The sequence below is a fragment of the Bos indicus x Bos taurus genome, chromosome 2, assembly GCF_003369695.1.
Source record: "Bos indicus x Bos taurus breed Angus x Brahman F1 hybrid chromosome 2, Bos_hybrid_MaternalHap_v2.0, whole genome shotgun sequence".
NCBI lineage: Eukaryota > Metazoa > Chordata > Mammalia > Artiodactyla > Bovidae > Bos > Bos indicus x Bos taurus.
Window position 1 is genome coordinate 22,599,863 of NC_040077.1, and position 144,179 is coordinate 22,744,041.

At 40.3% G+C, this 144,179-nt stretch overlaps 1 protein-coding gene across 1 annotated transcript; it reads left to right on the forward strand.

Moving 5' to 3' along the window:
- The first annotated feature begins 23,108 nt into the window (after window positions 1-23,108).
- SP3 (Sp3 transcription factor) lies at window positions 23,109-81,303 on the forward strand. Its single transcript, XM_027557385.1, has 7 exons — window positions 23,109-23,702; window positions 24,336-24,478; window positions 24,975-25,103; window positions 32,660-34,019; window positions 71,571-71,763; window positions 77,004-77,200; window positions 79,555-81,303. The coding sequence occupies exons 1-7, from the start codon at window positions 23,696-23,698 to the stop codon at window positions 79,869-79,871; spliced, it is 2,346 nt and encodes a 781-aa protein (XP_027413186.1). The 5' UTR covers window positions 23,109-23,695; the 3' UTR covers window positions 79,872-81,303.
- The last annotated feature ends 62,876 nt before the right edge of the window (window positions 81,304-144,179 follow it).

Genomic DNA, 144,179 nt, shown 5'->3' on the forward strand with positions numbered 1-144,179 from the left:
TACAAGGGGGAAAGCGTTCAGTGTTTGGAGAGGTACACTAACAAGGCTTAGGCAAGGAAGCAATCTGGTACTGCTGCTAAGTCGCTTCAGTCGTGTCCGACTCTGTGCGACCCCAGAGATGGCAGCCCACCAGGCTCCCCCGTCCCTGGGATTCTCCAGGCAAAAACACTGGAGTGGGTTGCCATTTCCTTCTCCAGTGCATGAAAGTGAAAAGTGAAAAGTGAAAGTGAAGTTGCTCAGTCGTGTCTGACTCTTAGTGACCCCATGGACTGCAGCCTACCAGGCTCCTCCATCCATGGGATTTTCCAGGCAAGAGTACTGGAGTGGGGTGCCATTGCCTTCTCCAAGGAAGCAATACTTTTTGGCTAAAGAGGAGGTGGAGACATTTGAGGCAGGCTGGAAGCACAGGTGGGATTTCATGTTTTCAAGGTTTCACCAGGTCACTGATGCCTCAAGGTGAAAATAAGTCATCGCAACTGGCAACTGAAAAAACAGTATTTTTCTGGCTTTAGTCCACATCTATGATAGTGGGTTTCTAAACCTTACCCAGTCTTCTTGCCCCGATATTTTTTTTGGGCCTTGCCAGTTCTGAACTATTTGAGAATCATATCCTCTTTTCAGCATCTGAGAAAGTTATGGAACCTATTTCCAGAGAAATAAACGTATATACCCAGATAGTTGCACACAGTTTTCAAGAGTTCGGGGACCCTTGCAGCCTTCTTGGACTCCCAGGAATCCATGGTCTCCAGTTTAAGGATTCCTGATGTAGAGAGTCCCTGAAGTGTGGAAGCCATCAGAGTTCAGAGCTACAGAGCAGGGTCTGACTGTTAGCACGCTGGGAGCAGCTCTCACGTACAAAAGCCACAGTGTGTTCTCTGGAGTCCTCCAGAGAACCAATCTTGGGGGCCAATCTTGACACCAAAGCAGTGCTCCTTGCTAATGTACACCTATATGTCTACACACACATGTGTGCACACACACAATCAGAATGGGGAATGCATTTGTGCAGGGTGCACATATGTTTTTTTAACATTTCTCTGGTGACTCTGATACCCCTGATGTGTCCCTCCACACCCACTGCCTTAGGATGTTATTATGTATGAGCCTCCTGCGTCCCTGGTGCTGAGAGACTCCTGCCTGGCAAACCCATCTGACATGCCCAGACGAATCTGAGCCCTGGCTGTGAGCCCAGCTTAGGCTCGAGCTGGGACATCCCTCCACTCACCTTGCATGCTGAGTTAATATTGAAGCCAGATGGCAAAGTAAGGTCACCAACAAGGAAACTCTAGAAAGCAGGCAGTTTGCAAGTGTTAAAATAATTCTCTATCACAACTTCCTTGAGCAGGAGCTGGGCTGGAGCCTTTTAGAATCAGGGATGTGACCTAGGATGTTGAGTTGTTCTGATCTGCAGCTCTGGAATTAGACTGGGCTTCTGGGAGTCATGAGTAGGTTGGGGTGAAAACCGCCTCCCTTTTCCTATTTTGAAGGCCATTGAACGTCAGTGTGGTATCTCCCTCAGGACCAAGTGTAGATTCCGGATGTGCAGAGTAAGCATGTGTTTCTTACTCTGGGAGAAGGCGATCCCCTCTCCTAGTTGCTGTCGCTTCAGTCGTGTCCGACTCTGTGCAACCCCAGAGACGGCAGCCCACCAGGCTCCCCCGTCCCTGGAATTCTCCAGGCAAGAACATTGGAGTGGGTTGCCATTTCCTTCTCCAATGCATGAAAGTGAAAAGTGAAAGTGAAAAGTGAAAGTGAAGTTGCTCAGTCGTGTCCGACTCTTAGCGACCCCATGGACTGCAGCCTACCAGGCTCCTCTGTCCATGGGATTCTCCAGGCAAGAGTACTGGAGTGGGTTGCCATTGCCTTCTCTGCTCCCAGTTGCTACTCCCACATTAATCAAAGCTGTATGGGCTCTCACCCCATCAGATCCCCTTCTCAACTGGAAATGGCAAATCAGGGAGAACTGTGTCCTGGGGGTATAGTGGTACTCTTTTATATTCGGAAGGGCAATCTGTATTTCTGAATATAAACACCTAGTTTATATACTCCAGTGCTGCTGGTGCCAAGTTGTGTCCAACTCTTTGTGACCCCATGGACTGCAGCCCACCAGGTTCCTCAGTCCATGTGATTCTCCCAGCAAGAATACTGGAGTGGGTTGCCATTTCCTTCTCCGTCATATACTCCAGTACTTCCCAAGAATTTCTAACAGTTACTCATAAACACCCACTGTATCTGGGTATCAGGTCAGGCACTTCAGAAAGGAACCGTTTATAGTGAGTTTTTGGTAGGGAGATGTTCTGAGAAACGTGTGAGGAGGAGGCCTTGACCAGGTTCCTTGATTCACAACACAAAAGCGACAACGTCTACTGTCTGTGAACCAAGGATTCTTCTTGCCTTGTGTTTTTCTTTTCTTTAAAAAATTTATTTATTTTAATTGGAGGATAGTTACTTAACAACATTGTGATGGTTTTTGCCGTACATCAATACGAATTGGCCATAGGTATACATGTGTCCCCTCCCTCCTGTACCCCACACCCACCTTCCTCCCCTGTTATTCTTTCCTATTATTTTTTCTTAGCTTAAATTTATGTAAAATTTGCTGTGTTAAATGTTTACATTTTTCTAAAAAAGGGAGGGGGAGAAGAAGTCTTTTGAATCTTTCTGGTTCTTTCTAATAACTTTCAGTCCTGACATCTGCCTTGAAATTGTCATGACTTTGGCAAGCAGAAGGGGAAACAGGAAGAGAACTCCTGGCCTCCCTGAACCTGACTTCAGAGCCCAAGCTCTCCTCTCTCTGTAGGAGCCAGGAGCCCCAGGGAAGGGCTTGAAGGCAGGGGTGCTCACAAACAGTGGGCTGGGAAGCCCTACTCCGCACAGCACGAAAGCTACTGAAACAGATAAATTTGAGGCTTGGGAGCTGAATTGTCTTAAGAGCTAGTCTTTTTTTTTTTTTTCCTTTTTTTCTGAGAGTTATTACTATCCTTGGAATTTATTTCCTTGGAGGTTGGTGGCAGCCTGAATTTGGCAGTTTTCAGGGCAGTGTGCTTTTGAATTTGCTTCCATTTCTTTCTTTCTTTTTTCTCTCCTAAAACTTGGGGTTCTGAGGACTCAGGGCATTGCCTTATTAGGAAGGAGAACGTGTCAACCTATGCTGAAATTGCTACACGACAGGATGCCTAGACTCACCTGGGGTGCCCTGAGCAGGGACAAGCAGGATTTAGGACTGAGCTCAATATAAAAACAAACCAAAACCAAACCAACCAAAACCATCTATCAAAGGCAGACAAATGAGAACATTTCACACCTCTGAATATCAAAATTAAAAGACAAATTAAAAACGGGGAAAAGTATGTTTGAAACATATATAAGAGAAATTTAAGGTCATTTGAAAGTGCCCCTTCAGGAATTCCCTGGTGGTCCAGTGGTTAGGACTCCCTGCTTTCACTGCAAGGAGCACAGGTTCTGTTCCTGGTCAGGGAACCAAGATTCTGCAAGCTGTGCATCAAGGTGTTTCTCCCTCCTCTGAAAAATGCACTTTCAAATCAAGAAGAAAACGGTGAATATCTTGATCAAAGGTATAATAGCATAATAATGCACAGAATAAGAAATACAAATGATACTAACTATATAAAAATGCTCACCCTGCCTAGTAGTCAAAGAAATGCAACTTAAACGAAAAGGCCATATTTTTGATTATCAGATTGGCAAGGATTAAAAATAAAAACTGGGTTGGTTGAGTATGTGGATAAATGGGTACTTTTATGAGTAGCAATGGCAACCCAGTCCAGTACTCTTGCCTGGAAAATCCCATGGATGGAGGAGCCTGGTGGGCTGCAGTCCATGGGGTCGCTAAGAGTCGGACATGACTGGGCGACTTCACTTTCACTTTTCACTTTCATGCATTGGAGGAGGAAATGGCAACCCACTCCAGTGTTCTTGCCTGGAGAATCCCAGGGACGGTGGGGCCTGGTGGGCTGCTGTCTATGGGGTCGCACAGGGTCGGACACGACTGAATCGACTTAGCAGCAGCAGCAGCAGTGAGCATATAAATTGGAGGACAATGTGACAGTGTATATCAGAAAACTTAAAATTGTGTATACCCTTTAGTACAGTAGATCCACTTAAAGGCATTTAACTTTAGGGAATTCCCTGATAGTCCTGTGATTAGGATTCTGCACTTCCAAGGACGTGAATTCTATCCCAGGTCACCGAACTAAAATTCCACAGGCCACACGGTACAGCCAAAAATGAAAAAGGAATTAATCTTTAGGAAATTATCAGAGATCTGTGGAACTAGTTAGCTACAAGGATGTTAAATAATATACCCATACTATGAAATATGCATGTATTAAAAATGATGTCATAGGTATTTAATTGTATAAAAGGATATTCATAATATATCAAATTTTAAGTTAACTAAAATTAGCATATAACTGTAATCCAGTTTTACAAAAGAAAATCTGATCAATAGAAAGAAAGACTTCAGTTCAGTTCAATCACTCAGTCGTGTCTGACTCTTGTGACCCCATGAATAGCAGCACGCCAGGCCTCCCTGTCTATCACCAACTTCCGGAGTTCACCCAAACTCATGTCCATCGAGTCGGTGATGCCATCCAGCCATCTCATCCTCTGTCGTCCCCTTCTCCTCCTGCCCTCAATCTTTCCCAGCATCAGGGTCTTTTCAAATGAGTCAGCTCTTCACATCAGGTGGCCAGAGTATTGGAGTTTCAGCTTCAACATCAGTCCTTCCAATGAACATCCAGGACTGATCTCCTTTAGGATGGACTGGTTGGATCTCCTTGCAGTCCAAGGGACTCTCAAGAGTCTTCTCCAACACCACAGTTCAAAAGCATCAATTCTTCGGCACTCAGCTTTCTTCACAGACCAACTCTCACATCCATACATGACCACAGGAAAAACCGTAGCCTTGACTAGACAAACCTTTGTTGGCAAAGTAATGTCTCTGCTTTTCAATATGCTATCTAGGTTGGTCATAACTTTCCTTCCAAGGAGTAAGCGTCTTTTAATTTCATGGCTGCAGTCACCATCTGCAGTGATTTTGGAGCTCCCCAAAAATAGTCAGCCACTGTTTCTACTGTTTCCCCATCTATTTCCCATGAAGTGATGGGACCAGATGCCATGATCTTCGTTTTCTGAATGTTGAGCTTTAAGCCAACTTTTTCACTCTCCACTTTCACTTTCATCATGAGGCTCTTCAGTTCTTTTTCACTTTCTGCCATAAGGGTGGTGTCATCTGCATATCTGAGGTTATTGATGTTTCTCCCGGCAATCTTGATTCCAGCTTGTGCTTCCTCCAGCCCAGTGTTTCTCATGGTGTACTCTGCATGTAAGTTAAATAAGCAGGATGACAATATACAGCCTTGATGTACTCCTTTTCCTATTTGGAACCAGTCTGTTGTTCCATGTCCAGTTCTAACTGTTGCTTCCTGACCTGCATACAGGTTTCTCAAGAGGCAGATCAAGTGGTCTGGTAGTCCCATCTCTTTCAGAATTTTCCACCGTTTATTGTGATCCATACAGTCAAAGGCTTTGGCAGAGTCAATAAAGCAGCAATAGATGTTTTTCTGGAACTCTCTTGCTTTTTCCATGATCCAGTGGATGTTGGCAATTTGATCTCTGGTTCCTCTGCCTTTTCTAAAACCAGCTTGAACATCTGGAAATTCATGGTTCATGTATTTTTGAAGCTTGACTTGCAGAATTTTGAGCATTACTTTGCTAGCATGTGAAATGAGTGCAATTGTGCAGTAGTTTGAGCACTCTTTGGCATTGCCTTTCTTTGGGATTGGAATGAAAACTGACCTTTTCCAGTCCTGTGGCCACTGCTGAGTTTTCCAAATTTGCTGGCATATTGAGTTCAGCACTTTCACAGTATCATGTTTTAGGATTTGAAATAGCTCAACTGGAATTCTATCACCTCCACTAGCTTTGTTCGTAGTGATGCTTTCTAAGGGCCACTTGACTTCACATTCCAGGATGTCTGGCTCTAGGTCAGTGATCACACCATCATGATCATCTGGGTCGTGAAGATCTTTTTTGTACAGTTCTTCTGTGTATTCTTGCCACCTCTTCTTAATATCTTCTGCTTCTGTTAGGTCCATACCATTTCTGTCCTTTATTGAGCCCATCTTTGCATGAAATGTTCCCTTGGTATCTCTAATTTTCTTGAAGAGATCTCTAGTCTTTCCCATTCTATTGTTTTCCTCTATTTCTTTGCATTGATCGCTGAGGAAGGCTTTCTTATCTCTTCTTGCTATTCTTTGGAACTCTGCATTCACATGGGTATATCCTTCCTTTTCTCCTTTGCTTTTCACTTCTCTTCTTTTCACAGCTATTTGTAAGGCCTCCTCAGACAGCCATTTTGCTGTTTTGGATTTCTTTTTCTTGGAGATGGTCTTGATTCCTGTCTCCTGTATAATGTCATGAACCTCCATCCATAGTTCATCAGGCACTCTGTCTATCAGATCTATTCCCACTAAAAGAATATAAAAGAAGGTTAACAGTTACAGCCAGTTGTTTTTCTAAGATAGTAGAATTGTAATTAATTTTTCTTTCTTGTCATCATTTCTGTTTTACAAGTTTTCTACAGAGAATATATTTTCTTTCCACAAATAGAAAAATAAACCTTCATGGCATTATTTATTTAGTCAAATGTTGATATATTTTTACCCCCTGAGTATGGTGCCAGTGGAAGAAGTCTTATGGCTTCAAAGGTAACTTGAGCAATGAGCTCTGTCATTTTCAAATTTTAAATAAGAATTTTTTGAATTTGAAGCAATTTGATTTTTCTCTTTGTGAAATTGTAATGTGAGAACTCTCTCTAGAACTAAAACAAGTGATTTAATCCCTTTTTAAAAATTAAAATGATGTTCTGAGGAAATTAAAGTCCACAATGACTAATGCAACCATGAAAATGAGCACTGACATTTGCAGAGTTTAAAAATAAAGTAGGGCCCCAAAGCCCATTATACCAGCCTACACATGAGAGAAACATCAGACAAACCCAAATTGAGGGCAACCTTCTATGGAATACAATTACTCCTCAAGAGAGTCAAGGTTGTGAGAAGCAAGGGAAGCCTGAAAAACCATCATGGGCCAGAGGACATGAAGACAGGACAGAAACACTGTGTGGTATCTTGAGCTATATCCTGGAACAGAAGAACGTTAGTGGACATACAGGTGGAATCCAAGTAAAGTCTGGAGTTTAGTTGGAAATAACTCACCAATGTTGGTTTCCTAGTTTTGACAGATATACCATGGTCATATAAGATGTTAACATTGTAGGGTGACAAACCACCCTGGTTTGTCTTGGAGAGGGACTTTTCATATATGAGATATACACTGCTTGTCTTTTTATTATCTTGCTGTTTATGTTTTCAGAGATATTTGTTTGTAGGGTATTCTGTGTGGTTATTTATTTGGCCTTTTTGTGCATTCACTTTTAGCATGCATTAAATAAGCTTTAAAAAGTTTGTACTTCTTTCCATTTCATTGCTTTATCCCTGGATTTTACGTACTTTCAAAATATTCATTTGTAAGCCTTTGTTCACATGCTCTCATCTCCTGCTCAAAAAAAGTTTCCAAGATTGCTTAAACCCCTCTATGCATGGGTCCCTATGCTATTCTTATAGAATCTTCCACTCTCAATATTCTACTAGATTTTTTTTTTCTACTAGATTTTTTAAAGTGAAGATTCTTACTTTTTTCCCTCTCATTTAAGAATCAAGGTAGGGACTTCCCTGGTGGTTCAGTGATTAAAGACTGTGCTCCCAGTGCAGGGGCCTGGGTTCCATCCCTGGTCAGGGAATTTGGTCCTGCCCTTGGCAATGAAGATCCATGTGCCACAAGTAAGACCCAGTGCAGCAAAACACACACACACACGCACACAATCAGCTTTTATTTTTTATTTTTTTGAAGTCCATTTTTTAATATTTTTATGACAAGAAATTCCAATAATTCAGAATCAGCATTTTTTTTTTTTAATCAAAGTATAACTGGCTTGGTGGTAAAAAGAATCCACCTGCCAATGTGGGAGACCTGGGTTCAGTCTCTGAGTCAGGAAGATCCCCTGGAGAAGGAAATGGCAGCCCACTCCAGTATACTTGCCTGGAAAATTCCGTGAACTGAGAACCCTTCAAAGGCTGAAGTTCATGGGGCTGCAAAGAGTCGGACACAACTGAGTGACTGAGCGCATAGGGAGACATCCTTCTAAAGCACAAGTCTATGAATTTTTGACTACTAGATTTTTTTAAACTTGTAATCAGATATTATCTTCTTAATTCTTCACAGATGTTTGAATTCATCAATAAAGATAAAGGTGACTTGAAATACTGATAGACTATGTCTATACCAGTTATAATAAATAAAATCTTCATTAAAGTTTTGTTCATTTCTTAAATACCCCTTTTCTCTTGAGTACAAGGTTTAGAATTATTAAGTTTAAATTTCATGGAGGACAAGACATAAGTAAATTCTGTAGGAAAAATGATTGCAAGTATCAGAAAGTTATGATTTAATTAAAAAAGTCAGCATGAATTCACATCTTATCTGCCACAGTTATGTGAAATAATCTCTGGGTCTGACGACAAATATCAGCTCAGGGAAGCCATGAACCGATTATTTGGGATCGTGCAAAGAATGCTATACAAACAACTAATCTAGAAGTTAAAGTATGGTATGGGGATGAACTACTTAAGTAGATTACACATTGACTTTGATATCAAAGTGTGGAATAGTTTGGGATGGATGGATTACAAAGCTCTAGGGATCAATATTAAGACCAATTTTATTCATTTTATTTGTCAGTTACTTAGAAGGAACATGCAGTAAGCTTGTTATACAAAACCAGAGGGAGGGACAGTCCATACAAAACAGGAATGAAATGACTTGAGTAGCCTAGGAACATAAGCAGATAAGTGGCTTATTCAGTTCAGGGTGGAGGAAATATGAAGTAGAAAGATTATCTCACAGTAATATGAAATCACAATGTTCAAGTAGAGCAAAAGAGTGAAAACTCATTAGGTGAGTAAATAAACATGCTATAAATAAAGTAATTCAAATGCTATGAGTAAGAAAGGAATATTGACTATTGAATTTAAATATTAATATTTTAAGTAAAAACACTTTCTTTAGTGTAGCAGACTAAGAAAATAACTCACGGAAATAGGTATAATTAGAGGAAAAATAATGATGCTTTGGGAATTCCCTGGCAGTCCAGTGGTTAGGACTCTGAGCTCTCACTTCCAAGGGCCTGGGTTCAATCCCTGGCCCAGGAACTAAGGTGCCACAAGATGTGAGGTGGGGCCAAAAAAAAATAATAATAATGACACTTGCTGTCAAGGATGATAGATCACTTGCATTCTGGGTAGTGCATCAGTACCAGAGATATATTAAATTAGGTTGTAGAGCCACTTAATTTACTTACTATGCTTTATAACTTACATATACATTGCACACATTTTATATATATCAAGTGGTATATAATAAAAATATTTAAAGATTTCCTTACACATTTTTGGTGATTTATTCAGCTGATCAATACTAGTTTTGTGACCTCTTTACAATCAGCAGGTCATATTATTAGCAGTTCCTCCATCAAAATAAGATGTCTGAAACTTTCACCTTAACAGAATCCAAATTTGTGGTGTATTGAAATCAGTGAGCCATTCAATAGATGTTTGTTGATTGTCTTTTCTTTGCACAACAAATATAATTGTGTCTTGTACTTAAATATGTCTCTTTTGATAAAGTGTAAAAATCTAACCTTTTCTAAGAGATTGGACACATGTATATGGATGGCTGAGTCGCTCTGCTGTTCACTGAAACTATCACATTGTTAATCAGCTTACTCCGATACAAATAAAAAGTTTTTAAAAATCTAGCATGTTCTCTCTCCTTCTTTTTTGGTTACACCTTTATTTATTTGTTTGTTTTTGCCTGTGCTGGGTTTGGTTGCTGCGTGAGCTTTTCTCTAGTTGCATAACTCTCTGGTTGTGATGTGTGGACTTGTCATTGCAGTGGCCTCTCCTGCTGCAGAGCACAGTGAAGTCACTCAGTTGTGTCCGACTCTTTTGCGACCCCCATGGACCACAGCCTACCAGGCTCCTTCGTCCATGGGATTTTCCAGGCAAGAGTACTGGAGTGGGTTGCCATTCCCTTCTCCAGAGCACCTTCCGAACCCAGGGATCGAACCCATATTTCCTGCATTGCAGACAGATGCTTTACCGTCTGGGCAGGCTCTAGAGCATATTGGCTCAGGAGTTGTGGTTCCTGGGCTCTAGAGCACAGGCTCAATAGTTGTGGAGCACTGGCTTAGTTGCTCCAAGGCATGTGGAATCTTCCCCCACCAGGGATCAAACTCATCTCCTGCATTAGCAGGCAGATTCTTTACCACTGAGCCACCAGGGAAGCCCTAGCATTTTCTTTTAATATCTGAGATTCAAATAAGTTGATGTCATACCTTAAGAAAAAAAAGTTCCAGTGGGACAAATGAAGAGCTGTTTTCTTTTCAAACCATACTCCTCTCCTTCCTTGAGAATCACTGTTTACAAGTCACAGAAAAAGGGTGAGATATCATGCTTGGGCACAAAATATGTAGGATTTAAACAGTGATGACAACATGTTTGTGAATTAAGTGTAATATTAAGGGCACACAGTTAAAAGTGAGGGAATTACTAATTGCTGGAAGCAGTGGCTTTATGGAAACAAGGTTAAGGCTTGAACTGAGGCTTAAAGGCTTTTTAGAATTTTCAAGAACACAGGGCAGAGGGCACGACAAGCTTGGTGATAAAGGTTCAGGCTTCCCTGATGGCTCAGATGGTAAAGAATCTGCCTGAAACGCAGGAGACCCAGGTTTGATCCCTGCGTCAGGAAGATCCCCTGGAGAGTGGAATGGCTAACCACTCCAGTATTCTTGCCTGGAGAATTCCATGAACAGAGAAGCCTGGTGGGCTACAGTCCATGGAGTCAACAAAGAGTTGGACATAACAGCGTGACTAATATAGGAAAGGAAACAGAAGGCTGGTATTCTCCATATTCTCTCTCTTGGTCTCTTCTGTCTCAGACTTGGCTTGCAGTGCTACAATGCATGAAATATCCCATGCAAACGACTCCATACAGTATTTTTGGGCTTCCCAGGTGGTGCTAGTGGTAAAGAACCTGCCTGCCAATGCAGAAGACATACGAGATGTGGGTTCAATCCCCGCATTGGGAAGATCTCCTAGAGGAGGGCATTGCAATCACTCCAGTTTCTGGCCTGGAGAATCCCATGGACAGAGAAGCCTGGTGGGCTACAGTTCATGGGGTCACACAGAATTGGACACGACTGAGCAACTTAACACACAGCACAGAGTGATTACATATACGGCAGTGAAGGGTTTTGAGAAGACCCTTGTATATGTTAGATAATGGGAATCACTAACATTTTTGAGGCAATCAATGTAAGGTTAATTTGAGGGCGGGAGCAGGAAAGTCTGGAATACTATTTGAGCTACAGAAGTCCAGACAGGGAAAAAAAGCACGCTCTGATTTCTTTCAGAAGGAGCCAACTAACACTCAGTGATTTCTGAATTTGGAAGATACTCCCCTATCAATGCAACTTTAGACTTTGTTATTTCTCTTCTGTTTTATCTGAATGTGTGTATGTTTATCTTTCTCCTCATAAATGGATAATCTGTGGCTTGGAAGTAGGGGCTATGCACTATCTTACGGAATTTGTTGCCGTTCAGTCGCTATGTTGTATCTGACTCTTCGCAACCCCATGGACTGCAGCACGCCAGGCCTCCCTCGTCATCTCCTGGAGTTTGACCAAGTTCATGTCCATTGAATCGGTTGGATTGATGCTATCCAATCATCTCATCCTCTGCCACCCTCTTCTCCTTTTGCCTTCAATCTTTCCCAGCATCAGGGTCTTTTCCAATGAGTCAGCTCCTTGCATCAGGTAGCCAAAGTATTGGAGCTTCAGCTTCAGCATCAGTCCTTCAGTAAATAGTCAGGATTGATTTCCCATAGGATTGGTTGGTTTGATCTCCTTGCTGTCCAAGGGACTCTCAAGAGTCTTCTCCAGCACCACAGTTCGAAAGCATCAATTCTTTGGCACTCAGCCTTCTTTATGGAATAGAGCTCAATAAATTGTGTGGTTTCAGTGGGTAGCTGAAGGAGATTCTGCAAGAAAATTTGTTAGCACCTTGGAACTGGCTGCCAGTGAAAAAGAAAAGAGAGAAATGTGTCCAAGGCAATTTCATGTATGAGCATCTGAGAAAAGGATGAGGAAATTTCTGTCAGAGACAGGAACGTCACAGGGAGAAGGGATCTGGTTCTGTAGAAAGTTATGGGTTTAGCTTTGAACGTTCTGAGTTTGAGGTTAAAGGGAGACGTTCCAGAGGAAGTGACAGTGCTTGATGTAATGGAACTGGAACTCAGGGGACAGGAGACGATACAGAGCTTGGGATTGAATTTAGATATGGCTGAAGTTGCAGGAATGGTGGTGCTTCCTGGGGATGAGTTTGTAAAGAAAAGCTCAGGGAATCCAAACCCAAGTCTGGAGTAACGTTCATCCCTTAGGGGCTGGAAGGAGGAAAAGAAACCCTAACCGTACATTGACCAGTACAGTACTTAGTAGTCACATGTGGCCATCTAAACTTAAATCATGTGTGCTCCTGCTCACTTGTGTCTGACGCTTTGGAGCCTCATGGACTGCAGACCTCCAGACTCCTCTGTTCATGGAATTTTCCAGGGAAGAATACTGGAGTGGATTGCCATTTCTTACTCCAGGGGATCTTCCTAATCCAGGGATCGAACCCTCACCTCTTTTGTCTCTTGCATTGGCAGGTGGGTGCTTTACTACTAACGCCACCTGAGAAGCCCATAAATTTAAATTAATTAAAAACAATAAAAAACTCATTTCTTGGGTCACCATGGCCACATTTCAAGTGCTCGCTAGTCACGTGTGATTAGTGGTTACTGTAATGGATGGTGTCAACAAAATACTATCTTAAAGATTCCAATGACTTCCTTATTGCCAAATCCATGGATTGCCCCTACCCTGATTCTCATTCTTTTTCAGCATTTGACACTGTTAACATTTCCTCCTTAAATTTTCTCCTCCCTTGAAAAGTCACCTGCCCTTTGACTTTCTCTCAAATGAGTATTTCTCTATATCTTTGTAATGCTGTCCAATAAAATAATCTATGATGCTCAGCCCCATCCAGGAGCCCCACTCAAAGTCCACTCATTAGAACAAAAGATACTCCTATCATCCAGGAAATTCCAAGGGATTTAGGAGCTCTGTGTCAAGATACAGGGTAAAAGACCAAATATTTGAACAAAAGATGCTCCTAGTGCCTTATCACTCAGGGAATCACAAGATGTTAGGAGCGCTGTGCCAGGAAGGAGGGGTGGATGGGGGAACAGAGAGCAATATGTCTATTTTCTGTTATTTTATAGGCTCCCAACTCCTTGACCTGCATTTGCGTCTCTTTTTGGCTATGAGTTCAAGTCCGTAATAGGCTGTTGGATATCTCATGGATATCCTGCTAGCACCTCCAACTCAACACATCTAAAATCAAACTCATGATTGTTCATCCCATACTCATTCAGTTTTTCATGTTCTTTATTCCAGCTCATCTTTCCAGTAACTAAAGCTGGAAAACTTAGTCATATGTGAATCATTCTCTCCCTCCCCTCTACCCCTTCAGTCAATCAGCTGCCTGGCCATGCTGATTTACTACCTCTGCCATACACTCGTGTATTAATTTATTATTTTTTGTTTAAAATAATGATTATGAAATATTTAGGTAAACAGGATGGTAATAAATAACACTATCATAAAATAGTATACTCAGCTTAGCTTAAGTAAAACTTGCAAATGCAAACAAAGCCCTTGGCAAATCCATTCAGATCCCATCCTCCTCTCCATGCCAAGGGGGATCACTATTTAAAACTTAGTATTTATCATTCCCATGCAAGATTTATAGTTCTTCTCCACATGTATCCACATATGGCATAGATATATAAGTTGTGTTTTTAAACTTAGTTGTGGTATTCTGTTTATCCTATTATAACTTTTTTCACTTATTATTATTTTTGAGATTTATCTTTGATGAATCATCTCTTTTTATTAAATTTGTTATTTAATGAATATACCATAATTTATTGACCACTATGAATTATAATGTATATATATGCATACATATACACACACACATTTGTATATATAATAAATATGTGTGTGTGTGTGTGTGTGTGTGTGTGTGTGAATAGTTGCTTTCATTTTCTTACTTGACCTCTAGAGTTGAAATGGAGTAATGACATGGTGCAGCATTTCAGGCATTTTTGGTTAATTGGAAAAATTCTATTCCTTGTGGCAGGTATTATAAAATAAAAACTTTTCAATATTTTCTAAAATTCTATCCAACTTGCTCTCTGCCATTTCATTCTTTATTTTTTCCCCTTTCTTTTTTCTCCTCTAACTAGGCCTTAGGTATGGTTGCCTATTTTGAGAATAGTTAGTAGGTATGTCTGGTTTATAGGATTAAAGGATAGAAAAAGGGAATTCCTTGGCAGTCTAGTGGTTAGGACTCAGTGCTTTCACTGTCATGGCCCAGAAGATTCCACAAGCCATGAGGTGTGGGGGAAAAAAAAAACCCATTATAAGATAGAGATTTAATCATGAAATAAAGTATGTTACACTTCATGTTGAAAGTGACTGTTCATCATTGAGGGACAACTCACCTTAATGGCATCAGGTTTATTTAGTTTTAAGTAAGGTATTATTAATTTAAGTAAATATTTAATATTTAAGTAAAGCTAACCCATAAGTTTCCTAAGTACAACCAAGAGAATTTCTAGCATTTTATATTACTCTAAGAAAGATAACTGACAAGTACTTCCCTGTACTTTATATTCTTCTAACACAGATTATTAAAAATGTTGAAATACATAATCCATCTTTTCTTAGAAAACTGCAACAACTTAGAAATATGTCAGTGGACTAAGCTTCCTGGACTGACATGAAGACAACTTTAGAATTATTGCAAATAATTTAGAAAATTTAGAATACCCAGGGATGTCAATAGCCTGGATAAACAGAATGGGATTTCATGAATTATAAAAATATCTGTCCTTTTGCACCACACTGATATCATTGGTATGGAGCTTGAATGAAAATGAGGGTCTAACTCAGTTGGAAAATGTGATCTTGAAAGAGGTGAGCTATCATTAGGTCAAAGAAATTTTACCATATAGTATTTATTGGTTAATTGTAATTTTTTACTTCATCATTCATTTTTCCACAAGATAATAGTCTTGACAGTTTTTTGGTTTAGTATTAATTAAACATCCACAGCATGTTCAGTATTGGTTAGAGCATTAAAAATATATGACCCCTGATGGGAATACCAGACCACCTGATCTGCCTCTTGAGAAATTTGTATGCAGGTCAGGAAGCAACAGTTAGAACTGGGCATGGAACAACAGACTGGTTCCAAATAGGAAAAGGAGTTCGTCAAGGCTGTATGTATATTGTCACCCTATTTATTTAACTTATATGCAGAGTACATCAATGATGCTAAAGCTGAAACTCCAGTACTTTGGCCACCTCATGCAAAGAGTTGACTCATTGGAAAAGACTCTGATGCTGGGAGGGATTGGGGGCAGGAGGAGAAGGGGACAACAGAGGATGAGATGGCTGAATGGCATCGCTGACTCGATGGACGTGCGTCTCAGTGAACTCCGGGAGTTGGTGATGGACAGGGAGGCCTGGCGTGCTGCGATTCATGGGGTCGCAAAGAGTTGGACACGACTGAGCGACTGATCTGATCTGATCTGAGAGTACATCATGAGAAACGCTGGACTGGAAGAAACACAAGCTGGAATCAAGATTGCCGGGAGAAATATCAATAACCTCAGATATGCACATGACACCACCCTTATGGCAGAAAGTGAAGAGGAACTAAAAAGCCTCTTAATGAAAGTGAAAGTGGAGAGTGAAAAAGTTGGCTTAAAGCTCAACATTCAGAAAATGAAGATCATGGCATCCAGTCCCACCACTTCATGGGAAATAGATGGGGAAACAGTGGAAACAGTGTCAGACTTTATTTTTCTGGGCTCCAAAATCACTGCAGATGGTGACTGCAGCCATGAAATTAAAAGACGCTTACTCCTTGGAAGGAAAGTTATGACCAATCTAGATAGCATATTCAAAAGCAGAGACATTACTTTGCCAACAAAGGTCCGTCTAGTCAGGGCTATGGTTTTTCCTGTGGTCATGTATGGATGTGAGAGTTGGACTGTGAAGAAGGCTGAGCGCCGAAGAATTGATGCTTTTGAACTGTGGTATTGGAGAAGACTCTTGAGAGTCCCTTGGACTGCAAGGAGATCCAGCCAGTCCATTCTGAAGGAGATCAGCCCTGGGATTTCTTTGGAAGGAATGATGCTGAAGCTGAAACTCCAGTACTTTGGCCACCTCATGCGAAGAGTTGACTCATTGGAAAAGACTCTGATGCTGGGAGGGATTGGGGGCAGGAGGAGAAGGGGACGACAGAGGATGAGATGGCTAGATGGCATCACTGACTCGATGGACGTGAGTCTGAGTGAACTCCAGGAGTTGGTGATGGACAGGGAGGCCTGGCGCGCTTAGATTCATGGGGTCGCAAAGAGTCGGACACGACTGAGCGACTGATCTGATCTGGTCTGAACACAAGTAGTTCACATTCTAAGATTTGGTTTAAAAATGATCTCCATTATAAATATGTATTGTTTTTATCTACTTTATTGTTTTCTTTATTTTTTCTCATCTCTTTATTTTTTATATAATGGGCAAGTCTCTTAAGCTTATCATTTAAGACTTGATATGTTGATTTGTGAGACTGACACGTGGATTTAAAGCATGACTCCGCTATTTATTTAAAAATGACAGAGGCTCAAAACCTTGCTAGCCTCTGTTTCCTCATCTATAAAATGATGCCCCATGATACTTATGATACTCATGATTCTTAGGGTTGTGATGGTTAAAGATGCAAAGGAGTTGGCATATAGCAAAAGCTCAAAAGTGTTAGTTCCAAGGGATATGGCTTTTGAGGTGTATTTTTGAGAAAGCAGGGATGTGAAATATGAAAGAGGTTAAGTACACCTAGTCAACCTCAACTAGAATACTCCTGAAATATGTTAGTGATTACCTAAGGTGAACAAGTTGAAGATTCTTGAAATCCAGTGTGCACAGGTTAAAGAGATTCAGAGGTAGGTAAAAGGTGGATCACCAGTCACATCCACAGCTGGGTATTCTTTTTCCCTTCATTCTTTCTGGAGTTATTTCTCCACTGATCTCCAGTAGCAAATTGGGCATCTACTGACCTGGGGAGTTTCTCTTTCAGTATCCTATCATTTTGCCTTTTCATACTGTTCATGGGGTTCTCAAGGCAAGAATACTGAAGTGGATTGCCATTCCCTTCTCCAGTGGACCACATTCTGACTGGTGATAGAAGCAAGGTCCTTTGCTGTAAAGAGTAATATTGCATAGGAACCTGGAATGTCAGGTCCATGAATCAAGGCAAACTGGAAGTGGTCAAACGGGAGATGGCAAAAGTGAACGTCGACATTCTAGGAATCAGTGAACTGAAATGGACTGGAATGGGTGACTTTAACTCAGATTACCATTATGTCTACTACTGCGGGCAGGAATCCCTCAGAAGAAATGGAGTAGCCATCATGGTCAACAAAAGAGTCCGAAATGCAGTACTTGGATGCAATCTCAATAACGACAGAATGATCTCTGTTCGTTTCCAAGGCAAACCATTCAATATCACAGTAATCCAAGTCTATGCCCTGACCAGTAATGCTGAAGAAGCTGAAGTTGAACGGTTCTATGAAGACCTACGAGACCTTTTAGAACTAACACCCCAAAAAGATGTCCTTTTCATTATAGGGGACTGGAATGCAAAAGTAGGAAGTCAAGAAACACCTGGAGTAACAGGCAAATTTGGCCTTGGAATACAGAATGAAACAGGGCAAAGACTAGTTTTGCCAAGAAAATGCACTGGTCATAACAAACACCCTCTTCCAACAACACAAGAGAAGACTCTATACATGGACATCACCAGATGGTCAACACCGAAATCAGATTGATTATATTCTTTGCAGCCAAAGATGGAGAAGCTCTATACAGTCAGCAAAAACAAGACCAGGAGCTGACTGAGGCTCAGATCATGAACTCCTTATTGCCAAATTCAGACCTAATTGAAGAAAGTAGGGAAAACCACAGGACCATTCAGGTATGACCTAAATCAAATCCCTTATGATTATATAGTGGAAGTGAGAAATAGATTTAAGGGCCTAGATCTGATAGACAGAGTGCCTGATGAACTATGGAATGAGGTTCGTGACATTGTACAGGAGACATGAATCAAGACCATCCCCATGGAAAAGAAATGCAAAAAAGCAAAATGGCTATCTGGGAAGGCCTTACAAATAGCTGTGAAAAGAAGAGAAGTGAAAAGCAAAGGAGAAAAGGAAAGATATACCCATGTGAATGCAGAGTTCCAAAGAATAGCAAGAAGAGATAAGAAAGCCTTCTTCAGCGATCAATGAAAAGAAATAGAGGAAAACAACAGAATGGGAAAGAGTAGAGATCTCTTCAAGAAAATTAGAGATACCAAGGGAACATTTCATGCAAAGATGGGCTCGATAAAGGACAGAAATGGTATGGACCTAACAGAAGCAGAAGATATTAAGAAGAGGTGGCAAGAATACACAGAAGAACTGTACAAAAAAGATCTTCACGACCCAGATAATCACGATGGTGTGATCACTGACCTAGAGCCAGACATCCTGGAATGTGAAGTCAAGTGGGCCTTAGAAAGCATCCCTACGAACAAAGCTAGTGGAGGTGATAGAATTCCAGTTGAGCTATTCCAAATCCTGAAAGATGATGCTGTGAAAGTGCTACACTCAATATGCCAGCAAATTTGGAAAACTCAGCAGTGGCCACAGGACTGGAAAAGGTCAGTTTTCATTCCAATCCCAAAGAAGCGCAATGCCAAAGAGTGCTCAAACTACTGCACAATTGCACTCATCTCACACGCTAGTAAAGTAATGCTCAAAATTCTCCAAGCCAGGCTTCAGCAATGGAGAATGAACTTGAACTTCCTGATGTTCAAGCTGGTTTTAGAAAAGGCAGAGGAACCAGAGATCAAATTGCCAACATCTGCTGGATCATGGAAAAAGCAAGAGAGTTCCAGAAAAACATCTATTTCTGCTTTATTGACTATGCCAAAGCCTTTGACTGTGTGGATCACAATAAACGGTGGAAAATTCTGAAAGAGATGGGAATTCCAGACCACCTGATCTGCCTCTTGAGAAATTTGTATGCAGGTCAGGAAGCAACAGTTAGAACTGGACATGAAACAACAGACTTATTCCAAATAGGAAAAGGAGTTTGTCAAGGCTGTATACTGTCACCCTATTTATTTAACTTATACGCAGAGTACATCATGAGAAATGCTGGACTGGAAGAAACACAAGCCGGAATCAAGATTGCCAAGAAAAATATCAATAACCTCAGATATGCAGATGACACCACGCTTATGGCAGAAAGTGAAGAGGAACTAAAAAGCCTCTTGATGAAAGTGAAAGAGGAGAGTGAAAAAATTGACTTAAAGCTCAACATTCAGAAAACTAAGATCATGGCATCCAGTCCCATCACTTCATGGGAAATAGATGGGGAAACAGTGGAAACAGTGTCAGACTTTATTTTTCTGGGCTCCAAAATCACTGCAGATGGTGACTGCAGCCATGAAATTAAAAGATGCTTACTTCTTGGAAGGAAAGTTATGACCAACCTAGATAGCATATTGAAAAGCAGAGACATTACTTTGCCAACAAAGGTCCGTCTAGTCAAGGCTATGGTTTTTCCTGTGGTCATGTATGGATGTGAGAGTTGGACTGTGAAGAAGGCTGAGCGCCGAAGAATTGATGCTTTTGAACTGTGGTATTGGAGAAGACTCTTGAGAGTCCCTTGGACTGCAAGGAGATCCAGCCAGTCCATTCTGAAGGAGATCAGCCCTGGGATTTCTTTGGAAGGAATGATGCTGAAGCTGAAACTCCAGTACTTTGGCCACCTCATGCGAAGAGTTGACTCATTGGAAAAGACTCTGATGCTGGGAGGGATTGGGGGCAGGAGGAGAAGGGGATGACAGAGAATGAGATGGCTAGATGGCATCACTGACTCGATGGACGTAAGTCTGAGTGAACTCCGGGAGTTGGTGATGGACAGGGAGGCCTGGCATGCTGGGATTCATGGGGTCGCAGAGTCGGACACGACTGAGCGACTGAACTGAACTGAAAAGGTGGATCAGGATCATAGGAACAAAGGTTATGTTAAGTAGACATGGATTTAGGTGCAACTATACAAAATTGCTGGAGAAGGCAATGCCAACCCACTCTAGTACTCTTGCCTGGAGCATCCCATGGACGTAGGAGCCTGGTAGGCTACAGTCCATGGGGTTGCTAAGAGTTGGACATGACTGAGTGACTCCACTTTCACTTTTCACTTTCATGCATTGGAGAAGGAAATGGCAACCCACTCCAGTATCTTTGCCTGCAGAATCCCAGGGACAGAGGAGCCTGTTGGGCTGCCATCTATGGGGTCGCAGAGAGTCAGACACAACTGACATGACTTAGCAGCAGAAGCAGCAGCATACAAAACTGCCACCTTTTTAGACAACAGTGGGTGAATACTGGTAATTGCATATTGTTCACTTAATAGATGTTAAGAAGGGAAGAAAGGTAGTAGGGACTGTGAAGGAAAGGGGTGTGGTGCAGTTGACCAGGGCTGTCGCTGCTTTTAATATAGAATGGGTAGGCTCTTGCAGATGTGAATCAAGTATTATTTAGTGGCTTCTCTTTGGAAAGAAAGAGGGTACTGAAAATGGGTGAAGGGGTTCATGCCAGTGGGTCTTTGAGGCCCTCTGACATTCACCACAGTTTCCAAAAGATTTAACTTATAAAAACACATGTAAGATGAAAAAAAAATAAGTGAGGAAATTGAGAAAAAGTGACATTCAGATCTGCTGCTGTGATATAAACAGTGGCCAGCAAGGGGTTCCTCAAATCATCTTTGGAAAGAAGACAGTATAAATAATACCTAGCATAAGCAAGTGCAATTTCTGAGTTCCTATGTAATGTAACAGTGGGTGCCATTGAGAGGCTATCTTCCACAGAGAAAATACCTTTTAATTAACACAAACTGCATTTCAAGATTTGGCTACAGTACTGAAATAGCTCAGAGAACATGATCTTTTCAGAGACTACCTTTGTTTCCAGCTTTAAGATACTCCATGAGTGACTCTTTTCAGTGTCTGAGCAGGTCCTCTGAATCTGATTAAGCAGTAGTGATACTTTTGGTAGTTGTGTCTCTTAAGAGCACTGCAGTTATAAAAGTAGAATAGTTAGCTCTGGTAGGTTATTACTGTTTTTTTCAATTAGATTACATGAAGTGTTTCTGCATCTTGTCAGAATGGTCTATGGACCAAAAATGTTTGAAAATGATTTTTTTTAAATTTCCATTTGTCAATTTGTATCACTGAGGAAACAAACTGAGTTTCTGTGGCCAAGTACTTTGCTTCCTATGGGTGGCTAGACTAAGGCTTTGTGAAAGGGGCATGGAAGTCTTATGCTTAGACTCATAAACCACATCCCCATTCCTAGAAAAGCACCTGAAAATGTCTGAAATATCTCTACTAGGCAAAGAACTATTCTCTATCCAGTACATCCATGTAAGTAGAAAAAGTGACAATGCTAACTTCCCTCCCTCTCTCCCACTCCACTAGTTTTCATTTGTCCTCCCTCAAGCTTTCCATCCCTTTTTCTTTTTCAATTATCAGCTTATTCTATAACACTTTTCCTTCAGAATTTAAGTGTAAAATGGTACAGGGTTTATACAATTTGCTTTTAAAAAGTGATTCTTCTACTTATATATGAGACCCAAAATTGTGTTAGATCAACTTCATTCATGGATTCAGAACTTTTTTTGTTTTTGCCTGTTTGTGGTTTTTAAGTCATTTCCTTGGGAATTCTATCTTTTGCACAATTAAGTGCCCATTAATCATACAATGTTTCTGATTCAGTGAGCAGAAGATGGAAATAGAAGAAATGAGATGCAAACTCCATCTTTCACATAAGGATTCTTAAATTCTTGTCAGTGCACACAAAACCTTATTGAAGTCTTTGGACTTTACAACTCCAGCCCCCAGTACAACTTTATTTACTAACAATCACAATTGGAACACTAATTTTTGGAGCCAGAGTTCTAATAAAAAGTGTATTGTGGGCAGCATATCCACCTCTTTGAGTTTAACCTCTTTCTTGGCAATTAGATCCAGTGTGTAATAGGCAGACATGTCTCTTGGCAAAACATACACAGATAAAATTCAGGATTTCTCCTACCCAGGATGACATCAAGGTATCATGGATGCCAAAGAGCAAAGGTGTGTTAACCTAGCCAGTAAGTGAAATGAGATTTCAAATGAATGGTCCAAGAAAAAAAAGATACTTCATTGAGATTCACTATTTTTAAAATGTTGGCAATTATTGCTGGGCTTTTTCAGATATTTCACTTGCTACCAAGACGATTAAATAATGTTTGTGCAACAAAATGATTATGTGACTGAATTTTTTTAAGGATTCTGTCCTTTTGAATATATACACTATATGTTAAATGAAATATACTTGTCTGTTTCAGTGCCACTGGCCAGAATGAAAGCTCTCCTATCTGTGAGGTGAATTTCCAAGATTCCTGTTTAAAATGCCTGCTTCCAGGGTACGTAAAAGTGGAAGACAGTTTGGAAACCAGGGGCAAAGGGCGATGAGAACGAGGTGGCTCAGACTGAATCTAAGAGCTGAATGTGTGTGAGAGAAAATCCTCCTCCAGCCTCGGAGGGGGTGTCTCCCCCAATACCAGCTCCCTCCCCCCGGGCTTGCGGGGCGGGCCTGGTTTGCTCAGTAGCAGCAGCGGCCGCAGCAGCAGCCCGGGGGCTGAGCGGCAGCGGCCTCCAGGCAGCGAAGGGAAGCGGCGGCTCGGAGAGCCTGAGGCCCTGGGGAGATCCGGCTACTGCCAGGATGGAGAAAGCACCGAGTGGAGCCCGAGCCTTCGGGGACGGGATCTCCTCCCCAGCTCAGCTCCCCCACGGCTTGCCGGGGCGTGCTCCGAGCGCCTACAAGATGGAAGAGGCCTGCGTTTTGCCCTGGCAGCGGCAGCCGACGAACGAGGCGGGCACAGCGGGGTAACAGGCTAGCTTTGGCCGCTCTCGGGAACCTACGCCGCCACGGCCGCTCATTGTCTCTCCCCTTCCACCCGAGGGGCAAACAGGAAGCGTGCCGCCAGGCAGAGTGACGGACGGGCGTCTGGGCCAATGAGAGCTGGCGACGAAGAGCGTGATGGCAAATGAGCGCGGAGAAGAGGGGCGGAACTTCCGGGCGGGCTGTCACCCTCTTCCCCCCTTTTGGGCTGGAGGCTCCACCTTTTGTGTTTCCCGCACAGTCAATCAAAATAGGAAAAAAAAAATCCCCGGACCGCTCCGGCCGTGTCCGCCGCCGCTTCCCGCATCCTCTCCCGCCGCCGCCGCCTTCGCTCCTCACCATGTGTAAGGCGGCGGGGAGCCCCGCCTGAGGTGCCCTATAACACACTATGACCGGTACGTAAAACCGAGAGAGAGCAACCCTTGCTGCTGCCGTCGCCGCCGCTGCCGCCGACAACAGCCAGCCGCGGGCTGCCGCCGCCGGCTCCCGGCTCCCTGTGTGCGACCGAGTGTCTGTGAGAGGCAGAAAGCCGCAATCCCCTCCGCCTCCCTCCCCTCCCCGCCAGCTACCGTCCACCCTTCAAGCCCCAGCAACGCAGTGTCCCCGCCGGGCCCGGGGCGGGCGGCCCGGTCCGCCGGGAGCGCATCCCCCTGTGTGCGGGCGCGGGCGGCGGTCGGGCGGGCGTGTGAGTGACTGACGGTGCGAGAGGAGCGAGCGCGAGTGAGAGCGAGCAGCGCGAAGGGAAAGGGGAGGAGAGGAGAGGAGAGGGGGCAGGGGCAGCGCGGGGAGGAGGAGGAGGAGGGAAAGAGGAGGAGGAGGAGGGTTACAGGCAGCGGCGGGCGGGGGCAGCAGCAGGAGGGGAGGAGGGAGCCGCCGCCGCCGCCGCCGCCGCCGCCGGGGGGCGGGTGGGGGAGGGGAAGGGGACTCGGTCCGGGCTTTCGGAGTAATTTCGCCTCGGCCCGCGGGCCCCCTCCCTCTCCTCCACCCGCCTTCCTCCCCACCCCCACCCCCCCGCGCTGTGCCTGCAGCTCCCGAAAAGCCCGTGAAACAAGAGGAAATGGCTGCCTTGGACGTGGACAGCGGCGGCGGCGGCGGCGGCCACGGCGAGTATCTGCAGCAGCAGCAGCAGCACGGAAACGGCGCGGTGGCGGCGGCGGCGGCGGCGGCCCAGGTGAGGAGCGGCTTAGCCCCGGCCCGGCTCCCCCCTCGCGCCGCTTTCTCCTCCCCTCGCCTCTCCCCTCCCTCCGCGCCTCTCTCCTCCCCTCCCCCCGCCCCGGGAGCTGCCCGCCCGAGGCGCCAACGCTCCGACCCCGCCCGCGCTCCCCCGCCCGCCGCCTTTTTGTGTGAGAGAGTGAGTGTGTGTGTGTGTGTGTGTGTGCGCGCGCTTGTGAGAGAGTGTGCGCCCTCCCGGGGGTGGGTTCCGGGCGGAAGGTGGAGGCCCGGCGCGCAGTCCGCCGCCCGCCTTCCCGCGGACGGTGGGGCCGGTGTGCGTGCGAGCGGGCGGGCGCGAGCCGGAGTCGAGGAGGAGGAGGAGGAGAGCGCGGGCTGGCGCTCGCCCGGGCGCTGCCTGCGAGGCCAGAGTCGCACTTCCTGTGCGAGCGGCGGCCCGGCCCTAACCGCCACCCCCTCCCCCTGTCTCCCTCTCTGAACCCGCCCATCGGGGGTAGGACACTCAGCCGTCACCGCTCGCTCTGCTGGCCGCTACCTGCAGCAAGATAGGGCCGCCATCGCCGGGCGACGACGAGGAGGAGGCGGCCGCCGCAGCCGGGGCCCCCGCCGCCGCCGCCGCCGGAGCGGTAAGTCTCGCGCGCGCGGCCCGCCCCCGCCGAGGCCCAGCGCCCGCCATCCCGGGCCCGCGGCGGCCCGCCCGCCCTCCAGGCCTCCCCGGCGCCCGCGCCTGCCGCGAGACGGGCGGCCGCGCGGCCGGGCACCTTTCCTGCTCTTTGGCGTGCTTGGTTTGGATCAGAAGTCAGCCCAGGCTTTCTCTAAATTGTCACTGCAGCACCTCCATCCACATTCACTACAAAATGAAGTCTGAGAGGGTGGGGGTAGAGGCCTCCAAAATGGATGTTTGAGCAATTCATATCAGTGCTGAAAACTCCTTCGCCGAACGCTACAAAAATTTCAAGCACAGCCTATCGGCCATAGATAGTATCAACTGCAGAGCCAGTGTCTTTAGCTTTTAGTGTTTTTTGGACTCAGAGCTTTTTCTGCTGGGAGTTACTAGATCTTACTGACTTAAATGTTAAATTTTTTTTTATTAAAGGAATGATGGTGTACTCTTTTGTATACAGGAATGAACACCTTTTGAGTGCTTTTTAAATGGCCATTCCAAATGATCGAATTTTAGTTTTTGCAGGCTACTTAAATTTGCAGTAATTGTTCTTAAATGGAGTTTAAGTGATTGTTGGAATCGGTGAAGTTATTTAGATAATATCTTGGCTTTTTAAGTTGAATAAGAAGAAACAGAAGTACGTATAAGGAATTATATTTACATGAATGCTAATGCAACCACGCTTACAGTTGAATTTGGTTGGCAAAGCTATATTTTCATTTATTGTGGTTGCTAGTCTGATGGAATGTGGTGGGGTTCTTCTTTTTGGGTTTTTAGTTCGTCTGGGGCAGGGGGAGGAGCTGGTCAGAGTTGGAGGAGGGCTTAATACAAATTAGCTAGAAACAGTTTTTTAAGATTATTGTGAAGTTTACATTCGTTTGAATTTTTGTTGTTGCATTAGTTTAACATGTAGATGTGTTCACTTATTAAAATAATTGAAACTGCTTACATTATTGTTTGTGTGTTTTTTTTCATGTGGATTATAGGAATTGGTCTGTGTTGTAATATTTTGAATTGTCACTGTAGACGAAAAAGTTTTAGTCTGCAGGAAATTCTTAGTATTCCAAGACATTAAACGTGAAGCTGTTGTTCAGCTGAATAATTATTGTTAAATATTGTATTTGTAATTTTAGTGCTTGAAATTATACTGTAGAGGGATGTGAATAGATTTACTGACTTAAAAGTATGATTTTAGGTTTTGTTCTTTTGTAACCAGGTTGAGATGTAAAGGCATAAAATTGTGTAAATGAGATGCATTGTTACTTTTAAACAAATTTATGGAGTGGTAAACCTCTTTTATGAACTATGTCCCTTTAGGCCCACAGTGCCAAAAAAAAAAAGTTAAAAAACACTACATGAGTAAAATTGCAAGGCAGTTTGCTTCTACTTATCTTTTTAAGTATTTCAAATAGAACAAAAAACTTTTTGTAACTGCACCTTAACCAAGTTTAGGTATCAGCTCAGTGATTGGGGGAGGAGAGAAGTGAAGGAGGAAGTTAGGAGTAGAATATATGTATATATATCTGTATATGTAAGTCTAACTGGAGGAATAGGATACTGTCTCCAGCCTTAGCCTGCTGTGGCCATAGACTTGTAGGGAAGTTGTTTCCCTGCCTCTTCAGCTCCTCCTCTAACTACCAAATCTCTACTGACATCACATTTCCCGCCAGATGAACATGAACCACAATCACTCTAAGTACTTTTTCTTTGTATGTTTGGTATCTGTGCATAAAATTTTTCACTGAGTAAAAATTAGTATGACTGTCTTGAGTGTGTTTGCCTTAACAAACTGGAAAATTATTTTTCCAGTTCAAAAATGAATTTTAGATATGGACATCTCAGTAGATAAGAGAAATTTTAAGTGATTTCATGGAAGTTTTCTGCACGTTAAAAATGTGCTTGGATGTTGTGACTTCCCTCAAATTACTAGGAATTATGAGAGGTTTTATTATGAGAGAGCTTTTGTAGGTGTGCTCTCTAAAAATTTTATTTTGGGTTTATTTTGTATTTATAGAAAAGTTGCAAAGAGAACTGAAAGTTACCTTTTATCCTTCACCCAGCTTCCTCTAATAACTGATATAACTAACCATGGAGAAGGAAATGGCAACCCACTCCAGTGTTCTTGCCTGGAGAATCCCAGGGATGGGGGAGCCTGGTGGGCTGCGGTCTATGGGGTCGCACAGAGTCGGACACGACTGAAGCGACTTAGCAGCAACCATGGTTCATTTGTCAAAACTAGAAAATTAACATTGGTAGTGTTATTAATTATAGACTTTTTTCTGATATCACTCCATTTTCTGTTCTAGGATCCAATTCAGGATACCACATTGCATATAGTATTATTGTGTTTAAGGTCAAGTTGAAATACACAACTTTCTACTTAAAACTTTTAAATGCAACTTTATACTAGTTTGGTATTTTAGGATTAAAGGGGCATTGAAAAGCCAATAACTGAACTACAGACTTGCTTTACATATTTTCAGTTTAGAATTTGTTATGATTTGTGTTCATCCTGGATCCTGGCCAAGAATTTTTGGCACCCTCAGTATAGTGCTGAATAGGTCTAATCACAAAGCAGTCTCACCTGTAATGTCCCACAGCATAGACTCTCAAAATTGATTTGATGGCAGGATTTTTATGTTTTATTATTTAAAGTTGTGTAGTGAGTTTTAGTAGTTAATCAAGAAATAGAAAAGGATGAACTTTATGAGGTATTAACTCATCCAGTTTACATTTGTGTGAACCTGTGAATTACTCATTTGCACTTTAGTATTAATAAGCTGTGTAAGTAAGTGTTATGAAAGACATTGCCTAAATTTTAGTTTAACTTGTAATGTTTCATTTATTACATAAATGTTCGTGAATTACAAAGTGAATAATAACTTATATAAAAAAGGTTATTTTGACTGTTACTTCAGATAAGAGTTACACTATCATTGTAAGGAATTCACTGGGTAATCGATTTTATATTTGTAGTCTATGTTCTTTACTGTTCCCTTTGAAGATTTTAAGAAACTTCAGTACTTGCCCTGGAATGGTTCTTGTTTGTTTCCACCTCAGCTTCACACTTGTTTCCAGTTACTCTTTTCTTGCCTATTTCTGGCTTTTGTAAAGCCATTTGTGGGAACTGAGGGGTTATTAATCCTTTCCAAATGAGATGTAATAAGTTAGTATGAATTTTTTTCTTTTTCCTTTACACAGTTATTACCTGAAAAGATAAATTCTTGGATTTCCCCCTTCTCCACCGTCCCCCCATTTTATGCCTTATTGCAGTGGAGAATGCCCTTGTAATGAATTTGCTGTAGTAATGTCCCAGGGCTGCTCTTGGTTGTGGTCTTTTTTTTTTTAACCATGTGATTATGTGTTTGTATACAGAGGGAAACTTGGACTACCTTCAATTACAACGTTTTAAATAATGCCAGTGTCCATGTTAATTGGTGTTTTGTCAGTAAGAATATTAGAATTACTGAGAGAAACATGAGTTTTTTCTTAGTATGTAAGCTTAATATGGAGGGTTATCTTGACCCCAAAATTCTTGCTTGGGTTATGTGTATTTTATGTCTCTCTGTCTATACTGTTTCTAGTAGCCTAACATCAAACATTCTTACAACTTTTTTTTTTTTGGTCTCAGATGTTCTAGTTTGTTTATTTTGCTGGTATACTACTGATGAAATTTCTGTTAAAGATGAATCATCTTTGTAGGCTTTGTGGTTTTGAAACATTTGGGGCATATTCTTTGTGGAGTTGATTTAAAACTGATACAGAGTTTTTCATTGAAGACACTAATATCTCAAGATTAGTTTTATTGATCCATTTTTTCCTATCATTTTCTTTGCAATTATTTTAAAGTAAAATGTTTTTATTTACTTAAAAATTTTACTTATTGATCTTTCTGCTAGGCACAGTTGGATGTTTTTCAAATCTGTCCCGTAATCGTAAGGATACTTTAGGATTATATAGTGCTTTACAGTTTAAAGCTTAACATTGTCTTTAGGCTCTTATGACCCTGCAAGGTAGTATTTTTCCCATAAGGAAATTGAGTCCTGATCTAAATCACCTATAATTCTGAGTGATTATAGAATAGCTAGGGCTAGAACCCAGTTTTGAATTTTTTCTTTCCTAGTGCAATATACTCCTTTCCTCTAAGTATATGATGTCTTAGCTTAAATCATGAAAGTCTAGTATTTTTCTATTTCTGTGTTCATAAATATTTTTTACATATGTTTTAACCTTCAGTTCAGTCGCTTAGTCGTGTCCGACTCTTTGCCACCCCATGAATCGCAGCATGCCAGGCCTCCCTGTCCATCACCAACTCCCGGAGTTCACTCAGACTCACGTTAGATTTACTCAGAAGTTCAAATACATCATTTTAGCCTAGGTTTGGGGACTTACCTTTAATTAATGGCCTGTGTTGTTGGGAAAAGTACTGTAGTTTACTTAGCTTCTGGAGAAGGGGGTGATTGCGTAGTATGTTATCTGAATAGTTGTATTTATTTTCAAGGAATTTCTTGAACTAGAAAGCTGTTCACTGATGGTTTAATACCTGTTCTTGTAAAGATTTTGTTAAAAGAAATACTGGGATGCCATAAATTTTAAAGATGAAAAGGGACAACATGCCAGTACAGTTGTCCCTCTTATTTGTGGGTTTTGAATCCTTGGAGGTCTGCCTGTTGTATCTCACTGTATGTAAGGGAATTGAGCATGGGGGATTTTGGTATCCACAGGGTCCTGGAACCAATCCCCTGTGAATATCTAGGGTTAGCAGTATTGTAAAATTAACTTGTATGTGAGGTATCTTCTTTGATGTAAGTTGAAAAATGGTATATATAATGCAGGTCAGAAAAAATTCAAGTTCGATTCCCCAAAGAATAACCTTAAGAAAATAACAGTTGGATTTGAAACACCATACTTTAGATTTTGGTATGAATGTCTTTAGTTTAAAATGCCAAGAGACTGAAATGAAATGTAAATTGTTACTCCAATCCTGGGAAAGATGACTCAAAGCTTTTAATTTCTGTACCAGGTAAAATTTGATGAATCACACATGACTTTAATGTCCACTGCTTCTTTTTAACTATGTGACTTTAATGTCCACTGTTTGATTTCAACAATTTAAGTTTGAGAAGTTTAAATGTTTGTGTTTAAAAGATAGATAATTATTCTAGTTCAAGCCTGGACATTTGTACTTGGTCCCACAGTTTCTGTGACTTTTTTGTCTTCAGCCTTTCAGTCGCCTTCACTAGGTCTTAGTTTACCTTTATAAAACACAGATCTGATTGCACCACTCACTCTCCTCAAAACCTTTTATAGCTTTCATTCACTATCTGTAGGATAAAGTCCAAACTCCTAAGTATGAATCTATGGAGCCATTTACTACAGGACCTGATAAAAATGTCTAGTCCTGTTCCCCATTATTTTGTTCTATGAATATGAGTCTTTTCTGAATTTTCTCTTCAACTCCAAACTATACATTTTTTTTTGAAGTTTCTTTTTGTCTGTGAGTTAATTATTTCTATACCTTAATGCCTATATCTCTGCTTCCTAACTGCCTACAGTGAAATCTTAAATTTTATTCACGATAACCTAAAAAATCTCTTCTGTGAAGTCTTGTCTTTTTTCATTTTTCTGTTTCCCCAAAGTGTTTTGATCCTATGCATAGTGTACACCACTGTTCACATAGTAGTATCATGTATGTGTATGTCTGGTTGGACAGATAGTGAATCACTTGAAGATAAAGATTGTATCTCATGGGCTTACTCATGGTTATTTCATCTTGGCAGATATGCTCAAATATTTTGAATTGAGTCATTAAACTGTGGTTCCTCCATTGAAATATACATTTCAGCTGTGTGTACACATGAAAATTAGGTAGTGAGTCTCTATAAAAAATGAAAAGTTCTTCTCGTTCTATAATATTTGTATTGAATTTTTGTGGAATGGTTTATTTTGAGAGAATACTATTTGTCTTCACCTGTTTTTAATGGTCACAGACCCCCCCCCCCTCCCCCCCCCCAGCCCCTTTGAGAATATGAAGAAACTCTAGATACTCTTTCTCCACTCCCAGCCCCGGCCTTCCAATTGAACTTTCTCAAAAAGTTGATATGCTGTTTTAGAGGATTCAGAGATCCTTTGAACCCCAGGCATGGATTGTACATTGAGAATTCTGGTTTAGGTATGTTCATGTTCTCATTGTCTAGTGATGTGTGAAGTTACAGGAAATCACTTACAGATCTAGAAGGAAATGGGGTAGGGATGGCATTATTTTGATGGTGATTAATTCATATAGGTCTCATTCCCTGTGTGTTTACCTTTGGTCTTAGTGAGAGATAAGTATGGTATAGAATTTAAGGGCATGGATTCTGCAGTTAGATTGACTTAGTTTTAAATCCCGTTTTGGACATTGGATAGCTGTCTGATTTTGTCTCAATTTTGTCATCTGTGATATGGGGATAATCATACTACCTCATAGGATAGTTGTAAGCAATAGATTATATAATCTTACAAATCCCTATCATGGTACTTGGCGTATAAAAGAACAGCTCAAATGTTAGACGTTACTGTTACTATTCCCTTAAAAAATTTACCCTTTGACATTCATATGTTGGGTTTTATTGCTTTGTACTTTCCTACATTGATATTTTTCTAGTCTTGTCTAATCCACAATAGAAATGATACTTCAAATTCTAGCAGATAACAGAATTGCAGAATATAATGGCTAGTATTCTGTGGCAAACTTAAAGAGAAATAGTAGGCAAAGTATCAATCCTCCAGCTTTTAGATTCTAAAAAAACCTTTTAGATGGACTGACTTTCCAATGTGGCCACAAGGCAACGACCTTTCCTCATTAAAAATTTTTAAGGTCTCATATATTTTTTTTAGTAGTTCATGCAAAAGTAAAGAATTTGATGGCTCACTAAAGGAATCACCCACATCCTGTGTTTACTCTGGAGTACCTTACTACATGCCATGAAAGAGTAGCTTTAATTGTTTGATTTAAAGTTGATAGCAGTAATATACAAATCTTATTTCTGATTATAGATACTGATGACACTGCTCTAATAATGTTTCTTTTTTGTACACAAATATGATGCACCTGGTTTAGTGATACATTTTTAGTGGGTTTTATACTTTTTGAACTCTCTTCCATGTTTGAGGTATATTTGGTTTGAGCCGTTCATAATCTTTTCTACCTATTTCTACTTTTATTTTTAACTGTGTAGCATCAGAGAGATCATAGATGAGGGATTGGAAAATCAGTTTGTGGTCATAAAATAAAACATATTCTAATTGAACTTTTTTCCTGCTCAAATAGCCTTGGTTATCTTAGCAATAACTAGCAAAATTGAAAATGATAATTATCGTAGTTTATATAGTACTTCTGTATTTGAGCTCTGTTGTGTTACTAAGAGAACATTTCAGGTGATAAGTGTTTTTTATCAGTTTTTAAAGTTTTTTGAGAATTGGATTAAATATACCACAAATACATATCACATAACATTTTCTGTTTTCTTCATCCAGACAGGTGATTTGGCTTCTGCACAGTTAGGAGGAGCACCAAACCGATGGGAGGTTTTGTCAGCCACACCTACAACTATAAAAGATGAAGCTGGCAATCTAGTACAGATTCCAAGTGCTGCTACTTCCAGTGGGCAGTATGTCCTTCCCCTTCAGAATTTGCAGAATCAGCAAATATTTTCAGTTGCACCAGGATCAGATTCATCAAATGGTACAGTGTCCAATGTTCAATATCAAGTAATACCACAGATTCAGTCATCAGATGGTCAGCAGGTTCAGATTGGTTTCACAGGCTCTTCAGATAATGGGGGTATAAATCAAGAAAGTGGTCAAATTCAGATCATTCCTGGCTCTAATCAAACCTTGCTTGCCTCTGGAACACCTCCTGCTAATATCCAGAATCTCATACCACAGACTGGTCAAGTCCAGGTTCAGGGAGTTGCAATTGGTGGTTCATCTTTTCCTGGCCAAACCCAAGTAGTTGCTAATGTGCCTCTTGGTCTTCCAGGAAATATTACCTTTGTACCAATCAATAGTGTCGATCTAGATTCTTTGGGACTCTCGGGCAGTTCTCAGACAATGACTGCAGGCATTAATGCTGATGGACATTTGATAAACACAGGACAAGCTATGGATAGTTCAGACAATTCAGAAAGGACTGGTGAGCGGGTTTCTCCTGATATTAATGAGACTAATACTGATACAGATTTATTTGTGCCAACATCCTCTTCATCACAGTTGCCTGTTACTATAGATAGTACAGGTATATTACAACAAAATACCAATAGCTTGACTACTACTAGTGGGCAAGTCCATTCTTCAGATCTTCAGGGAAATTATATCCAGTCGCCTGTTTCTGAAGAGACACAGGCTCAGAATATTCAGGTTTCTACAGCACAGCCTGTTGTACAACATCTACAACTTCAAGAGTCTCAGCAGCCAACCAGTCAAGCCCAAATTGTGCAAGGTATTACACCACAGACAATCCATGGTGTGCAAGCCAGTGGTCAGAATATAACACAACAGGCTTTGCAAAATCTTCAGTTGCAGCTGAATCCTGGAACCTTTTTAATTCAGGCACAGACAGTGACCCCTTCTGGACAGATAACTTGGCAAACATTTCAAGTACAAGGGGTTCAGAACTTGCAGAATTTGCAAATACAGAATACTGCTGCCCAACAGATAACTTTGACGCCTGTTCAGACACTCACGCTTGGTCAAGTTGCAGCAGGTGGAGCCTTGTCTTCAACTCCAGTTAGTCTAAGCACTGGTCAGTTGCCAAATCTACAGACAGTTACAGTAAACTCTATAGATTCTACTGGTATACAGCTACACCCAGGAGAGAATGCTGACAGTCCTGCAGGTGAGTTTTCTAAGTCATGTCATGTCATAGATAAGTTCACCAATGTGTTAATATGTAGGGAAATTTTTTCCTCTAAGTGTTTATCAGAATCTGGCTATCTTTAAAGATGATGATACATTTCCCTGTGTCTGTATAAAAAATCAACATCAGAATGTGTTCTGAATTGTTCTTCATTGAACGATGATAGTTTCTGTAAGTCAAGGATTTATTTCTCTGTTATGCCAGTTACATGTGTTTCTTGTCACTCCGTTTTATGTATTTTCTTAACATCTGATTGGTACTCTCAAGCATCACAGAATTTTTATTTGGCAGGTAAGGTGTCTTGGTTGTCTTTGGTGTGATGTAAATTATATGTTTTATGCATTTTATTTGGTTGGGCAATCAGACTGGCATAGTGAAACTATGGTACTGGGAGTAGGTAGTGTTCATGCTGTCTCACTCACTAGCTAGCTGGGTGGTTGTGGCTAGGTTACTTTTGCTCGTACAAACTCAGTTTTCTCAGCATGTAAAATGTGCTTGTTGGACTATGTAACTATGTCTAGGGTACCTTGTAGACCTAAAATTCTTCGATTCTGTGATAATTTATTCTTACAGGTGTGAAGTAGTTCCTAAACGTAGGTGTGCTAGATATGTTATAATTGATAGTAGGGGTAGAAATTTCAGAAGTGTCCTCTTTGTTTTGTAAGAATGAAATAATACAGTTTGAAAAGATAGTATAATCGTTACTTTAGTAATGTTATTTACTTAGTATTTTATTGAATGTTTTGTTGTACACTAAGTTCTTACTTTCACTCTTATTTTGTTTTGAGCCTTTCAAACTCAAGCTGGGAACTTGGATTTAATTTACTGAATTAATGGTATTAACCTCTTTGTTTAGGGAAATTTGTGATATGTACACAGTAAATTGGGTTTCCCAGGTGACTCAGTGGTAAAGAATCCACCTGCCAATGCAGGAGACCTGGGTTTGATCCGTGGGTTGGGAAGATCCTCTGGAGGAGGAAATGGCACCCCACTCCAGTATTCTTGCCTGGAGAATCCCACCGACAGAGGATCCTGACAGGCATAGGGTCACAAAGAGTTGGACACAACTGAGCAACTGAGCACACACATGCACACAAAAAATTGGCCTTGTCCTGAAGTCTTGCTGTGTTCTTAGGAAGTTTTTAATTGCATTTGAGCCTTCTGAAGCTGTGGTTTAAAGCTGCATTCTCAAAGTGTGGTCTGTGGACCACTGAGGATTCCTGAGACCCTCTCAGACGTCCTTGATGTCAAACTGCTTTTCATAATAATAGTAAAATTACTTGCCTTTTTTGTTGTGTTGACATTTTCACTGATAGTTGCTAAATCTGTTGTGTCTTAGCACAAATCAAAGCTGTGATGATAAACTGTAATAGCAGTATTCTTTATGACCATCCACTTGGAGTTAATGAAAAATGCTAGTTTCACTGAACAATAACCTTGATGAACACATCAAAAGAGATATTTTCGCTAAATCTTGACCCTTGAATGCTGCATGTCCTTTTTAAAATAATAGCTTTATTGAAACATAATTCACATATTGTAAAAGTCACTGTTTAAAGTATGCAATTTAGTGGTTTCTAATATAGGGACAGACTTGCCCAACCATCACCAGTATATAATTTTAGAGCATTTTCACCACCACCCCCAAACCCCATTCCCATTAGTAGTCCCTCCGCATTCCCCCATTCCCTTCTCCCCCAGCAACCACTAATCTACTTTTCTGTCTCTTTGGATTTGCCTGTTATATCTTACCAGTCGAATCATACAATACATAGCTTTCTGTTTCTGACTTTCTGCATATTTTTAGGCTTCATCTGTGTTGTAGTCTTTACCAATACTTTGTTCCTTTTTGTGGTTGAATAATATTCCATTGTAGGGATATACCACATTTTGTTCACTTATCCATTGATTGATAGCATTTCCATATTTTAGCTATCGAGAGAATGCTGCTATGAATATTTGTGTACAGTTGTTTGATGTGGACATATGTTTGTTTCTTTTGGGTATATACTTGGGAGTGGAATTGCTAGATTGTATGTTTAACATTTTGAAGAACTGCCAAAATGCTTTTCCAAAGTGACTGTATCATTTTACATTCTCACCAACAAAAGGGTTCCAGTTTTTCTACATCCCCACCAACATATCATTGTACTCCTCTTTTATTTTAGACAATGGGTGTGAAGTGGTATCTCATTGTGTTTCTGGTTTGTAGTTCCTGCTGCATGTTTTTGTAATATTCTTTGTGATAAAATGGGAACTGTACTTTAATAAAGTGCATACCAAAATAAGATGATTATATTTTAAAAAACATATATTGTTTTTACTTGAGCAGTCATGTGAGTTGCAAGCTGAACTAGATGCTGTTTTCAGGAAACACAATACTTGAAAGACTGACAAACTGATTATTGAATGACTCATTTATTTAAGTGACAGATAGTTTCTAAAAAATAAGTGAGCCTGTCCTTCAAAGGAAAAAAAAACCTATTTGCTTCCAATGATAAAATTTGGACTTTCCAGTGAAAATAAGAATTTAGGAGAACTTGAATCTACTACTATGAACTTGATAATGTATTAATAATTGCATTCTTTTCTGATGAGATGGACAGTGTTATATTAATAAATAGGATTTTTTTGAATACTGTATTATAATGAAATATGCCAGCATTTGCAAGATCTTTATGATAGTTCAGTGAACCAGTGGTTTTCAAATGACCAACTAATGTTACAAATCGTGCATGGGTAAAAGATAGACTAACAATAAGCATATGGAAAGTTTATCAATATGTTTTCAGATTCTACACTGCAACTGATGTTTAAGGAACTATCACTAGTCAGATTTGGTATAGTATCAAAGAAGAATACGCACATTTGGCTGAAAGACTGTCAGATTACTTCTTCCTTTTCCAGCCATGTATCTTGATATTCTTCATATGCTTCAGCCCAAACCACATACTGCTGCAGACTGCAGAAGAAAATATGAAACTCCAGTTGTCTTTTAGCCTAGATATTAAGGAGATTTGCAAAAATATAAAACATGGCCTTTCATTAACTTCTATATATATTTTGAGAAAATAGTTGTTTTTCACAAAATAGTAATTTGTGTTAATACGTAATGGATTTATTGTTTTCAAATGAATTGAAACATTAAAATTTTCTCTTTTAATTTCTACTACAGTAAGTATCAAAAAATGTATCATACATGAATAAAAGGTTTTTAGGGACCTCAGTAATATTTAAGAGTTTAGAAGGAGTCCTGAGACCAAAAAGTTTGAAAATACTGGAGAATGACAAACTTCTGAAGACATAGTTTTTAAAACCAGTTTTTAAAGCTTCCACAAAGTTAAAATTATGGAGATCTGTACATATTAGAAAAACATCTCTAGAGAATTTATTTGTGATTTTTGTGAATTTATATTGGTCATGAAATTAGATTGATATAAAGCAATAAGTGCTCAGTAATTTATTTCCAAAATAGTATCAAAATAGCAACATTGTTTGAATTAAATGCAAAATTGAATTTTTAAGATGATTTAGTTTATTGAATGTTGGGCAAGGAAGAGTAAAATAAGCACTCCAGAGGGCCATTAAATTAGAATTTTCTCCCAATTTTAAAGGAATGAGAAAACAAAAGTTAAAGAGAATGATAATGAAAGTGCTGCATAGTACATTGTAGCATATTTAAAAATAAAAACCAAAAAATTGGAATTTGGGGATAATCTAGTAATAAAACTGTTCCTTGGTATACTGTCTTTTTAATTGACAAAACTTGTAAGACGTGTTTTCTTATGTGAATAATCGGTTAAAAAAAAAACTGTGTTAGAACATAGTATGGCCAGATGAACTGCTTAAATCTTTGATACCGTTGGTTTGCATTTTATTTTTGTTTAGTATGGAAACCATGAAACACATTTCCCAAATGAAGGAAACCACACAGTTTGTTTTTTTTTAAAAACCAGGGTTCTGGAATTTAATCATCATCTTTTTTTTTAAAGATCCCCTTTAACAGAAATGACCTCTATTCTGATTTGTTTTAAGATGTGAATCTGATTCAGGGCCCCTCCTCATGAGGGGTATGTTTAGTGCTCTTTACCCCTTAGAAACCAAACCCATTTTCCTTGCAACATAGAACTCACTGGGCCCCAAGCTGCAACCCCAGTCATTCCTTTATTTCTATTCCTTGCCCACTGAGAAGTGCATGATGTTTTTGAAATTTAATTTTTATTCCATATTTGCTATGTATATGAAACTGAATGAGAAGAGACTATGAATTTACTTTTGGAAATTACCTTTCCAACATCTTTTCTAGTCAGAAAATGTCTCCCAAATTAAGCCAAGGCTTAATCCAGTTTCTCAGATTTGAGTCCTGTCAGATTTTGACTTACCTTTAAGACTGAGTATTATGTACATTTTAAAATATTGTCATAACTACACTGCTTGTACAGTTTCTTTATCTTTAATTTTTGTTTTTTTTTTTTTGGTAGAGTGAACATGTCCATTAAGTATTTATGTCAGGAATTATGTCCTATTTAATTATTTTTTGTTGTTTAGTTGCTCAGTCATGTCTGACTCTTTGTGACCCCATGGACTGCAGCACACCAGACTTCCCTGTCCTTTACCATCTCCTAGAGTTTGCTCAAACTCATGTCCATTGGGTTGGTGATGCCATCCAACCATTTTGTCCTCCCTGCCCCCTTCTCTGACTCTCCATCTTTCCCAGCATCAGGGTCTTTTCTAATGAGTCGACTCTTCACGTCAGGTGGCCAAAGTATTGGTGCTTCGGCATCAGTCCGTCCGATGAATCCTCAGAGTTGATTTCCTTTAGGATTAACTGGTTTGGTCTCCTTGCTGTCCATGGAACTCTCAAGAGTCTTCTCCAGCACCACAGTTCAAAGGCATTGATTTTTGGGTGCTCAGCCTTCTTTATGGTCCACGTCTCACATCTGTACATGACTACTGAGAAAACCATGGATTGACTATCTGGACATTTTTTGGCAAAGTGGTATTTCTGCTTGCTAATATGTTGTCTAGGTTTGTCATAGCTTTTATTCCAAGGATCAAGTGTCTCTGAATTTCATGGCTGCAGTCACCATCTACAGTGATTTAGGAGCCCAAGAAAATAAAATCTGTCACTGTTTCTACTTTTTCCCCATCTGTTTGCCATTAAGTGATGGGACTGGATGCCATGATCTTAGTTTTTTGAATGTTGAGTTTCAAGCCAGTTTTTTCACTCTCCTCTTTCACCCTCATCAAGAGGCTCTTTTGTTCCTCTTCACTTTCTGCCTTTAGAGTGGTATCTGCATATCTGAAGTTGTTGGTATTTTCCCCAGCAATCTTGATTCTAGCTTTTGATTCATCCAGCTGGACTTTTCACATGATGTATTCTCCATATAAGTTAAATAAGCAGGGTGTCAGTATACAGCCTTGATGTATTCTCCATATAAGTTAAATAAGCAGGGTGTCAGTATACAGCCTTGATGTACTGCTTTGCCAATTTTGAACCAGTCCATTGTTCCATGTCTGGTTCTAACTTGCTTCTTGGCTTGCATACAGATTTCTCAGGAGACAGGTAAGGTGGTCTGGTACTCCTCTAAGAATTTTCCACAATTTGTTGTGATCCACACCATCAGAGGCTTTGGCATAGTCAGTGAAGCAGATGTAGATGTTTTTCTGGAATTCTCTTGCTTTCTCTATGGTCCAGTGAATGTTGTCAATTTGATCTCTGGTTCCTCCACCTTTTTTAAACCCACTTGTACATCTGGAAGTTTCGATTCACATACTCCTGAAGCCTAACTTGAAGGATTTTGAGCATAACCTTACTAGCATATGAAATGAATGCAATTGTGTGATAGTTTGAACATTCTTTGATGTTGACCTTCTTTGGACTTGGAATGAAAACTGACCTTTTCCAGTCCTGTGGCTGCTACTGAGTTTTCCAAATTTGCTAGCATATTGAGTGCAGCACTTTCACAGCATCATCTTTTAGGATTTGAAATAGCTCAGCTGGAATCCCATCACCTGCACCAGCTTTGTTTGTAGTGATGCTTCCTAAGGCACTTGACACTCCAGGATGTCTGACTCTAGGTGAGTGACCACACCATCGTGGTTATATGGATCATTAAGACCTTTCTTGTACAATTCTGTGTATTCTTGCCACCTCTTTTTAATCTCTTCTTTTAGGTCCTTGCCGTTTCTGTCCTTTATTGTGCCCATCCTTGTGTGAAATTTCCCCTTCATAACCCCAATTTTCTTGAGATTTCTAGTCTTTCCCATTCTATTATTTTCCTCTGTTTCTTTGCATTGATCACTGAGGAAGGCTTTCTTCTTGCTATTCTCTGGAATTCTGTATTCAATTGAGTATATCTTTCCCTTTCTCCTTTGCGTTTCACTTCTTTTCTTAACTACTTGTGAGGCCACCTCAGAAGATCATTTTGCTTTCTTTCATTTGTTTTTCTTGGGGATGGTTTTGATTACCATCTCCTGTACAGCTACCATCCTCCATCCATAGTTCTTCAGGCACTCTGTCTACCAGATCTAATTCATTGAATCTATTCATCACCTCTACTGTATAATCATAAGGGATTTGGTTTAGGTCGTACCTGAATGGCCTAGTGGTTTTCCCAACTTTCTTCAGTTTAAGCCTGAATTTTGCAATAAAGAGCTCATGATATGAACCACAGCTCTAGGTCTTGTTTTTACTGACTGTATAAAGCTTCTTCATCTTCGGCTGCAGAAAATGGAATCAGTCTGATTTCGGTATTGACCATCTGTGTCAGTGGGGTGTCCATGTGTAGAGTTGTGTCTTGTGTTGTTGCAGGAGGGATATTTGCCATGACCAGTGTGACCTCTTGACAAAACTCTGTTAGCCTTTGCCCTGCTTCATTTTGTACTCCAAGGACAGACTTGCCTGTTTTTCCAGGTATGTCTTGACTTGTACTTTTGCATTACAGTCACCTATGATGAAAAGGACATCTTTTTTTTTGGTGTTAGTTTTAGAAGGTCTTGTAGGTCATCACAGAAATGTTCAGTTTCAGCTTTCTTTGGCATTAATGGTTGGGGCATAGACTTGGATTACTGTGATGTTGACTTGGAGAGGAACTGAGGTCATTCTATTGTTTTTGAGATTGCACCCAACCATGGATTTTGGACTCTTCACTGTGAGGGCTACTTCGTTTCTTCTATGGAATTCTTGCCCGCAGTAGTTAATACAATGGTCATCTGAATTAAATTCACCTATTCCCATCCATTTCAGTTCACTGATTCCTAAAATATTGATGTTTGTTCTTGCCATCTCCTGCTTGACCATATCCAGTTTACTTTGATTCATGGATGTAATATTGCAGGTTCCTATGCAATATTGTTCTTTACAGCTTTAGACTTTACTTTCACCACTAGACACACATCCACAACTAAGTGTCATTTCCATTTTGGCCCAGCATCTTCATTCTTTCTGGAGCCATTTCTCCACTCTTGCCCAGTAGCATATTGGATACCTGCCAACCTGGGGGGCTCATCTTCTGGTGTCATATATCATTTTGCCGCCTTTTCATACTATTTAGTACAGTTAAAAAGACCCCACATGAGAAAAAGCTGAGAGTCAAATTCATTACTTAAAACCAGTGGCTGGAGTAGGCTTTTTTTTTTGTAGCGGTGAGCTAAAAACAAAGTTGCAGGCTGTTACTCTAAAAGTCAAAGCAGCTCAGTTGGGTCCGACCCTGTGGACTATAGCCTGCCAGGCTTCTCCATCCATGGGGTTTTCCAGGCAAGAATACTGGAGTTGGTTGCCATGCCCTCCTCCAGGAATCTTCCCAACTCAGGGACTGAACCTGCATTCCTCATGGCTCCTGGATTGCAGGTGGATTCTTTACCCGCTGAGCCATCAAGGAAGGTCTGTTAGTCTAAGGTTCAGCTTAAATGAGGCTGTACAAATTAGAGATGAGAAGAGCACATGAGAAATAGGAGGACCCTAGCATAGTCTTGTGATCAGTTTGTGAACCAATCTGAACCTTTCAGCTATAAACTGGGTGTCTAGGTTTATGATATCCTGTACTATCTCTGAGGCCAATAAAAGACCTAAATCTACACTAGAGCTAGAAGGACTTGATGGAGACACTTGGAAGAATGGAGTTGTAATGCATAGAGAAAAATTTTACTCAATGTAAATCTGAAACCAAAATTCCAAAATAAGTGATGAAGGCAGAATCTATGACAGCCTGTAAAATCAACAATTAAGAGATGAATTCATGTCCAACTGAAGAAAGGTAATTTAAAAATCTGTAAAGCTAAGATGTCAGTGAGAAAAAGGAAGCTGTAGCATCTTAGGAAAAAAGTTGTGAAACGGAGAAGGTAGATATGGAAAAGAAAAAGCCAGTAATCCTAGAAAGGAGAAACATTTCATTGATTCTAAGACACATGATGTGTAACATTTTAACATTTCTGAGATCTTGAGTTTATTTTGCAGACCTGACAAGTCAGTGTTTTAATTTATAGTACTTTTTATTTTTTACTGGTAGTAGAATGTGTTCTTTGTTGTTCAGTTGCTCAGTCATGTCTGACTCTGCAACCCCGTGGACTGCAGCACACTAGGCTTCCCTGTCCTTCACTATCTCCCAGAGCTTGCTCAAATTCATGTCCATTGAGTAGGTAATGCCATCCAACCATCTTGTCCTTTGTCATCCCGTTCTCCTGCCTTCAATCTTTCCCACATCAGGGTCTTTTCTAATGAATCGGCTCTTCACATTAGGTGGCCAAAGTATTGGAGCTTCAGCATCAGTCCTTCCAATGAGTATTGAGGCTTGATTTCCTTTAGGATTGACTGGTTTGATTTCCTTGCAGTCCAAGAGACTCTCAAAGAGTCTTTTCCAACACCACAGTTCAAAGCATCAATTCTTCAGCACTCACCCTTCTTTTTATGGTCCAGCTCTCACTTCCATACATGATTATTGGAAAAACGATAGCTTTGACTAGATGGACCTTTGTTTGCAAAGTAATGTCTCTGCTATTTAATATGCTGTCTAAGTTGGTCATAACTTTTCTTCAGAGGAGCAAGCGTCTTTTAATTTCATGGCTGTAGTCACCATCTGCAGTGATTTTGGAGCCCCAAAAATAAAGTCTGTCACTGTTTCCCTCATCTCTTTGCCATGAAGTGATGGGACCGCATGCCATGATCTTCGTTTTCTGAATGTTGAGTTTTAAGCCAGCTTTTTCACTCTCCTCTTTCACTTCCATCAAGAGGCTCCTTAGTTCTTCGTTTTCTGCTGTAAGGGTGGTGTTATCTGTGTATCTGAGGTTGTTGATAGTTCTCCCAGCAGTCTTGATTCCAGCTTGTTCTCCATCCAGAACAGCATTTCTCATGATGTACTCTGCACATAAGTAAAATAAGCAGGGTGATAATATACAGCCTTGATGTACTCCTTTCCCAATTTGGAACCAGTCCGTTCCATGTCCATTTCTAACTGTTGCTTCTTGGCCTACATACAGGTTTCTTAGGAGGCAGGTCAGGTGGTCTGGTATGATCATCTCTTGAATTTTCTGCAGATTGTTGTGATCCACAGTTAAGGTTTTAACATAGTCAACGCTTATTAGTGTTGTCTTAATGAAATAGAAAAATTTGGGGAGACAAACAGGAGAAACATGAGGCTGGACATAGGAAAAAATGAGTGAATAGTAGTGTACTAAGACATTTACCCAGAATATAGCTTAGAGATAATGAACAGGTAGTTAAGAGAATTGAAGGATTGAGAGTCATCAACTTAAGAATTTCAGAAAAATGGAATAAAGTGAATGACAAGAGAAGCCATATTTGATAAGACAATGAGAATCTTCTTGTGTTGGAGATAGTTTACAGATGAAAAATTTTCAAATATTAAGGAAGGTAAAAATAAGTCCACCCATGTCTTGAAATTATGGGGAGAGATAATCTTAAATTTTAACAGAAGTCAGATTGCTATCAAAGAAGTTACAGACGTACAATCTTCTCATTAGCCACACACATACCAGGAGATCGTGTAGTAATATGGTATGAGAAAAAAGAACTGGCAGCCAAGTATTCTACGTGCAGTTAAAGTCCTGCTTAAGAGTTAGAATATAATGATGTTTAAAATAATCAAGGACTGAGAGTTTATTATTCAAAGACCCTCATAAAACTAACTGTTGAAGGATTAAGTAGAAAAATGGATCCAGAGAAAATGAGGACATAATAGTGATTAAAGTGGGTAAAAAATTAATAATGACTAAAATACTAGTAACTTTAAAAGTTACAGAAAACTTCAAAGATGCATAAAAGCAGAGAAATGTATTTTGAACCTTAATGTAACTACCTCCCAGCTTCAACACTTATCAACATTCTGCCATTCTTTCCTCTGTTCCCACTATGTAAACTTTTACTCTTGCTCGAGTATTTTAAAGTAAACTCCAGTGTATAACTTCACCCAAAAGTACGAATAAAATGATTCACAATGTGTGGTCTCGGAGTCCCCACGACCCTTTCCACAGGTATCTGTGAGGTCAAAGTTATTTTATTAATAATAGCAGTATGCTGTTTGCGTATTTCACTTTCATCTCATAAGTGATATACAGTGGAGTATTTCAAAGGCTGTATGATATGTGATAACAGCAGATTCAGCACAGAAGCAGATATAAAGATCTAGCTGTTTGTTTTTCTTAATTGAAGTGTAGTTGATTTACTATATTGGTTTCAGGTGTACAGCAAAGCAATTCAGTTTCGTATATATAACAGTGCATACACACACATACTGCCCACCAGGCTCCTCTGTCCATGGGATTTTCCAGGCAAGAGTACTGGAGTGGAGTGCCATTGCGTTCTCCGACACACATGTGAATATATCTTTTTTCAGATTCTTTTCCCTTACAGGTTATTACAGGATATTAAATACAGTTTCCTGTGCTATGCTATGCAGTAGGTCCTTGTTTATTTTGTATATAGTAGTGTGTATCTATTAATCCCAAATTCCTAATTTATCCCTTCCCTCTCATTTCCCATTAAGTAGTAAGCATAAATTTGTTTTCTATGTGAGTCTATTTCTGTTTTGTAAATACATTAATTTGTATCAGTGATATATATTTGTCTTTCTGTGACTTACTATACTTAGTATTATCTAGCTATTTTCTAAAAGCCAGATATTAAAGATACTTGCAAGAAAGGCAAACTAGCCTAATTTTTAAAATTATTGGTTGATTTATTTTTGGCTGTTCTGGGTCTTCATTGCTGCCCGAGTGGTGAGCGAGGGCTACTCTTCATTGCGGTGCATGGGCTTCTCATTGCGGTGGCTTGTCTTGTGGCGAAGCATGTGCTCTAGCACTTCAGGCTAGAGTGAACCACAGGCTTCAGTGGTTGTGGCTCCCAGCCTCTACAGCAGAGGCTCAGAAGTTGTAGCACACAAATTTAGTTGCTCTGGGGCATTTAGGATCTTCCTGGACAAGGGATCGAACCTGTGTCTCTTGCATCGGCAGTCGGATTCTTTACCACTGAGCCACCAGGGAAACCCTATTCTGATTTTTTTTTTTTTAAATATATTTCCCATAAGAAGATGTTACTTACACTAACACCAATGAGTTTGTTAACTTTAAAATTAATTAATAAAAAAATAAAACTAATAAACCTTTTAAATGTTTCTAGTTCTGATTTCTAATATGGTAAATATTGATATATAAACAAAGACCCTTTGAAATCTTCAAAGTTTTAATAAATGAATCTTTCCCAATTTTATAAAGATATAATTTACATACAGTAAAATTCACTGTAAAATTTTAGTGCACAGTTACGCAGTGTCAGTAACTGTACTGCTGCTTCTGCTTCTGCTGCTGCTAAGTCACTTCAGTCGTGTCCGACTCTGTGCGACCGCATAGATGGCAGTCCACCAGGCTCCCCTGTCCCTGGGATTCTCCAGGCAAGAACACTGGAGTGGGTTGCCATTTCCTTCTCCAATGCAGGAAAGTGAAAGTGAAGTCGCTCAGTCGTGTCTGACTCTTAGCGACCCCATGGACTGCAGCCTACCAGGCTCCTCCGTCCATGGGATTTTCCAGGCAAGAGTGCTGGAGTGGGGTGCCATTGCCTTCTCTGCAGTAACTGTACACGGTTGTATAAATACCACCATAATCAAGGTATAGTATCATTTTGTCTCTCCTCCCCGTTCCAATATGCCACTTAATAGTCAGTCATTCTCTTTCACCCTCTGGTAAATAGGTGTAACTTACATAAACAAAAACTCCTTAAAGTTTTCAGTAATTTTTAAGACTTAAAGTTTGGAAACTGCTGTGCTAATGAATAAGAATTTTAAGAAACATAACCATAGTACCATTAAATACAGTACCCTAATTGATAGTAACCCTTTAAATATTTAAGTAAATAAAAAATATTTGGGCAATATCTTTGCAATGTTTAGTTTTCCCCAAATGATTAAAAATATCTTTCTAGAATTGATCAAATTAGGATTCAAATAAGGACTGTGTCTTTAATTGTTTTATGTGCCTCCCAGTCTCAGCTTTTTCTCTTTGTCATTTGGATTCATTATTTCATTAAGAGTTGCAAAACAGTGATTTTTCTAATTTTCTCAGTACATTTGTGTTAAGCTATGATTCTTTTTTCTGAACACAGTCTTCTCTTGTTAGCTGTTTGGTTACCCCCAAAGCACAGTTTGTACAAGAAAGGCAGGATAAGCTGTTAAATCCATTCCTTTTATTTGTCTGTTTTCAGAATGAGTTGGTGTCTTAGCAGCCATCAGAGGTTCTATTTTTTTTTTTTTTAGTATATCATTATGAACTCATTTTTTTAATCAGTTGTATTTTAATACATGGTATTCATTATTCTTGGTAGTTCATGCTTGTTTATATTGTTAAGAAATGGAGTGCTAATCCTAAAGCAAAATAGGGGTGTGGGACTGGTAGGGGTTGGTTCCTGGTTAAAGATTCTTGTCATTTTTAGGAGGATCATCTTTATAGAGAATAATTTTAGTCTCTTTACATCTATTATAATTTGGATATAAGTATCAAGAGAACAGAAATGCAATTACGTATATTTCTAAATTAAGACTTTGTTTTTTTAGAGTAGTTTCAGATTCATAGCAACACTGAAGAGAAGGTACAGAGACTTTCCATGTACCTTCTGTTCCTACACGTGCATAGCCTCCTCCATCACTGACATCTTTCACCGTAGCGGTACGTTCGTTAAAACTGATGATCCTACATTGATTCATCATAATCACACAAAGGTGACAGTTTACATAGTGGTTCACGCTTGTTGTTGTACAGCCTTGGAGTTTGGACAAATGTGTAATAATATCCATCATTATGGTACTGTAAGAGTATTTTCGCTGCCTTGAAAATCCTCTGTGCTCTGTTCCAAGATGCAATTTTTAACTTCTGTACTGGGGCAGGAGTGAGTAAATGATTAATCCAACAGAAAATAGAAAAGGAGAAGTGTATCAAAGACAAAGAGTAATAGCAGATACAGAAATTCAGGACAGTTCTGAAAAGAAAACAGGAAAAAAAATTAATCCTACAGCTAGTAAAGTTGGTAAATTACCTGCTAGTATTCTGCCATATAATCTTTGAATCTTTTCTCTGTGCATATTGTGTACTTTAAATGTCTTTATAAAATTGGGGTCATGTGCACAGCAACTTTTTAATTTTTTTTTTTCAAATAATACATTGTATACATGTCCCCATATCATGAGCTTTCTACATGATTAGTTGATTTCATTACTAAGTATTTTTGTGCAAATGTTTATGATTTAAGGGATCCTTTTATTAGGTGTTGAGGTTTTCATTTTTTTCCTGTTACATAGAAATAATTTGCTCACACTTCTGATTATTTCCTTATGTAGAAGTATTTAAAGCTTTTATATATACCACAGAAGTGCTTTTTCACCAGCATTGTATGCAAGTATAGGGTTTTTGTTTTTTTGTATTGGGATATCATTTTATCAAATGGCAGAGGTGGAGTTTTGAGGTGGTATAAAGAGAGTTTAATACATTCATTTATTATTGGGGAATCTGATCAGTTTTGAAAGTTTATTGGCTATTTGTGTTTGGTCAGTTCCCTTTCTTTTATTTTTTTTGCTGCTTTTTCCCCACTACTGATTTGTAAGACACTTTTAAAAAGACATCTTTATATGTTAAGGACTTTAGTCTTGTCACATACCAGAGATATTTTCTCCCATTTTTTTGCCACTGTTTGGTCAGTGGTGAGTTTTAGTACATGTAAGTTTTTCTTTTCTTTTTTTAAAAATTTACTTATCTTTTAAATGTAAGTTCTTAACTAGACTTTTTTTTTAGTAAAATAATTGAGAAACTCTGATCATAAGTTTTTAGTTTAGTTTGTATTGTTTACAAGTCATCTGATGCAATTCAACAATCTGTGCAAGAAATTGGAAATTTCAAATTATAATTCCTATGCCAAGAAAAATATCTAGACTATACTATGTGACTTTTAAAGTAAGTCATTTTAATGTAAGTTTTTGGTTACCCTTATTATTTTCTTAGTATTCTATGAAAAATTAATGTTTACAGATCCATGAGTAATCCCTTGACAGTGATACTTAAAAAAGTCTCACATCTATTTAACATTGGTAAGCATAATAGCAGTGTCATTATATGGTATATATAACAGTATTATGTATCTGTATGATATAAACCATGGCATCTTAGAGAGAGCAGCTAGTTTAACTCATTAGATGCGTCTTAACAAATGGCTGCTCATGTCTGTAAATACTTTTCTCTTTACTTTCTGAAATAGTATATTTGTTTATGATTAACCAAATTTACCACATAATATAATGATAATGTAAGTTAGAGTTCTTAATGGGCACAACAGAATGGAAATCACTAATGTATGATTTTCATTGTATAGTTTCTTTGATGCATTGTTCTGTAGTTCAGTATTATTTTTAATTAAGAGAATAACTTTATTAAAGCTTGTCTTTAAACTCCTTGGTCATTTTAGTGGTTTTGGGGGACAAATTTTATATCTAACTTTATTTTATGTGAAACTACATAATGTGTAACACTTAATAAATTCATAAATTCTCCTTTGAAGAGTAGTACCATCATCTTGCCAGCAACTTGAGAAGTCAGTACTTTGCAATAGTGTAAGAGACAAAGTCCCTACTCTCATAAATTTTGTGTTTTAGTGGGCAAAGACAAATGAGCATGCACAGTAATTTTACATAATTAGTGTTTGAAGAAAATAAAGGTAGGATTATGGAATAGTAGGGAGTATGGAAAAACCATGGAGAATGGTTGTTATTTTAGCTAGGATGATTAGGAAATATCTCCGTATGTGTAGGCAAAATAGAAGTTCAAGTTTTTTGTTTTTTTTTTTTTTTTTAAATAGAAGTTCAGGTTTGAATGTTGAAAAACCTGTCTTAATGACATCTGGAAGAAAAGCAATGAGTAAATATACTGGAGTTTAGTGAATAAGAGTCAAAAGATGAGATTGGAAGTAGGCAGGGGCAAGATAATAAAGACCCTGGTAAGGAACTTAGATTCTTTTTTAAAATATGAAAACATTGGTTGGTTTTATGTTTTAAAACGATCACTGGCAGATCCTGTGGCCAATGAGGATGGTGGTTTGAGGTTGGAATGGCTACAGTAAGGACAAGGCTGCTACTGCTGCTGCTGCTGCTAAGTCGCTTCAGTCGTGTCCGACTCTGTGCGACCCCGTAGACAGCAGCCCACCACGCTCCCCATCCCTGGGATTCTCCAAGCAAGAACACTGGAGTGGGTTGCCATTTCCTTCTCCAATGCAGGAAAGTGAAAAGAGAAAGTGAAGTCGCTCAGTCGTGTCTGACTCTTAGCGACCCCATGGACTGCAGCCTACCAGGCCCCTCCATCCATGGGATTTTCCAGGCAAGAGTACTGGAGTGGGGTGCCATTGCCTTCTCCTAAGGACAAGACTGCTGCTGCTGCTGATGTTGCTGCTGCTAAGTCGCTTCAGTCATGTCCTACTCTGTGCGACCCCATAGATGGCAGCCCACCAGGCTCTCCCGTCTCTGGGATTCTCCAGGCACAAGAACACTGGAGTGGGTTGCCATTTCCTTCTCCAGTGCATGAAAGTGAAAAGTGAAAGTGAAGTCGCTCAGTCATGTCCGACTCTTAGTGACCCCATGGACTGGAGCCTACCAGGCTCCTCTGCCCATGGGATTTTCCAGGCAAGAGTATTGGAGTGGGTTGCCATTGCCTTCTCCGAAGGACAAGGTTAGTGCAGTAATATAGGCAAAAGGAGATAATGAATTTGGCTAGGCTAGTAATAAGAAAAGTCTGGAGAAGGGTGGGGTGAAGGAAGAATGAAGAGTTCTATTGTGGCTTTGTTAAATTTGAAATACCTATTAGATTTCCAAGTGATTGGTTCAAGTAAGCAGTTGTTTATCAGAATCTGGAGCTCAGATTGGGCTGGAGATAAGTTTGGGGAGCCATTAATGCAGATAGAAGTGACTGGATGAAAAAATTTGGGTCATAGATTTTTAACATTTGGCTGCATAGTAGACTCTCACAGGGAATTAAAAATGCAGTCGACTTGTGTTCACCCTCCTCCCAATTCTTAATTTAATTACTTTGTGGTAGGGTTAGGAAAGATATATTAAGAGCCTCCAAGAGATTTTGAAGTGGGACTAGGGAAAGAATACAGGTAAAGAAGAGATTGGAAAATGGTGTCATTTTGAGCCTCAGATGATTTTCTTAACTTTTCAAATGCAGTGTCTAGCATAGAATCATAGGTAATCAGGCATGTGAGATGACATGCCATGAGTGAGAATCAGCAGAAACATCACCCAACAGAAATGAGACTTCCTGGACCTTCAGATAACAGACTAAAACAGTTGTTTTTACTGTGGTCTAGAAGGTAAATCAAAATTCCCGGGAGAAATATCAATAACCTCAGATATGCAGATGACACCACCCTTATGGCAGAAAGTGAAGAGGAACTAAAAAGCCTCTTGATGAAAGTGAAAGAGGAGAGTGAAAAAGTTGGCTTAAAGCTCAACATTCAGAAAACGAAGATCATGGCATCTGGTCCCATCACTTCATGGGAAATAGATGGGGAAACAGTGGAAACAGTGTCAGACTTTATTTTTGGGGGCTCCAAAATCACTGCAGATGGTGACTGCAGCCATGAAATTAAAAGATGCTTACTCCTTGGAAGGAAAGTTATGACCAACCTAGATAGCATATTCAAAAGCAGAGACATTAACTTTGCCAACAAAGGTCCGTCTAGTCAAGGCTATGGTTTTTCCAGTAGTCATGTATGGATGTGAGAACTGGACTGTGGAAGAAAGCTGAGTGCCAAAGAATTGATGCTTTTGAACTGTGGTATTGGAGAAGACTCTTGAGAGTCCCTTGGACTGCAAGGAGATCCAATTAGTCCATTCTAAAGGAGATCATTCCTGGGATTTCTTTGGAAGGAATGATGCTAAAGCTGAAACTCCAATACTTTGGCCACCTCATGCGAAGAGTTGACTCACTGGAAAATACTCTGAAGCTGGGAGGGATTGAGGGCAGGAGGAGAAGGGGACGACAGAAGATTAGATGGCTGGATGGCGTCACGAACTCGATGGACATGAGTTTGGGTGAACTCTGGGAGTTGGTGATGGACAGGGAGGCCTGGCGTGCTGCGATTCATGGGGTCACAAAGAGTCGGAGACGACTGAGCAACCGAACTGAACTGAACTGAGAAGGTGTAAAAGCCAAGCTTAAAAAGTTTTAGCACAGATCTGGAAATTGTAATGTAAATGACATGGCAGATTTGTAAAAGAACCAAACATAAATTTAGGAACTGAAACTTGACCAAAATTGAGGGAAGTCCTTGGCTGAATCCAAGGACATTTTCAACATGTAGAGGATTAGAAGTAGAGGAGGAACCAGTAAGGCAAACAGAAGGCAGAAGGCACTTCGAGCAGAGTGCGGTATCCTGGACGCCAAGTGAATGAACCACTTAAAGGAGCAGTTCTTAACTTTTCAGATATTGTGGAGATAAGATAAAAGAATTGGAGCCTGGTTATTGGTAGCAGGTGATTTCAGTGGAGCGTTAGGAAGAAAGGCCTAGATAGAGTGATTTAATTAAAAGAAAGTGAAGGGAAGAGGGTAATTACAAACAGTAATTACAACAAATATTTTAAAAGTTTTTTTTTTTCCTGTAAAGATAAATGTAGAAATAGGACACAATAGTTGGAGGTAGGTTTGAGGTCAGGGTGGGTTTTTTTGGTAATGTCTCAGTTAAGAGTAAGAAATTGATGACTCAGGAAGAAGGTATAATAGAGGAAAGTTATTTAAGAAGGCAAGCAAGATAAAATACAGGACACAGGTACAGAGATTGGCCATATGTAAGATTGGGAATAATCATATGGGACAGTTGTTTGGAAGATAAGATAATTCTTGTTGGATTGCTTCTAATTTCCTTTTGAAATGAGATGAGATGGATGAGGACAGGTGTTAGAAATTTAAGAAGGAGAAAGGCATGAAATGGTCATCTGCGAGAACTGGGAAGCGAGGGGTTCCTGGGTGCTCTCTTGAGTAATTAGTACCATTGTTTTCTTTCTCCTGTTAACTTTAGCTGCTTGCATGCAGGTGCAGGGTTAACTCTTTTATCTGTTTCCTGGTAGAAAGTTCCAAGTCCTTTTGGTTTTATCTCTGCCATGTTTTTGTGATTTTTTTTTTTCTTCTGTCCGTTTTCATTTTACTATCTGGCTTTTACTGTTCTCCTGGGCTGTTAAAATAGTTCATTTGTTTTTCATTCCTCTAATCTTTCCTCTCTCTAGTGCATTCAAAATTCTTTTTGGAAAATTTATTTCTTGGATAATAAATAATACCTGCACAAGACATACATTCAGAAAATATATTAAAGGGTGATTTCAAGATCTTTCCCTCCTTATCTTAACCCTCCAGTCTTCTCCCTAGAGATAGCCATTGTTACCAGGTTTGTTTGTTTGTTTAACTGTATGGAATATCTCTAGTGGAAGGATACATTTACAAACACTACCATTCCTATATATTCTCTGCCGTTCCCTAAAGTTGTACTCATATTTCTGCATTAAAAATTTTTATGTTGCCTCTCTTAATTTTACAAGAATAGAGCTATCTCATTCTTGGCAATTGCAGTAACAGTATTCTGCTGAACAGGTATCTTGTCATTTAATAATATCCTTACTGATGTGTATTCATTTTCTATCTTACTTCAAATTATACTGCAGTGATTATCCTTATACACATATTTTTCCCCATTAGGGAAAGTATGTGTATCTGCAGAATAGATACATATCTGGTGATTATATGCATTTTTAATTTTGGAAGATACTGGAAATCATTTCAGCATATCCTTTACATCAGTTATCTTCCCTAAACATGGGTCATGTTGTTGCCTTCTCTAAAATCTTTACCGACTCTTCCCTTGCCTTTGTTTATTTTTTATTTCATCTGTATTTAGGTATAATTGATATGTAAATTGTATTCCATTGCCTTTAAAATGAGGCTTATTGAGCCTGTGAGTGAGTGAAAGTTGCTCAGTTGTGTCTGACTCTGCAACACCATGAACTATATACAGTCCATGGAATTCTCCAGGCCAGAAATAACTGGAGTGGGTAGCCTTTCCCTTCTCCAGGGGTCGAACCCGGGTTGAACCCAGGTCTCTCGCATTGCAGGTGGATTCTTTACCAGCTGAGCCGCCAGGGAAGCCCACGAATACTGAATGGGTAACCTGTCCCTTCTTCAGTGGGTCTTCCTGACCCAGGAATCGACCAAGGTCCCCTGCATTGCAGGTTGATTATTTACCAGCTGAGCTGTCAGGGAAGCCCATATTGAGTCTACCACCATGTACAGACTTCCTGCTCTGTCCATTGGTGGGCATACAAGGATGAATAAGATACTTCTTACACCAGAATTGTTCACACTCTAAAGATTAGCCTGGGTATTCTCAAATCTCCACATTATTGATATTTTAGACCTAATAATTCTTTGTTGTGGGGGTTGTCCTCTCCATTGTTTGGCAGTATCTCACTGGATGCCAGTTGCACCCCTAACCCTTCATTTGTGATGATAAAAATGACTTCAGACATTGCCAAATGTCTTCCAAAGGACAAAATTCCCTCTTTTCTTTGAGAACCATTGGGTTAGGCAGTCAGGTAGAAGATTCTAATGTAATGTGGTAAATGGTATACTAATGTTGAACCACATTTAGGAACGGAATAGAGGAGTAACCTTTGAGTTGACATCTTCTGAGGCTTAGCTCCGATACTGCCTCATCCCACAGCCTTTCCTGACTCCTTTAAATTACTACTTTTTTTAATAGCCTGTATTTCTTTTGTTGTGTTTTGTAGTTAACGTTTGTCTTCTTTTGGACTTCAGCAATTATTTCTTATTCATCTTTCAATCTCTTGCTTTTTTTTGGAGAATAAATGAAATATGAGTAATAGGTACAGAATAAACATAGGTTTGTGTGGTAACATGATGTGAATTTTACCTGTTTCTGAAATAATTAACTTTGTTCAGTTGTGTCAAATATTTGGTACTTGTTTATTGTATGTTACTTCCAGGTGTGTAATTGTGTTAAATGTGTAGCTTTTTAAAGACTCATGACATTGAGAATTATGTTTCAGAAATGAATCTATAAATCTCTGGGGGAAAAAAGAAGCAAAAGGAATTTTGATTTAGTCTTGTCTGCATATGAGGAAATTTAGAAGAATTAAAGTTCAGAGGAGTCTAATATCAAAGAGGGTTTTGACAGGGAAGATTTTATGGAAAAGGGAGAACTTCAGTAGATGAATATAGATTTGTATAGGTATAAAAATGAGGGGAAGATGTGTTTTCCAGGGCAAAAAGTCATGTAAGTGAGAATAGAGGCAGCTTATCCAGAAGACAATTTAATAATCCAGCATTTTCCCCCAAAAAATGACTTGTAAAGATATTAATGGGGGCTTCCCTGGTGGCTGAATGGTAAAGAATCTGCCTGCCAATGCAGGAGATGTGGGTTCAATCCCTGGGTCAGAAAGATCCCCTGGAGAGGAAAATGGCAACCCACTCCTGTATTCTTGCCTGGAAAATCCCGCAGACAGAGTAGCCTGCCAGGGCTTCAGTCTATGGGGTCACAAAAGAGTCAGACATGAACTTAGTGACTAAACAACAAAAGATACCAAATGGGTATTATTAAATAGGTTATGAAAATTCTCATTAGCATAGTGGAAAATAAACTTGTCTAAGGAAAGGAAGCAGAGCTTCCCTGGTGGCTCAGATGGTAAAGTGTCTGCCTACTGTGCAGGAGACCTGGGTTCGATTCTTGGATCCGGAAGATCTCCTGGAGAAAGAAATGGCAATCCACTCCAGCACTCTTGCCTGGAAAATCCCATGGATGGAGGAGCCTGATAGGTTACAGTCCATGGGGTCGCAAAGAGTCAGACACAACTGAGCGACTTCACTTTCACTTTCAAGGGAAGGAAGCAGCATCCTTTTTTGATTATACATATCTGGAGTTGAGTATTTCATTGGGTGCATTGTGAGAAGCACTTTGGGAAACGCTGTGACGGTGTCGATAGAAGGCTTCAATGGTGCTGGGGACTGGAAACTGATAGGGCTCATTCGGGTAAGAGTAGAAGCTCTGAGTACTGTTGGTGAGGATTTTAATATTTTTAACTTCAGCCCTTGAAGGTTTTAAAACAAATAACATGAATAAGTGCAACCCTTGGAAAATATATTTCAGGAGTAGATTGTAATGGGAAGAAACTGGCGCTGAAGAGGATAGGAATAGTAGAAAGCTATTTCAGTTATATGAGAATAAAGTAATGAGGTAAAAAATGCTAGACATTTCAAAAGACGTATCTATAGGATCTAATGATAAGCTAGTGGGAATAAAAGCTGAGTCTTTTATTTTAAAAATATGTCATTGGCAGAGTTGGGAAGGGAAACTGATCTGGGGGAAGAAAAGGATACCAGTTTTAATAGAATTTGTGGTGCTAGGTTGAGAAGACTGTTGGTAGTAGAGAGAGAGGACTGAGCTCGGGACAGAGGATTGGAGTTCTGTAGATCAGAGGTGAAGACATGAAGTCATGAGTAGGTAAACGAAGGAGAAAGTTACAAAAGAAGATTTAGGGGAGACTTTTGGGGATGGGGACTACAAATTAATAAAGTACTCTGTTAGCATCAATAAAAAAATGCAGAAAAATGTGTATAATTTGTACCATTCTAAGATATTCTCGTAGGGTAATAGTTTTAGTGCAGAAGTAGATTTCTTTGAGTAACATGAAAACAGATATTTTTGTCTTCTGATGGCTGGCATCAGAAAGTTTAATTTGGAATCAGTGTAGTTTTGGGTTGGTTTGGTTGGTTGCGACTTGGCTTTGTCTTATTATTTTCTCTCAAAAAATCATCTACATTGATTACCAGTTTGAGATATTATCACTTATGCTTTATTTAAATGCTTATTTTCTCCTGAATCACAATAAGAACACCCAACTTCAAAGATTTTAATGGTTATATGAAACCAATCCACATACATACCAGCACACATTTATTCCCTAACCAAAATTTCCTGTTATTTACAGTAGTCCCTCCTTGTGATATTCTCTTGCTTACCATTTTTATCTCATTGGGATACCCTTTAATTCCTAAAACTTCATGTAATCCAGCCAGTACATTGGGCCCTCTGATAGGCTAAAATTCTTCTTTGGATGCTTAAGTGAAGATAAAACAGAGTGTAAGCATTTATTTTTAGAAGAAAGGGGTTTTAGCCTTAGACCTGTGAAAGTAAAGCTTTAAGCTTTGAAATAATGCCTTTGTTTTGGATGAATAAATAGGCAATTGATTGTTCTGTTATAGTGTTAAATGACAGAAGGTTAACTTCTAAAGGTGATAAGGAAGTCTTTTTGAAAAAAGTAGTAAAACTATCTTTAGTCTTGATTAATGTTATATTCCTCTCTTTTATCCACTTTAGAGGAATAAATGTGGCATTTTCTCTTCCATTTAATTTTTCTTCGGCCTTGTTTCAGTGGCAGTAGTCACTTGAAAATAATTGATAAGAGAAGTTAAAGAGGATTTGAAGTACTTTTTAACCAAAATGAAGTCAAAGAAATAGTATTTGAGCTCTAGTCATATCTTTTTGATTGCTTTAACCGAATCTCCAGAAACTCTATTGAGAAAGTTATGTTTAATGGCAAAGAAACTGCATTTGTCCTAGAGCTCTATTTTAACTAGCTAGCTAGCTAGCTAGTAGTAGTAGTTTACTACTTTATTTGCTTTTTGAAGTAGGTGTCTATTGGGAAAAAAGGAAAATTTTAAAGATATAATTCCTTGATGATATAATTTGAAAGTTTTAAATTGTGACTTAAAAATTGGATATGATAGTCATTAGAGCTGTATCTACCTGATATTTCTGGTTTTCTTTCTGGGCACAACCAAGTTGGGTGCAGCTATGTAGCTTGCTTTGGTCAATGAAATATGCCACACTGACTCTTCTCCCAGTCTTGATCCGTAAGTGAGGAAAGCATGCACTACACTCTTGGCTAAACTATGGTGGACATGAATAAAAAATAAGCCTTTGTGTTAAGCCACTGTTTCAGGGGCTGCTTGCTACTGCAGTTTTATTTTGCCCTGCATGGTCTAATATTGGTAGCCACCAGCTCCATGATACTGTTAAGCACTTGAAATGTGGCTAGACTGGTTTGAGATGTGATTAAATGTAAAAATAAAACTGGATTTTAAAGATTTGGTATGAAAAGCATGTAAAATACCTCAATAATTTCTATATTGTTTGCAGATTAAAATGTAATTATTTTGTATATATTGTGTTAAATGAAATACATAAAAATTAATTTCACTGTTTCATTTTGCCTTTTAAATGTGGCTACTGAAAACTTTAAAATTTTATATGTGACTTGAGAGCTATTTCTATTGAACAAAATTCATGTAACCTATCTTGACTTAAAAGCAGAGTTGATATAAGCAGTAGGGGGCTCTAACAAAGCCCCTCAAATGTGGCATTGGTCAAGGACCAGGGCAGCAAGGAAGCGGATACTAGAGGCTGGGAATATGCAGCGTAGGGAAGAAGCATTTGGAAAACTTGTCTGCAATAACTTGGAAGGCTAGTAAAGTATCCAATGCATTTATAGCGTTAGGAGATGAAGTTGGAAAACAAACTGTATTTTTGCTGCTGTTAGCTCCATCTGAAAAGATATAAGAAAGAAATGAGCTGCAACATACAATTAGCTACTTTGTAAGTAGGAAGGAAGAGCGGTAAAGAGACTCCAGAAATTCAGGGAATTGTAGTATTGGAAAAAGCAATTGTTTTTCACTGTCAGTAAGAGATGAAACTGAGACATCTTTTGAGCAGATAATTAAAACTTTTATGGCAATCAAGGTTATGACCATTACTTACTGTTAAAAAGTCTGAATGAATTAAGGTGTTTCAGAGTAGAGGTCTATCTGCTTAAGGGAGTGATGCCTTTCAGTTGGGCTAGGGAAAAGAGACTTTTTTTAAAAGTATGTTTTTTCCCTACTAAAGCCAAGTAGTTCCAAGGCACCCAGAATTAAATAGAAATAGACTCCACATTTGTGTCTTATGGGACACGAAAGAAAAATGTAGAATGTCTTAAAGACATGTCTAGAGAAAAAGTTGTGGTTCTAGACATCAGCACTTGAAAATGGCTAGAATCAAACTGGTAAGGAAGCCTCTAAGTTTTTTTGGAGAGTTGTACAGCCCAAGAAACAAGAGTGGAAAGTATGAAAGAAAGTGTAATTGCACAAGCTGATTGCCGTCCACTAATCTTCTGCCAGCAGACTTAGCTAAAGATGCTCACTCCCTTTGTCTGCTGCACTTGTGGAGGAGGATAGCAGGCAAGGAAAAAAATCTCCTGGAAGGTAGAGCTGAAAGCTGAGAGAACACTGGACAGAGAAGCTCCTTCCAGTGATCAGAGAATCCTCTGCGCCAGAGCAGAGGACACTTACACTACCTGTTCAGCAGGGTTTATGAATTGCTCTGAACTATTGACTATTTTATCTTCTGGACAAGAATATATATATATATATATATATATATATATATATATTTTTTTTTTTTTTTTTATGGTTATGCTTGCCTTTCTCTGTCATTGTATATTGTGTCTGTGGAAGCAGGTAGATAACTTGTTTTAGAAAATAGGTCTCTGTAAAGAAGGGCCATACTTGGACCCAGGAGCTTTGAGTTTGATACTGTTAACTACGTGGGATTTAACTAAAGGGACAAATGTATCCAAATGTGGGAGGGAAAGTAAATTGAATATTTGACCAGCATGGGGACTCGGGAGTCACGATTCTTCAGTAAATCCATCACTTCTTTCTAAGCACATGATAGGATTGCCGTTTCATGTCATTTTTAAAATCAGCATAGCCATCCGACTTAACTGTGGCCGTAAAATATGAGCGGGATGATTTACCACATTACCTTCTACCTTCTTGGCAAGACAGTCTTAGAAGCATGTGTCAAGTAGAGTCCTGAGGGACTGTGATAAGCAGATTTTTTCCCCCTGCCAGCCAGAGTTGGACATGTAAAATTAATGGGAACACACAAACTTTTGTTGTGTCAAGCCACTGAGATTTTTGGATTGTTTGTTAACTGTAGCACCATCTCACTAATTCTTATTGATGTATTATGTTATAATTTTAGTCATAGTAGGTGCTCAGTAAATGGTGAATACACTAAATTTTGAGGGCATAAGAAAATGAACCAATTTTAAAACTGCCAAGATACAGCTTTTTGGCTTGTATTTCTTATAAAGCCAAGCCCACCCATGGACTCTTTCATGTGTAACATGGCAAAGAGATTATATTGTGTATTGTAGAAGACACAGGAAAAATTAAGAGAACAGTGAAACTTGTAACATTTTAATTAGAAATAATTGTTAAAACTAGAAATAATTGTTGAACTATATATGGTTTACTGGGTCTACGGTCCCCAACCTTTTTGGCACCAGGGACCAGTTTTGTGGAAGACAATTTTTGCATGGACTTGGAATGAGGTGTTGGTTTCAAGATTATTCAAATGCATCACATTTATTGTGCACTGTATTTCTATTATTACATTGTGGTAATTTGGTAATGCCAGCAGTGGGGAGTGGCTACACATGCAAATGAGGCTTTGCTCCTGCTGTGCGGCCCGGTTGCTTGCGAGCAGGCCACAGACTAGTTGCTGGTCCGTGACCCGGTCTAAAGCACTGTTTCCTGTTTCTGGTGGCAGCAACTAAAGTTAAGATTGTTGAATCTGTAGAAAGTATAGTGAATAAACCTTAGGAAGAAAGTAATATGCATTTTAAACACAGGGTTGAGGAAATCAATTGAGGGCATCTTTTTGTTTAAAGGCAATATTTTTTTAAATGAGGTGGTAGGGAAAAAACCCCAAACAACTGTTTTTTCTAACGCTAATGTCAGTGGCAGCAACATCAGTTTTAGTTCAGTGCTAGAGTAGAACCTTTCCTCATGAAGCCTTAGGTAGAACTCCAGTGTATAAAACTGACCTTATGGGGTTGCTCTGATTTATATAAGGGCCTGAGGCTTACACATGGTCATCTTTCTGCTGACATTTATAGTATCCTTTAAGGAACTATAATTAGAAAATCCCTATTCTGGAGCATGTATCGCTGCTGTGGCCATCTTCATTTTGGGGGATTTGGGTTTCTTAGGAAAAGCCTTAAGTTTTTTCTTTAGGCATAATATATTTTATATATAGTTTTAACAATTCTGACAAATTTCCCAGTTTAAAACTGGCTTGAAAGATACACATTAGAATGGGCAATGAATGTGTGGCCTGGGACATAGAGGATTGGAAGAGTTAGGAAGAAGGCAAAAAACCAAACCAAAACAAAACCCACAAGTAGATAGAATAAATAATAATAGTAAAAACAGAATTCTGTATGTCTTTAATACAAAGTTAATACCATAAATTATTTTTAATAATGAATTTGAGTCATCAACTTCCTGCTAAAGAAAGTAGGTAAATGTATAATTAAGTCTGGAGAGATTTCCATTCAAAATACGGTGACCTGTAGTTTATCTGGTAAATTACCATCCTAAACAACTCATGCTCTGCAGATTTTGAATTTTAGAAGTTTTCTATGTGTTTTTTGTGATAAATAATTAAAACATTGAAGTAGATCACACTCTTCCAATGTTTACTTTTTTAAGGACTTTTTGATAATTAAAACTTAGGAGAGACCCCCCCCCCAGTTGTTTAAATTTAAGAAAATGAGCATATAGTAATATGCTATATGCCATTGCCTTTGTTATTTCAACAAATTATGATAAAAATATATAGTATCTATCTTGTCAGTTATTTTTTGAAAGAATATTTTAAGAGATGACTGCAAACACTTGTGTGTGTGTGTGTGTGAGGTGGCCATGTTGCATGGCTTGCAGGCTCTTAAGTTCCCTAGTCAGGGAGTGAACCCAGCCCCACTCCCGCTCCGGCAGTGAAAGGGCCAAGTCCTAACCACTGGACCACCAGGGAATTCTGAGTGCAAACCAATTTGGAAGAGAATTTACTTGCTGTGTGAAATTAGAATGGATTAGTGGTAGAATTAATGTAGTGCTATCTTTTACACCCTCGGTGAGTAACATAAAGAATATATATGTGATCATGGGAGAAGATATGTTTAATATTTACTGGAAGGATGATACGAAAACTGAAGAGTCTTAAGATTGTGAGGGGTGAGGTAACAAAAAATCATATGTAACTTACTGCTGTTTTTGTATATTTTCCTTCTTAGTCTTACTAAAGAAGACCTAAAAAAAAGACAAAAAAACCCCAGTGTATTTAGTCCTGAATTGCTTAGACTAAGAAGATGTTTTGCTTATTCCAGTGACTGTTAGGTGATTGAGAGGTAAACTACTATAGAGATCCAGTTTATATTATGATCATGGTTAGTTTTGAATGAAGAACAAAAATTACATCTTACAGTTTAGGTACTAATATTACTCATAACATGTAACTTCTGATCATCATCTTGTCTCTAAAAATTGAATCTCCTTTTAAGATGAATGTTTGGTACTATAAGGATTTGAATAGTGACAGTTGTAAGACCTCTTGTAACAGATTACTTACCGTTTTTTAGATGGCAGTCAGGGCTTTATTGGGAGCTCTCTTTTGGGTATTATTTTAACCTAGGGGAGTGGTGGAGGAAAACACCTTTTTCTTTTTTAAGAAACTTTGGAATAGCTTTAAAGTAGTCTTTTTCAATCTGAAATTAGAGAGGAAAACTAGTCTCTTCAGCTTAATGGAGGAAGGGATGAGCCTTAGCAAAGAATACTGCCTGCAGTAACATTGATGTGTGTCCTTCATAGTTAACTTGAACTTATTTGTGACATTGAAAATTTTATCTGTAAGATTCCTAAAATAGGTAATCTGTGGGACTGGGACTCAACAAGGGAAATTTCCCCAGATTTAAAAAATTGTTAGTAAAAACCACATAACATTAAATTTCTTATTTTCACTGTTTTAGGTTTACAGTTCAGTAGTGTTAACTATATTCACACTAGTGTACAGCAGTCTGTAGACCTTTCCACCTTGTGAAACTGAAGGAGTACCCATTCCCCGTCTTTCTCTCGCCTTTGCTGTTTAGTCGCCCAGTCGTATCTGACTCTTTTGCAACCACATGGACTGTAACCTGCCATGGTCTGTGATTCTAGCCTTTGGCAACCACCGTTCTGTATTCTATTTCTGAGATTTTGTATATTTCTGATACTTCATATTAGTAGACTCATACAGCATTCGATCCTTTGGTGACTAGCTTGTTTCACTTAGTATAATGTTCTCAAGATTCATCCATGTTGTAGCACATGACAAGATTTCCTTTTTTAAGGCTGCACAATATTTCTTTGTATGTATATACATTTTCTTTATCAGTAGACTTTTAAAAGTCACTAGTTTAATTTGAACAAGCTAAATTAAAACTACATATTCAAATGTAAAGAGGCTAGACTACTGTTCCTGGACATTAGCCCTGGGAGGGAACGGATTTTTAGCGATACTTGCAGTATGTTTTCCTTAAATTTATTTTTGGCCGTGCTGTATCTTCATTGCTGTGTGCAGGTTTTCTCTAGTTGAGGCGAGTGGGGTTTCCTCTAGTGGTGCACAGCCTTTTCATTGCAGTGGCTTTTCTTGTATATCACCAGCTTCAGTAGTTGTGCAAGGGTTTAGTTGCCCCTCAGTGAGTAGAATCTTCCTGGACCAGGGATCAAACTCGTGTCCCCTGCATTGGCGGGTGGATTCTTAAACACAACCACTAGGGGAGTCCCTGAGATGTGGTTTTGCATAATTCTTTGTCTTTTATCCCGGCTTCAGCTGTGTGACTTAAGGGAAACTAGTAAACTCTTTGTTTTCTCATAGATAGGAGGGAAAAAGTACAGCTAAAACCTTAGGGTAGTTGGGAGTATGAAGTAAGTTAATGTATATTAAGTATTTGTAATAGTGTTCAACAAATAGTAAACCTTACATTTTATCACTTGGTAGAGTAGAACACTGTTTCTTTAACAGTAACATATATTTAGTTCAGTTCAGTCGCTCAGTTGTGTCCGACTCTTTGCAGCCCCGTGAATCGCAGCACGCCAGGCCTCCCTGTCCATCACCAACTCCCGGAGTTCACTCAGACTCACGTCCATTGAGTCAGTGATGCCATCCAGCCATCTCATCCTCTGTCGTCCCCTTCTTCTCCTGCCCCCAATTCTCCCAGCATCAGAGTCTTTTCCAATGAGTCAACTCTTCGCATGAGGTGGCCAGAGTACTGGAGTTTCAGCTTTAGCATCATTCCTTCCAAAGAAATCCCAGGGCTTATCTCTTTCAGGATGGACTGGTTGGATAGTACTGCAGATTAAATAAATATTTCACTGTTTACAGTGTATTAATTGCAGGTCATAGGTTTTCTTCTCATGTATTTGTGGTATGTCTGTAACATGAGGTCTTCTATAAGGCATATTTGAAAATCGGTCATTTCTAGTTATGTCTATGTGTGTGTATCTTATAAAAGCTTTTGTTTAGATTTACTAAGAAGAATAATTTATTAGTGAATAATCTTTAGTTGGGTAGAAAAGCTTTGAAAATAATTTGGGAAAAGACTGTAAATAATAGAAGGTTGGATTTGAAAAAGATTAATAGAGATTAAAGATTAAATTTGAGGGGAAGGGAGCAGTCATAGAAGAGTAATTATCCAAAGCTAAGAATATAGGGTTTATGGGAAAGAGATGGTTTCATGTTAAAGCAGAGATTTCATATACATACATATATATATATATATATATATATATAGTTTATGTTTAGTAAAGAAATAAAATTTGGTTTTAAAACTTCCCACTAAAGTGTTAATTCTTTTGATCAGATTAGATCAGTTATATTTTCAGGAATCCATGTCTATAGTTTAGAACTATCCCCTTGAAAGAAAAACTAGAAAAAGACATGGTAGCCCTGAAATGTTCATAGAAATTTAAATAATTATGAATGTGAAAATCTAATTAAATAATATATGAGATCTTATAGGATTATCCTGTAATTCTGTTTAGGTGATTTTTATAGCAGGTGAAACTGATTAAAGAGAAAACATAAATAAATTTTTAGAATCAAATGAAGTAATTTCATCAGTACTTTAAAAATTGAAGGCAGAGAACATGAAAGCCTTTGATAAGAACAACAAAGTCCTAATGATAGCCTATTGATAAAGGAGAATGTCTCATTTTATCAACAGTACTGTAATTCATATTTATCTAGTGTTAGTTATTTAAATTAAATATGCATGTTTCAGACTTGATAAACCAGCAAAGAACTTACTGTAAATATTCTGTTAGCTCTATTGACAAATAATTAGCAAATAGTCTTCAGAAGAAGCATTTAGTATTTCTTCTGGTAGTATTTTTATTAGAAATCTAGACATGCCCTGAGTTATTAATACTTAACTAATATTGATTATACAGCCTGTATTTTTTCTTTATTTAAAAGTGTACTAATGACATGTTAAAATATGTCTTCCTATAATTTTGTGTTTGTCCATTGACTATACAAGAAAATTGGTCCTTTCTTTGTAACCATACTCTGTGTGTGTGTGTGTGTGTGTGTGTGTGTGTGTGTGTGTGTGTCATCATTTGATGTCCCTGTTTCTTTTTCTTTTCCTTCAGCTCTTACTGAGGAGTGCAGGAAATTGGAAAAAATATTTTTGTCAATGTTTTTTATTTCTGGCTGCAGTTGGTCTTTGTTGCTGCTCGTGGGCTTTCTCTAGTTCTGTGTAGAGTGGGGGCTACTCTGTTTGCAGTGTTGCTGTCCGCAGCAGCTCTTCTTGCGGAGCATGGGCCCTAGAGAGTGTGGGCTTCAGTAGTCGTGGCTTGTGGGCTCAGGGCGCAGGCTCAGTAGTTGGTGGCGCAAGGGGTTACTTGTCCCTTGTGTGGGATCTTCCCAAACTAGAGATCAAACCAGTGTCCTTTGCATTGCAAGATGGATTCTTAACCCCTGGACCACTGGGGACACCCTGGAAATTCTTTTTCATTTATATATTTCTTGTACAAACTTGTTTTATTTGGGTAGACTTTGAAAACAGCTGTATCTATGGGACAGAGCTATAGTTGAAACTATAAACTGACAGTAGTCTGTCATATATCAGGCCAGATGAAGAGGAAATTTAAGCATTTTGAGGTAGAAAATATTAATAGGCACAATAAAAAAACCAGTGCTGTTAAGTTTATGAAGTTCTTAAATGTATACGCAAATGTCCTTGAGAACTTATGATTATGTTGTTCTTGAAAAGATTTCTTCACATGGCTTTTGGTCATCAGTTTCCTCCTGTCTCACTGTTCTTTTTTTTTTTTTTTAATCTCCTCTGTACAATTTAGTGCCCCAGGGTTTCTTAACTGTATACACTCCATTCTAGGTGACTCTAAGTAACCAGCTATTTATGTTGATGATACCCAAATTTTTATGGACCATAGTTCTGTTTGAACTCCAGATCTGTTAGCTGCCTAATCAACATCATTTGAGTATTTCATAGGTACCTCAAAACTTTCATATCCGAAAACGGACCCCCGAGGGGCACCTCTTTGCCGTAGTTTCTCTATCTCTGCTGCTGCTGTTTAGTTGCTTCAGTCTGTCTGACTCTCTGGGGCCCTGTGGACTGTAGCCCGCCAGGCTCCTCTGTTCATGGGGATTCTTTAGACAAGAATACTGGAGTGAGTGAGTTTCCATGCCCTCCTCCAGGGGAACTTCCCAATCCAGGGGTCGAACCCACATCTTGTGCGTCTCCTGCATTGGCAGGCAGGCTCTTTACCACTGGTGCCACGTGGGAAGCCCTTTTTCTACCTCTTTTCTGTTTCAGTTAATGGCAACTCCATCTTTCTAGTTGCACAGGGCTAAAACCTTGGAGTTGTACTTAACTCCTTCTTCTCACACCTCACATAAAATTGTTACCAAATCTGTTCACAAATATCTTTGACTCTGCCTCCGAATTATTTCCTGACTCTGACCAATCCTTACTACTTCCTCGTTAACTAGTCTTAGGCCACTCTATCACCCCTCTTACTCTCAGTGGCTTTACTCACTGAATAAAATGTAAGCTTTTAGTGCCCTACAAGGTAATACACAATGTAGAACATCATATATAATGGTATCCCACACTTATCTCAGCTGTCTTATCACTTACTACTCTTCCTTCATATTCATTTCATATCTAGACACACAGGCCTCCTTGTATTTCTCTGAACACGACAAACATACATCCATCTTGCTCTTCCTTTTACCTGGAATTCTTGCCCCCACCTTCTTGCTCTTTGTCTTCCTTCAGGGTCTGGTGTTACTGTATTAGCAAAGCCTTTTCTGGCCAGTCTATTTGAAACATGTACTTCATTCCTTTGGCTTTTTGTCTGTCCCTACTCTACTTTTTTACCATAACAATTCACCACCACACAAAGCACTATGTATATTTGATCCTTGGACATGGGTTTGAACTGCTCAAGTCCATTTATACACAGTTTTTTTCAGTAGTAAATACAACAATACTACACGATCTGCATTCGTAGATTCCTCGGATGTGTGTAGCAGGACAGTGAGTTACACCCGTGCATTGTTCAGGAGTAGCCATACTAACTTGTTTATTTGTCCTGTTGTCTCCCACTAAAAAGTAAACTTGATAGAGGCATGAGCTTAACTCTTGTTAACTTTTATCCTTGAAACCTAGAACAGTGACTGGCATATTGTAATCACTCACATACTTGTAGAGTGAATAACTTTATATTCTAAACTTCAAATTAAGGACTTAATTTTTGGAGCACAGTCGTCTTAAGGTTTTTTTGTTTATAAATCCCAGTGGTAGGAGAAGGGATCATTGGTTATTTAGGAACTAGAGTTGAAACCACAACAAACATTGATTGACTGTCTTTAAGACTCCCTAAGTAATCTCCTGTAGGTTACTTTAAGTTTTTGTATTTAGAATCTTTCAAAGTATAGTATACATTCAGAAAAATGTACAAATCATATGTGTATAACTTGATGAATTTTTATAAAATGAATACATAGGAGAAATTACCACCTGGATCAAGAAATAAGATATTGCCAGCAATTCAGCAGTCTCCCAGTGCCCAGTCATTACTCGTTGTAAAGGTAGGCAGTCACAGTGCAGTAGTATTTCCTGTTGCTTTGAGCTTTGTGAGCTTTATTTAAATGGCATATCTGTCTATAGATACAGGCATTGTATGTAAGAGTGTGTGTGTTTGTCTTCTTCTATTTAAAATTACATGTTGGTGATGTTCCTGTTGCATGTAAGTTCATTTTCATTGTTTTAACATATTCACTGTATGAATGAATATATCATGATTTTTTTTTTCCCTATTCCAACACTAACATGTATGAGTTATTTCCAGTTAAGGGTGAATTTCTGTACTTTTAGTGTCATGTGTATACACATTTCTGTTGGAGTAAAATTGCACGGGTTGTAGGGTATACATAGGTTCAACTTCAAGAGATATGGTCAGAAGATTTCCAAAGTCGTCTTACGGATTTACACATCCACCTGCAGTGTGGGAGTTGCTCTTGCTGTACTACTTTGCTAACAGTTGGCCTGGTCTGTTTTAAAAAATTTTAGTCATCTTGGTGGATGTGTGTTTCACTGTGATTTAAATTTTTCTGGTGTCTAATAATGTTGAATACCTTTTCATACTTCTGTGGCCCATTTTGATGGGTATTACTTACCCTTCTCTTGAGCTTTATAAACAGTAGATTTCTAAGAGTAACTGGATACCATGTGGGGCTCTAATAACAGCATGGTAAAAAATATTTTCCTATTATCTATACTAGGATACTGAGGAAAATACAAACTTGACTGCCAAGTACTAAAGATTTAGTTTGAAGGTTTGTCTGTCTTAAATTAATAATGCAGGTTGGCAAAGGGGTTATTTAGAATTAGTTAAATTTATGATTAATATTCTAAAATATCCCAGTGTGTGTATGATCAAGTAAAATGAAAAAATTGGGTATAACACCTGTTGGGCAGTTTAACTTATTGTCTTTAGTGAGCACTAAGTGGTCCTGTCCATATGAAGTGACTTTTCTTTTTTTCACTAAGTGATGCTAGAAAATTAAGTATCCATTTGGGATAAAATGAACAATTTAAAATCTTATCTATATGTGTTATTTATTGGTAGAAGGAGCATAGTGAAGCCAAGGACAGTCTTTCCAGGTAGATTATTAGCTATATTGGAAATTCCTCCTTAAGGAAGGGTTTGTTTATTTAGTCAGATTGCATTTTCTGAGCACTTTTGAGTGAAGCATTATCTAAAGGGATGTGTGAACCAGTAAATAGAATTAATTCTAACATAAGCATGTGTAAAGGAGATGTCATTTGAACTAATCTTGAAGGATAAGTAACGGTTAGTGTTAGTTGCTCAGTCGTTTTTTTTTTATAGGTTCCATTAAGAGAATTAGCAATAGGAGTAGGAATGCCCTCTTAATATTGTTATCCTCTCAGTCGGGTTGTATTTCATTCTTGCCCTATCTCATCAGTTGCTGTATTTGTTCTGTGTATTTTCTTGAAATCTTTCTTCTGTCTCTCTAGACTCCTTTATCTATATTTAGCATTCTGTCCTCCTTTTTCCTTGCTATCTTGTTACAAATAATGTAAAATGAGTAGCTTTAAAACCATCTGAGAGAGAAAAGCAAATGCTGTATATTAACACACACATGTGAAATCTAGAAAGATGGTCCTGATGAACCTCTTTGCAGGGCGTGGAGGCACAGGCATAGAGAACAGACTTGGCGGGCACAGTGGGAGAAGGAGGGGTGGGGCGAAGTGAGAGAGCCAGCACGGAGACGCGTGCTACCCTATGGGTGCGACAGAACGTGTGTACCTTGAGCTGATTCATGTTGATGCATGGCAGAAACCCACACAATATTGTAAAGCAATTATCATCCAATGAAAAATATTAAAAATTCCTCATTTTATGGACTTAAAATTTATCCAACATAGGATACGTGCTATTTGTATGCTGAGACTTTTAATTAACTTGTAAAAAAGCTAATACTATGAAGTGTTTGTGCAAGTATTTAAATGTTTGTCATAATGGTGCAGGTGGACACCTGATTATAGAGTGATCACTACTCATTTATGTTGTGTGTTTGGATGAATTTTATACGTATCTAATTCTTTTATCTTTTCACTAGGGAAATAGAAACCAGTTTCCCCTTAACTTCCAACCATCAAATTCTCTCTGCCTCTGAGGTCTAACACAGTTCATGGCACATAGTAGCTAATTATTTATTGAATGAAAGAATGTGCTTATGTCTTTTCTTCTCTCATGTAATAGAAAAAGAGGTGGCTGTGCTCCCTCAGTTAAACCTGTAAGTGCTATGGATCATCATCCCCTTCTTATTTCTTAGAGACTTCATTTCTGTGTTTTCAGTCTCTCCCTCTGTAGTGGATCTTTCTCATAAACATTTACACATGTTCAAGTCTTTCCTGTCTTCACAAACCAAACAAAACACTTCCCTCCCCAGACTCTCTTCTCTGGTCCCTTCAGCCTATACTGTCATGTTTCTGTCTTCCTCTCAACCCAGGTGTTTTGAAAAACTTACCTATACATGTTATTAAACACTTTTTCGCTTCTTGCCCGTGTTCTTAGTTTCTGTCTTGATGTCTTGATTTTTCTACAGTATCTAATGTTGACCACTTCCTCTTTCCTTTCTTTTAATACAGCACATTTTCCTGGGCAGATTCCTCCTCTTCTGTCTGTTTAAATACCTGCATTCTTCACAGGCTAATTCTGTTCTCATTCTACTCATAGCCTTTGAATTTTCTAACCTACTTCTTTGGATGGACTCCATCTGTGCAGGTCCAACTTTTTTTTTTACTGGTTTGTCTGACAACAGTTCAGACTCCATGACCAGCAACACTGAACTCATTAACTGTCCTTCTTTACCTCCACTTGAACCTTTGCTAGTGTTTACTATTGCAGTGAACGGCACCGCCATCTACCTGGTTGCCCAGGCCAGAGTGCTCTCTCTTCCCATTTCCCTCCTTGATTTTTAGTTGTAGTTATTCTGATAAATTTAAACTATTTGAGGCATTTTTCTTGGTTGTACATTCTAGTTTTCATTAGTATAAATTGGAGATATTAGATAAAGCATATTTTATTCTTCGTGCTACTTTTGGCTCCAGTTATTAATGACTAATACAGATCTAAAATAATTTTCTATTGAGATTTTTAGTTTACATAAATCAAAATGAAAATGGGCAGAAATTTATGTTTTACCAAAGACGATTCTATTCAGTATTCTAAATCATGTATTGTTTTTTAAAAGATACTGTTTTTTTCTGAATTGAAAAAACCTCTTAGCTCACTTAGAAAATGATGTTATTTCATTATTGATATAAAGAAAGATGTTTGGCTATGCTGAGAAAATGATGTAGCCTCCTGCCATATCCACTCTTCGTCACCATTGCATGCTCATTTTGTTTCTCAGTCTGGTTTATAATAAAATTCCTTGAAAATAAAAAATCTCTCTTACATGGGTACCTCCTTCCACAGTGATACTGTGGTTGTGGCCATTGTGGATGTTTTTGCAAGCATTGACTTTAAAGGTTAGGTTTATGAGTAATAATTTCATAGTACCTACAGGTAGGCCTAATTGCATTCCCATAGTTTCTACAAATGGGTATAATTGATACAGACTGTACGAGAGAGGTTTAAGGCATTAGAATTTGTTCCAGTCTGAGTTGACCGTTAGATATATTGACTATTTGAACAGTTATAATTAAGTTTCAGATTGTTTTATGACTTAGCTTGCTCAAAAAAAAAAATTGGCTTTCTTACTGAATTTTAAAAAACAAGCTCTCATGCTCTCTTTTTGGCTTAATCTCTGATATTTAGAATAAAACAAATTGTTTTAAAAGAATAATCCACAACAAGGAGCAATGATTGTGCTCCACCAACAGATGATTTTTTTACGTATACATAGTATTTACTCATTTTATCTTAGAGAGGCTCAGATCTCTTGCTATCTTTTTGGGCCAGTGGGCTGCTTCTCATCTGTATTTGTTTTTTCTTTAGATATTAGGATCAAGGAAGAAGAACCTGATCCTGAAGAGTGGCAGCTCAGTGGTGATTCTACATTGAATACCAATGATCTAACACACTTAAGAGTACAGGTGGTAGATGAAGAAGGGGACCAACAACACCAAGAAGGAAAAAGACTTCGAAGGGTAGCTTGCACCTGTCCCAACTGTAAAGAAGGTGGTGGGAGGTATGCACACATGCAACATACTTTTTTTTTAGGCTGCTGATATCATCATCCTAATTTTTGAAATGCTGCATGCCCTGTCACCTAATTAAGGGAAATTATTCACTACATGATCATCTTGTGTGTTTGTCTGTATGAGTGTGGCAGAAAAAGTTAGTGAACAAAATATATGAAATCACATTTTTAGTTCTGAATGCCTTTTTTTAAAAAACTAAAATTAGTTTACTTTAAAAGAAGTGTAGTAAGATGGCATTTAACAGGCCCATATCAGATAATTTGCAAACCAGCAATGAGATTTGCCTAAATACTGATTAGAAAGTTGCTTCTTAACTTGAGAATAACTTATATAATATAAAAATAAGTTTAGAAATTGGTGATAAAGTGTATTTTCCGTTTTCAACAGAAATGAATAATAAGCATTAATGGTGGAATTTTTTAAAAAGTGAAACTGTAATATTTCTGTTCCGTGTTTTTAAAAATAAACATTAAGCAAAAAATGACACACTCAAAACCTATCAGTAACTGTATTAAATGTGGATGGATTAAGCTTAATAATTAAGAGATTGAGTCTCCGATTATCCTTAAAAAACAAACTCCAGCCTTACATTGATTATAAAGAACATCTTAAATTGGCACAGAAATATTGAAAATAAAGGAATGAAAGAGATTTATTAGGCAAATGTTAACAAAAAGGAAATATGCATAGCAGACATGGTATCATTTGATATCTATTTGATATTTTCACCTAATCAAATGGATAGATAGGGATATATTTCTTAATAACATGAAGTTTTCATCAAGAAGTTTACTAGCCATGGTACCTTTTCCCCACAACTTTGAAGTGTATAGAGAAAAAACTGATAGCACTCTAAAGACACACCAACCAAATCCTCCAGTCATGGTGAAATATCTTAATATACCTCTGTCAGAAATGAGCTATTTAAATAGACCAGGGGTGGGGGGATCTATTAATAGAGTTAATGAACTTGATCTAATAAAGCCTACCTGCCTTTGAAAAGTTGATCTGTACACTGGCCAGCCCATTCCCATTAATAATAATGACTAATTGTTAAAGTGAGAGCTTACTATGTTCTAGATAGTCTTATATGTGAGGCGTGGAGAGGATGAATGGTTTTTAAGAGCATGTACAACTGGGATTTGGACCCAGTTTCTTACTCTTGGACCTGTCTTAACCACTATACTGCCTCCTGAGTAAATTTGCTTCTGCATCTGATCCTTAGGCATTTGTATTTACTAATGGTAATTATTCACTTGTTTGATTTATTCTTTGAAATGTTTTGGTCAATTTAAATAAATTAGTGTGGAATTTGGTTAGACAACAACTTTTCTGAAGTTTACCCTCATTTTTAGAAGAATTTTCAAGATAAATTATTCATTAAAGTCAAATCTGAGGGTCATAGCTTTGCCTGTGTTTTGTTTATTCTTTTTCTTTAAATTGAAAGTTTCAAATTTATGTTTATTAAACTAAAACATGCTCAAAAAATTCAGAAATATAGAAGACTATTAAAATAATACCTAATTTCTACCCCACTTGAAGATGACTGTTGTAACATATTTGTATTTATCTTTCCAGACTTTAAATATATTTTAAAGTAGAATCACCTTCTCTGTTTTACATGTCTGTTCTTCTTATTTTGAAAATTTTTGTGATCATACTTCCAAGTCTACAAAAAGCTTGCATCAGTTTTTTATGACTATAGTATTCTAGTGTGTGGATGTATAAGAATTTAAAACTTTTGGGGAGTTTATTGTCAATTAATTCTTACACATATGTCTTTGCACATTTGTCTGATTCTTTCATCAGTATAAGTTGGCAGTGGTGGAATTGTTGGATCAAAGGGAAATGTCTCCTACAAAGTTGCATTAATTTATATTCCATCGGTGGTGTATGAGAACGTCTGTTTGCCCACACCCTTGCCAACAATGAATTTTACCATTTTTTAAAACCTTTAAAGTCTGAGAGATGAAAAGTAATGCCTCACTATTCTTTTACATAGTATATTTTTGTTACTTTGTGAGATTGAACATTTTTTGTTGATATTTTACCATTTAAAAATTTTGTAAATTATTTCTGTCTTCTGTGAATCTGTTAATTTGTTTCTGTGTCATATGTGCAGATATTTTTTTCCAGTTTTACATTGCCTTTCCATTTTTTCAGTGGTTTGCAAAATGTGATTGTTTATACAAGTAAGGAGAATTCTCACAGTTTGCAAACTTTTCTTTTAAGCACAAATTTTTTACTTGAGATGCATTGTTATTATGCTATTATTATGTCTTCCTCAAACTGAAGATTATAAAAATACTCATTTTCTAGAACTTCTGTGAGTTCATTTTAAAATAATTTATTCTGAGCAATTAAAATTGAAGTTCTTAAGAAAAAAACTATATTGTTTCTTAGCGCTCATTTGCACAAAATTCAGCTAATATATTCATGATAGGCACAATCATAACATAGGCAGTTGCTACATCCAGTTAATAGAAGCATAACATATAGTAAATCCCATTCCGCAAAGGTGAGATAGATGGCATTTTAGAATATTGGCCTTTTTCTTTCAGCAGTATTCTTTAAAAGAATATAATAGTGTGTGTAAAGTGGCATCTTTAAAGAACTAAATTTTGTTTTTATCTTTTTGAGCAAGGTGTAAAATATAATTAAATATTTAAAAATTATATTTGTTTGGGCATTTAGCGAATATTTATTAAGCAGAACCAGCCTTCAGAAACTTTGAAGAGAGGATAGTAAAATAAATTCTAAGGACATTATTGTTACATAGGCTTTGTGTGAATTAGACCTCAGCCCATTTTTTTGAAAAATAAGTTATTTTGTAAACTCTGTTACTTTCCCTGTCAGCCTTTCAGTTTGTGTTTTGTTTCTCCTGTCCCAGGCAAAAGACTCAATTTACTTTTTTAATCCTTCCACTCAGAATTTAGCTTGCTTCATTGTATCGTTCTGTCTTTGCATTATTAAAATTTTGGGAGCAAGTTTAAGAAGTCAAGAATATGAACTTAAAATTGTTAGTTTTTTTAGGTCATGTAATAGGTAGAGGGATGTAAATATATAAATCAAGAAGAAAACTTATGGTAATCTTTTATTACTTAAAGGTTGTTAAGAAATTTACTTAAGTTCTCTTTCTTCATATCACATGCCATAAGTCCATATCTAGCATATCTATGTCTTGAGTAAAATTTGTCTTTGAATAGAAACTTGAACATGGGTATTGGGCTTTTCTCTTATATTGTATATTTTTGTGTGCCCTGTCTTCATTTTTTTCTTTCTTATATGCCTGTCTCATTTTCAGACAATAAATATGTCTTGTTTCCTTGTAATTCAATTGATGAACAAATATCTTTCCCTGGAATTTTGGTTCTTTGAAAACTCATTTGTTGCAATAATTTATTTTAGTCTTGTGCTTTGTTCCTGCTCTCAGGCTAAAATTTGCAAAGTTAGTACAATAATAGCACTTTTGAATTTATAAAAGACATTGATTCACCTGAGTGGCAGGCTTAGAAGAGAGGCAGGAAGTTATGAGTGTAGAATCAACTGAATTGGGTTCTCTGTGAAATTGCTATGGTGAACACAATATGTAAAATCAGTTTGTACACCAATAGCCACAGACATTGCTCCTTTTCTTTGGGCCATTCAAAAATAAATTTAAAAGAGCTAAACTAAATGGAAATACTGTTGGCTTTGGTTAAGACTTTGGCATTGCAGGTGAGCCAGCAAAACCTATTTCACTCAGCTCAGCTCTTCGAAGAGAGTTGTAGAAATTGGGGGTGGACTGGAGCTGAAACTAGAATTGTGTTAGATTATGACATCCTTGCCCTTGAGACAACAGCATGACTCCTCCTTGTCTTTACTTATGCTATTCCTCTGCCTGGAATGCCTTCCCTCCTTTCTATCTAAATCCTACCCACCTTCTCCACGAAGCCTTCTCTAACTACTGGAGCCCACATTGATGTCTCCCTGTTCAGAACACCTATGGCACCTAACAGCCAGCACTGCACCGTTTAGCACTGTTTGTCCTATGGCAATTTCACATGCTACTGAGTGTGAGTACATTAAAATATAAATGTGGGGAAATATGCATTTTTCCAGTAAAATTTGAGAAACAATAGGTATATATATACAGGAGGATTTGCAGGCTTATGGACGGTTTACAGGCTATATACCTAGACAGATTGTGGGAGGAGGGGAAGTTGGGTGGGGGTCTTAAATGTATCTTTTTTAATCTCAGAGAAACTGTGAAGTTTATATAATAAAATTTCGACAATTGAGTCTAAAATGTCATTTTTTAAAATATAAACTCATTTATTTGTCTTTATTCAGTAACTATCCTTTTTTGTTGTTGTTGAGGTTGAGTAATAACATTTTCTGTAGTGTTTAATACAATTTGAATATCATTTCTGGAATCAAAAATGTTTCCTTCTTGCTTAGGCTAAGATACCTGTTCACCCATCTAAGCACATATCTTCTAAGCCTTGTTCTTGCCATCAAGTACTGAAATGTAACAGATGTAAAACTTTGCAGTCTGGAGAAACTGCATTTTATTTATGTCTCTGATGTATAATTTGGGGTATCTGCATGGTTATTAGTAAGGGAATTTTAACTGTAAGATAATTTTTATTTCATACAATTCTAGGGATCTAAGATGACAGGTTTGTCTAGATTTTTTTCCTCTGGTTTTCTGTAAGTCAGTGTATATTCAGGATGTGGCCATACAAATATGTGAATCAATAATGCATATATCATATTAATTTAAAGCCTGATTAAGGCATCTAATTAATTGTACCTGTGATGAGTTAATGCATCTATTGTTGATTTATTTACTTTTTAAATTAGCTGACATCGTGACTTTGAATAGACCATTTAGTTTTCCTGTACAACTAATTTAATTGAATTGGGTCTATGCATAGAATTTGTGAATGGTTCTGACAAGATAATAAATAGCTTTATTATACACACTGTGTATGAAATGTCCTCTTAAATTATGTATTTCTTGAACATATTTACATTTGGACAGCATTCACATTAGTTGTGGAGTAAAAGAACATGTAAAACTTCCAAATTCTTATTTAAATTGATTTTAAACGGTTTTGGTTTCTGATTGACCGCATGGTGATAATGTCTTCTATTTGAAATTCAGCATGTTGAATATGATGAGTGGTATTGTCCGTTTGAATATTTTCATATAAGTATATATTATTCTGTGTGTGTTTTTTAGAGGTACCAATCTTGGGAAAAAGAAGCAACACATTTGTCATATACCAGGATGTGGTAAAGTCTATGGGAAGACCTCACATCTGAGAGCTCATCTTCGTTGGCATTCTGGGGAGCGCCCATTTATTTGTAACTGGATGTTCTGTGGTAAAAGATTTACTCGAAGTGATGAATTACAGAGGCACAGAAGAACACATACAGGTTACTAATCTTTACTTTTAACAGACAAAAATTAATTATATGGCTACATACTACCTTGAATTTTTTTTTAAGCATAGCTTACTGAACTGAATCTTTTAAAATATGATTGTTTACATCACATTGCTATCTTCAGCAACATCAATTTAAAAACACTTTATTCTAAACAAGCCATATATATGGCTTATCTTATAAAATAATGTTTTATCTTATGCAGACTGTGGTTAGTGTTGTTTTTTTCAGTCAGTTTTTTGTTTTCATTTTATTCAGTGTCTTAAGTCACATTTATCTTCTCATTGTTAATTACGTCAATGTTCTAAATTAGTTGTATGCTTTTACTCTTGATCATTATTTTCTTCCTCCTTAACACTGTAATAATAATTCCTTTTCCTCTGATAATCTCATGTTTTAATATATGTGAAATAAGCAGAAAACTCTTTTCTTTGAGGGGTGATAACCACAGCATCTTTGATGTCAGGATTTTCATTTAATTATGTTTACATAGTGTTTGTATGGTTGTTACATGGAATGGACCTAGGAATGACCCCAATTGAATTCTAACTTAATATAACATACGCAGGTAGTTTTCTCTTACTACTATATAATGATCAATTTGATCATCAGTCTATGCTCAACATTTGAAGAATTGATAAATATATAATGTATTTACAAAGCCTAGAGAGTTTAGAAGGAAGAATTATGGTGAAACCTTGAAATCTCTTAGATCTAAATATATAAAGTAACCCATGAAATATGTAGCAGTGTATTATATGCTCTACTTGTTTTAATTTCTGTCTCATCAGGTAGGTAGACAGGTGAACTTTAGCTGTTTGAAACTGCAACTGGCAATATAAGAAAGTAGATAAAGTATATCTGGAGGCAGAGATCAGTATCACTGGGCTAGTAAGGCATTGTTGGGCATTAAGACCTTAAGATGGGCCTATACTAGAATTTTCCTCAGTGGAATTTGATCAGCAGGATATGAAAAGATACAGTGTAGAAGGGAAGAAAGGTCTGTGATCAAAGTGTAGGAAACACTGTGTTAAAGGTTTGCTATGCGAGCGCCTTCAGGGAGCACCTTCAGTAGTCTCATAGTGAGCACTGTGCGGCTTCAGGTAGGGGAGGTGGTGGCAGCCTCTCATGGTGCCATTTTGTCACTGAGCATCTCCCAGAACTAATGTTTCAAGGGAAACTTTGGGGAATAACCTTCCCAGAAGAATAGTATGCAAATAGAAGAAGTGAGAGCTCCATTTGTCATGAGTGAAGATGAGATTCTGTTAATACATTTCTTTTATGTAGGATTGAGCCATGTTAGAGAGTCCTTGGAAGTTAAGTAGTGGAGACCTTTAAGTATTTAGTTATCTACAAATTACTCTTAAATCCCGTACCACTTAGTACAATGGTAAATTTCTGTACTCTAATAAAATTTGGTATTTAAGGAAGATTTTTCTGGCATTGATTTGTTGGATTGGAGAGGGAAAGCCTAGCATGTCGCTGTAATAGTTGAGGCATGAGGTCTGATGAGGACCTGCTGAGAGGAAAGTTGCTGAAATGAGATAGATAAGACATTTTGAAGAAAATAAGAAAGTATTGGATTTGTTTATTGTATAAGTTCTCTGTGTATTCCTTTTAGTTTGGCCTTTTGCCTTACCTTCTAGTAATCCACCCACATAGTGGGTCTTCAGCATAATAGAAGTTCTGTCTATCCTTTGTGTAAAAAATGTTGTTTTAAAGTACTTTAAAAAATTTTTTTGTTCATGTTGAAAAATAAATTTAGGCATCAGAGTCTTGTTAACTTTAACATCATGATGTATTAAGCTTGCTTTTGATTATTCCAACTGAAATCAGATAACCATCTCCAGTTCTTGGGACTACCCAGTCTTTATTAGATTTCAAGCTTGTGTCTTGGCTTTAATTTTGAAGTACTTTGTGTAGTTACTTGAATTTGCATTTATGAGTTGGAAGGTTAAATATCAGGATCTGACATTTTAATAATATCTGAAGTATAGCTTAAAACTGTAGTTTTCTTTAAAGAAGTATGTTGCAGGTCATCATTTTTAAGCTGGTATCTTATAACATGTTTCAAAACAAACTGTTAGCGTAGTTGAGGTATTAGATTCTTATCTGATATCAGTGTATAGTTTAATAAGTTTGAAGATTGCTTTTCACCCAAAAATAAAGATGATAAATTTATTTTGAAGAAAAAATATTGCAGGGACAGCTCATGAATCAAATACAATTCTAATTGCATTCTGCTCCCTGTCCCTAAAACTGTCAGTCTTAGCTTATTTTCTTTCTCAGAGAACGAGTCTATTAATGTTGAATTTAAAAACTAAGTAACTCAATTTCTTTAACAGGTGAGAAGAAATTTGTTTGTCCAGAATGTTCAAAACGCTTTATGAGAAGTGATCACCTTGCCAAACATATTAAAACACATCAGAATAAAAAAGGTATCCACTCTAGCAGTACAGTGCTGGCATCTGTGGAAGCTGCACGAGATGATACTTTGATTACTGCAGGAGGAACAACACTTATCCTTGCAAATATTCAACAAGGTTCTGTTTCAGGGATAGGAACTGTTAATACTTCCACCACCAGCAATCAAGATATCCTTACCAACACTGAAATACCTTTACAGCTTGTCACAGTTTCTGGAAATGAGACAATGGAGTAAATATTACACAAATACTTATTCATTGTGGTTATTTTTATACAGTAGTGAGAAGAATATTGTTCCTAAGTTCTTAGATATCTTTTTATTGATGTGCAAAAATTTTTGGATTGACAGTAACTTGGTTATACATGACACTGAAATGCCTTACTTTGTATGATATTCCATAGTATATTAAAAATGGTAAAATTGCATGGGTTTTGTAGGTACTTTTGGAATCTAGAAGAAATGAAATTTTACCAAGTTATATAAAGAGAAAATTGAATTTAACAATGCGAATGGTAGTCTAACCAAATGCACCAATCCTGTGTGGTTTAGTGTAAAAATGAGAACATGTTGGTATTTATCTATTGTAAGATAAAAAAGTTGGTGGGTGAAAGAAATCATGTTATGATAAAAAAAATTTTTGTAATTTTCTTGATGACTGGAATTTTTATTATGCATAACTGACAAATCAAGTTTCCAAGCAAATGTTACATAGTGTAGGCTTTACTTAGCTTATCAATTTGTCATTTTGAAGCTAATTATTTTAATTAGGTTAACTATGTACAATATTTTAAGCATTACTCTTGTAAGATTTTGAAAAATACATTTTAACATGGAACTCTAGGGATAGTCACCTTTTAAATCCTGTTGAAAAGCCATGTTTAAGATTTAATTTGCCAAAATAATGTCTTGTTAATATCCTTTCAATAACGAAGTTGGGCAATATAACCAATGTTTAAAAAGGTTTAAAATGTATAGGTTGAGGCATTTGGGTGGTAAGAAAATGTTATAGTGAATTATCCCTTTTCTTGAATATTGGAGGACCAAAAAAATAAGGTTTATTGCGTCTTAGCAGTGATTTTTTTTTTTTTTTAATCCAATCTTGTTTCCAAAAACCACATGTCTGCCAGGGCCTTAAAAGCCATCATGTAAATTACCAGTAAAGTATAACATATGCAAACATAACAAAATCACTTCCATAGTGACGATACTCCAACCATATGGATATTAGTCATAGAGAACTAGAGGTTTTATGATATTTTTTTAAGTCTTTTTTTTTTTTTTTGGTCTAGGTAGTCAGTCTGCACTTAAATATAAACCATTTTCCTTTTTTTGCTTTTTCCCTTAAAATTTATATGTATCCAGTACATTTAATTGAGAAATGTATGTTTTTTATTATGCTGTATTTTCTTTTTATTTTTTAATTATTGTTTATATTTTCAATTATTAAAAATGTACAAAATAAAGTTTCATTGCTGGTCTTGTAAGAGCTATACAATTTTCTTAAATGTATACCTATAACTGCAGCAGTTCACCTATTTCAAAAATTTGGAATTCTGTTCATTTGTTATTCTTAAGACCACCTCAAATTTAAAGGCTACCTTATTGTACGTTTAAAGTGTATTATAACAGTGTGGTAGTTAATAAAACACTATTTTTTTTCTTTTGAGTTTGTTGTATTCCTGTGCATTTAAAATAATTGCAGTGGTATGGGGTGAGAAAATTGGTATGGTTTATTTTTCTTAGCATTTTATTTGCAGATTCTTGATTTCAGACACTGAAATTATTATAAACATATATATTAAAGGGAAGAGTAGAGGCTCCTGGAGATTACTTTTTTTCATCTAAGAATGAGCTTAGGAAATAGAACTTCTGAAAAAAATCTTTTAACTCTCAGCCTACATTGATTCGTAGGAATTTTATCAGTCCATTTTGCAAAACCTTGTTTTTTGTTTCCCCTGTTAAAGCAATGCAGAATATTTTGATTTATCAAAAATTTGAGTTTACTTGAAGATTCTTAAGAATGATAACATAAAACAGCTTTGGTAACCATGACGAGAGTTATTTGAAAAGGTGGTTTTTTAATTTATGTGTATTTAATCATAAAGGCAGGGTAAGAGGGAAGGAAAAATAAACAGGATATTAATGTGAATATTTTAGATATTTTAAAATATCCAGTTACTCTACATGTATAGAGTAGGATTAAAGATTTCCATTGTCTGTTTTCCGGGCCCAATCTGATACTGTCAGTAATACTAATATTTTTGAGTGCTTAGGACAACACTAGATACACATAAAAACAAAGTTTTTCTAAATGTGAGATTTAAGCTTGTGATGCAGAATAAGAAGTATTACTTGGAATAGTGAACATTAATGAATGTACATTTATTTTGAAGTTACAGGGCTAGAATTTGAATCTTTAAACTCCTTTAAATAATTTTTAGAATTTAAAAAATTATGTTGAGTATGTGAAGAGGATTACATGAGAAGGTTGCTCACTTGAGAAATTACCCATTAAATCAGGAGATTAAAAAACCTTTTTAGAGTGATGGCGTAGCTGCTGTTGTTGTTTTTAATTGGAGGGTAGTTTACAATGTTGTGTTAGTTTCTGGGGCTGTTTTTAATACTGAAGATTTATAATAAGTTTATAGAGAGTTTTCAATCTGAGTTTCCAAGCAAATTTTATCACTTCTTAGAGCATGAATGCAATGAAGAAAGTAAGTAGTCTTAAAAATTGTTTAAATAAATTTTTAGATTTTTTTTGGAGAGCCTGCCTGGAATATACCAGTAAAATTTGGGTGTTTGCCTAACAAAAAAATGAAAGTTAGTATTCAACCTCAGCCAAGGTGACTTTAAATATTTCTGTTTTTTTAATAGAAAAAAATGTTTAATACATTCTGGAAACTTACTATTTGAAGAATTACCCTAAAGTAATTTTTTTCTAGTTAAATAAAATCTCTTAGTATTATGTATGGGTGTAATGTTTTAGTGTAAATTTCCTCTTCAGTAGGTGTTTTCAGCAATTGCTTTGTTTTTGTCAAGGCTAGAGTTAGTACATACTCAGTATATTTACATACAAATAATTCCTGTTTATCAGAACATATTCATTTAGTGGACTAGGCGTCTGTACACTATACCTCAATTTAAAGAAAGTATTACTTGAGAAAATTTTATTTTCTGTAGATTGATACTTAATGACTTTGAGAAGTAATTCACTTAACTTAAAAAAGAACATAAAGCTTTAGAAAAGTACCTCAATTACAAAAAGGTGCCCTGTAAGTAACTTTGGGCAAAATAGTGAAGATGCTTAAATTATTTCAAAATAGTGAAAACATTCTAAGTAGTAAAAATACATTTAAGGTGAAGGCATGTCAAACATATTTCAAATAGGTCTTAGTATTCATTAGAAAATGCTGGGAGTATTTAACAATCCACAGGCCTAACTTCATCCCTGACCTAAATCTACATATCTGGAGATGGAGCGTATATATACATGACCATTGAAAGGTGGTGGTTTGAACTGCAGGGGTCTGCTTATACATGGCTATTTTTCAGTTGTAAATATTACAGTACAGTCTGGTTGGTCGAATCCACACGTTACAAATCAGTCAGAGAGGGCCAATTATAAGTAATATGTAGATTAACTCCCGTGTTCTAGGGTCAACTGTATTTTTAACAACTCCTCAAGTAGCTCGCAGCAGCAGCAGCAGCAAGTAGCTCTCATAAACACTCCTGAGTTAAAACCATAACTAGAAAAAGTGTCCCCTTGTATCTTAATTGTAGTTAGGATTGTATTACTTGAAAATTTCTGTCTTATTAAAAATTTCAGTATTGTTTGAAATGTGAGATTATTACTAACATTTTGTTTTAAAATATATGTGTTGGTCATGCTACCCTACTAGTAGGCAATTTGGTTTTCAGTTTTAATTATGTTAAGTAGATAAGAATTGTTTTCAATGTAAGAACAATTTGTTTCACTAAATAGTATTTTTAAAACTTTTTGCCATGAGTGAATAAGAAGTAAGTCTTTTATAGTCTGATAATCAGCACAAAACGAAATTGGTTGATACCTTGGAAACAAAACTTGATATTTAGTGAAGTCTCTCAGTCATGTCCGACTCTTTGCGACCCCATGGACACCAGGCTCCTCCATTCATGGGATTTTCTAGGCAAGAGTACTGGAGTGGGGTGCCATTTCCTTCTCCAGGGAATCTTCCTGACCCAGGGATCGAACCCAGGTCTCTCCCACATTGTAGACAGACGCTTTACCGTCTGAGCCACCAAGGAAGATATTTAGTAAAATCATCTTTTTTATTTAGTGTTGGGAGACAGATAATACTTGGCCCCTTGTCTTGTTCAGGCAGATTTGTATATAATCATATACTTTGTGAATATGTGCTAGTGGCAGATACAAAGTGCTCTCAAAACTAGAGGGAGAATTCTGCATGTAGAAGTCTGAAAAATTTAGGCGGAGGAAATGGCTCAATTCAATTTGCTTTGGATGACGGGGAATTGTGAGGGATGGCGTGGGAATATATTGGAGGAGGGGCTGTCACATTGAGAAGGAGTTCATAGTACAATCTTTACCAGTGATTCCTAGTGTTTATGGGATCATAGGCCTTCTTAGAAAATGGCCACACTTACGGAATTGGTGGAGGAAGAGGAGTTGTCAAGGAGACTGACATAGAAACTCAGTGTCAAGATGGTGAAAACAGAGGCAGGCCAGAGGTTCAGTCAGAAGAAAAGACAAAAGATTTTGGCCCGGCAATGAGTTGTCAACTGATCTGTGTTAGAGTAACTGGGTCAAAGATGACACAGGAAAAGAGGCTATGGAGACAGCAAGCATGGGCTGTTCGTAAGTTTAGTGGTGAAGAGGAGAAAGATGGGCAGATGTACGGCTCAGTCAGAATTTAAAAAATGCTTGAAAAAGTTCCTGATATATAAAGTGACATACTGATAAATATTAAGAAAATAGACTATAAAGGAATTTAGCCTCTGAGCTACTCAGAGATAACTTATTTCCTTTGAAAAATATCAAAATTGGAGTTGAAATTTAGAAAAAACTGCATGATTTGCTGATATGTAACATTTATACCATTTTATTATAAATTTAAGATATATTGATATACTGAAAAAGAGGTCTCCATTTCTTTTGGCTTTCCTCTCCCCACCCCCCAGCTGTTTAACAACATTGCCTCTCCTAAGTCCATATTAAGCTGCATGTTAGATGTGATATTGGGTAGGTTTCTTGCCTTTAACACCTAATTTTCATCACCCATAAAAAGGGGATAACAATAGTAATCCTTCATAGGATTGTTGGGAGGGTTAAAATGGAAGCAGAGAATAAATGTCTCCTCCCTGTATCCCCCATACATCTCTTCTTTAACTCTGAAGACTTCACTTTTCTGTAGTGAAGAAGTATCCATCGTTTAAACATGGCTCATGCACTGATTTCTCATCTTGAGAATGAGGGGACGTTTCAGTGCCAAAATCTGAAGAGAGCTATAGAATCTAAATTGATAGTGAACAATGTGTCTAAAGTGACTGCCTCATCAGAAAGAAAGGAGTAAGAATGAAGCACAAATTATTTCTCCAAAAATAGGGTATAGCTTTTAGGATATCTGCCCAACTTAGGTCCCATTTTCTGAATACTACTCTTTGCCACCTTCAGGGGCGAGCTGTTTAGATGATTGGACACGGAGTGGATATCTGGTCAAATTTGAGCCAAGTAGATGTTTTCTCCCAAGAATTTGAAATGGAAAACGAATGTCTTGGGAAGTTGCATTTGGAACCTACATGTGAAGCAGAAGGAATAAGACGAGAGACTGTACAATTCCAGAAGAAAAAGATGAAGAGAACAGCTGCCTTGATTCCTGATACTTTGTGCTTTTATTCCAATTTTTTATGCCTGTTCATTTCCTGCTCCTGGGTTCTCATGAGGTAATCTCAAAACCTTCCAGAGACCCACTTTTACCTTAGGTATTTCTTAAATTTGAGAGGCTGGTTTCCAAATAGTGCCAACTAAAACATCTTGAGATACAATTTCTACTTAAATACACTGCTTGAAATAGTTGATGAGTTAGTGCTGTAGAAAATACCAACAAAAAGTCATGGTTAGTGCCAGACCAGATTTAGACAAGAACTGTAGAGCCTGAAGAGTCAGAAAGGGTGAGTCTTGAAGAGCTAATAAGATGTGCCCAGGAGAACAGATGAAAAGGCCTAGAAGTCCATCTGCAGTCTGAGGACTCTTACCAAAGGGCTGTATATTTGTGTCTGTTTTTGGTCTTAAGGATCACTGCCTTCTTGCCAACGTTAGCACTCTGGTTAGCGCACCTCACCACGTGGTCTTTATATTTTCATCATGTCTTTGGACTCAGGGGAAGTTTGGCTTTTAATTGTGTTTACTCAGTCGCTTAGCTTCCTCACATGCAGATCCTTTAAAAATTCTTCGTTATTTGCATCTTTCCCGTTTTTACTGTTGATAACTTTGTGTAGCTTTTTCATCTTGAATCATTTAGTAAAGGTGAAAACTTCCACAGAATAATAGAGTGCGCAGATTTTGGACTCAGGCACATGTGGGTTTATGTCCTGGCTCTGCTGATTACTAGCTGTGTGACCAGGCACTCTACCTTTCCACCCTTGGCCTCAGTTTTTTAGAATGTAAAGTGGGGGTAATAGTAGCATCATCTTCATAAGGATAATGGAGGACATTAAATAAGTTAATGCATGAAAACCACTTCCCACAGTGCCTGGCACATAGTTAAGTATTAGTAAATGTTAGCCTTAGAGAAATCAATAATCTTCCTACACTTGGAAATAATTATCCCCATCTTGTATATTAATTTGTTCATTCACTTAGATCCACTTAGTTGTCAGCAAACATTAACAAAATTGCTAGTATTGTGCCTTTTTGGTGAAACAGTTCAAATATATAGAAAAAAATATAGAAAAGCATATAACAAATAACCTGTGTATCCAGCTTTTACAGTCTTAATCATTTTACACACAGTTTCTTGTTTCTTTTAAAGAAATGATTGTAGCTATAGGTGAAATCTATATAGTCCTATATCATTCCGTCTCTCTCTTTTCACCCACGGGGGTAACTGCTGCTCTGAATTTGATGTTCACCAGAATGATACCATGAATGATTTTAAATGCTTACTGTATGTGTGCATATATAGGGTGGTTTTTATGTTTTTGAAACTATATGAAATGGTATCTTACTGTACGTAATCTTTGGGGACTTGTTTTTTTTCACTCATGTTTTTGAGATGTATCTGTGTTACATGTTTCTCTAAATTACTCATTTTTAATGCTATATAGTTCATTGAGTATATCACAGTTTATCCATTTTCTTGTTGATGCACATTTCAGTTATTTCCAGTATTTGTCTATTATAAACAATGCTGCAATGAAATACTTGATATGTTTCCTTGTGCATGTGTGTGAGTGTTTCTCTTAGATACGTATCTACAAGTTCAGTCACTGGCCAGTAAGATATTCTTATCTTCAAATTTGCCAGGTACTGCCAAATTGATCTCCACTGTATGCGCCAAATTCCATTCCTAGCGGCAGTGCTTAGGAGTTCACATTTCCCCACACTCTTCCCAAATCCTTGGCCTCGGTAGATATTTCTTTCCAATTGGAAAAAAAACGCAATTTTATTTTGCAGTCTGACAGAGTGCTTTAAAATCCATCTGGGAGTAAAACAAGCAGGTGTAAGAAGTTAAAAAGGAATCAGGAAAACAGTCATGTATTTATAAAGATACCAGTACTGATAGGCATTATTAAACATAATATTAAACTATAGCAGAAACAATGCATGTTTTTCTTCCTGGTTCCAGCTTTTAGCTCTCATTCAACCCCTGCCTTGGTATGGCACTCCCCACGGCCTCTCACTGTAGGCATCTCTTCACACAGTATACAACCCTCAGATTGAATATTGGAAAGAGGGCTCAGGCCCAGCTGGGTGTTTGCTTCACCCAGAAGGAGGCTGGGAGTGTAGTCAGCTGCACTGCGGCCTCTTTGCCCTGTTTTCTCCAATTCTTTCTCCTCTTTTCCACTCCTGTTCAAATTCAAGTAGTTAGATCAGCCTACCAGCTACGGAAGCCCGCTTCAAACTGGGGTAATCCTTTTTTGCAGAGACCCTAGTGTTGCCACTTAAATGTATAATATATTCATATGTATATCTCCATCCCTATATGAATGACAAATAATCATGACTTTGATTCTGATTTCTCTGTATTCTGGTGAGGTTGAGCAAGCATATTTTTTTTTATTAACCCATGTTTCCTCTGAAGGAAATTATTTGACTTTTTCACCATTTGCTTTTTTGGTGATTTTTATTTTGCATTGATTTTTAAGCATTCTTAATAATAATATTCCAGATACATATTATTTTAGATATATATGGGAAAATAATCCTTTTCCCAGTCTGCATCTTATCTTCTAACTTTGTTTATGGTATCTTTTATGTGTGGTAGTGTTCTACCAAAGTTTTATTGAAGCTCTAGTTGTAGCTTTTCTGTCTTTCCCAATAAATTCTCTGCCTGGTGTCATAAAAATATTTTTTCTCTAAAAACTTTATTATTTTTGCCTTTCAACTTGACTCATTAGTCCACTTTGAAATTATTTTTGTTTCTGGTGTGCAATTCCTAATACTGTCCATGTGGGTTACCAGTTGTCTTAGCACAGTTTATTGAATGACCCAGCATTTCCCCACTAATCGTAATGCTGTGCTGTGCTTGCTTTGCCCAGCACAATTGTAATGTTACCTCTTCATTTATCAAGTTTTCATTTGTGTATGGGTCTATTCCTTGATTTCTTTCTGCATGTTCTGTGCTGAGACCATACCATCAATACCATGGCCTTCACATCTTGATGTCTCTGCCCACCCCTTATGTGTCCTTCAGAGTTGTTCTGACTGTTCCTATCCATGGACATTCTTTATCTCCAGTTATTCAAGTCTACTTTAATGTCCTTTTTTATAAGTGACTGTTTTCTCTTTGAAAGGTCTTAACACGTCTTACATTTATTCCTATGTAATTTTTTTTTCCTGGGGAATAGGCTTTTTCAAAGTTATTGTTTAAATTGATCAGTGTTGATCTATACAAATGCTACTGATCTTTATAAATTGATTTTGTCTGATTATTCCACATAATTCCTTTGCTAGTTCTAATAGTTTACCTATAGATGCCCTAAGATGTTTTTTATGGAGACAGTCACATTGACCTCAAATAATAAAAGATTTGTCTCTTCAATTCCAATTCTGTTACCTCTTTTTTTTCTTTCTTCTTTTTAAGTAACTTATTGCATTAGCAGCTTAATACTAGCTAGAATTGGTGGTAAGATACATTTCTGTTCTAATACTTTTCTTTTCCACGCGTAACCCTATTGATTCTTCTGTTCTCTGCTTGGTACTTGGGATAAAAAATGATCAATTCATAGTTCCTGTCCTGAAGGATATAGTTTAGGCTGATGACATTCTGACTATAATTACCTTTCTGACTTAAAAAAAATTCTATCTGGTTTCTCTATTTTCATGTACATTTTCCAGTATAGCAATACAGTCCCTTTATTTCAAAGTTAGGGGAAGATTGAATTTTTTTTTTTAAACACATAATTCTCTAAAAGCTACAGCATAACCCTGCTAACTGTCCACAGATGTGACATCTGGAACATCACACACCAAGCATGCCAGAGCCTCATGTGGGCCCTCTTGTCTGCTTGGCACAGGGCTATATACATGAGGGCACCTAGGAAAGCTTTTATGACATTCAAAGAAAGAGCATAGCAGCTGACTTACTCAGGCTCTACTGTTAAGCTCAAGGCTTACTTGATAGGCCAGATTCAGGGGAGGGGAAGAGCAAAGTAAGAGTGGCTTATGGGGGTCTTTCTGGCCAGAGTCTTTTCAAATTTATTCCACTACTGGAGACAGTGAGTCACCCCGGAAGTGGAAATTAGAGACTACAAGACAGCAGTAAATGCACACAACCAACTTTCTCTTCACAGTGAATGAAGAAGGAAAAATTAATAATCCTGCTCAGTAAAATCATTACTCGGATGTCACAAGGCGGAAGGGGCAGGAGGTGTCAACGCCACCCAAAGCCAGGGGGCTTGTAATGTCTGGCTCCTCTTGGCTGGTCTGCTTTCTTCTTCAACTGCCAAAAGATAAAGGGACAGCTTTGAGATACTGTTTGTGTCCTAGAATTTAAGATTGGGACAAAGGAGAGGCTTGAAGAAAGGAAGTGAGCAGCAGGAGAATCGTAGGAAGGGACTTGGCCTTCGGCCTTGGTGCTGGGCATGCTCTGACCCATCTACACAGAAAGAAACTGAATTTTCACAGGAGTCAACTTCCTGATGCTGGTCTAGAGTTTTACCAGTTCTTGAAGGTGGCTTTTGGGACTCTCCCCTGGAGTCTTTGTTCTTTTTTTTTTTTTTTTTAATTTTTATGTGTTTATTTATTTTTGGCTGTGCTGGATCTTCATTGCTGTGCAGAGCAGAATACATCATGAGAAACACTGGGCTGGAAGAAGCACAAGCTGGAATCAAGATTGCCGGGAGAAATATCAATAACCTCAGATATGCAGATAACACCACCCTTATGGCAGAAAGTGAAGAGGAACTAAAAAGCCTCTTGATGAAAGTGAAAGAGGAGAGTGAACAAGTTGGCTTAAAGCTCAACATTCAGAAAACGAAGATCATGGCATCTGGTCCCATCACTTCATGGGAAATAGATGGGGAAACAGTGGAAACCGTGTCAGACTTTATTTTGGGGGGCTCCAAAATCACTGCAGATGGTGATTACAGCCATGAAATTAAAAGACGCTTACTCCTTGGAAGGAAAGTTATGATCAACCTAGATAGCATATTGAAAAGCAGAGACATTACTTTGCCAACAAAGGTCCGTCTAGTCAAGGCTATGGTTTTTCCAGTGGTCATGTATGGATGTGAGAGTTGGACTGTGAAGAAAGCTGAGTGCTGAAGAATTGATGCTTTTGAACTGTGGTGTTGGAAAAGACTCTTGAGAGTCCCTTGGACTGCTAGGAGATCCAACCAGTCCATTCTAAAGGAGATCAGTCCTGGGTGTTCTTTGGAAGGACTGATGCTAAAGCTGAAACTCCAGTACTTTGGCCAGCTCATGCGAAGAGTTGACTCATTGGAAAAGACTCTGATGCTGGGAGGGATTGGGGGCAGGAGGAGAAGGGGATGACAGAGGATGAGATGGCTGGATGGCATCACCGACTCGATGGACGTGAGTCTGAGTGAACTCCGGGAGTTGGTGATAGACAGGGAGGCCTAGCGCCCTAGCGTGCTAGGGGGGTCGCAAAGAGTCGGACACGACTGAGCGACTGAACTGAATGAACCCTTACTAATCTACTCTCCACATAGCAGCCCAGAATGATTTAAAAATATATATTTCTCTGTCCTTAAAACTCTTTATTGGCACTTCAGTGGCAGCCTGAGTCTTTGCATTGGGCTGGTTGGGCCTCCTCAGAAGTGTCTGTCCCTCTCTCGCTGGGTGTTTTAGCCACAACCGTTATCTCGCTTCCTCAGACACCTTACCTTCCTTCCAGCTTGCCTCTGGGCTCATGCCTTCTGTCAGGATGCATTATGACATTTGCGGGCTCTAGGCACTTTTGCCTTTATAGGCTCCTTCATAAATAGTAAAAAACAAAAAAAAACATGTATTTGATGATGACATTGATACGAAGATGAATGTAATCCAGGTTGGATTTTTCTCTTTTTCTGCTTTCTATCAAGATGAAAATCACATAACACAACCATTTAAAAATGTCCAATCCAGTGGCATGTAATATAGTCACCGTGTTTCGCAGCCACTCCCTCTGTCTAGTTCCAAAACATTGCCACAAAGAGAGACCCTGTACCCATTAAGCAGTTACTTTCCTCCTAGTCTCTGAGAACGGCTCTTCAGCTTCCTGTCTCCATGGATGTACCTATTCTGGATATTTCATGTAAGTGGAATCATACATATGTGGCCTTTTGTGTCTGGTTTCTTTTCCGTGGATATTGTCTGGGAGGTTCAACTGTATTGTAGCATATATCAGTAATTGATTCTTTTTCAGAGCAGAATAATATTCCATTGTATGGATTTTTATAGTTGTTATTCAGTCGCTAAGTTGTATCTGACTTTTTTGCAACCCCATGGACTGTAGCCTGCTTAGACGACTCTGTCCATGAGATTTCCCAGGCAAGAATACTGGAAGGGGTTGTGATTTCCTTCTCCAGGGGATCTTCTCAACCCCAAGATGGAACCCTGAGTCTCTTATGTCTCCTGCACTGGCATGTGGATCCTTCACCACAATTTACCAGATTTTATTTTTCCTTTCATCCACTGATGGGCATTTGAGTTGTTAACCTTTCTACTATTGCGAATAGTGCTCCTATGAACATTTGTGTGCAAGTATTTATTTGAATGCCCATATCAATTTGGGGGGTGGGTATATGCCATAATTGCTAGATTTGTTATTCTCCTGATTTTAAAAGAAATTGAAAACATTTTGATGGACCCCTAAACATATTGTGAGCCTAGGCCCTGCGCCTGCTGTGCCTGACCTGAAGTGGATGCTGAATTCTATTCCTTCTGTCTGAGATGCTTCTATTGCATCTTTATCACACCAGGAGAGGAGCAGCCCCGGCTTGTGAAATGTCACTGAGGAGATCTCCTATGCCTTGTAGAGAAGATGGGGCCCACTGAGTAGGGCAGAGAGTGGATTTATTCTCAGCTTCCATCCCAGGGCGAAATATGAGTTGATGGCAATGGTCAGTCTGAGCTCAAAGCGAAGAGCATCTCTGCATATCTGTGTCATCGCTCACTGTCTGGCTCCCTCAGCTGGCGCCTGTCCCCTAGCCCCCCAGCTGCTGGTACTAGGCTCCTCTTGGGTCTCATGCTTTCACCCTATTTCACTGTCGCACCTTGAGGAACCTGATCTCAACAAGAGAAACATGGCCAGTCTCTCTAGTTCTGAGGATGGCACTGGTGGCATTAGACCATAAAATACAACCATGATATGCTGCCCTAAATATTTTTTCAAGACCTTGTGCTTATTGGAAAATCTCAAGTAAAATTGGAACTTTATGAAGAAAGAAATTCCAAGTAGAATAACGTATAATAGAGATCATGGTGCTTTCCCTAGCACTGTGTCATATATCTCTTCTGGCTCTTTTACAGTGACTTGTTGACAGCAGAAGAGGGAGGGGATAGCCATGTTTTATCGAAACACGTCTTTTCTTTTTATGTTAACTTCAAGTTTCGTTATTTTCCTTCTCTTGACTTCTTTCTTCTCTTCCATGTTAGTTCAGTAAAAGACTGAAAGGAGGCTGGTACAGGGTTTTTATCAAGGGGATGAAGTATCTGAATTTACCAGCCTTACCATTTAGAGTTATGTCTGTCTGTCTCACTATTTGTCTGCATACCAGGTGGTTAAGAGGGAGAGTTTGCACAGGTCTGCCATCGTTTCATCTTCTTTGCATCCATACTTCCTTATGCTGACATTTGTAACAAGAGAAGATTATAGTCAGGAAAAGTCCCTACCCACTTTTAAAAAGTCAAACCCACAATATTTTCCATTCCCCCTTTTAATTACATTTGCTCTGTGGTTTGGAAAAGCAGACCACATTGCTTGCACCTAAATTATTTTCTAACTACCAAATTGCTCCGTCCCTGAACACATGCCCAAATCATCTCCTCCATGTTTTCAGGAAAGCTGTCTTGTAGGACATTGAATTATATCTTTTATTATGATATGTAATTACAATATCAGTGTCTGTACACCTTTTGTACAAATATATGCTAATGATCTTCCTGTTTCAAAAATCTTAAAGCAGTTCTTAAGCATTATAAGATATTGTCAACAGAGAAATACTGAACAGAAGATTGTTGGAGGGGTGAATCCAGAGAAATCAAAGTTTCTGTAGATTAGCCTAGTAACGTTACTCTTGCCATGATACTTCTTAATATATTGTGACAGTTATTAATTAGTGCGTTTTAATTAGTGCATTGCCCTTCCTCCCTTTGAATTATTTTGTGAAATCAAATGGGTCACATTATTGTGACTAAGATTACTCTGTAGTCTTATTTTATAATAGTCAAAATTGGCTCCTCTTGGATATGTACAAATAGTATTTGTCAGAACTTAGCAAATGTGTCACCATGATGGAAAAGTGCCTCTTCTTTTATCAAGAGCTCAAGATGATAATAGACACCATGGTCGTACAGAATGGCTAATGGGTCTGGGAAATCTGAGGACACAGGCCAAGGTTATTATGGATTTAAAAGAAAAATGCAAAAGAGGAGAAAGAGTTAAAAGGGCTTCCTGAGTCTAGAACTCGGTGGATTTTCCCAAGACTCCATATTCCATGAGAGAAACTAGACATAAAAGAACTTTTCTTATCTTGTTTGATAATTTTTCTCCCTTCTACTTTAGTTTCACATCTTTCACTATGATTTATAGGTCTGGTTTTTAATTTCAATATTTGAACATGGGATCTGGGTCCTTAACAGTCTTAATTCTCCATAACAGGATCCATTTACTGAAAGCATTCTACCTGGTGACCCAGAAATGTGAGGAACACAAAACAAGGTACATTGTGAAACTCACAAATGAAACCTGGGCTGCAAGCCTGGTGGCAGGAAGAGCTCTAGTCCCATTGCCCATCAGTATTGGAACCTGGGGGCTTCCCAGGTAACGCTAGTTGTAAAGAACCCGCCTGCCAATGCAGGAGACATTAAGAGATGCGGGTTCAATCCCTGGGTCGGGAAGATCCCCTGGAGAAGGGGCAACCCACTCCAGTATTCTTGCCTGGAGAATCCCGTGAACAGAGGAGCCTGGCGGGCTACAGGCCTAGGGTTGGAAAGAGTCGGACACGACTGAGTCAACTTAGCACACACACACACACACACACCGGAACCCAGGCTGGAGGCAGTGTTTGATGGAGCAGTGTTCAGATGCATCTGATTAAGATAGTAAAGCCAAGCTTTGCATGGCTTTGCCGGAGTTGATTAGCACTTCCCATTGTCTGGAGTTTCATTACCTCCTAAAGTTTCTTACAGAAAGTCTTACAAGAGGTGTTCTATGAACACACTGTAACTATTTTTATGGGTTTTAGTAATGTAAATCCGATTCATGACCCACAACCACTTTTGCCTTTTTGAGCCATGTAGATTTTATCTTTTCCGTATTTTGTGCAATGAATATCAATTTTTCCCTCCCTTGAGTAGCACTTAAGAATGATGCTTCTAGAGTGGTTTTATCTGGTCCTTTACAACCGAAGTGAAAATGAAAGGAGATTTTGAGATGTACGATCACCTTTGCCCCCATTTGAAATCCTTGGAACTGAGAGTTCCCTTCTAGTGCTGGTGCCATAGGCAGATATGCAGACTGATACGGGAGAGTAGCAGAGGCTCATTTAAACCAGAGTTGGGGCTCACAGAAGGCTTCCTGGAGCAGTAACAAAAGCTGAAGATGAAAAAGCTGGATAGGCGAGACTGGCAGATTAGGTGGGCAACTCCATGGTCCATGTGGTCAGCACTGTCTCCCCAGGGCTTAGCGTATGACCTGATCGGGCAGAATAGGTCATCAGCAAATACCTGCTACACGATTGTAACGAGGGTCTGTTAACGTACTGTCCCTCCAAAGCGGCAAGCTTGCATTTAACAGGACCATTGAGACAGACGACGCCTTGCTGCTGCTGCTGCTAAGTCGCTTCAGTCGTGTCCGACTCTGTGTGACCCCATGGACGGCAGCCCACCAGGCTCCCCCGTCCCTGGGATTCTCCAGGCAAGAACACTGGAGTGGGTTGCCACTTCCTCCTCCAATGCATGAAAGAGACGACGCCTTAACCCTGTGCAAACATTTTGGGCAGTGCAGACAGTTGGGAGGAAAGAACTTAAGGGCCGTTGGTGCCTCTGATTAAAATCTCCTAGGTGGCTGCTTCCTCTATAGTCAGCATCTGCATTATGTCATTAATTGGAGTACTGAAAGAAAAACCAAGGAAGTAAATGCAATGGCAATCGCCTAAGCTTCTTTCATGACTGGAATTGGTCTCCCATCTGGGCTCACCAAGGATGCCCACAGCTCTGCGGAGGTGAGAGCAATCCTGGGGGACCCCAGATGACCACAGGTCCAAAGTGAGCCTCAGCTACAGAAAAGTGTGTGGGCAAAACACAAATGAGCATTTCCTGGTTATCTTCATTGGGTAAGATACTCTAAGGCCAGGAGGATTTTCTCTTGAGCCTCTTAGTGCTTCTCTGAAGAAATAATGAGCTAATAGGCTACTTCTTCCTTGTCAAAATATGATAGAAACAACCCTGCAAATTAATGTCCTGAAAGCACTGGGAGAAACAGGGATCTCCCTAGCATTGATCCTGGATTTGGAGGGCGGAGGGGAGGGGGGAGGTTGCAGTAAATAATATAGCAGAAAAGAGAGCAGATAAAAATGTTTCAGTTTCACTTTTCACTGAGTAGGCGTCTAGTAAAATGGAAGCTTCCTCCACTGTCCTTCTCTGACCACCCTGACAATAGATCAGTGTCCACGATGTTTCCAGTACATACTTGGCTCCAGTAACTCTGTCATTGACAGTCATTGATAGCTGCTGTGGTGTTCTTTCCTGGGCCACAGCCTCCTGTCCGCTGCCTTCTGCCACCTCCCAGATAAGCCTGAGTGTCAGGAGAGCAACTGGGGGATGGTGGTCAGGGTGCACTCTTGCTATGGAAGGCCATGAGGTCCTTGTCACACTCCCCAGGTGGGAGGAGATTGTGCTGCCAGAAGTATCAACACGCTCTCATCCCTCCATGGGTGAAAAGCTTGAAAATTATTGATGATGATGTGATATTGTGATACTGATAGTGATGCAGGCCTGGCCCTGCAAAGTATTTGCACCAACTAGAGAAGGTTGTCAGAGAAGGCAATGGCACCCCACTCCAGTACTCTTGCCTGGAAAATCCCATGGACAGAGGAGCCTGGTGGGCTACAGTCCATGGGGTCGCTAAGAGTTGGACACGACTGAGCGACTTCACTTTCACTTTTCACTTTCATGCATTGGAGAAGGAAATGGCAACCCACTCCAGTGTTCTTGCCTGGAGAATCCCAGGGACAGGAGAGCCTGATGGGCTGCCGTCTATGGGATTGCACAGAGTCGGACACGACTGAAGTGACTTAGCAGCAGCAGCAGCAGCGAAGGTTGTGACTCCTGGGAGATGCCGTCCCTCCAGGGCTCAGGGCTTGGCCAGGGGACTTGTCTGGATTTCAGTCCCTACTTGCACGCTTGTGCAGGTGTTGTCCTGCACAGCCGTGTGTGGTGGCCTGAATCAATCTGCTTCTTAAACAAGGCTGATGTGATTAATGCAAATGGTGGCTGCACACAGGAATCTTGTTCTCGGCACTGTGGCATTCTTTTTTCTCTATTCCTTTTTCTCTCTGTTCCTTGCTCCTCTCTCTACCTGGTACTTGTTAACTGGACCCCCGAAGTCAGCACACAATCCAGGTCTCTCCCCTTAGACTTAAAATCCTGCCTTCCTCCTAGCCATACTTACATTCTGTCCCATTTCTCCAAGACCCCTCCCAGGGGACAGATATTAATCTGGTAAATAAATTGGTGCTAAGTCGCTAATGGTTAATAATATATCACTCTTCTAGATAGAACTTGGATGAACATTTATAGATTGCGTTTACATTTTAATAGAGACCTACCAGGCCTCACACCAAAAGGAGAAACTCTATGAAGTGGCCTCTAGACTCTGTTTATTTCCAACAAGTTACCCAAGATTTGGACAGCTGCCACTTGTGGCCAGGACTGCCGCATGGGGTTGGAGAGGCCACTAGGCCTTCTTGAGTTGCTGCCCTTAGATTTCGAGATCATTTTTTTATGTCACTAATCAAATGTCTATAGCTTTAAACTTCTATACAATAAAAAAATTTTAAATTCAATCTGTTTTTCTAAGACTGGAAAGCCACAGAAAACTAAGTAAGATATAGAGTTTTGGAGTTTCTTTTACAGGATGTAGAGTTAACCATTGCTGTTTAGTCTTGGGGGGCTTCCCTTGTGGCTCAGCTGGTAAAGAATCCGCCTACAACGTGGGAGACCTGGGTTCAATCCCTGGGCTGGGGAGAACCCCTGGAGAAGGGAAAGGCTATCTACTCCAGTATTCTGGCTTGGAGAATTCCTTGGACTGTATAGTCCATGGGGTCACAAAGGCTGTGAATTTATTCTAAATCTTTCCTTCAGGCCAGACTTCTTTTGAGGTTTTACTTGCTCCAGTTTTCAGTCCTAAAAAAAAAAAAACAGCCCCTGTCCTCAGTTTGAGAGAGAGAAACTTCCGGGGACAGATGTGGGTCTCTGTTAGCCTCCTGTCCAGGCAGGGGTAATGTTTTTCCTGAGATACTTGGTAACTGTGCTGCTAACTATCACATTTTAGTAAGACTTCGTATCCTTCAAACTCTTTTAAAAGTTACTAGTATCTCTTGTCCCCTTTTCTGAGTTGCTAGAGTGTATCTACCGCAGAATACAAGTTTTTCTGCAGCTACTCAGTGTTTTAACCACAATGCAAAAACAGCATTGCTAATCTGAACAATCTACATGGATGACAATTTGCTGAAATAACTATCAATTAACAACATAATTGTCACTTATATGTTGCCAACATTAAAGTAGGCAATTGTTACTTCTATGAGGCTTTTGTGCTTTCTTTTTTTCTTCTCTTCTCAGGATTTGGATATAGGGCAGGGGCCTGGGTTGAAAAGTTTAAACTGATGACCAAGTTAATTGTTGTTTTAATCACTGGATCATCATTCTTATAGGTCATTGCGAAGTGAAAACAGTGGTACTAGTCATAAAATCTCACTCTCGGCTTGGCAGGTGAAACTTGCTTTGGTTCTGAAATCTCTACAGCTATTAAATGCATCGCCAGGTCTATAGTCCCTTTAATCAGGGGGCTATTGTAGACAGAGCATGACATGTGCTATTTTGTTCGATCAAGACCATGGTGCTATTTTGTTCGATCAAGATCACGGTGAAGAAAACCCATCCTCTGTGTGAAAGCACAGTCCACTTTTCTTAAAGCAGCTGGGAAGAATTTAGCCAGTGTAGTCAGGGTAATGGCCCTGGTGTCTTCCTCGCTAACCTATGTCAACAAGAGCACCCAACCGCCCCAGCCTCTGTGAGAGAGTGGACACCAATAACAGAAGGAAAAGAATCCGGAGGAAGAGCACTGAAGAGATGGTAAGTGAAGTGCCAGGCCCTCCTTGGGTGCTGCATAGCTCTCATTTGGCCAAAGATGGTCATCAGGGTGGAGCCAGATTCCTAGTGCTACAGGAACACCTTCAGGAGGAGCTGCTTCAAGGTAAGACCTCAACCTGTGCTTGGGTACAAATCACTCTGTGGTGCAAAATCATGTCCCACTAGCCAAGACCTGGAGCAAGCTAAAATGGGAATAAGGACATAAAGAAGCTGGTTGTTTTGTATTGGGTCAATTCATCTGCACACCAACAGGTGGTACTTCTCTGTGAACACAAAAGTTGGACTCAGAACTTGCAAGAAGTCGCCACTCCCTCCTTGGTGGCATGGCAGTGGTGTGGAGAGAGAGCAGCCTTCAACTGGACCCTGGGGTTTGGAATAGCAGTGCTTTGAGTTCCTGTCGGTGTGGCCAGGCCCCTTTCTTGGCTCTTTAATTTAATACCTCTGAAATGATGAGAATCATTTCACTTTCTAGGATTGTTTAGTGGATTAAGTAAGTTGACACGTGTAAAGCGTCAAAGGTTATGTATTGTTGGTGCTTACAAGTGGCTTGTGTTAATCTCTCAGTTGTGTCTGACTCTTTTGCAACCCTGTGGACTGTAGCCTGCCAGGCTCCTCTGTCCGTGGAATTCTCCAGGCAAGAATACTGGAGTGAGTAGCCATTTCCTTCTCCGGTGGCTTGGTCACTAATAATTTAAAGAAATAGCAACAAAGGCACTTTTACTGACCTGAAAGTATTTCAGTTAATGAAGTAACTTTGCTTCTTTGATCTTAATGATGGGGATTAGATTCTTAAAAAAAAGGTTTTTTTTTTTTGAAAAGTCATCAATTGATGTTTACATTTTTAATTCACTTTTAAAATCCAGTGAGCTATTGCTGTTATCACTATGCATGGTACCTTCACTGATCATCAACTTCTGAATCAAGCTTTTCTGTGCAGCTGAGTAGGTGCTATTTGTACGTGAGCCAGTTTTGCAAATAGACTGTGACGGGTACAGGTGGCACTTAATAATAGTATAACACGTATTCTTTGTTTTCCCCTCATGGTTACATCATTCAAATGCTTATAGTATAGTCAGCGTTCCAAAGAGAGAACTATTATCCAACTTAACTATCATTTCCTACTTGGAGGAGATGCGATTCTGCTTTTTATACCCATTGGCTTAGGGTTGGGGGGAGGCATATTTTAGGTGCCCCCAAACCAAGGTTTCCAATTACTTAATATTTTGCATATTTTCCCTCTGTAAAAGCTTCACTTAAGCCAGCCCATCTTTCTTGTCACTGAGTACTTTGGTGATTCCAGACGTGGGTAGGCTTCTCCAGGTGAGTGGAGATGCACTTCACCTTGGGGCTCCGCCCTTTGAAGGTTATGTTTGTTGCACAGCAGAACGGTTGCCTCTCCCGATAGGGAACATCTCATTGCACCCCTTTTCCACACCATCTGGCTGACCTGGACCCATTCCAGACACTACAGCTTTGTTGGCAGAATGGTCTTCCTGCTACAGAAGTTTTGTAATCTGCTAATTGACAGGGTAAGGAAAATTTATATTTGGGTTACAGCTGAAAAGTTGGATGTTTCTTTGATGGGGCTTTAAATACTGACATATGCTGCACTGGTTTTTGATTTTAGGCATCCTCGTTTGTGCCTGAGCACGCACTCTCCCCCGTGTTCTCTGGCTCATTGAGAATATGGCATCCTTTGGAGAAGAGCACAGTACGGATCTAGTAGGGAATTATCTTCCACTTAGTTTACTTATTAAGCAATGGTTTTATTATTATTATCTCTTTGTACTATCAGACAGATGGCAAGGAAGGAGTTTGCTTTACTGCACAAGATGTAGTGCTGGGCGTGGCAGATCTCCCTGAATGGTTAATATCTGCAGCAGTCATTCTAATAAGCATCTCAGCTTTTGCACAGGGTCTGGCTCTATCCTCAGCTCTTCATTTCAATGCAAAGTTTTTCTCAGTCCTTTTGCCCTACACAAGGCAGAGGGCAGAAGAATCCTAGAGATGGAAGTATCAGTAAAATTGTGTTGTTCAAGTTTACATTTGTGGTCATCCTACCCTGAAATTGTGCATTAGAACTCAATGTGAGCAAGGCCCATGTCGGTGACCATGGCTGCGCTTATAGAGCCAGATCCATGTCCCCAAAGCACAGAAGCACATGCATGCACTGGGGGGCACTGCATGAGTGTCGGGTGACATTGTGTCTCTGGACCCTGGGGCCCTTTTCTCTGTCAGCCCCTCAACCTGCCCTGAACAGCACCGGCACAAAGAAAGCTGAGGATGAAAGAGAATTTCTTCCCTACCTTTGAAAACTTCAAAGAAAGCGTTCCCAATCTGGTTCTGATGATCCATGTCTCAGGCAGAGCATGCACAAAGGTTGGAAATCTGCACACTGATCGGAAATAGTTTTTGGAAAGGAGGGTTTAATCCCACGAGCCAAATGATCACTACCAACAGCGATCAGGGAAAAACCAAAGTCCACAGCAAATTTTAATTTGGCAAGTGCATAAAATGTTCAAAAGAGCAGAGGTCTCATTTACATTCCTCCCTCTTATATGGGATTTTCTTCTATATTAGTAATTAAAGGGTGCAGCCTATAGAGCGCAACTATATCCCATAATAGCCATCGGGGACACACTAACAACTTCCTTGAAGTAACGCACACTAGGGTGTTTATGGTTCAGTGTCACATAGTCTCTCTTTGATCTAAATTAGGATTCATTGGCAAACTCGCAATAGGCTCCACATGTACCCCTCTCAACCTCTTTCTTTTAATCATGGAAATTAGAGATGGAAAATACCCATTAAGTCACTTAGTCCACTTCCCCGCCAGGGTGAAATTGTTGCCTGTGATACAGGGGTAGTGCTTGGTCCAGCTGAAATTTAAATGTCTCGGGGGATAGGCAGCCTTCTGATTTTACAATTTTTCTCTTTCCCTTAAAAGTCAGAGAGGAAAAAAATGCAAAGCAGAGGAGATTTCCTCCCACTTCCCCTTACGGGTAGGAGGTAACGTTAGCGGGTGGGTCACAGTGGCAGGTTTTTGGAAGCCACACCTCTTGTGATAGCCTTTTCATTACTGGTGAGAGACCAGTTATGGGCTGGTCTGAAAGCTTCCCTGATAGTCTGTTGGTAAAGACTCTACCTGCAATGCTGGAGACCCTGGTTCGATCCCTGGATTGGGAAGATCCCCTGGAGGAGGGATAGACTACCCACTCCAGTATTTTGGCCCAGAGAATTCCATGGACTGTCCATGGAGTCACAAAAAGTTGAACACAGCTGAGCGACTTTCACTTTGAGAAGGAACCAGTTAAATTCAACCCTTGTCCAGCGTGTTTTATTTAGTCTTCAGTTCAGTGGAATTCTCCAGACTCCTGGACTTTCCCTGTAAAGTCGAGCGGGCAAGCACTCCAGGTTTGGAGTTCTCCAGGCGAAACTGCCCTCCTGGTTAGAGTGTGATGTCACCCATGACCTGTGAGCTCATGAAGGCAACACCACCTATCTTATTCCATTCAGTGACTGGTCAATGTATTTTTCTACTTGGAACATTTGGCATCTGAGAGATGAGAGATGTATGAGGTTCATGAGGACTCCTCTCCCAACTCATGTTCAGCAAAAGAAGCAAGACCACCACTCAGCATCTTCCCACATCTCCTGAGCTGACAGGTCGACAGGGAAGTAGTGAAACCCACCAAGCATCTCCCCAGTGGGGCCTCTACTGGAGAACACCTGGCAGTGGCTGAGATGAGACTTAGGAAGGGAAACGAGGACCCCTGATGAGATTCACATTCGAGGTTTGTTTCAAAGGCTCCTTTTTAGTTTGCTGACAGGATCATGAGATGGCATTAATTTAGGAAAATCTGATAAGTGACCATTTCAAATTTTGATACAGATGCATTAAGTGTGATTATTCATATTATAAGATGGATGTCTTTCCCACCCCCAAATCCCTGCCTCAGATTCACTGTGGATGCCACAAAGTAGCTAACATTCCTAATGCATTTGAAGGAGGGTCAGGTTTGCAAAGGAGAAGGCAGTGGCACCCCACTCCAGTACTCTTGCCTGGAAAATTCCGTGGATGGAGGAGCCTGGTAGGCTGCAGTCCATGGAGTCGCTAGGAGTCAGACACGACTGAACGACTTCACTTTCACTTTTCCCTTTCATGCATTGGAGAAGGAAATGGCAACGCACTCCAGTGTTCTTGCCTGGAGAATCCCAGGGACGGGCGAGCCTGGTGGGCTGCTGTCTATGGGGTCGCATAGAGTCGGACACGACTAAAGCGACTTAGCAGCAGCAGCAGCAGCAGCAGGTTTGCAAAACTTGATGCAAAACAGTATCTTTGGAAGGTGCTCATTGTGGTTTCTATTAGACAGAAAAAGTTGGTCTTTTGATATGTTTGTATCAACCAACCATGCATTCACAGAGACATATTTCAGGGCTTCTACAATGTTTTCCTGGGATAATTCTTTTTTTTTTTTTAAATTTTTTATTGGAGTGTAGTTGCTTTACAATGTTGTGTTAGTGTCTGTGGTCCAGTGAAGTGACTCAGCCATATGTATACATATATCCCCTCTTCGTCACCACAGAGCATTGGATAGAGCTCCCTGTGCAATATGGTTGGTTCTCATGAGTTATCTGTTTTACGTACAGTAGTGTATACGTGCAATCCCAGTCTCTTGGTTCGTCCTACCTGCTTTTTCCCCCTTGGTGTCCACATGTTTGTTCTCCACATGTGTGTTTCTATTTCTGCTTTGCAAATAAGTTCATCTATACCATTTTTCTAGATTCCACATATATACATGAATATATAGTATTTGTTTTTCGCTTTCTGACTTGCTTCACTCTCCTAGGATGATTCTTGTTTTGAATTACTCTGATGGCAATGGATAATGGGTCTTCAAATAGAAAAAAAAAAAAATGAAGATTGCAATCAGTTATAAGTTGATGGCCTAGAATTAGAATTCTGCTGGATGCAATTCTAGTATTGGATCCTGTGCTTTGCTAATGAAAAGCTTAAGTTTTCAAGCAGATGTGGCCGAGACTGCTGTTCTCCCCAACCGCTCTCTGTGATTTTAGTGCCTCCATTTCCCACCCACCTGCCATCTCACTATGTTGTGGCTGAGAAGACGTGAGGGACACGGCGTGAAGCCCCCTGCGGTGTCATCTCAGGGACACATGCCCTTCCCCTCCTCCTCGTGCCTTCAGCCTGGAAAGCGGGCCAGGCGGCTGGAGCTCCAGCTACCGGCTTAGATCTCAGGCATGGAGGCCACGCTGTGTGGGGGATGGGAAGTGGCTGGGCCCCACCTCCCATGATTCTGTGCAGTTGCCAGACTAACCCTAGAGAACCCTCCTCTGGACTTCTTTTACATGAAGAATAAAACCTAGTGGGTTAAAGTCACTGTTTTCTCAGGATTTCTGTCACCAAACCTAAAGCTGAGTAGGTAGATACTATTGAACATTTCTGGTTCAGTTGATAATCAACGCCAGATCATGTGTATTCCTCTGAACTTGGCCTTGACATGTTTGGAGACACGGGTGTATGGAATAAGCCCAGACTTTACAGATCCCCAAATATATGACCAGCTAAAATAGCAATAAGGACATCGAGGGAAAGTGTTCTCATGCAGTTTCTCATATCTGTTCTCTTCACAGCATGGTGGAAGGTACACACACTCTCATTCCATAAAGGATTTAAGGAGAACCCAGGCCACAGTAGCAAGTAGTGCAAATAAAAATAGAGGGAAGGTGAGGAAAAGCATGCGTAGGGGGTCAGGACCAGGAAAACGTCAAAGCAGACAGGTCCAGGTTGGTTCCAGAGACATGTTCTTACATGAGAACAATTGTGATTTGGGAAGAAAACACAGTAGAATGTTTAGTTGGAGACATTTTTTAAATCCAGAATGAGAGGCGTGAAGATTTAGCGCCATTTAACACGTGTTTGTCACGCGCTTCCCTCAGGGGCCCCTGACACTTCTGGAAGGTGTCGAGGAGCAGAGGGCTGACACCCCACAGCCAGGGAGCCCCCAACGCTTGCTGCAGGCTGGGGCATCTTGCAGTACACGTGTGTCCAGTTAAGTGGCTTTCTGGTTTGTATTACCTGTGTTTAAGTAGATCTTCACAAAAGGAGGAGAGTAGCTTAAAAATATTTCTGCAGAAAAACTGCCGGTTTTGTCCTGCTAGTATTATCTCCAGGCAGAGAAGGTACTTGTGCTGCCTGGCAAACCCTTTGTCGGCCTCATTAGAAGTAAATATAATCTAGTCGGGGCTGAGAGAAGAGGCTAAAACAATTTTAAAATTATTAGAAGTCCCTTTGAAATATGGATTTATATCTTCTTTCATTAACAGTGAATTTCAGCCTCTGTGTATATTATGATTTAAAGTATCAGGAAATAATATATAATCAGATGAAAGTATTGAAAGTCGCTAAGTCCTGTCTGGCTCTTTGGGACCCCATGGACTGTAGCCTGCCAAATTCCTCTGTCCATGGAATTCTCCAGGCAAGAATACTGGAGTCGGTCACCATTTCCTTCTCCAGAGGATCTGTCCGACTCAGGGACGGAACTTGGGTCTCCTGCATTGCAGGTGGACTCTTTACCATCTGAGCCGCCAGGGACACTCAGCTACATGCATATAATTTGTAAGTAAAGGAATAAACATACACCTTCTAGGCAGTGGTTTCAGGATGATCCAAGCGCATTACACTTACTGAGCACTTTATTATTATTACATCAGCTCCATCTCAGATTGTCAGGCATTAAACCCCGGGGGCTGGGGTCCCCTGGTCTAGACTATAGTCAGGACAGGTGCTTGCATGAGGTAAGCTCTCCATGGCTGCTCTTTGTTATGATTGTAAGTGCTGTGTCAATAATTGGGATCTTTGAAGCACTGACATTAACTCTTAGGTGAATTTTACATCCAGAATGTTCAATGTTCGCCGTCACCCTGTAACCATTGACAGATGGTTTAACACCTGGCTTAAAATTCAAACCAGGGTCACTGGAATTGGATGCTCCCTTTTCTAGGGTCTTATATTCTTAAATCTGTGTAAAATGATTGCCAGAGCATTACAGAAACAATACATTCCAGTCCACATTTTCCTTTAGGAACCTCTGTGCCATAATTTGGCTAACAACTTTGAAGCAGCAAACTCGTGATCTGTTTTCACTGTAATCCCGAGATCCTCTATCCTCACTATGGGTCTCATCCCCACCCCTCCCTCCCAGCTGGAGGACAGAAGTTGCCAAAGCTGTGATACCTTGCCTAACAGAATAGGAAACTTGCAACACTGAAGCAATGAGCTTCTCCTGTTGGTTATGTTTTGGGTGTGTTTCTCCAGCTCAAATGTGAAAGTTGAGATCAGTTTGGGTCACGAATCTCTCCCCTTCTCTCCCTAACACTGGACGCACCAAGTCATCCTGAGTGATGACGTTGCCTCGGGTTCCAATCAGAGCCCCCAGGACGGCTCTCACATGGAGGGATGGGAGCTGTGTCCTCTTTGATGCAGTCAGATGTGCTCATGCTCGTGGCCCAACTGAGACATCTGGGACCTCATTAAAGATGGGTTAAGGAGGATGCCCGAGGGCTTTTACAAAATTTAAATCTCTTAAACCACAAAAAATCCTCATGCTCTGTGTCTGCACCGGCTTAAATGAGGACTCATCCTTTGCTGGTCCACACTCATGTGTGTACTGGTTGCTCGAATGTGGAAATCTGTGCCCATTGGTAGATGCCCCTGTCCCAGGCCCTTGTGCCATGCCCCCTCCCTCACCCTGGCTGCTCTGGACACCGTTGGAAGCCTCCCTTCACTCCCCCATGATCCAGAATGTGACATCCAGACAGCCAGATGGTGAGGTTAATTCATAAAGTGTCACCATGTCACAGATCTGACCCCAGCGAGCCTCAAGCATCCTTTGTCTGCCCTTTCTGAGTCTCTTTCCTGTCCTTTGGTTTCCTTGATCCTTCAACCACCTCTGCTACTTGACTCGTGAGTATTTCTGCCACCCACAGGTGTGCCCAGGGACAACTGCCTACCCTGCCCTGGCTTCACATCGCCCTCTGCAAAAGGGAGGTAAGAAGATGACTGGGGCCCAGGGCTTGACACATGGGAACCTCTCAAGAATGTTAGCACTCCTCCTGCCTTTTTCCTTCCTTCCCCCTCCTCTTCTTCCTCATCATCACCGTTATTCTGTACCCAGGGCCCCAGTTGCTCAGTAGCTATTTACCAAGCCCAGCTAAGGAGTCAGATTTTTTTTTAATTAATTTATTTTTTAACTGAAGGATAATTGCTTTATAGAATTTTGTTGTTTTCTGTCAAACATCAATATGAATCAGTTATAGGTATATATGCTCATAGTACTTAAGTGTGTTCACGAAAGGGTCAAAGGGGAGGGGTGGAGAGCTTCATCCTTCTTGTTCTGATCTACCCATTCCTTGCTGACTCTGGAAGAACATCCGAGAAGGTGAGAGTGTGTTCCCAATTTTCCAGTAATTCCTGGGAAGCATCTTCTAGTCATTCTATTCCATAAAGGATAGTCTCCCTGCTGGGATAAAATAAAAGCCCTATTTTATCCAACCTCTTGTCTGCATTTTATCTTTCTGGAAAGTCTGATCCCAGAGGCTTTGTTCAGGGCTTCTCCAGTGGTTCTTAAACTTCTCTGCACACTAGCATCATCCGAGTACCTGAAACCAATCCTGGTGCTTGGCTCCCTCTCCTGTGTTCTGTTTTAATCAAAATGGGGAGCCACATGGGCAGCTGCTGCTGCTGCTACTAAGTCGCTTCAGTCATGTCCAGCTCTGTGCGACCCCATAGACGGTAGCCCAACAGGCTCCCCCGTCCCTGGGATTCTCCAGGCAAGAATACTGGAGTGGGTTGCCATTTCCTTCTTCAGGAGCTCTCAAATCTTCCCAGGAGATCGTAACATACTGCAAAGTCTGGGAACTGTTGTCACAGCAACCTCATGCCCCGTTGGACACAGGGATACATGGTGAGTTGTTGTTAGGTTCTTGAGTGCAGGTGGAGTGTGCATCCATGGGTGACATCTAGTTGTGATAAACTTTCATCATTTCCTGTTTGTCCCTTCCTGAAGGCAGCTGTTCTTAGACTTTAATGTGCATCAGAATCATCTGGAGAGCTTGGTCAAATCCACATCACTGGCGCCATGCCCACAGCTTCTGAATCAGCAGGTTCGGGGGTTGAGGGGGGTGTTGGGTGGGCGAGAGTGGTGGAGAATTTGCATCTGTCACAAGTTCCCAAGTAACAGTGATGCTGCCGGTCCAGCGATCACACTTTGAGAAGTGCTGCCATAAAGCAGCGCCTCCCCTCCTTCCCTGGGCACCTGTTAAGGAACAGATTCTTGGGTCCACACCAACTTGACGAGCCTGACTGTCCAGGGAGGGGCCTGGGCTTAGTTTTGTTACACGTATCTAATGGTTCTTATCTTTGGGGAGATATGGAAATGTGACCTTAAAACAACAGGAATTGAAGAAGGAGACCCACAATCCTATGTTAGAAAAATAAATATTTGAAGTTGGAGTTTTGGAGTTGCTGGTGGTCGTCTGATAACTTTTTTTGGGTTGTGCTGTATAGCATGCTGGATCCTAGTTCTCTGACCAGGGATCAAATTCGTGTGCCCTGCAGTGGAATTGCAGAGTCCTAACTGTTGGACCACCAGGGAAGTCCTGATGTGTATGTGTGTGTGTGTGTGTGTGTGTGTGTATATTTAGTGTTGAAATATATTTATAAAGAAATGCTAAAAGTGTTTTAGGACTTCCCCCTCTTTTCATCCCAATCTCAGCCTTGGGCCTTAGTACTTGATCTCCTAATGGGTGGTGTGGAATGACTTAGCTAAAGCAGCAGTTCTGTAGGGGAACATGGCTCAGCATCATAGGGTTTTCCTTTATAGAACACAATTTACCTTGTCTTATTTCTGAACCCCATCCCACAGATGATTTAGGGGCTGGGGAATGTTCTTAAATTAAAAACAAATTCGATACCTCTATTTTCTGGTTTACAACAGTTAACTCAGGCTCTTACTGGTAAATGCTCAAAAGTTGGACATTTATCCCCCTTTTTCCTCCTCTAGACAATCTGGTTTCTGTAGGGGGATGCTCAGGCTCTGGTGTGTCAAGAGAGAGAGGGAATGATTGGTCCTTAATTCTGCGGATCACCTGTCGGTGGTTTTGATGTCCCACCCACATTGTCATGATAATCCTGGCAGCCCTCAGGCCTGCATGTGATTTTCTCCTGGGGTAACAAAGGTCCGTCGAGTCAAGGCTATGGCTTTTCCAGTGGTCATGTATGGATGTGAGAGTTGGACTATAAAGAAAGCTGAGCGCCGAAGAATTGATGCTTTTGAACTGTGGTGTTGGAGAAGACTCTTGAGAGTCCCTTGGACTGCAAGGAGATCCAACCTGTCCATCCTAAAGGAGATCAGTCCTGGATGTTCATTGAAAGAACTGATGTTGAAGCTGAGACTCCAGTACTTTGGCCACCTGATGTGAAGAGCTGACTCATTTGAAAAGACCCTGATGCTGGGAAAGATTGAGGGCAGGAGGAGAAGGGGATGACACAGGATGAGATGGCTGGATGGCATCACCGACTCAACGGACATGAGTTTGAGTAAACTTCGGGAGTTGGTGATGGACAGGGAGGCCTGGCATGCTGTGGTCATGGGGTCACAAAGAGTCAGACACGACTGAGCAACCAAACTGAACTGAACTGAACTGAGCAAGTCTTTTGCTGGGTTGACAGTGGGTCCAAGATTAGGCTTTCAAATGGATGCTGGAATTTTTTCCACTAATGGAGAGGGGGAATTTGTATACACATTGGTAGATGTCTATGAATTTTCTTGGGCTTTCCCTAGTGGCTCAGTGATAAAGAATCTGCCTGCAATGCAGGAGACATGAGTTTGATCCCTGGGTCGGGAAGATTCCCTGGAGAAAGAATTGGCAACCCACTCCAGTATTCTTGGCTGGAAAATCCCATGAACAGAGGAGCCTGGTGGGCTATAGTCCACGGGGTCACAAAACAGTCAGATACAACTTGGTTACTAAAGAAAAACAAAAACAATGAATTTTCTTGGGCTTTGGAAGATTCAGTGTCTTGCCGTAGATCACAGAACCTGCTTTTCAGTGATTGACCAGGGGCAGAGCACAGGTCACGTGGTTCCTGGACCCGAATCTGGGACATTTGCGCACCCCGCATCCCCATCCTCACATCTGTGCCTGGCCATAGCTCATCCCTCATAGCCTGCTGTTTCATCCCATCTCCATATGCTGACCTTGGCTCTTCCAGATCCATGAGACAATTTGTTTTAAGAGAAATTGACAGCATTGAGCCAAAACCTGCTGTCTTTAGATCTAAATCTGACATACACCCCAATTCCCAAAGGCTTAAATGCCAAGCGGTGTAGAACAGCATTCTGTTCACTCACTCACTCATGCACGCTTGCATTTATGGAGTCTCTACCCTGTATTGGCCTTGTGCTGGGTGCCAGGAAACAAAAACACAGCAAGGACCCAGACACAGCACGTAAAGATGGAAGTGCAATAACCCTGCAGCATTTGATTAAGATCAAAGTACTGATGCTGTAGGTGAGAGTTTGGAGGAGAACCTGCCTGTGTGCTGGAACAGTAAGGAATGCTTTGCTGAGGAGCTGGGTCTTAGGGCCAGGCTCTGCGCCGAGTCAAAACTCAAGGGGGTGGGATGAACCTGAGAGGTGTTGAGGTTAAAGTGTGCAGGATGCCACACACCATGAGTGTGTCCTGGGGCTGGTAAATTCTAGTGAGTTGTCAGACATCATGGTCATTTACAGATTGGAGGAGGAGATGACGTGGGGACTATGGAAAAGGGGATGAAAAGCCGGGAGATGGGGTAGAATTTGAATCTGTGCCCCCAGGAAGACATTAAATTTCAAATTATTTTATCCAGAGCAGATGTTGGTGTGAGTTGTGTGCATGCTCAGTCATGTCTGACACTTTGTGACCCCGTGGACTGTAGCCCACCAGGCTCTTTTGTCCAGGGGATTTTCCAGGCAAGAATGCTAGAGTGGGTTGCCATTTCGTACTCCAGGGGTTGGTGTGAGTTAAATTGATTCAAATGCAAAACTCACTGATTCTTAGGTGTAATAAACTCTCTAAGCTTTGGGAAAACTGGAGGTTTTTACAATCTATTGATTTCAGCACTTCATTGGTATAGTAATCTTACCTAAGAAATGTGTAATATGAAGGCTATTTTTCCTCTCATAAAACTAGAGGATGAAATGGATGAGGGAAGACAACACAGGGAATATTTTTGTAGAACTAGTAGTAAATTCAAGTTATCCCACAGCTGGGTCTGTTCATTGGCCGGACTCCAAAAAGTTATAAAGGGAATGTGAGCAAAGGCAGCTTCTGCTCCTCAGAGTTCATCAAAATCCAAATCTTTTACAATTCCTTTTATGTTGGCCCTAAAATGTTACTTTACTAGAATAATCTTCCCCTGGATAGCAGAGAATGTCTCACAAACTACAGATTGATTGATCCACTTGACATTCCTGCTTCCCAAAAGCTAATGTTGGCCCCCCTTTTTTCTAAAATGCGGATCTGGTGTGTGATTTATGGGTAGGAGTGATTTAAGGCTCAATTACCCTCTTTTTAACAACTCCTGTAGTGCCTGTTACTCTGAATTGTCTGGCATTTCCCATTTGGTTCCCTGTGCTCCAAATAATTCCCCTCTCCATCTTCATGTACTGATTTCTTCCTCGACTTTAAGACTCACCTTGGAAGAAAATGAACATTTATTGATGCTTCATATATACCAGACTCTGCACCAGCCCTTGACATTGGTTATCTATGTAAAATGTTCAACAGCTCTTTGAAGAAGAGATTATTTTTGACCCCCAACCCCAAACTCATTTTTTATTTTACAATGAAGAAAGCAAGCCTCAGGGAAACTAAGGAAATTGCTCGCTGCCCCATACGGTACGTGGTGGTGGAAGAGTGAGTCTGGGTGACTTCAGGGTGCTCCATGGTTTTACCTCCTCTGAGAAAAACCCTCAATACCCAGGCGTGGAGGATTCATTCTTTGGGGGGTTTTGCAGCTGGAACTGGGGACAGGGAGCTAATCTCTTCCCCGGTGGTTATACTGGGGATGAGGAAGAGCTCATGGTTCCACTCTAAGAACAGAGCCAGCCTGGGAGAAATAATGCTGACTCATCGTGGGAGGGAGAGGAGAGCACTGGGGGCTTTGAGGCCCTGGGTCCCGCCCCGTCCGACACTCATTGGCCTCCCTGCCCCTCCCAGCCTTCCAACTGTTGTTCAGTTGCTTACTCGTGTCCAACTCTTTGCAGCTCCATGGACTGCAGCACAACAGGCTTCCCTGTCCTTCACTATCTCCCGGAGCTTGCTCAAACTCATGTCCATTGAGTCCGTGATGCCATCCAACCATCTCATCTTCTGTGGTCCCCTTCTCCTCCTGCCTTCAGTCTTTCCCAGAATCAGGGTCTTTTCCAATGAGTTGGCTCTTCGCATCAGGTGGCCAAAGTATTAGGGCTTCAGCTTTAGCATAAGTTTGCCTTTTTAGCTCAAGCTAGTTTGGGTTTCTATCTTTTTCAATCAAGTGTCCTAATTTTCCTGGTGAGCAGCACAGGGATTCCAGAACACATGCCTTTTCCATCGGCTCTAGGAGAGGAACGAAGGTGGTCCTCCCCAGGCCTTCCCTGGCTCAGTCTCACCAATACCCTGTAAGTGACGTCATCTGGTCACACTCACCTCAAGGTCTTCTTTTTACATTTGGGGAAACAAGGAAGAAAGGTAGAAGTCTGATGATAGCAACCTGCACTCCATACTATTTACCTGAGTGCACAGATCATGCCTTTTATTTGTTTAAATTAAAAAAAAAATTATTTAGCTATTTTTGGCTGTGCTGCCTTCATTGCTGTACAGAATACACTCTAGTTATGGTGCATGGGCTTCTCCTTCAGTGACTTCTCTTGTTGAGAAGCACCAGCTCTAGGGCTCAGGGGTTTCAGGAGTTGCGACACATGGGCTCAGTACTTGTGGCTCTTGGATTCTAGAGCACAGGCTCAGTAGTTATAGGGGCTTAGTTGCTCCAAGGCATAGTTCCCGGATCAGGGATTGAACCCATGTCTCCTGCATTGGCAAGAGGATTCTTTACCACTGAACCACCAGGGAAGCCCTGCTTTTTTTTATGGGAGGATCATTACTTCCTAATGTTGTGTTAGTTTCTGCTGTACTGCAAAGTGAATCAGCCTTGTGTATACATATATCCCCACTTCCTTCAATTTCTTTCCCATTCAGGTTACTACAGAGCATTGAGTTCCCTGCGCTACATGGTAGATTCTCATTAGTTATCTGTTTTATACATAGTACTGTATACATGTCAATCCCAAGCTCCCAATCCATCACACCCTCTCCTTTCCCCCTTGGTACCCACACCTTTGTTTTCTATGTTTGTGTCTCTATTACAGACCAGGACTTTTGAATTATTGTATCTGATAATGTGTATGTGCCTACTTCAGTCATGTCAGACTGTTCGTGACCCTATGGACCATAGCCCACCAGGCTCCTCTGTCCATCGGGGCTTCTCCAGACAAGAAAACTGGAGTGGGTTGCCATGCCCTCCTCCAGGGGATCTTCCCAACCAAGGGATCAAACCCACATTTCTTAGGTCTCCTGCATTGGCAGGTGGGTTCTTTACCACTAGAGCCACCTAGGAAGCCCATTTCCGATAACAGCACATCTTAACTGTAAGCACATTTAATAACGTGACTTTGAAACTGAATCTAAAGGAAGTCTTGTAAGAAAATCTGGAATTAAACTACCTTTGAGTTAACAAACAGGCAAGCAAACAAATATCCAGGCTCACAGTGTATGCACAAGGCTACATTTAGTTGACAGAGAAAGAAAATACCATCATTGGAAACGAGGGGAATAACAAGGACGCAAGGGAGAAGGAGCCAGCCCAGTGCTCTGCCCTGAACCGTTGCCTGCCTGGCCAGGGTTCTAAAGCCTGAGAAACACAGCATACAAGTCAGGGGTTCCTCCCTGGAAGGAACTCTTGCTCTATTTTGATTTTTAGCAGCAGAGACACATGCATTCAACAAACAGGCTCAATGTTTGGATGGTGAGACTGGAGAAACCTCAAAAGGCTGGACGTTCTCGGTCACTGCCCTTGACCACTCTTGGCTCTGGGCTCCTCCCTGGTAATGTGAAGATAGTCACAGATGCTCCCTGATAGCTCTGTACTGTGCTGTGCTGTGCTAAGTCGCTTCAGTCGTGTCTGACTCTGTGACCCCATGGACTATAACCTGCCAGGCTTCTCTGTCCATGGGATTCTCCAGGCAAGAATGCTGGAGTGGGCTGCCAGCAGCTCTGAGGTGCAGTCATTCAGTGGGCAGGAAGGGGGAAGAACATCACAGGCTGCTTCCTAATGGAATCTCAGTAGACATCAGCTTAGACAACGTGTATCTTCTAGAAAAGACAGAGGAGACTGGGTCGGCATTGCTGCTTTTCTGCTCAGTGGTGGCTGATGGAGGAAATGCAGGCATGGGAGCCAGAGACAGTGTGACTCCTATTATTTTCTGTGACTGATTTTTCTTTGTCATCTGCTTCTAATTAAAAAGAAAAAAAAAAAGTTCTCCCCATCCCCACCCCTGGCCCTTTATAAGGAGTAAAAATCAAATCTAAAAATAACAGGAGGGGGCAGGCTTAAACTGGCAGACAAGGAAACTCTGGAAAATCAGAAGTGGCGTGTGGAGGAGTTTGAGCTGGTACCGAGTGCCGGGAATTGCCTGTGTTGGAACAGATGATACGGTAAGTGAGGTCATCCCTGTGACCTCTCTAGTGAAGAGCAGCTGATTCCTTCTTTGGAAGAGGATAGAGGAATGCAGACGGAGAAGGCAATGGCACCCCACTCCAGTACTCTTGCCTGGAAAATCCCAGGGACAGAGGAGCCTGGTGGGCTACAGTCCATGGGGTCGCTAAGAGTCGCACACGACTGAGTGACTTCACTTTCACTTTTCACTTTCATGCATTGGAGAAGTAAATGGCAACCCACTCCAGTGTTCTTGCCTGGAGAATCCCAGGGACAGGGGAGCCTGATGGGCTGCCATCTATGGGATCGCACAGAGTTGGACATGACTGAAGTGACTTAGCAGTAGCAGCAGAGTGCAGAATTACAGATGCTCGCTTCTGAACTGAAGGAGAACTAGCCTCTCTCCTCTGTACACAAGGCAAGTCTTCGTCTGCTTTGTAGAGAAGTGGGCTGTGAATTGAATTCAGTAAGGAGCTCGGAGGCCAGCTGAGCACTGGATCGTTTCCCCCAGGGAGATGGTGTCTGGGCATGAGCTACCCAGGAGGAGGGTCCTGCCAGGGACTTCTAGTTGCATAGGGATTCCCAGCAACTATCTTTCCAGGCTCTCCATAAATGTGTTTAATACAAAATATTTGTGAAGAGCAGCAGAGGTGTGCTGAGGCGGACTGGAGGAAGGTGGTGTTTCTCCAGGTAGAAGTTACCTCCTGGAGGTGTCCGTGCAACTAAATGTATGTCTTTCCCCAGGGTGGGGAACTAGAGCTTCCTGGAGAAGGTGCAGAATGCTTATCGGGGCAATACCTGGGGCAGGTGGCTGAGAATCAGCGCCAGCTAAAGTCATTGGATTCATCAGGATGCTGTAGAAACGAACAAAGCTGAAGCTTAGCAGTCTAACACTGCAACCTGTTGCATGTTCCGCTCCATCGGCAGGAGGCACTGTGGACACAGCTGCTTAGAAGCTCATGGGAATGGAACTGCCGCCATCTTGTATTAATTTAATTAATATGTAAACGCCTCTTGATGAAAGTGAAAGTGGAGAGTGAAAAAGTTGGCTTAAAGCTCAACATTCAGAAAACAAAGATCATGGCATCCAGTCCCACCACTTCATGGGAAATAGATGGGGAAACAGTGGAAACAGTGTCAGACTTTATTTTTTGGGGCTCCAAAATCACCGCAGATGGTGACTGCAGCCAAGAAATTAAAAGACGCTTACTCCTTAGAAGGAAAGTTATGGCCAACCTAGATAGCATATTCAAAAGCAGAGACATTATTTTGCCAACAAAGGTCCGTCTAGTCAAGGCTATGGTTTTTCCTGTGGTCATGTATGGATGTGAGAGTTGGACTGTGAAGAAGGCTGAGTGCCGAAGAATTGATGCTTTTGAACTGTGGTGTTGGAGAAGACTCTTGAGAGTCCCTTGGACTGCAAGGAGATCCAGCCAGTCCATTCTGAAGGAGATCAGCCCTGGGATTTCTTTGGAAGGAATGATGCTAAAGCTGAAACTCCAGTACTTTGGCCACCTCATGCGAAGAGTTGACTCATTGGAAAAGACTCTGATGCTGGGAGGGATTGGGGGCAGGAGAAGAAGGGGACGACAGAGGATGAGATGGCTGGATGGCATCACTGACTCAATGGACGTGAGTCTGAGTGAACTCCGGGAGTTGGTGATGGACAGGGAGGCCTGGCGTGCTGCAGTTCATGGGGTCGCAAAGAGTCGGACACGACTGAGCGACTGAACTGAACTGAACTGAGCCGCACTTTTGGAGTAAGCCGTCCCTTGTCACCCTAGAGGATCTCATGGGGTTTTCTGTGCTTTCTCTCAAAAAGGGTACTCCCTCCCGGCTTCAGCCCAGTGCTCAGGTGTAATCACAAGGCCATGCCCCGCTGTGAGGGGTGCGCCTTGGGAAGTCATCCGTGCGCTCCAGTAAAGGAACGGTGAGGCTCCACAGGGAGGAAACACTGATCACTGGGTGTTTCGAATGGTGATGGATTAAAGGACGGTTTAGCATGATTCTTGGCACTACAGAGAGATAGAAGATGGGTAAGGATTAGAATGTGTACTTACAAATACAATACAGTATTTCAGAAGTTCTCTGACGGACGTCACACTGGTCATTTGGCAGGTGCGATAAATTGGTTGTGTTTGTGTGGTAAAGGGGCAGGAATTTGGGCTGGAATAATTCCTATGGTACTGTTTTGGTGAATACTGGAAACTCACATAGTTAATTTGAGGAGATAAGTGTTTTTTTCTTTTTGACATATATATTACTATATGTATATTTGTTGAAATATGTTGATTTATAATATAGAGTGCTTCTTTGTGTGTATGTATGAATGCTTATTCAGAATACAAAGAGTAACAAAGACTTAGTTTTATGAAGAACATATTTTAATTATTTGGGGTTAATATTAATTATATGAGGCTTCCCTGGTGGCTCAGATGGTAAAGAATCTGCCTGCAATGCGGAGACCCGGGTTCCATCCCTGGTTCGGGAAGATGCCCTGGAGAAGGGAATGGCTGCCCACTCCAGTATTCTTGCCTGGAGAATCCCATGGACAGAAGCTACAGTCCATGGTGTTGGATAGACTTGGACACGACTGAGCTGGACACTTCACTACTCACGTTGATTGTATATCCATATGACATGACATGCTGTGGACTTCTGGTTCCCTCCTTCCCCAAAAAAGAAGCAAAGGGGACTTCCCTGCTAGTTCAGTGGTTAAAACTCTGCTCTACCAATGTAGGAGGCTCTGGTTCAATCCCTGATTGGGCAACTAAGATCCCACATGCTGTGCAGTGCAGCCAAAAAAAAAAAAAAAAAAAGCAGCAGCAGCAGCAAAGGAGGACTTTAAATATAAGAACAGAGATGAAAGCTTCAACTAAATAACTCTCCAAAGAAATCAAGTGTTCTGTGTGCAGTTGAGATCGTGTGAGTGTGCACAGTGGAACAGAGTATGTGAGCTCGTCTCATTCCCAGTTGTGTATGTCTAGCTAGAAGACTTGGCCAGTATTCCAAATATTACAGTAATTTCAATGTAGCTTATGTTATCCTTGGATAAAAAATAAAGTGGTGATTGAGACATTCTACCGTTTGGTTATTTGGGTTTTTTTTTTTGCAGGTTATAAAGCTAATATTCTATATATCACATTACACCATTCTGGTGATAATGCACTGATACCACCTGCTGAATTTAGACTCAATTTTTTCTAAAAAGTTAACCTTTTAGCAAGTATTTGCCATTTTATTTTACTGAATGAACCCATTTACTATTTTTTTTTTACAACTTAGAAAAGTCCTCTGGAATACTCAGTTAAAGCTGATAATGAGCATGATCACTTATCATATGACTTTATATTTTAATTACAATTTGCTTTCAACACACATTTGTTGAGCAGATCCTTCATGCCAGCCTTACACACAGCTTATGTCTAAGATTAAAAAAAAGGATCTAGAAGACTTTAAAAAATGAACTTAGAATGAAGAAGGAAAGACTGCAAGAAAAATGCAAGTATTTCAGAGCTTCAGAACAACTTTTACCACAAGGAAACCAATTCCAGTCTAAAGGAGGTTCAGTTGCCACCCTTCTTATGGCACCCAAGTGTTTCCTGACATGGTCCCACCGCTGTGACTGACGTCTGAGAGTTACGTCCTCTTTCCTCCCATCGTTGGCCATACTGAGCATCTTTGCTCTGCCCTTGAGTAGAGACTGGTCTGAGATGACTCTCAGCCCAGCTTTCTAAGAAGAAAGACTGTCAAGGAGTTGATGGTCTGGAAAGGAGGGGCCACCAACGTTGGTATATATTAAGGTTAGTATTAAAAAATAAAATATAAAAAAACAGAAAAGTTCTCGACCCTTCTCACATCATGGCAAAACCCACGGTGTTTGAGCCACACAATGGCAGGGGGTGGGTGGGGGGTGCTGTGAAATGTGGCCGTACTGAACAATGCTCTGGAGGAGACACTACCCTGAAGTCTCACAGGGAAAAATGATAATTAGGAATTTAGGATGTTTCCAGGGGGAGGGGTATAGAAACCCTGTTCAGTTATAGTCTCAACTGTATAAATAAGAAAATAGGTTCAAAGTGTTCTAAGAGCTGGTGGACAGGCTCTGAAGGCTGTGCTGTGATGGGGGTCAGGATGGTGGAATCTTTGTTTCAGCTCTGCCTCTAACTAGCTGTGTAACTTTGGCTATAAACTGTTTTGCATCATCTGTGAAATTATCAGGTTGATGATTTTACAGGATCCTAGTGCTGAAACTGCACGATATTAGCTAAATGTTCTCCATAGGGCTGTATATAAATGTGAATTTTTAAAGGGGGACAATAGACTTGACATGTCAAGTGGCCTTGGCATGTTCCTTGTTGATTTTCATAAAGGTTCAATCAAGAGGTTTCCCACTGCCAAGAATACTCACCAGAGAAGGGACAGTGTCATCAGCTTTCCTAACGGTGTTGGAAAAACTGGACAGTCACTTGGAGAAGAATGAAATTGGACCCCAGATTACACCACTCACAAAAATTAACTCCAAAATGGACTAAGGATTGAGATGTAAGAACTGAAATTGTAAAACTCCTAGAAGAAAATGCAAAGGAAAAGCTCCCTGACATCAGTCTTGGCAAGGAGGTTTTTGGATATGATTCCCGAAAACACAAGCAACAAAAGCACAAATCAACAAATGGGACTGCATCAAACTAAAAAGCTTCTGCGCAGGGAAAGAAACCATCTAATAGCTGAAAAGGCAACCTATGGAATGGGAGAAAAGGACTGACGCTGAAACTGAAGCTCTAATACTCTGGCCACCTGATGCGAAGAACTGACTCATTGGAAAAGACCCTGATGGTGGGAAAGATTGAAGGCAGGAGGAGAAGGGGACCACAGAGGATGAGATGGCTTAATGGCATCACCGACTTGATGGACATGAGTTTGAGCAAGCTCAGGGTGTTGGTGAATGACAGGGAAGCCAGGCATGCTGCAGTCCATGGGGTCACAAAGAGTCAGACACAACTGAGCAACTGAATTGAACTGATATATCTGACAAGGGCTTAATATCCAAAATATATAAGAAACTCATACAACTGAATAGCAAAACAAACAGAACCCAACAACACACAAACAATCTGATGGGCAAAGACTTGAACAGACATTTTAAATATATTTAAAGGGTTCAGGATGGGGAACACATGTATACCTGTGGCAGATTCATTTTGATATTTGGCAAAACTAATACAATTATGTAAAGTTTAAAAATAAAATAAAATTTAAAAAAATAAATAAATATATTTTTCTAAATAAGACATACAAATGGCTAACAAGTACATTAAAATGTGCACAATATCACTAATCATTGGGGAAATGCAAATCAAAAACACACTATCACCTCACACCTGTCATGATGGCTATCATCAAAAGTCTACAAATAACGAATCTTGGCAACAATGTGGAGAAAAGAACCCTGAGAGACTGTTGGCTGGAATGTAAACTGGTGCAGCCACTATGAAAACCAGTAGGGAGTTTCCTCAAAAAATTAAAAATTGAATTACCCTATGATCCAGCAGTTTTACTTCTGGGTATTTATCTGAAGGAGATGAAATCACTATCTTGAAGAGATATCTGCACTCCTGTGTTCTTTGCAGCACTTTCTACAATACCCAAGACATGAAGACAAGAAAAGTTTCCACTGACAGATGAAAGGATAAACAAAATGTGATATATATATGTATATATACATGCTGCTGCTGCTGCTAAGTCGCTTCAGTCGTGTCCGACTCAGTGCGACCCCATAGATGCAGCCCACCAGGCTTCCCCGTCCCTGGGATTCTCCAGGCAAGAACACTGGAGTGGGTTGCCATTTCCTTCTCCAATGCATGAAAGTGAAAAGTGAAAGGGAAGTCGCTCAGTTGTGTCCAACTCTTAGCGACCCCATGGACCACAGCCCACCAGGCTCCTCCATCAAGGGGATTTTCCAGGCAAGACTACTGGAGTGGGGTGCCATTGCCTTCTCCGATATATATACATATACCACATTAAAAAAAAAAAAACAAAAACTAATTACGGTTACTGTTTAATTTCTTGTAAAGAATTCAGGAAGCAACTGGGATCTTGAAGAATCTAAGTGACAATCATTAGACTACTATCTAAAAAGAGGCATCATTAATAGAGATTCTATGTTAATGAAAGTGATAAGAGGGTCTGATAATGAGGCTGTCATTGTGGATGGCAGCTAAAACATTCTGGTTTATAAAGAGATGTTCTCAGCAAGAACAACCTTCACAGATCTACTTGAAATGAACCAACTATTGTGGTGGAATGTGTTATGTGCACACAATTCTTTCTTCCCTTCCTGTTTGCCATGTGGACTTCCCCACAGACCAGAGTCTGCTGACTCTGGAGTGGGCCATCTGCTGAGATGTGGACTCTAACTCCTTGAAGGCTGACTGTGTCTGTCCGATACACCTTCCTCATGTCTGTCAATGAGCAAACTCTCAGAATGTACGTATACATATAAACTGAAAGTGATTGTCACTCAGTCGTGTCCCACTCTTTACTACCCCATGGACTGTAGCCCTCCAGACTCCTCGGTCCATAGGATTTCCCAGGCAAGAATACTGGAGTGTGTTGCCATTTCCTTCTCCAGGGGATCTTCCTGACCCTGGGATAGAACCCGAGACTTCAGTGTCTCCTCCTTTGGTAGGGGGATTCTATACCAATGCAGAAGCCCCACGCTAATACTATACTGTACATTTGAAAGTTGCTGTGAGAGTAGTGGTTTAAGGTTCTCACCATAACAACAAAAGCAAGATGGTGATTAGATGAGGTGAAGGGTGTATTAACTACCCTTCTTGCGGTAAGCACTTCACACTATATACACCTATCAAATCATCACATTGTATTTAAGATTGAATCCAGGGCTCCTGCATTACAGGTGGATTCTTTACCGGCTGAGCCATAAGGGAAGCCCAGGAATACTGGAGTGGGTAGCCTATCCCTTCTTCAGTGGATCTTCCAGACCCAGGAATCGAACAAGTTTCTCCTACATTGCAAGCAGATTCTTTACCAACTGAGCTATGAGAGAAGCCCACCTTAAACTTACACAACATGATACATCAATTATTTCTCAATCAAGTGGGGGTAGAAAAGAGGTCTCCAGCTGCCCATCAAGCCTGGCCACATTGTCGCCTGCACAGGTCCTCTCCTGGCCCCACTGGTGGCCCTTGAGGCAGAGGAAGGCTCTTTTCAGCTGTGACTGAAAAGGTCAAATACCAAGCACCATTAACTAAAGGTTCATTCTGAGAGAATGAGGCTGGGCCCCAGGTGGTGCCAGGCAGTATGCCCTGGTGCTGACCTGGTTTCCCGATCAATCCAGCCCTCCATGTCTATCTCAATGTGCTGGATCTTCACTGTTTGTGCTCAGAGCGATGTATTAGCTCACATCATTTGGTGCCAGCCAATTGCTGACGTTTGGCGAGGACTTAGTAATCTGATAGTTTAGTTCATCCTTTTAAGTGGGGGAGTGGGAAACACCTAACTACCTTTTCCAACTAAAACTAAAAACCACTTGCTCCCTGAACGTCTGAAATGAAAGCATGCCATGTTTTCCCTTGAGCACTCACACCAGGCTCTGCGACTCCAGATTCTTTAGTTTGGCTCGCTTGCTCTGCCTGCAATCATCCCTATTTCAGAGATGCCAACTTTATCTTCCAGTTATTCAGGCCAAAAGCCCTGGAGTCATCTCACATCCAACTGGCCAGGGAATCCTTCTGGCTCCACATTCACTCAATATCCAGAATCTAGCCTCTTACCACCACCACCACCACCACCACCCAGTTCCAAGTCCCCAGCATCTCTTGTCTGCACCCTTTCAGGAATCTCTCAACCATCCTCCCTGCTTCTGTTCCACCTTCACACAGCAGCCAGAGTGATCCTGTTACAAGCCAGGAAAGACCTCATCACGTCTCTGCTCAAGCCCTTTGACCTGCCATCTCACTCCTGGTAAAAGCGAAAAGTCTAACTGTGCTCTAGGAGGCCCAACAGGACTAGCTCTGTGCTGAGTCTCTAGCCAACTCTCCTCTGCTCTTGTTCATCCTCTCCAGCCATACAAGGCTCCTTGTTCCCTAAGTGAGCCAGCCACACACCTGCCCCAGGGCCGTGGCCCTGGCTGCTTATCGTGTCAGCAAGGCTGTTCCCACCATAACTGTCTAGCTTGCTCCCTCACCTTCTTTGGGGCTTGACTTAACTGTCATCTTCTCAGGGAGGTGCACCTGGCTTACGCTATCTAAAACTGCAACCACCCACTGATATTGTCTGTACCCCTTCCCACTTTACGTTTCTGTACTGACACTGTGTAGCAAACTGTATTTTTACTTATTTGCTTTATTTTCTTTCCGCATGAGAATGGAAGCTTCTTGGAGTCAGGCATTTTTGCCTGTTTTGTTTGCTGTGGTTTCCCCAGCAGCTAGGAGAGTGCCCGACATTTGGAGGTGCTCAGTTATGACCGTGTGATGCTGGGAACACTGCCCAAAGCCACTGGATAGGAGACAGGAATGATCTTCTGTCCAAGGCTGCTCCTTCAGACCAGCTTTTTTCTTTCTCCTTGCAAAGAACATTTATGAAGTCATCCATGTTCTCTTTCATCTGAACATTGACATCTCTACTTTGTATAGCATCACCATGTAGGCTTGCGCACTGCTGGTTCTCTAGAGGTTTGTCTTGAGAAACACGATAATGAGACTGTTGACCCCAAGTGACTTTGAGGCTTGAACAGCTGCTTTGGGGCTGGAGAAGCAGTGCTTCTCACTTGCTAATGCACACACGAATCAAGCTGGGCAACTTGTTAAAAATGCAGATTCTGATTCAGTACATTTGAATGGAGGCCAGAGTCCACCTTTCTAACAAACTTCCAGTGCTGCTGCTGAATTGGGGCAGCATCAAAAACAGCTAGTTTTTTAAATGTCCATCCATAGAGGAATGGATAAAGAAGATGTGGTACATATATGCAATGGAATATTACTCAGCCATTAAAAAGAGTGAAATAATGTCATTTGCAGCAACATGGATGGTCCTAGAAATCGTCATGCTGAGTGAAGTCAGACAGAGAAGGAGAAATATCGTGCATGCTCAGTTGCTTCAGTCATGTCTGACTCTCTGAGACCCCATGAACTGTAGCCCACGAGGCTCCTCTATCCATGGGGATTCTCCAGGCAAGAATACTGGAGTGGACTGCCATGCCCTCCTCCAGGGGATCTTCCCAACCCAGGGATGGAACTTGCATCTCCTGCACTGCAGGTGAATGCTTTACCACTGAGCCTCCGGGGAAGCCCAGAAGTATCGTATGACATTCCTTTCTGTGGAATCTAAAAAGAAATGATACAAATGAACTTCTTACAAAACAGAAAGAAACTCATAGACTTAGAGAATGGATTTATGGTTGCCTGGTAGAAGGATGGGGGGAAAGGATAGTTAGGAAGTTTGGGATGGACATGTACACGGCTATCTTTAAAATGGATAACCAACAAGGACCTACTGTATAGCACATGGAACTCTGCTTAATGTTATATGGCAGCCTGGATGGGAGGGGAATCTGGGGGAGAATGGATACATGTATATGTATGGCAAAGTCCCTTCGCTGTTCACCTGAAACTCCCACAACACTGTTAATTGGGCTATACCCCAATTCAAAATAAAAAGCTTAACACAAAACAGCGAGGTCTAGACCATTCTCTCCATGGGCATGGGGGCTTACGTCAGAGGATGGGCCCCCACAAGTATTGTCTGTGTTGGACTTCTGGATCAGCATTTTAAAAGGCCAGTGCTCTGGGGCTGGGTCTTCTTAAAGACCCCCAGGGCTTCCTGACTTTGGAAGCTGCACTTGATCTGGGAAAGCCCACTCTTGCTTGGGTTAGAACCCAGAGGCAGCCCTTCTCCCAGCCTTGCAGGGCCTTGGGCCCCTTTCAGGAAATCCTTAGAACATGTTTCCCTATCATCACCCTCTGCCAACTCTTTCACACAAACCCAACTAGGCATTTCAGAGAAAATATAGGCTGTTAAGTGTCACCAACAGCAGCTTCCTTCCTGTCCCCCAAACTCCAAATTATTCAACCATCCCCACTTTCTCTTCCACCTCAAGGGAAGAGGCATCCATTGTCCAGGCTGGGCTTCCATCTCTGCCTTCTGGCCCTCTACCCAAGTCTCACCCCAGCACGAGGCAGTAGAGCAGACGGGGGGGGGGGGGTGGTCCCTGGCCTCAGACAGCTGGGATTGTACAGGCTAGATGACCTCATCCAGGTTACTCAGTAGCTCTAAGCCTCACCTGACTCACCTGTAAAATGGGGATGAGGACGGTGTCTACTTGATGGAGTTGTGGAGATGAAAGGGTTAATACAGGAACCCATCTAGAACAAGGTCTGGCAGATCAGCTCTCACTTTGTGCAACCATCTCTTCCCACATGTCTCCAGTCTGAGAGGGGAAAAACAATGAGAATAACTGAATGCTGCCGCTGTTACCTTGAAACGGGTGAGATTCTTTACAACGAGAGGCTCTTGGGTCTTTTCTTGGGAGGTGTCCTCAGGGTCACCGGTAGGTGTTGGTCCATGGTGTCTGAGCCAGCCCATCCTGTCTTTTAAACCAAGTTGACCCACAGGGCCATCCTTATCCTGGGCTCTTCAGCCCTGTCCACATAGCAGTTGTTCTGAACCATCTTTTTTCTTTACAAACCTTGCTCTAGGCTTATTACTCCGTCCCTGCATCTGCCCGACCTTCTTGCCCTTGTTTTACACTTTGGCCTCCATGCTAGCCCCGTAACCTTGATGTTACAGTTTGGCTTTTCAAGCTTTGGCCCAGGGATACCCAAACAACACTTATTCCCTGGTTTTCTGGCTCTTTGACTCCTAGTCATTCTGGGTTCCCTCGCCCACTGACCTTATGCCAACGTCAAGCGGAATGGTCATCTTCTCTTGGCTCTGTCTCCTTAGGGAAGATTGGATAGGAGTTTGTGATAATAGAAATGATGTTGATATATTTGTTGAATGCTTACTATTGTCTTGAGTGGTTTAAGTGGATTGTACCATTTTAAGTGCAATCTGAAAAGTTTTATCTTCATTTTGGAGGTGAGGCTCAGTGATTTTAAACTCAAAACCACACATGCAGAGCAACAGAATATGCCACCTCTGAGTATACCAGTTTGGCATAAGGACACTCTTGAGCTGAAGGCAATCGGAATCAAAAGATACAGGAAGAGTTCCTGCCCTTCTTTTATCTGCCTAAAAGGAGGGCATAGATTTTCCTTTGTGAAGGTACCTGCCCCACCACCAGGAGGGGAAAAGCAAGATGGGGAGCTGACACCCAGATAAACTTGCAGAAATAAAACTAAAATAAAATAAAATAACTTATCTTCCATTAGTTTCCCTATATATCCTAGTCACTTCCCCATGATTAATCCTCCCTTGAAGTTCAACCCCCTTTCCCATGTTAAAATGGTATATAAACCTTTGAGTCTGATTGCTTTTTTTGAGTTTCACTTCTTTTCTGTGGACTCCTATGCATGTCGACATTAACAAAAGTTCTGTGCTCTTTCTCTTGTTAATCTGTCTTGTTTCAGTTTAATTCACAGGCCCCTAGTTCATGAACCTAAGAGAGTACAAGAAAAGGTTTTCCTCCTCAACATGATAAATGTAATTCAGTTCTGGGCCCTGGGAAAAACTTCTTTTTCTTCAGTACCACCTGTCTTCTCTCTCCTTTGCCTCTGTCTTAACCCAGACCCTCACCAGCTCATTCAGCTATTAATGCAGGAGCTTCCCACAGGGTCAGTGTCCCTGTGCTCAGCCGCATCTCCCTCGATCCACACTCCACACTGCTGCCAGGAAGCTTCCTATAAGGCAGGTCCCAGCGTGCCTAACTCCTGTGTGCAGCCCTTTAGCGGCTCTTCCTGCCAACAGGAGAAAGTCCTCGTATCTGCCCCACTCTTACCAAGACTTCCTTCCTTGGAACATCCTGGGCTCCTTTGGCATGTGCTTTCTGCCCTGTCCAGCCAGATGTTTTTTCCCCTAAAACTTGGCCTTCTGCATAGATGGCCTACTGAACTTGCCTTTTCAGGCTCATTGTAGACAGCGCCTCCTCTGTTCGGCGTCTCGCAGGGTGAGTTATTCACTTCCTCCCCTCTGCCCATCTGCTCTCCTCCCAGCACCCTTGCCACGTGGCCTGTTAATGATCTGTTTACACACCTGTCTCCCCTCCGCAGCCCCAACCTGTGTGCTCCCTGAGGACAGACACTGCCCTGTACTCATTCTGTGTCCCAGATGCCCAGCCCAGAGGGCAGCGGTGAGAGGCTGATGACTAGCTTTCCTCTCAATGCTAAAGTAACTGGCTCTTTCATGTGTTCCAGTTATGCTGCGTTATTTTCCGCTAGAATTATATTTTAGAACTGGAAAGCACCTTAGAGTTTCTCTACCCCGAGGCTGTCATTCTAAAAGCCAAAGAGGGCCCCTGCCTGCAGTAATGACCCCCAGCTCTCTGGTTCAGAGTCCTGCATGTCAGCGGTTATGGTGTCCCAACACTATGCAGAAAAGACACCTTTACATCGGCTCCTAGTATTGCCTGCTTATGTCTGTGTGCTGGCAGACACAGCCCTTTCCACTAATAAAAGGTGTTCATAGTGTTTTCATTTAGTGTCTTGGGCACTGCTGACATAGCTGAATTAGAACAATTCTAGAGCATTTATTTTAATGTGGAAAGATTATTAATGGTACTCTGAAAACATTAATGTAGCCTAGTGTAAATGAGACAATGCCTCAGTGTTTTATTTATTTCCAGAAAGACCTACTTGAGTAAAAGATCCTCAAGAGAATGCTGGAAATGGAAAAAAAAAAAAAAAAAAAAGTCCAGCTCATGTCATTATAGAATTATTCCTTTAATTGAAGAAATGCTAAAAATGAACTATATCAATTTCTTTCTTCAGATTTAAGTATAACTTACAAATAAAAACTGTATATATTTAAGATATACAACATGATGTTTTTATACATATATACACATTGTGAAATGATTACTACAATCAAGCTAATGAACATATCCATCACCTCACATAGTTACCATCTTGTGTGTGTGATGAGAGCATTTAAGATCTAATCTCTCAGCACATTTCAAGAACAGTATTATTAGTCATCATGCTGCACATTATATCTCCAGCACCTATGCATAATTGAAACTACGTAATTGAGACTTTGTGCAGTTTGACCCCTCATTTCTCTGCCCTAGAGAATTACTCTTTTTTTCATGTTACATCATTATTAATGATTCACTCAATTATAATTGTATTTTGGGGAAACAAGGCCTCTGATACGAAATAGTTTATAATAATTTAATCTCTGGCATCTTAAATGTCAAACCAGGGCAAAATCTTACTTGACAAAGACTGTAGTGTCATGATAGCCACAAAAATGGGGTAAGCATTTGTTATTTTGTTTGCTTAGTACTCCCCCTTCCTTCTGAGACTGTATTTCAGGAAGCTAGAGTTGCACTTTTAAAATCTGACCTCAACTCTCTGGCACTGTGTTTGCCACTAGGCAAGAAATTGGTGCCGAGTTGGGCCAATCACAGCACCTTATTCCCTGGCAACAATGATTGGCCCGAGAATGTGCATGCGTCCTCAGCTAGACCAATCAGCGTCTTTCCTTGGCTTCTACGGAAACAGAAGCACGTAGGAGAGAGAACAGAGAAGGCAATGGCGCCCCACTCCAGTACTTTTGCCTAGAAAATCCCATGGACGGAGGAGCCTGGTAGGCTGCAGTCCGTGGGGTCGCTAGAGTCAGACACGACTGAGCGACTTCACTTTCACTTTTCACTTTCATGCATTGGAGAAGGAAATGGCAACCCACTCCAGTGTTCTTGCCTGGAGAATCCCAGGGACGGGAAGCCTGGTGGGCTGCCGTCTATGGGGTCGCACAGAGTCGGACACGACTGAAGCGACTTAGCAGCAGCAGGAGAGAGAAAGTGATTCTTTACTCTCTTGCCTAGATGCTGGGAAGATGAAACTGGGTGAATTGTAGGTGGCTCTGGTCTTAGCCAACAGGTAAGGGTGATCAGCAGGAGTGAAGGCAGGTAGCAGAGAGGTACAGAGAGGAGGAGAAGCGGGTAGAGTGTGGGAGTCTGGTTCTCTTGCTCAGGAGGCACCCCTCTTTCTGTGGTCTTTTATCAGCTAGTGGGATCTATTTCTTTCTTTTAAGTTTGTGTTTTGAAGCTTTGCAGCCAACCAACGCTTTGTTAGAACCAAACAATTCCAACATGCAGATTTTGTTTTGCTTTGTTAGATAAACAAGTTAAGCAAATATGCCTTCTTTACCCTCGAATGTAGATGACAGTCTGCAGATATGTACAAGCACACTACATTTTTCCCCCCTCTAAGTTCTCTCCTACTTCGACATTTCTTCTGTGTCATTTAGGTAATAAGAAATCAGAAAAATAAAGCTTGAGAAATGTGTCTAGCCACCTGGCTAAGCTCATGCAACTGCCAAGCAGTCGAGTCTGCCAGACAGACATTAATCTGGAAATTTTCTTTTAAAACTAATCAGTTTGATTCAAACGTTTTTGTTGAAATGTGTTATAGGTCAAAGAAGAACTGGCTGTCTCAGAAAGCAGCCTGTTCATAACAGTTAACACCTCTAGGGGAAAAAAAAGTGTTTTTATCTTGAGCACAGGATCAAAAGTAATAAGAGAACACTGAATAGGTACACTAATGAAATAAAATGTTACCTTTTGTATTAAGTTCTGGAACTTTGGACGCAGGACAACTGAAATGGATTCTGCACAGCATAGTGTCAATCACAGAGTTCTTGTTAGGGGAGGAGACTTAAAGAAAAAGAAAATCTACCTGGCTTTGGTTTCTTTGAGATTTTTCTGCAGGAAAGAGTAGGGGCCTGGTGAGTGGACAAAAGATCAACAGAAAAAAAATTATTGCAAGAGTTCTAATTCTGGCACAATGTGAATGGACACCTGGGCATGGTAAGGGTAAGTGAGACCACTTTTTCTCAAATACCGTCTACCAGTTTTTGAACTTATTCTTGCCCGAAGTGTTCTTTCCACATGCAAAAGGAAAAACCAGCAGAAAATGTGGAAATTTCTCTCGAGTTCTGCAGAGCTAATGGCCAAACCAGTATTTGCATTCCCTGACTCTCGCGTTTAAAACTTTATTCTGAATGCAGAAGTATTTAGAAGGTTTATGCAAATTTGAAGGTAGACGGGAATGGAGACATACACTGAAGTTAAACTGCAAAAAACTGTTTGCAGCCCTTCCCTTGCCTGGAATTCAGCAGATGCCTGATGGGCTAGCTGGCAGGAGGCTTGGGTGAAGTCACCAAGGGAACTGTTTGGCTTGTGGCTCATGGTTTAAGTCTGTTTAATTGTTTTGACACGGTCAATATGTTGTTCATGGGTGGAAATAGAAGTAATGAGGATATTTAGGTTGATGCTGTTGCTGATTTTGCTGAAGGAGCCGCAGTAGGATTTTTTGATCTTTAACGTCCAGAATGGAGATTTAGACCCTCCTCCCCCCCGCCCCGCCCCCAGGAAAGAAGATGTTGAGTGATGATATCTACTCCTTAACTTCAATGAAAACTGGATTCCTCCAGGGAAAGAAATCCAATCCCCTGGAAAGTAGTCTTGGAGAGAAAGTGGCAGAGTTTGTGATAACTGATTCACTGTGAAAATTAAAAACACTCTAACTGGACATGGTGAATAGAAGCTTGTACTTTTCTTGATGAGGTTTCCTATTATATATGTGTGTCTTTTCATGGTGACACCTTACTTACTAATATTCAGTTATCTGAGACTTTGCCATGATCCCAGAAGTGAGATAAAATTGATTGAACTAGATGCCCCTGAGTCCATTAACTAAAGCCCTTGCACTTCATCTGTAGATGTGCTTGTGATTTTCTTCTAGTGTGTTCTCACTTGAGTAGAACACTAGTGCACCTCTGTCTCTCCACTTGCATGATCCAGACCTCTAATAATTATCCCAAGGCTCTTGCCTTCATCCTAGCACACCTATCCAGGCCATGTTGCACTGATCTTCTAAGTAGCTCTCAAATGGTCTTCTCCCTGTCACCCATAGGAGTTCATTTATTTTGTGCAACAGAGACCTTTGGCAGCCTGGTGAAGCCCATGGGCCTCTTTTCAGAACAAGACTTAAATTCATGAAATAAAGCGCATAGGATTACAAAGGAAGCCAATTATGTTAAAATGCAGGTATCAAAATATTAAAAATGGAATTATAATAAAATACGTGCTTCTTTATTAATGGATTGTATAATAACATGATATAGTGGCAGACCTGACAGCTGTAGTAATTTTCAAGCAATATTGAGTGTAAATGATATCTTGATGTATCCGCAGCAGCTGTAATGTGACCTGAACACACCTGTGACTCGTCTTGGTTACAAGGTCACAGGTGGTGCTGATATGACTGTGGATTATTATCTATTACACAGTCCTCATGGAAGGAGATAAAAGTTCAGTCAAAAGTTGGTGAAAATAAAGAAGTGCTCATTTTCCCATCTAAGTTCACAGATTCTGTGGAGCCCAGACTGAGAACTCTGGCCTTAGTCTAAGCCACCGGGTGTTCTTCCATGCTCTCCTATTAGACATACATATGCATCCAAGCCATCCTGCACTCTGTGGCTAAGGCGGTGTTTCCAAATGCAAAATTTGTTGTCACCTGTCTCTCACACACTTATACCTCAGCCGCCCCATTGCTCTTAGACTAGAGACTGAAAGGCCTGGGTCTCAGCCTCGGGGGTTCTGTGTCCTGGGCTCTCTTGGTCCTCTTAGACCATAGGGGTTTTGCACACGTGTTTCCTGCTGCTAGGAATGTTCTCCATGCTCTTCTTCACCAGTTAATGCTTCCAGATTTCAGCTCAAACACCACTTGCTCAAAGAAGCCTCCTCTGGTCTCCCTGATTAGTTCTGGGTTCCCTGCTGCACCCGAGTCTCTCATTCCTCAGAAAGGCTGTTGCATTTATTTGTGCGGTTCTCTGGCTAATCTCTGTCTGCACCCGTTGGCTCTGGGTTCCATGAGAATGGGATCTACTCTGTCTCCAGGATGGTGCCTGGCACATAGGAGAGGCTCATTCAGAACTAGCAGGATGAAGAAATGAGTGAATGAAGAGTTCCAACAAGCATTTAGTGTCTAAAATCCAGTGGTGTTGTAGGGAGTGAGATCGAGGAGGAAAGAAGAGCACAGAGGCAGATTCGTGACAGCAGAGAGAAGTAATGATTATCTCTTGTTCTCTCGGTTGAGGAAAGAGAAATCCTCAACAGCAAAGAAGTAAATAAAACAGACACCTTCTCCCCTGAGACTTAAGCCTTTCAGTATAACCCAAGAAAGAGAAAGGTTTATGTACGTGGACAGGAACCTGTAATACAGTACCACTGTTTTACAGGACAGAATATTAACTTTCATTCTAAGGTCAACTCTAAATATTAAGAAATGTTAAGTTCCATTATTATATTCACATATTAAAAAGAAAGGTCACAAAAATGATAAGACTTGCTTTTGAAAAGCAATAATTATTTGGAAAATAAACTAATATTGATCTATATGGTCAGATGATTACAGCATGTGTGTTTATGCATATTCGTACATATTTATTTACTTCCTAGAATTGTGTTCTTTAATCTCAATATTTAGATATTTAATTTCCTATTGACATATGTACCTATATATATATATATATATATGTTCCTTCAACAAATTAACTGAGAAGTAGAATAATCAGTGGGTACCAATGGAGATTATTAATGAGGCCAATTTATGGGTAATTTTCCTACAGACTAGGTGATGGCATTGTAAGATTTCAATCCCACCTCCAGCTGGACATGGTACAAATGCAGGCCTAGGGGATTTGATAGAAGTACATGGATGGATGGTATATATCTAACCTCCTTAATTACAAGATGCCTCAGGTTGACTTCTATAACATAATTTTCAGTATAGAAGAAAACAATAGAATGGGAAAGACTAGAGAGCTCTTCAGGAAAATTGGAGATACCAAGGAAACATTTCATGCAAAGATGGGCTCGATAAAGGACAGAAATGGTATGGACCTAACAGAAGCAGAAGATATTAAGAAGAGGTGGCAAGAATACACAGAAGAACTGTACAAAAAAGATTTTTACAACCCAGATAATCACGATGGTGTGGTCACTCACACTCACCTAGAGCCAGACATCCTGGAATGTGAAGTCAAGTGGGCCTTAGGAAGCATCACTACAGACAAAGCTAGTGGAGGTGATGGAATTTCAGTTGAGCTATTTCAAATCCTGAAAGATGGTGCTGTGAAAGTGCTGCACTCAATATGCCAGCAAATTTGGAAAACTCATCAGTAGCCACAGGACTGGAAAAGGTCAGTTTTCATTCCAATCCCAAAGAAAGGCAATGCCAAAGAATGCTCAAACTACCACACAATTGCATTCATCTCACACGCTAGTAAAGTAATGCTCAAAATTCTCCAAGCCAGGCTTCACCAATACGTGAACCGTGAAATTCCAGATGTTCAAGCTGATTTTAGAAAAGGTGGAGGAACCAGAGATCAAATTGCTAACATCCGCTGGATCATGGAAAAAGCAAGAGAGTTCCAGAAAAACATCTATTTCTGCTTTATTGACTATGCCAAAGCCTTTGACTGTGTGGATCACAATAAACTGTGGAAAATTCTGAAGGAGATGGGAATACCAGACCACCTGACCTGCCTCTTGAGAAATCTGTATGCAGGTCAAGAAGCAACAGTTAGAACTGGACATGGAACAACAGACTGGTTCCAAATAGGAAAAGGAGTTCGTCAAGGCTGTATACTGTCACCCTGCTTATTTAACTTCTATGCAGAGTACATCTTGCCTGGCAAGTCCCATGAATGGAGGAGCCTGGTGGGCTGCAGTGCATGGGGTCGCTAAGAGTCAGATATGACTAAGTGACTTCACTTTCACTTTTCACTTTCATGCATTGGAGAAGGAAATGGCAACCCACTCCAGTGTTCTTGCCTGGAGAATCCCAGGGATGGGGGAGCCTGGTAGGCTGCCGTCTATGGGGTCGCACAGAGTCGGACACGACTGAAGCGACTTAGCAGCAGCAGCAGCAGAGTACCTCATGAGAAATGCTGGGCTGGAAGAAGCACAACTGGAATCAAGATTGCCAGGAGAAATATCAATAACCTCAGATATGCAGATGATACCACCCTTATGGCAGAAAGTGAAAAGGAACTAAAGAGCCTCTTGATGAAAGTGGAAGAGGAGAGTGAAAAAGTTGGCTTAAAGCTCAACATTCAGAAAACGAAGATCATGGCATCCTTTATGGCAAATAGATGGGGAAACAGTGGAAACAGTGGCTGACTTTATTTTTCTGGGCTCCAAAATCACTGCAGATGGTGATTGCAGCCATGAAATGAAAAGACGCCTACTTCTTGAAAGGAAAGTTATGACCAACCTAGATAGCATATTAAAAAACAGAGACAATACTTTGTCAACAAAAGTCTGTCTAGTCAAGGCTATGGTTTTTCCAGTGGTCATGTATGGATGTGAGAGTTGGACTGTGAAGAAAGCTGAGCGCTGAAGAATTGATGCCTTTGAACTGTGGTATTGGAGAAGACTCTTGAGAGTCCCTTGGACTGCAAGGAGATCCAACCAATCCATCCTAAAGGAGATCAGTCCTGGGTGTTCATTAGAAGGACTGATGTTGAAGCTGAAACTCCAATACTTTAGCCATCTGATGCAGAGAGCTGACTCATTTGCAAAGACCCTGATGCTGGGAAAGATTGAGGGCAGGAGGACAAAGGGACGACAGAGGAACAGATAGTTGGATGGCATCACTGACTCAGTGGACATGAGTTTGGGTAAACTCTGGCAGTTGATGATGGACTGGGAGGCCTGGCATACTGCGGTTCATAGGGTCGCAAAGAGTCAGAGACGACTGAGTGACTGGACTGAACTGAATTGAACCGGGGTCAGGGCTTGGTAGCAGGTACTGAGATGTGTGGAAATCCCATAACAGCATTGGGTCTGTTTTCTTATATGATTGGATGCATTCTTACTGAGCTTGGATTGCTGTATGGGGTCTCCTTTACAGGAAAAAGGTGTGAATAGTAGTCCTTGGCTGGCAAAAGGCAGGGCATTTTTAATCTGATGGCCCACAGTAGAAGATGAATCACCTGGTACTTACCCTGCACACCCTCTGCATGTGAGGCAAAGCTTGGAGCAGCAACTCTGGAGGGGTTGTTTTCTCCAAGATGTTCCAGGAAGGACAGGAACCACTCTGCATCTCTCAAACACTGTTCAAGATTTGGATGCAAACAAAAAGTTAACTGATAGGCTCGTCTGTTGCTCATCTCTTACTTAAAGTAAAACTACATAGAACCCTCCTTCCTTGAGGAGGAGGCGAGTGCAAGCCGGGAAAGTGATTGACTGTGTGGACTGGAGCCGAGGGCCTGGGCTCCAGCCATTAGTGATTGCTTGGGCCTATCTTCATTCCATTTTTTTTGTGCTGAGTTTGGACTCAGCAGCCTGAAACAATGCCAGTGAAGCTGTCACACGCTGTTGTGTCAAAGGGACTCAAGCATCTTTGGGCTGGGACCCCTGAAATGATGGAGTGCTATGGTCTTCCTTCTTAATGCTCATTTAATGCCTATTCAGGGAGCACTTTATTTACACATCATTTACATGCAATTTTGGGTGAAAATTCAGTATGCTCTTGCATGGGAGCCATATTTTTATTTAAATAAGATGAGCCGTTTATACTTTCCGTGCAGGGCCTGTGTGTATATTTCTAAACTATTTGCAGTGAGAATTTACCATAGAATTACATTACAATTTTTAACAAAAATAATGCTCAGGTTTCAAAGGAAGAAAAATAGGTTGAAACAAGAAAAGATTTATATAATTCTTAAGAATAATTCAGAAGAATTACAGTCTTATGTAAGTAAGCTTTAGCCTAGAGGTTAATTACCTTATCTATGTCTTAGGTTGATAGATAGTAGAAATACAAATGCCAGTATAATACAAACCTTGGAGAAGTCAAATCATTATGTATTATATTTACTGGACAATTTCAGAGATTATTTATATTGTTTCTGATTCCTGGTTCATAGAGTTAAAAAGCATGGAATGAGGCTTTATGCATATACAAGAATAATCCAAATATAAAATTAAATATCATAGAAAAGAATAGTAATGGTTCATGGAGATCCCATCATACCCAGATATTGAAACAGAAGAACATTCTTTTTCAAGTCAGAGTTTTATTATCTTGAAGCAATGACTGGCAAACCAATGAGGTGTCTTAGTAGTTAAACAAATAGAGACCCGTATTTCACTTACTTATGATGCTTATAAGTGACCAGGGCGAGAATTTTAAAGCCATTATCACAAGGATAGTATCAATCACTCCTAGTCCATTTCTGTTTTTTAATGGGTATGTAAAGCAACAGAACATGTAATTCATAGACAGTTCTTTTAATTAAAGTTGGAGATAAAAGAGTTATTTGGGAGCTGTTTCTCTGAATGAAGCTTATTGATATTTTTAATTGAATTCTGAATTGAATTTCCAATAAACTGGAATGCAGGGATTTCTCTCCAACTACATGGAATATTTTAGAGATTAATGACCAATCATTTTAAGAGTCAAACGGACTTGAACCAGCTTTTGATGTGAGAGAAGGAACCACTGTATTTCCATTTTAAGTGTTTATTCAGCTGTGGTTTGAGACACATTAAGAATAAGTTGATTTCAAAGTTAAAGCTGTTGATATTATTAATTTGTAGTGTAGTTGGCAATTATTTAACCTCTGTAATAGCTCCTGTGTCCTATGCCAGCTTCATTTCCACACCTATGGCTTAGAGATGCCATTTCCCCTTAGTAATTATGAAGCTGGAAAGGACTCTTTGCACCTGGTTCTTGGTGCTTTTTGCCACTCACAGTGTTCCATGAATATAAAACCCTGGCGTTTGGTTGATCTGGGGGAATGTTCATTTCTGGTCCACACATCTCGTGATAGCATGTGGAAATGGGCCTGCATTTTATAGATGACTGAAGACTGCGAGGGGATTTGTAGTCCCTGCATAAAAGGTATTATAAAGTGGCAGAAGAAAAAAATGGAAAATACAAAAATGCGAAGAAAATTCCCTCAACAGCACAACAAAAAGATTTTCTATAGCCACGGATAGCCCTTCTGCACCCAAATCCCACCTGAATGGAGGTGTTTATTCACACGCCTCATGGACAGCCCAGTGCAGAGCTGCTCTGGAGGAAACAGTGACGCAGGTCTCTGGCTTGTTTAACCTCCCAGGTCAGCACGCTCCTCACCCCTTCCCCACTAGGAGCCTCACTTCCACTCTTCTTCCGTGTCAGGCTCTCAGCGTCCCTTTCTCTGTTTTAATCTTTGTTTAGGTAGCAAAGCCTGCTCGCTAGGACCCAGGGGCACAGATCCCAGAGGAGCTGTTACTCAGCCCAGAGACATAGCAGACTGTAAGAATTCCGACAGATACTGTAAGGTCACTTAATCAATTGTGTGCTTTGCTCATTTAGGCTATAATTTCACACACAACCTTTCAGCTCACGTAAAGCAAGAGAAATGACGACTGGAGGCACAAGATGTGGGAACTGAGGCCCTGAAGAAGGAAGCTGAGATGAAACTTTGTGTATTTTCACTTGTTCATCTTTGTTAAAAATTGATTTCACAAAGAGTTTCTTATTTTAATCTTATAGAACCAGTACTTGGCCTCGTTGATCGTCTCTCTATTTTGTGTTTGTTTTCATTTCATTCACTTCTGGGCACTTATATTTTTAACAACTTCTTGTTTTTTTTTTCTCTCCTGTTTTAAATTGGATACTCAACTCATTAATTTTTGGTTTTTAAATTATCTAACCATAAGCATTTAAAGATATATTATACATTTCTCTCTATGTACTATTTTTGCCACATCCACAGGGTTTGATGTATAGTATTTTCATTATTATTAATTTCTGAGTATGTCTAAATTTCCATGACTTTTATTTTGAGTTATTAGAAGTTTGATCTGAAAAGTTTCAAGTATGTAGTCCCCACCCCCACCCCACCTCACTCCAGTTGCAATCTTTTTGCAATTGACTTCTGATTCTTCTGTATTGAATTGTTTTGTGGTCAGAGGGCAGGTTCTATTTGACATAGATTTCTTGAAATTTGCTGAGACTTGTTTGGCCTAAAATTGTGGTCAGTTTTTATTAATGTCCCTTGTGTGTACTTGGGAAAAATAGGTAAATTGTCAGATCCAGGGTTCTATTTGCACCTAACGAACTAAACCTGAAAATGATGTTGTTCAGGAACTTCCCTGGTGGTTCAGTGGCTTGGACTCTGCGTTCCCAATGCAGGGGGCCTGGGTTCAATCCCTGGTTGGGGAACTAGATCCCACACACTGCAACTTAGAAGATGAAATGAAAAGGATGTTGTTCAGCTCAGCTCTGTCTGTGCTGGCTCTTCTCTCTTTGCCCCTCCAAATGCCCTTTCTAAGCTTTCTCACCCTACTTTGTGCTGCAGGAGGCTGACCTGTGTGAACTGCACCAAGGACTCCTCACCCCTTGGCTCAGCAAATGGGCATGTAGGTAGGAGATCAGAAAGAGATGGAGAGAAAGGTCAGAATAGTAACTCATCCAGCTCTCTCCTTCTGGGCCGTTTTGGCAAAGACTGCAATCCTGCAATCCTCTGAAGAATTCCACTGAGATTGTCAGGCAGGGGTGTTGGTGACCAAGTGCTTTAGGCCTAGGCGGGATAAGCAGCCTTGCTGCTAGCCCAGGCTGTTCTCCATCCATCCCTGCTTGGGCTCCCTTAACCTCGCCATACTTTGTGAATATTTAAACTCTCTCTTCACCTCATGTGAGTGTGGCATCGCTTTTCTGCTAAGATCTGACTGATAGCGTCCTGGGTACATTTTGCCTGTATGACTTAACAATAATTGAGAGGGATGGAATGAGATCTTCCATTAAGACAGTGAGCTTGCTAAGTTCTATGCTTTCTGTATTTGGGGGCACTTCTTTAAAAGTGCATGTAAGTTTAGATTTGTCCTATCTAGTGAAGTGAATCTTTTATTATACTTTTTGGATTCTTTAACATTCTTAATCTCAGGGTTAGTCTCAGGATTCTTTGACATTCTTAAGAACTATTGAGAACCTCAGAGATTTATGCTTAAATGGGTTATATTTAGCCATATTTACCATGTTAGAAACTAAAACTGAGAAAAGATTATTAATTCATTAGAAAATGACAATAAACATTACATGTAACACAACATTTAAAACATTTTAACATTCTATTTTCTGAAAAAAATTAGTGGAAAAAAGTGGCATTGCTTTATATTTTTGTAAATCTCTTTAAATTCTGGCTTATTTAAAGATAACTAAATTCTCATTACTGCTTCTACATCTAATCTGTCTGAATGTGTTGTTTTGGTTGTGGGTAGAGTATATGAAAAAAATCCAACTTCACACGGATACGTGGTTGGAAAAGGCAACAGCATTGTCACAGCCTTTTAAGACAGCCATGGACATTCATGTTTGTTACCACTCTGAAACTCAACAAGGGCTTCCCAGGTGGCGTGGTGGTAAAGAATCCACCTGCCAATGCAGGAGACACAGGAGACCCAAGTTTGATCCCCGGGTTGGGAAGATCCCCTAGAGAAGGAAATGGCAACCTGCTCCAGTATTCTTGCCTGGAAAATCCCATGGACAGAGGAGTCTGGTGGGCTACAGTCTGTGAGGTCACAAAAAGTCAGACAAGATTGAGTGACAAAGCACAGCACAGCAAAACTCAACAAAGGTTGGTTCCTTAAAGGTTAGTTACAATGTGAAATCTGAAAACAGATCAATGAACTTTTCATATTCATTAAAATTCATTGATCTGTCTTGCACTTTGAATGGATCTCTTGCCCCTCCATGATTTTATGTTGTTATTCATTGTTGTTTGGGAAATATTGGTTCACTGAGCCGTGCACATCTTCTAAATGTTGACACATTTTGTTATATGATATAAAACCCTCCATATTTGTGTTGTGCATTGAACATAAAGAACCAATTCTAGCTTCCACTCTGCTTCCAATTTACTGTCCTTAGACAGTTAGTTTTCCCATGTGTAAAATGAAAGTGATGAATATGCTTTTCTCGCAGTGTGTCTTGGAGTAAGAAATGATGCCATGGCATGAGGGCATTTTGTGAGACCTCAGATGCAACTGAAACAGCTTTAAAGATGGAAAGTTTAGAAAATTGTGTCCTCATTGTCTTTTCTCAAATATGTTTAGATGTTAGCATATTAATAAACACAATGATTATATTATCATTAGTATTCTTCTATTCAGAAGTAATTGGTATAATATTCACTTTTTGCCATGGAGAATCAGCAAAGTATTGATAATTTGCATTTTGAGTGAATAAAAGAACACATTTGGCTCATTGATGTATTTGTTTTTCTTGAAATTAGCTCTCTTTTTTTGGCTGCTTTTAATTTCAGCAAAGACAACTTTAAATTTATTTTTATATATTTGTTTATTTTTGGATGTGCTGTGCAGCATGCAGGATCCTAGTCCCTGGATCAGGGATGGAATCAGTGCCCTCTGTAGAGGAAGCTCAGATTCTTAACAACTGGACCCCCAGGGAAGTCCCTTGTATTAGCCCTTTCTGAGAGAGGCTGCTTTCACTAATCAGTGTTGACCTTTTCATTGTATGGATAAGGTGGATGAGAATCTAAGAAGGTCGGTGACTTCCCCAGGGACCTACATTACGTGAAAGGCAGACTTAGGTCAAAGTCTTCATTTTCTGACTGTTTGCCTCACTATTCTGTTTCTCAAAGTTCTATTGGTAACATTTTGAGTATCTTCAGAGGGAAGAAGAGAATGTATATGTATTTTTTTAGTTTTTAGGTTTCTGAAATCCTATCATCTGTTCCACTGATTCTTTCCAATTCATGGCAACCTTTTGAATACTTGAATTTTCTGGTAGCACCCGTGAAGGTAAAAAAAAAAAAATTGAAAAAAATTTTAAACAGTCATCACATTATTTGCCTACTCTTTTAGCACCAAATGCTGTTTGCATAGACTTGTTAGCTGGCTGGTCTATACAGTCTTTTAAATTTATCGGCAAGGCCTAGTTTTGCATTGAACATGGGACCTCTTCTAGGCTGGCTTGACGTTACCCTATACCTGTTTCCTTCTACTGACAGGAACTTGTACCAGCCCCCAGGCTGCCTACTGTGACGCGTTCAGCTCAAGATTTCACCCGGCAGACGTTGCTAGTATGTGTTCTCAATTACAGCAAAAGTACAGTTTACACACTGATCAAACTTTGATGGCACCCCTGGCAGGGTTCAGGGTTCACCAAGGTACCGTGAACACAGCGGAGAATGAGTGGGCTGCAAGCGGTTGCCATAGTGAAAGCCCTAAGGATGTCAGGCCCTGTCTCACTGCCTCTGCGTCCCCCAGCTCCTTTCTGAGGGATCAGTGTGAATTCCTGTACAATCTGTCCTTCCCTGTCTCCTGAACTAGCCAAGAAACAGAGTGAAGATTCAATATTATCTCTCCATCACTCCTTTGCTTAGTCAGTGGGGTTTAGGATAGATTTTCTCTCTGCCTGTCCCAATAGACACAATCAGATAGTCTCATTTGTTCATAAGGCACATTAACATCCATCAACTCTGTGGCCCAAAGAGAGGACACTCAAGTGTCCGAGTTGCTTGTGGACTATCTTCTCCACAACCCAGGCTGCCTCCTCATCCCCAACCCCTTTCCATGACTCAGCTGGCCTCTTCCGATCCCCCATGTGGTCTTCAGGGCCTAGTTTCTGCCCTAATTTTGCTTGTGCTCCTCTCCAAGGTTGGCGTCTTAACTTTGAGAGTAGGCTGGGACAAGGGGGTGGGGCTGGGTTGGGTAGGGGGAGTGGGACTGAGAATTTTTCCTCAAGTGTTGGTTTATTTATAGAGAAAATATTGAAATTCATATTCCAGCCCTGGTGAAATATTTTCTGGACTCATTACCAGGAAACCCCCCTGCCCCCTGCCCCCCGCCCACCCGCCTACCACACACGCGCACGTTGAGTTTGGCCTAAGGGGCAAACTCCTTATGAAGGATATGCATGTGTGTGCTAGGTTGCTTTAGTTGTGTCCAACTCTTTGTAGCCCTATGAACTGTAGCCCACCAGGCTTCTCTGTCCACAGGGATTCTCCAGGCAAGAATACTGGAGTGGGTTGCCATGCCCTCCTCCAGGGGATCTTCCCAATCCAGGGATCGAACTGGCATCTCTTTCATTGCAGGTGGATTCTTTACCACTGAGCCACCGGGGAAGCCCATAAAGGATATAACTTGGGGCAAAAGGACACATTCTAAACATTAGCCCCTAGACTGGACCCAAATAAACATCCTTTCCCCCTAAAATCAGAGGATGAGATGGTTGGATGGCATCACAGACTTGATGGACATGGGTTTGGGTGGATTCCGGGAGTTGGTGATGGACGGGGAGGCCTGGCATGCTGTGGTTCATGGGGTTGCAAAGAGTCGGACACGACTGAGTGACTGAACTGACTGACCCCCTAAAATGAAAGTGAAAGTCGCTTAGTGGTGTCCAACTCTTTGTGACCCCACAGAGTGTAGCCTGCCAGGCTTCTCTGTCCATGGAATTCTCTACGGAAAAATACTGGAGTGGGTAGCTGTTTCCTTCTCCAGGGGACCTTCCCAACCCAGGGATCAAACTCAGGTCTCCCACATTGCAGATAGATTCTTTACCACCTGAGCCACCAGGGAAGCCTTTTCCCCCTAAAAGAGTGAACAAACAAAAGCCCCTCCCAACAACAAATTGCAAAGCAGTCTGACAAACAACTGGCAGGTTCACGGACTCATTTTTGCAGTTAATGATACAAATAACCAAATCTGACTGAGTCTTGAGCCATTCATTCGGATGCAGAAAATCCTCTACGGTGTGAGAGAGACTGAAGGTAAAATCACCACCAAATTACTTGAAGAGAAAATGAGTCAAACGCCCAACCAACCAAACAAACAAAAAATATGGAAAAGAAATAGCTGAATACACTGAGTTATGTAAGAGTCTGAGAAAGAATTCATAGGGTTTCTGGAAACACAATTTCATCAAGAGCTGAAGGAAAATGAAAAGGAAGACAGCGGGCGTAATTGCTGTGAGCAATCGTTTCCTGCTGAGACAGAAGAGTTTTACCATCAGCTCCGTGAGAATACATCCAGGCAAATACAGAAAACATGGAAATAAATACTTCTCATAAAATCAGGATGGGAGGACAAAAGGGCACCCAGAGACAGGCCACGTGTAGCAGAAAAGAGAGTGGGCAAAGGCCAGATAAGGTGATAATAGAAAAAGGGAAGTGAGAAAATTACATCTCTGTGGGCATCATTAGGGTGAGGGAAAGCAGGCAAATGGAAGACGCTTAGAATGTAACAGAGCAAAGCATCCAGAACACCGCAGGTCAAATCCTGTTAGAGCAAATGGTGTCACAAAGAAAATCTCTTTATAACAAAAGGAGGAGGAGTGTAAGCGCCCAAGGGAAGGTGGCAGCTGGAAGTCAGGAGAATTGGGTTGGGTTTCTGCTGCTTTCACTGCCTGGCTCCGTTTCGGGTCTGCTTGCTAACTTTTTTTGGTCTGTAACACTGAGGACTTAGCCTTGAGGAGTAAGTAAGCTTTTGGCACCTGGCCCCTTTAAGAATATGGTAAAATTTATTATCTTCTCCTGGGACAAGTTTACATGAGCTTATACTAGATATTTCATATTTACAGAGGGTCATGTATATTCAGAAAGGGGATACTGGATTTTAGTATCGCAACATTGACTGGTCTCTTATAGCTTTTCCAGTTTGGATAACCAGTGGTTCTATGATTTCCAGAGTGTTGAGTGTCTATTATTTGGAGTAATATTTAATTCAGCGTAACTCCAGCACAAGACAGGCTGTTGGAGCTTGCATAAAGAGTCCTACAGTTCAGTGGTGAAACTCACACAAGGAAGGCAGTGCAGGGATTAGTAAGTGGTTTGCCATGCTTCAATCTTTCTCACTTAGCAGTACTGGATTTAACCCACTCTCTATTTCAGCGAAACTTAACCTCCTGGCAGGACTTGTCTTGGCTCAATCCTCTGTTTTTTTTATCTCCTGCTCTTTGTCTTGCCCCATCATCTCACTTTCCTTTTCTCTGAATTTCTCACCCTCTTTTCTCTGACTTTTGCATGAAGGGATGAAGTGATTAGAGCTAGTGCCTTGAAGGTAGACTCGAGAAAAAACTTTCCACGTGCCAGAACTAGTGCCAGGGCAGGGAGAACTATAAAGAAGTGAGACAGAACCTCCACTGCCAGGGAATTTTCAACGTAGTTTGGAAGATAAGATATGAACACATGAAAAGTGAGATGGTCATAAAGCATGAGATTTTAAGAGAGACGATGACAGGACAAGAAGTGTCTTCAAAGAGTATAC

Bases quoted from the DNA above. Each gene is read 5' to 3' on its own strand.
- SP3 (XM_027557385.1), top strand. The intron at 34,020-71,570 runs GTGAGTTTTCTA...TTTTTTCTTTAG, and splicing joins GAATGCTGACAGTCCTGCAG to ATATTAGGATCAAGGAAGAA. The intron at 71,764-77,003 runs GTATGCACACAT...TGTGTTTTTTAG, and splicing joins TGTAAAGAAGGTGGTGGGAG to AGGTACCAATCTTGGGAAAA.